Source organism: Lates calcarifer, linkage group LG4, assembly GCF_001640805.2.
Source record: "Lates calcarifer isolate ASB-BC8 linkage group LG4, TLL_Latcal_v3, whole genome shotgun sequence".
Classification (NCBI taxonomy): Eukaryota; Metazoa; Chordata; class Actinopteri; family Centropomidae; genus Lates; species Lates calcarifer.
This window is the reverse complement of record NC_066836.1, coordinates 13,907,513-14,028,515: the sequence shown is the minus strand read 5'-3', so window position 1 is coordinate 14,028,515 and position 121,003 is coordinate 13,907,513. Positions and strand designations below refer to the sequence as shown.

Here is a 121,003-nt window from a genome sequence, read left to right as displayed (position 1 = left end):
CAGATGTCCACGTAATGCCACAGGAATGCAGAAGAAGACCTGTGAGAGTTCTGGCTAAATATCTCTGTGTTAATAAGACCCAGTTCACCAGCTGAGCCTCTATTCTGCCTCTACTAATGGTCATCTTTTGATTTCATTTATCAAAGAAGTTCAACATTTGGACTTTTTTTTGGCTGAGATTTAAATGAGAAGATTGATATCACACATACTTTCTGTAAAGTTTTTTTATTTTTTATTTTTAGTGAGAATCAGCAGCTGGTTAGCATAGCATGGCGTTAAGACTGGAAACAGGGGGAGAACCAGCTAGGCTGGCCCTGCTCCAAATGCAACAAAATCTGCCTGCCAGCTCCTCTAAACCTCACTAAGTGAAACATTATATCTTGTTTGCTCAATCCATACAAAAGCTAAAGTGTAAAAATGACAATCTGTTCCTTTAACCCATACATTAAATACACACTTCTCAGTAGTGGGACGACACAGGATGTTGCAGGTCAATCTCCTGACCTCAATACTGCCAGGGTGTCCCCATGCTTTGCAATTTGTCATTAAGCTCCACTCCTGAGCTCAATTTTACATTCCAACCCAATTCTCTACATTAAAGTCCCTTTTTTAGTCACATCTGCCTGGCTGCCTCCACCATCACAAACCTGTCTCTCATTACATCAACAAACACTCCCCAATTTGCCGCACTATTCTCCATCTTTCTTGAACTCCCTGTCAGAGTCAGCTCCTCTCACGCTCTGCCTCCCACTTCCATTTTGCTCCCTTCACTCATTATTATTACCCTCCATCCCCCTGTTTTTTTTTTTAACCCTTCACATATTAATGACTACGACTATTCACCTTGGTGTTCTGACTCATTCCTTATCAACAAACCGACAGCGCGGTTGTGTGCGTGTGTGTGTGTTTGTATCTTCTTCCCACCCCCCACCCCATCCCTCCTGTGTCTATGTGATGTGCATATGAGTACACGTGTGCAGATTATGTTGGTGTCTAAGGGATGCAGCGTGACGCACCAGCTGACGTCACCAGAGGCAGAGGCAGGATGGGTTATTTTGATGAAGAAATCCTGTCAATGAAGAGAGAAACAAAAAGCCACCCATGTGGGAAAATTACAGTTTGTCAAACCAGAAGGATCAGCATGTAACACATTAAATTTTGTCACATCTGTTTATGTTAATCATATAAACAGCTTCTGAATATACCAGTAATAATGCACATATTTACAGCAAAAATGATACAAATTATCATAATTGCATTCATGTGTTTTAAATCTCCAAATACTCTGTTTGCCTCCATACTGGCTGTGCACATAGCAGCATTATGTGTTTGGGATGTACAGTGTCTAGGCAACCGGGTGTATTTATTTTTATGTTCATTAAAAGTCTGCCACCTTCCCCTGTCCTCCTCAGCATGACTCCATCTGGCCAGTGTGTGACTGTAAGGCTGCAGGGAAGTGTGTGTGTGTGTTTTTGTCTTTGCAGATGTGAGTGTTATAGGATATAGGATACTGGTAATACAACAGTTCAAATGTAGATATTTGTTATAACCTCTTCTCAAAACCCAACATGTGTGGTGATAGTGGAGTCTCTGTGATGGAGGCCCACACATGTACCTTACTGTATGTTAACAAACACTCGTCTCTGCTCTGTCTCAGTGTGGCACGCCCAACAAGATGTTATTTTTTTAATGTGAGATGTTTTAAATATGCTCTTTCTCATGCGAATGCTGTTCTATTTTTGTCGCCCACCCCCCTCTTTTTCTTCACTGTTCATCCTCTCATCTTTCCATTATGTTCAGTCTCATTCATCTACCCTTCCCTCCTCTCTGCCTCTCTCCCCCACTTTTGCTTGTCTTCCAACCTCCTTCTCTGCTTTGCCCCCCCCACAACCTCTTTTCCTCTCTCTTCTTTTCCTCTCTCTTCTTTTCCCTCTCTTTTTCTTCTCTGGTGCTTTATCTCTGCGGTCTCCGTCTCTCTCCCTCCACCACTCCCTGTCGGCGGTGCGATGATGCTGTCCTGGCCGCCTCCCAAACCGCTTGCCCCCTCGCTCCTCCGTCCCCCACACCTCCCTCCCTCTCGATGCTATAAATACCCAGCATCGGTGAGTCATCGCCTAGACGTATCAGTTGCCTCTCCCTCTGCCTCTCTATCCCTTCCACCACCCTCCCCTCCCCCTCCCCCGCCCCTTTCTTCGCTTCTCGGCTCAAGCTCATTACCAGACCTCACACGTTTTTCCCCACCTCCACTTTGGCCCTCGCATCACGATGACCCAGCTGAGCTAAGCCGGGGGCCCCTACGGTGAGGCCGCCAAGTGCAAAGCCAAAGGTCAGCTTGACACAAAAAAACAAAAAAAAACAAAATCAGCAGGAGTGTGCACAGTATGGGGAAAAACACAACCAACCAAAAAGTAGTGCGTCACATTCACTAACTTTCCAATTACATGATGGGAAATATTGCCAGTGCTTTCCCTGAGTAGCCTCAAGTCAAATGAGACATTTTTCCTCTTTAACAAAATCCAACATTGCATCAGTATATTAAAAGAAAGCTTGTTATTTAGATTTTACTGTATTTCAGCAAAACATACTTTGGATCTTTGGAAGCCATTAAAATGGGGTCAGTAGGGTTTTAATAGTGCATTTTCACACAATATGGGATGGACATCACCAAGGGTTCAATAATTTGACTGGGGCAATGCAATGCACATTTTACGGACCTTTAGACATAAAAGTGATTTTTTTTTTTTAAAGAAAGGGAGGCTCACCTTTTCCCCTGCTGCCCTATGCATCCACACTTCCCAATTCAACCTATCCCTACTGAGTCTTAAACTTGATTTCAGCAGTCCAAGGTCATATCTCAGTCCCAGTCCTGGCTGTACCACCATCTCTCAGCCTTGTATGTAATTATTCTTACTTTTCTCTGGCCACCACCCACCTCTCCAGAGTTATGAGACAGCTCCAGTTCAGCTCCACTCATCCCTGGGCAAACTCCAATATGACTTATTGGCTCACACCAGAGTGTGCGCATGAAGCACAAACATCAGATAGAAGGTTTTTTTTTTGCGCACTTCTGAGTCATAACTAGACAGGAAGAAGGAGCCGAGCAAAGCGAGAGAGGGAGACAGAGAGAGAAAAAAGTTGGAATAAAGTGTCAATGAGCAAAAAGGAGACGAGCACACACACACACACACACACACACAAACACACAAATTACATTCATATGGAAGATGTCCTTCACTGTTTCCTGCCGCTTGGTATAGTTGTTGTTGCTGTCTCTGTGGTAGAGCCACTCTGTGTGTTTATGTGTGCGTCAGAGTCAGTGGGCTAATGAAGGGAGCATTATGCCTCTGACTCACTCACTGGTCCCATAGGGTTGGATGGAGGGAATAGGGAGGAGAGGAGAGGAGGGGTTAGAAGAATCACTTGCCTCTCCCTGGTCTCACTGCTACTGTTTTATTTTAAACGAAACGCAGAAGCAGAATTTTAACCACCCATATTCCATCAGATTGCTTTTTCATGAGGGGGTTTGTAGATGTAAGTGAAGCCATGTGTGAGAACTGTTTTCCGCCTCCACTAAATTAAAACCTCGGTACTGAGCTGTGATCTCATTCTAATGTGTTTTTATTACACTGTGAACTTTACATATAATCTCATTTGGATAAATTGCAATCTAATTAATTTGATTTCATTGTTTAACTTGTAACTGACTAATCAAACCTTTTACAGCGTCAAGCCTCAAATCTGTGAGACAGATTAAGACACGACAAATTAAACGAATCACAGTGAAAACAAAGACAGTAGCAGTCTTACACTGTTAATATGGTAAATATGAAATAATAGCCTCATCTATTTGCCCTTACTGCAGCTTTTAGAATACTGTGCAATTAAAGCTGAAACAATTATCTAATGATTGATTATTCAATCATCAGGAAATGTATGTATGTGTGTGTGTTTTTTTTTTTTTTTTAGATATTTTTAAAGCAAAAACACCAAAAAAATGACCAATTCCTGCTTCTCAGATGTGACTATTCATGGAGTTCTCAGTCTTCCATGATGGTAAATTGACTATATTTGTGTTTCGACTGTTAAGACATTAAAATATTTTACACTATTTTCTTTAATAGACCAAACCATTAATTGATAATGAAAATAATCATTTATTGCAGCCTCGCTGTCAATGCCAAACACTGATGTTGAGATCAGGTTTGATATCCTCAGTGAACTGATTACTGGGCATCGTGCCAAACTGCTGCACCCAGGCTTAGTAAAATCCATATGGCAGTGGGATAACAGGTGTAACATGTGAGGAGCAGGAGGACAAGCTTTAATAAATGAAATGATTTTACACGTCTGTGATTCAACATCTTGCAAATCTCTGACACTGCCCAAAAAGGAAAAAAAAATCCTTTGTTTACTAGCTGTGATTGAAGGTTGACTCCCAGAACTGCATGTTCTGTTTGCCACCACACAGGCTTTCACAAACCACATTCACTCAAACACACACAGACGCAGACACATTGGCCTTCGTTGCCATAGAAACTCTGGGTTTCAGGATGATTCTAATCAAGCCGCTGATCGCACCAGTCACATGTTATGCATCACAGACTGTATTCAGATGTTCGACACACTCACAAAGACCCAGAGTAATTACAACACAAACTTTTTTTTTAATTTCATTACATAATTTTCAAGGCCAAATCACAAATAAATAAGGAAGGAGACACTTGCAATAGCCCGGCTCACTGGGCCACTTAACCACACAAAACAAGGAGGAGACCCTCAAAAACTGGTCAGTAACAAAGATTATTAAATATGTTAACAGGAGCCTTTACACCTGTACAATTATTGGTAGTTTTAATGAAGTTTGATCATTGATCCCCCTGCCCTCTCGACATATTTACATTGCAAGTGACAACAGCGGTGAGTGGCCAAATTCATCTTTGCACCACTCCACTGTCTTTGCCTTGCTCTAAGTTCAAATGGATGTTGTTAGTAGGACACGGCATGTGTGCTATCAACAGAACGCGGGGAGTGCTTCACATTCTTAAGACCCCTGAAGACAGCTCATGTGTGTCAGAAGGCAACAAGCCGCCTCTTGCCAGGCAGAGGAAAAGCAGCAAACAGCACAGTAATCTACTGACTTTTCACTGAAATGTCAGGAGAGAGAAACATTAGAAAAAACAAACAAACAAAACAAACAAACAAAAAAAACAGGAAGGTCGTGACAGTATTGTCAAATTTATACATGCTAAAATAATTTCTGTATTAAGCTAGTAGACATCTGATAAAGAGAGGCTGTTAAAGTACCTGACTGTACCTTTATTAATGCTATATGTCTTCAGCATAAGCAAAGCAGGGTTTGCGTTCAGAGAAGGTGGCTGCAAGAGAGACGACACCCTCGCACAGTACCACTGACCAAACACTGTCTATTCTTCTGTCCATAAACCTAAAGAGAAGAAAGAAACTGAAGCAGGAGTGTCGCTCATACTGATGCCACTCAGAGTTATCACCACCAATCTGGAAACATACACGAGCTCAAATAAATGGCAGTTAACAGAATCCAAGAACTGTAGACCCTGTTTTATATACATTACACATACAGTATCATACACATAAACCAATTTGGAGATACAGAAATGTTATTTGATGAAGTCAAGTCAGCGTATGCTATATACTCACAATTAAATAGGGAGTGTATTCATAAGGAATTTCTTCAGTTGTTTGATTTGAGTGTGATTCACTCATTTCTCGCTCAAATATATATTCAGGTGCTTTGGTACAGTTGCACACTTTTCATCATGCAATTTCTACAATGCCAAATATTAAAAAAATTCACTTTACAGTCTCATTTAAGAACATTACATAGTTTCAGCACAGTACGTTCAAATGGGCTACATCTAGACTTCCCTATCAGTGTCTGTCTACCATTCTCTTTTCTATTCCTATGCTTTTTTCCTATAGACCTTCCATTATGCACTGAAGTGGAGAGTAAAAGGCCTGAACATTCACACACTATGGAGGGGCTGCTGTCTGTGTGTTTTTTTTAAATCCTTCCTACATACTTTACGTTAAAATTTGAGTATAAATATTGCACATTCATTTTGTATTTTATATTCAGAAATAAAAAATAAAAAAGATAAAAGTAACAGTAACTAGACCTATGGCAAAAAGGACATAATGCACAGATGCACCAAAAAAGTAACCATGGGGGGCAACCAATGAAAGGCTAACTAGTGTAACTATTTTTCTACAGTAGGCTAAGTTCCCTTGGAGACATCCATACGGTGCATTGGTCACGACTGGAGGAATACGTGGCAGATGCGGCAGGGCTGCTGTTATGTCAGTGATGCCAACAAAAGAGCCAATAAGACACAGGTTGGGGGGCATTCAGGGGGGGCTGCTGGGATATGGACAAAAATGAACGCTGGGGCAAAGAGCAGGGATAGAAAAATGGATGCCTTTTTACTACTGATGTCTGACTATGCTGCAAAGGCCAAGAGCAGAAGGGACTCAAGACTGGATCGCTTCTACTAGTCAAGTCAGTGAATACACACTCAAATGTACAAACTTTGGGACACAGGCAAACAATGGGAGAAAAGGGAAAAAAAAAGCTTGTAAACAAAGCTCATTAAAGTATAATTAGCATAAACAAAACGGCAATTAAAAAAAAAACAAGAGGATAAAGAAAAACAAACCCTCAATAATAAAATAACAGTAAGAAAAAGTATTTTAAAAACATCTTAATGCTCAATCTCTCATGGCTTTACAACACAGAGTCCTTGCACATACACACAAAAAACCCCTCATCAAATGAGTTTCAAAGCTGACAAACCAAACATGAAAGAAACAAAGCGACACATTAAAAAAAAGAAAATTAAAGATAATAGAGATCCCTGCATAGATTCCAACCTGAATGTTACTTAAAGCCCAGGAGGGATCCCTCTATTAGGCTCATGCTACCCCAATTTTCCCTGCCAGGTATCTGCACTGCAAGTCCACGACCATGCTCAACTGGTGGAAGGCTCCAGGGAGCAGGGGAGGGGGTGGGAAGAGAAGCAATAGAGAGGGGGTAGGGGTGGGAAGCGCGCGCTGACATTGATCCAGATTCGTCTAGCCTGACATTTGTTTTGCTTCAAGTCGTGCAGACGTTTCCGACTTCGTGTGCCACCTCGGTCGTCATGACAACTCAAAGGGCTACAAAAATCCATCAAAGAGGTGTGGCGGATGCATTCGCACCACACGTGCACGTCTGGCTGGTTCAGTTGTCTGTGAGGGACCTTCTGCCTTTTTTCTGACTCTCTCTTGACAGAGAGCATTAAGAGGGATTCAAGAGTTACTGTCCCCCCTCCTTTGATCGAAGCTGGTCGCAGGGAAGCCGAGGAGGAGGTGTATGAGACGCTTTATGTGTCTGTATTAATGTGTGTGTGTGTGTGTGTTACCTGTATCTAAAGTATAACTCCTCTCCAAGTTTGTCCTGGTAGTGGCTTCTGAGCTCCTTATGTAATGCGTGCAAGTATATATGTGTATATGTTTATGCGTTGTTTTGGAGTGTGTCTATGTGTTATTTTCCTCCGTACATCCTCTCAATGTCTTCCTGGTAGTGTGTTTTGAGCTCCTTGCGTTTCAGTTTGAATGCATCAGTGACCAAGCCGGTCTCTGGTGTCCAGGGCTCAGAACTCAGCCGGATCTTCTTGGGGATCTCAAATCGCTCCAGTTTTGCTGGTGTTGGGGAGAGGAAAATCACAAGTCAGAGTGACAGATACAGTGTGATACTAGTGCAAAGTCTGGTACGAGGCAGGAGGCACTGTCGCACCAAATCTGAACTGAAAACATCACAAGAGTTGCATCAGTTGTTGAGACAATTTCCTTGAAGCTCATAAGCAGGTTTAATGTAAGCAAGGTAATTTTCTCCCTACCTGAGATAGCAGCCTCAGTGATGATGCGGAGGACCTCTTTCTCCATCTGAGAGTTGTTGCAGATCTCCTCCCATGTGCCCCTCACCTGCATCTGCTCCGCCAGTGCCATAAGCTGCTTGTGGTTTGGCACCACAAAGCTGATTACGTACGACTGGTCACTGAAAAACAAGCACAAATTATGTTTTTTCAGCCACTGCCATTAGGGAGAAAAAAAATATTTTATGGCGAGAGATCAAGAGGATGAGACAGAGAAAAATGGAGAGCCAGGAGAAGACACTAGCTTAAATTTTTATGCCTGGTGAGATGCATTCAAAAAGGAGTCAGACGTCTGGAAGAAATGGATCAAGGGGGACTAAGTGCAGAATTTTTACCTGTTGGCATAGGCACAGATGTTGTCAATGAGAGGGCAGTTCTTCAGAACAGCCTCCACTTTTCCTAGAGAGACATACTCGCCTGCCTGCAATTTCACCAGGTCCTTCTTACGGTCTGTAGGAGGACACCGAAAACATGTCACAATCCCTAACAAGTACTGTATTTCATCTGTACCATTCACACAACCTACACTAGTTAGTGGATTTCTTACCAATGATCTTGAGGCAGCCGTCCGGGTGGAACTCTCCAATGTCTCCGGTGCAGAACCATCTCTGGCCGTTCTCATCCACATAAAAGTCCTCGCGGTTCTTGGCTTCGTTTTTGTAGTAACCCATTGTTACGTTGGGCCCCCCGATCAAGATTTCTCCCCGTGGGTTAGGCTTGTCTGTGCTGTAGTAACCACCTAGAGGAGCACAAGCTCGATTAGAGGGAAAATATTACTGTGTCTGTTGTTTTTTGGTTGGGTTGTGTTGCTGCGATTTGACTCACCCTCCTCCCAGTCCTTGAGTGTGATCTCTGAACAAACAAGCGGAGCACCGACCCGTCCCGTGCTGTAGTCCCAAACTGAAAAACAACAGCAAAGGCTCCTGCATTAGCATGGTAAATACAGATAATTACAACAAATCAGATTCTCTTCTATATTTTCATTTGCGCCTTCCTTCACATTTTCTCCCTTCCTCCGCTCTTACCCTCACTGATGGTGCCAGCTCCACAGGTCTCCGTCAAACCGTAGCCCTGCCCCACGGGGCAGCACAGGCAGATGTTCATGAAGCGCTGTGTGGCAGCCGAGAGTGGAGCACCGCCAGAAAGCAGCACCCGCGTGTTCCCTCCCAGGAGCGCGCGCACCCGTTTGAACACCAGACTGCGTGGGTGGGGAGGGAAGAAGACAAAAATACACAGCATGGAGATGATTACTGAGAGGAGACTCCTCCAACAACAACAACAACAACAACAACAACAACACAAAGACTGAAAAAGAAATTCAGATTATTAATAAATCTACATAGCATCCAGATGTTGCCTTGCCCTGTCCAATATCAGAATCAATAGTCTGCAATGATTCACATATGTTACAGAATAATTCCCCACACCTTTGTAGAGGCTCATTGTTAACAAGGGATAGATAAAGAATTTGCACTAGGTTATGATTAACCATGTTGGTTAATGTTTGCTCATGTATCACAGGGGAAGTAAAATGTCAGGTGAATGGGCTTGGCTGAAGTTTCAGCTCACGCTACCTGTCACAGAGAGGCGTACTGTAGCCCTTAGAGATCTGCTCCATCTTGTAGTTATAAGCCAGCACAAAGAGCGTCTTCTGGAGCTTGCTCATCTCCTCCACTTTTGTCATCACATTCTTGTAGATTCGATCCATGATCTCCTGCAACAACACAAGGCGGGAAAAGCTCCCAGTGAACACTTCAACAACAATTCAAGTCTGTACTCTGCCCGGGCTGTGTTCTGTTGACTTTATTTCAAGGTGTGACTTTAGCATGATAAATAATGTCAGCTAGATAGGACAGATTGGGTTTGTGCAGTGATAAGACGACTTACTGGTACGGCAGCCATGAGAGTAGGTTTCAGCACACTGGTATCCCCTTTACTGCCCTTCTTTATTTTGGTCGACTGTGAAAATGCAAAAACAAAAACAACACAACTGTTCAGGTCTTGCTGATGTAGGGCTGTTATGGCCAATGTAGGTAGCTACCTGCTCGCGCAAGGCTTTAAAAGTATCCAATAGTACCTATGATGGATTATGAATTTAATGGGGAACTGATTTAAAATTACAGGATAAGAGTCAAGTGAGGTACGTCTTACTAATACATGAGAGTGTAATGCAATCAGGAGAGACATATAGCACTGGCTGCACCAAAAACATACTTGACATAAGGTATGTGTTTACAAACTGACCTGGTCAGCTAGAGTCTGAGGGGAGGAGTAGCCGATGCGACAGCCATGAGAGATGCACACCAGTTCAGCGCTGAGCTCTAGAACATGGGCCAACGGCAGGTAGCCAATGTAGGTGTCTGTCTCACTGCCGGCACAGAAATAAGAGTGGGTTAGATGAAAACATAGTGAGGTGTGATGCAAAGACAGGACAAATGGTAAAAGAGTGTGTGAGGAAAGATCAGACAGTGAATGTGATTTAGAGGCTGCACAGAGGGGAGAAAGAGAACAAACAACGACAAAAAGTGTCAGAGCTGTGAATCTGATATTGGCATACTTGAGGTCAGGGATTCGCTCAGCCATGCCAGTGATGCCAGCAATGATGTTGCCATGGGAGATCATGACACCCTTGGGGATGCCTGTGGAGCCGCTGGTGTACATGATGACGGCGATGTCCGAGGACTGTGGCTGTCTGCGGTCAACTGCTACTGCAGAGACAGAAGACGAGAAGATGGATGACCATTAGAGAAGAACTACATTGCACGCCAATGACAATGCTATGAAAGAGTTTAAATATTTTGTGTAGGGCTTCAACTATTGACTGTTTTCAGTATCAATTAATCTATATTAAGGCATACACAGTTTCAATCATTGCAACCTTCTATGCAATTCTTCTGTTTTTTATGATAGTTGAGGATTTTTGGCTACAAGTATTTTAGAAACGTGTAAGTTGTGTGTTCTGTTTGAGGTTTTCTTTACCAAATAAGAGGAAAAGTGGCTCAAAAACCACGCTCAAGTGATACTCAAGCACACACAACATCATTTCAGGTTTCTCCTCATTTTACTAAAAGTCAACTAATGTCATCATGGCAATGGCAAGTGGTGATCTGACCTCTTGCTGACATCACTCCAATTACACATCAGGGTGTTGGGGCTTTGTATTAAGGCCTCCATTAATATACTTCCATTTATCAGACAAAATTAGAAACCTTTTTAATCACAATGCACAAATACTCACTATTATCAGGCCTGGATCCCATCTCCTTCACAGCGTCCATGTTGAGGACCATGATGCCTCTGGGGATGTCTGGCCAGCTTGTGGGCTTACTGTCAACTACAATGATATACCGTAGCCTCGGCACATCACAAAGTATGGCCTGGGACATGGAGTTGTAGTTTGGAGGGAGGAGGAGGGTGAGTGAGAAAAAAAAAAATTATGAAAATAGACCTGATCTTCTTATCCAATCATAATAACCAGTCAATCAGGGGCATACAAATCAGTGTATTTAAAATCCAGATCCCTGTTTAACACAGCTGACATGTAGGAGACCAATGATGACAGCAAAGCGGGTACCTTAAGTCGGCTCTGAAGCAGGTCTTTGCTTGTGATGATGTGTGTGACCTCAGTCTCGTTCAGGCCGTGAGCGATGGCCATGGGTCCAAGAGTGGCATACAGGGTCACAACTGTCAAATTAAAATCCAATTATTTTGGTCAGTCTGCTCAGGTGCTTCACTGTACAACAGGTCCAAGAATGCCTGAATACACATGTTGTTCTTTATGGCACTCACGTGGGAAATTGTACATGAAGCAGGCTTGTGCTGCCACAATCCATTCTGCTCTGGTCTCACAGAAGATGGCGATGTTACACTGAGGCCTCTGCCCGAGAGCTGCGAGGCCACTGCCGAAACACTTTGCTGCCTCGTAGGCTTCCGCGTACGACAGCCAGTTGTAGTTCCCCAGAATTACCTACACACAACAAGCAAAGGTTTGTGCAGTAATCAGAAATATGTCCACATACTGCACCATACAACATGTAAACTGCCGCTTGTGCATACATTCCACAGGCCTAGGTAGCTTCAGAGCATCTCATTAAGAGCATTTTGACAAATAAATAAATATGAACAGAGTGAATGATTCCTGATGTAGATGGATTTAATGCATGCACTGCTTAGCATTATAATATAAAAAAGGTAACATGGATTTGGCGTGTCAGATATCACAGTAATGGTCGATTTGTTGATTCTGAAAGAGGTCTGGTGTTTTTACCAGCCATATATCATCGTAATTCATATGCAGTCAGTTAGCGCCATCTGCAGGGCTTTGCAGCTTTGCAGGTGTTAATGATGTTGCTGTCAGGTGTGAGACAAAGGAGCAATTACACTGCTGCTGCCATTTCCACCCACATTCCTCACACTGTGTACAGTTGCAGGACTGTGTTATTACTGTCACACACATAAACAAACTTCCTGCAATACCACAGATTTACCTCAAAACTTAACAACAAACAAAACAACAAAAAAGCTAAAATGTGATAAGCGGTACCACTCCCTGACTTTCTGGATCCTGACAACAGACCAAACACTTAAAAGAATAATGAAACAATCTGTCACAGGTGTGCAAGAGCGCAAGGGACAGGTCAGTGTCTCTCACCTTCTTGAAGACCTTCCCATTAGGCTGGAGCTCATCCTCCTCACTGAGCACCTCCCTGGTGCCCAGACAGTCTCTCTGTGGAAACCTCCCAGCAGCGTGTTCAAACATTTTGTCCAGGGTGTCCACCCCAGGGTGCAGCCATGCTACCAGCTTCTGTTGGCTATTAATGGCCCTGTAAGGCCCCGCTGGGTGTCCGCTAACCGTACGTGCCTTGATCCGACGAGCACGATCCAGATTGGTGCCTGCTCCCGAGAAGAAGTACCAGGGTATGAAGGTGATGACAGAGTAGACCCAGACCACAGAACGGAAGACCTGGAGCAACAGGGGGTTCATGTCCTCCTTCAACTTCATCTTTAAGGACGAAGTTTGCACTGGTCACTGCTCTGTGAATATTGTGACTTGCTGCTGAGGGAGAAGGTTGCAGGAGGGAATTCTTTTGTGCAGACCTGCAACAGACACAACATGAAATTCTAGAAGTAAAGCCTGGAATAAAGATGTTTCAGCATATTTGGAAATATCGAGTGGCAGCAAATGTGAGCGACTGCCTCCTGGTAAATGAATCCTTGCATGAAGACCATCTCTGCCTATTCTTAGGCTGGTTCTCCGTCAGCGCTATTTATCTCACCAGATCTGCTGGCCTTGTTGCATGGAGGTCAGTCTCATCATGACACTACTACACTTTTCATCATTAACATTTGACAATAATGCTGAAAAGATGACTTAACTGGTTAGTTGATACTAAATGAATTACCTCTCATGTGTGAAGATTTGTGGCTTTTGTGTTTTATTTCATTGTAAATTTTTATAGTTTGTCAGACTAAATAGGCAATATAGAGGCCATACTTTGTGTTTTAGGGATATTTATATCCAGATCCAGGCATTAGACAATATGAAAACAAAATGGAAGATTATTGTTCCTTCCTAATATGTGCAGCTGAATAAGGCAGTGGTTTTATTTAATCTAAGAAAACACAGCCTCTTTAATTTTCTTAAATCACAACACCTTCTCTGTGCCTCACCACAAGTTTACAGCAGTGCCATGCAGTATCATAATATTTGCAGGATTATGCCATGTGCTCTCCTCATTACTGCTCTGAGTTATTTTGGCTATACTACAAAAACCTTTGGATCAACTACGACTGTCTCCTGGAGAGCTTGGGTATTTCCAGTGTATCCTTAGGACCAGGGTAAGTTGCAGTGTAGCCCTGCAGTTACTGAACCCGAATATGCTAGAAGTAGCAGCAGTGACTCATTCTGCAGCTTAGAAGGAGAGGGCCCGAGGTCACATGGGAGGTTAGCTTAACCCGGCCAGCTAAATATCGGTAGTGAAAAGAATGTGACACTGACTGATGAGGTGGGCAGATCCTGAGCCATATGCAAACACAAGCTACAAGACACAACCTAAATATTACTCAGCAATTCTACATATTTAGCAGCACATTCAAGTACATTTAAGGAAGCTCTTATTCAGATATCACATGATATGTTATAGTAAACAGAGGCATGTATGCACAGACGTTCAACTTCAGTCAGAGTGTGAGTCCTCAGTGAGTGTGAGGGCCAACTGTGCTTTGCAGTACTGGTCACCTGCACTGCACCAGACTCCTGTGCTTCAGTAAGGACTGTGACACTATGACTAGTGCAATTTTACACTCCAGGGGCCTATTTATTTCTAGACAACAATAGACAACTACCTCTTCCTGAACAGAGTTCATTAGAAATTCAAAGTGGCATGTGTATGCATTTGTGTGCGCACATGGATGCTTATGCAAGTGCTCCAAACTTCCTCATCTGGATACTTGAACACCACATGACTTCTAACCTCAAAACTAAAAAGCAATCACTTCACAATGACTACTTCTGTGTGTAAATCTAGTGATGGTTTTCATGGGAACGCACGCTGTCAGCTCACTTAGCTCCGACCCAAGCAGCAGCTGCCATTTGCTATCAAGAGTTAAACTTAAGGCATGTTGCATAAAGCAATTCAATCTTTTGAGCAAAGGATGAACCTGTTTTGCAGAAACTCACCACAACCAACAGACATAATTGAACTGTATTAGAGCAGAGCAATCGCACAAAGAAGTCACGCAGACACAGCCAGGAGGGCTCCGTCTTAGTTTAACACTTGTAATACAGGTTCAGTCATTATTTACTTTTCTATGAATAAAGCTGACACACCCTACTCTTAGTTACAATTTAATCAACAATGTGACCCGGGATCAAAACTACAAAAAACGAATCTGAAAGAAATCAGAAATTTGGCATTACAGTCAACACTGAAAATGTAATTATAACTGTAACTTCAGCCCCTTGTACATTCGTCATGCTGCAAAGCTGACTGTAAGCCCACATGCTTATTGTAACAACAGCAGTATTAAACAAACACTGCTCAATTCCAGAGGAAACCCGTGCTCTCAGCAGCCAGTATAACCATACTTACAACGTGTTACAATGAGCAAGTTTACGGAGTTATTGGGATAACTCAATTTGAGCAAACATACTTGGCACATGAGATAAACAACACAGACAAAGATAATATTTCAAGTACAACTTGCAGTACAACTTCCAGCTTAACAATGCATAATGGTTTTTATCCAGCTATACATTAATAATGAACATAATGTATCCACAGTGCCGGTACCTGGGAGAACATCAGGACACCAGGATGACGCTCAAGTACAATCTTTCCCTCCATGATTTGAATCTGGTTACCATTTCAGGCATTTTCTTACATCAGCTCGTGCATTACATTTTAATTTACCGCAGGCTATTTAACCTGCATTCACCTTTTAACTGGGCTGATGTTAACGTTATTCATCTTCTCTGTGTTCTGCTTGTGTGATGCGCTAGCTACGGTGTCATATCAATAATGTTATTTCTGTGTCCTCATCTTAGATAATGGCTATCAGCGTCAGATAAGATCACAACACATTGTTCTGATTTTTTTTTAGATATGATGCCTAGCTAGGTAAGCGGATAGTTTTCATCCCAACCGGCCAATAACAGGACCATTTTCACTCCACGGTGTCTGAGACTATGCAGAGGCCAGGGAAGAAGCATCAAGATTAGCAGCTAGCTGACAACGCTAGCAGCTAGCAAAGCGACGAGGCTAACATTTAGCTTCAGCTAACCACTGAAGCTGTTATTACTACTACTTTACTACTGGTGTAGTAAAATCAGTTCCGTGGTCAACACTCACTTAAGAATTCAAATGCGGCACATGCATCATACTGAAGACAAATGTGTGACACATTAAAGGCGACGTGGCGTCCTGCTGAGCTAGCCGGTCGCTTAACAATCAGTCTCTCTCATCAACATCTGCAAAGCGTTCACACAGCAACACATTCTCTCACCTCTTTTCTCAACCGCTACGCCTGAACCGCTGCGGGACTGGAACAAGTGTATTTATCCTTGTAACCCGAGCTCTGACATGATATTGATATAATCTTTCAACGCAGCGTATATGATTATAAATCACACCCGTGAGTCTGTCATAAAAAACGAATCTAAAATTGAGTAAAACTGTAAATCATAGCATCACCGGGACCAGTACTGCCAGCCCGGAAGCTACCGAGTGACGTCACGGCATTACTCTGTCAGCGATTGGAGCGCTGGAGGTGGCGCGTGCTTGGGGCAGCGGGGACGTCAGTGGGGGTTACTATCGGTCAGAAATGCCGGGATTGTCAGTTGGCCAGCAGTCTCCGACACAATAAGGCGGGGTGAACCCGCGCCGCCGGTTCATTTAAATGGGTCAACCAGTACTCGACCAACACTACCAGGTTTGAAGAACACGTGTCCGTTTAAAAATCCATGTTATTGAGAATTAACTACTTTTTTTACCGAGGGAAAGCGAGACAGCGTACAAGTGAGTAAACTAGACAAACAGAAAGACAGCTAATGTGAGGGGGGAACGAAAACGGAAACCACACAGTATGTAGCTACCCGCGTAATGTATGTAACATAATGTGTAATTCTTCTGTATGTGTAGGGCAGACTCTGTGTGCTGTCACCAATGGATTCTCCTCCTATGCACGTCTAATGTATGAAATATGGTATGGAAGTGTTATTTGAGAAATTAATCACCAAAACAAACCTAGCCTAGTCCTGCAGCAACCAGACATAAAAATAAGCCTTTCCTCAAATGTTGGTGCACTGTATTTGCCAACTGAAGCATGTGGGTTGAAACACTCAACCCAGAAATATTCTGCTTTGGGGTTGTGTGGCAGCCAGTGGCACAGAAGTGCACAGACAGAGGGAAGAATAGGGTCTACAACAGGACAATGATCCATCATTCCTCAAAATCCACCATGAACTATTTCAAGAAACACAAGCTGAAGGTTTTGGAATGGTCTTCACAGACTGGAACATCAAGAGAAATCTCTGGGTAGACCGTAAACATGTTGTGCGTACAAGACGGCCAAAAAATAACCTAGAACATGAAGTGATCTGCAGAGGAGAGTGGGTTAAAATTCCTAAATCAAGAACAGACAGACTCTTAGCTGGCTACAAAAAGCATTTGCAAGCTGTGATATCTGCCAAAGGGGGAAGGATTACTGATTTAGCAGGGTGCCCATGCCCAAACTTTTGCACATACCACAGTTACTTAGGATTTTTTTCTGTTTTTTTTAAAGTAAGTTTTTAATGAAACAAAAAGTACCATTGTATTAGCATTTAAAGAAAGGCTTCTTTTTTTAACATATGTTTGCTGCAGGGGTTATATTCATTTCTAATCACTTCAAAAATATGTCATTTACCCAGGAGTGCCCAAAAAACACAACTCATTTCTGTACATATGTTAAATGAAAGTTTATTGTACTTAAAATCCCAGAACAACAGACTACAGAAATCAGTCTTTAGGTAATTTAATCTCCCTGATTAAACCTTTTCGCCACATTTTGCACATTTGGAAGTTTCCATAGGCTTTCATTGCAGAAGTTGTTTTGACATGTCGCAGTAGGAAAAGCACAGATGTGAATGATAAAAATGAACTGAAAGGTTGTTTTCAGTTTTAAGGTCCTGGTATTGTGCGTGCTGACTCACTGTCACACTGTCCTGGCTTATTGGGATACCTGACATGATGATATTTTCTCACCCCCACCCCCCCATGTATGCAGTAACTTACATACACAAGTAAAAATTGTACTGAATATTATAGTGATTAATGATGATGGGAGTAAAGATGCTTTGTCATGCTTTCATACATTTCAGTATCATTAAAATAGTTGTGGCAAACCCATCTTTAACGATGATAAAGCATTCAGGGGGTGAATTTTCTGGCGATGTCTGGAGTTAGACTACGGTGAAAAGTGCCTTCTTCCCAGCTGTCTGTCTCACCGCTATTTTTGGCCTTGGCCTGTAGCTCTTTGTACTTCTCCCTCAGCTTGTCCCTTCTGGCCTTGTTTCTTTCTTTGTTTCTGTAGTTGGTCCCTCTCATTTGTATGTGTCAGCAGAGGACGATGACTCCATTTAGTCCCCTCAAAGCAGAAAAAAATCAAACACATACATTGACAGAAAACAGATCCTTACACTACAGTCATCTGACAGGCGTCATCTCTGATAGAGCCACTTGCAACAATCTGTCGATTAGTCACAGTGCTAGTGTTGAAAATCAATATAGCCTGGTCCCATGACAGTAACTGGCGGGCATTTGAAATAAGATCTCATTAGGCAGAATGCACCAATGACTGCATTGTCGATGCACTTATTAACACAAAAAAAGCAGCTACCAAAAATGGGTGATGACTGAGGATGGTAGTTGGTGTTAAAACTACCTTATCCATCATTACTCATCCATCATTGACTGCTGCTTTACAACTGAACCTGTTCATTTTAATGAAAAGGGTGACAACTGGTAACTATATTTTAAAAACAGCAACAAACACTGTATAAAAAAATATGAGTTGATTTTTATATAAAATGAATAATTTGTCATAATTTTATCATGATTTAAACCACACACATTTTGTGTTGTCATTCTTTTCCTTTGCTGCATTATCACTTTTGTACACCAGAGGGAGTTAGTGTGCATTTCTCACCCTTTTCATTAAGCACAGAGAAAAATCAACAGTGTTTGTGTGTGAGTTCTGGACAGAGGAAAAGTCGTCTTTGAGCTCCACAATGAAAGTGAAGTAGTTAGGTAAGCCTCGATTGATACTTTGACCCTAGACATTGATCCCTTCTTGCTGCCTGTTTGGAGTGTTTGCATGCTTGTTAGGCCATATGTCCATACAGACATATTCTGACAAATACATGCACACATACACAAATCCATGCTTTTTCCTCCATGCTAGCGCACACGCAAACACACACACACGCAAGCATGTTATCACATGACGATCCAGAGTGCGTATGGAGTGGTGATAATCGCTCTCCTCAGGCTATGTCTTTGAGGTCATCTTGATAGGACTCAAACTATCAGAGGGCAGATGTTGAGAGCAAAAGGAACACTTTCATCTCCTCTGTGAAATACGTGTGTCCAATCTGATAATGACACAGAGACACACTTTGCACACACTTAAAGGCAAGATGCAGGAGGAGAGGAAATGTATCCTGGAACTGTCTGTTTCTGGATGACCTCCTCACCTTTTTTTTGACAGTGTGCACAATGGCTAATGGCTGTTCCCTTGAGATCCACCTATGACAACCACTGACCAGTGTCATGTGACTTATTAGGGTGTTTACTTAATGATATTTTGCTGCTCTAACAACAATGACAAGACCTGAATTAGTACATATTTCAAGCTGTTATTGTAAGACGTCACTGTTACATTCAAATGCTTTAGAGTAAAACAGGTAAACTAATAACTTTTGAGCCCCTGGCTGATTATGAAGCCCCCTGGTGTCCAGTTGGACTTATAGGGAAGAAGGGGGGAAGGGGTTGTGTGGGGATTAGGGAACAAAAGGATCCTTCTCTGTCATCAAAGAGGATCTGCTCCCAACTCATCCCCTGTTCTGTGGCGACAGCTTTTTATTTTTTCGGGATTGACGGCTGGAGGGAGGAGGGAGGGTGGGATATAGCGGGCGAGTTTGATGGCAGGGGATGCAGATTTCAAAGTAATCTTTAACTTTAAGCCCTGCAGTCCCTGTGAAATGAAGCTCTCTGCCCTAGACACACAGTGTTGCCTATGGCTCCCAGTGGAAGCCTGCCACCCCTCCTTTTTTTTTTTCTTCCCAGGCTTTTGTCACAGTGGCATTTAAGTGGCATTACTCACCGACTGGATGACCAAATGAAGGAGTCCCTTTGAGGGGCCTGAAAGAGATGGAGTTTAACTCCTGAGACCAGTGTCGCCTCTTAAAACAACACTAAGCAGAGATAAATGCCTGCTGTGTTATTAGGAGGTAGCAGAAACCTCAACCAAATGGAGACATCTAATAAATTGTCAAGTGTATGTTTCTCAAACATATGAAATGATGAGTGAGAGGGGATTTATTAAACAATTCCACAAAACAAAACAAAAAAAACCCTCAATTAAACATTATTCTATTTGCATGCTTCCCTGTAACCTAACACATTTGAGAGTGGTCTGGGCATGAACCAAATTATTTGTGGTGTTAATATGTTCCTGCAGTTTATATGACTCAGGAAAGCAAACTTAAGCCCATCAGATGATTTAAGACCCCTTGGAGGTCATCTGCACTTCCATTGTCTCACTACTTTACAACACCACTTATTTTGGGCCCCCTACCCCAAAGTTATTTCTCTCATCTTGTGAAGGCTCATGTCCCCTCAGGGTCACTGGCCTGGGATGACTTGGTCCACCGCAGGGAGTCAGTGTAATAACACAGAGGTGGTTATGGGGTAAACAGGTCCTGTCAGTGGCACAATAGGCCATGTTGTTAGAGATGGTAGTGGCACAATAAGATTAGAACAAATCAGTTACATACCAACAGCTTGACACGTATGCATATGTGCACACCTGCTTGCACAGCAGCCTCTGAGCACCTTATGAAATTTGTCATATAGATAATATCAGTGTAGCAGAGAACTGTGGGAGGAGAGTATGGGAGGATACTGCTGTAACAAATTGTTTTACCTATTATTCCAGCCTGTGGCTGCTAATGTCTCCATTAGCAGGCCAAGTTAAAGTGCTCTTCTTGTGATTTTAGGCCTCCTGTGTAAGCATTTGTCATAGCATGACACATCACTGTACTTTACTCAAACAAGAACTTGAGGCCAAAGTGCATTCCCTTCAAACAGTTTTTAAATAAAGAGTAATAAAAAAGGTGTATTCTGTATTCTTCACATATACTGTAACCAAACTTAATTTGTAGTACTTTACTTTTATCGTATATGCCGTAGATGTAGTTGTAATGTTTTAGGGACTGCATTTAGTAGTCCGTGAAAGTAGCTAGATAGTATACATGTTTTGTTTGTGCCATGACATAACATTCATCAGTTTAGGTCAGTGTAAGCCTTTTTTTTTCACAGCAGGCATTTTGGCTTGTGATAGTAGGAAAAACAAAGGTGTAACTAGTAACATTAACAATGTTCTGTTTAGAGTTCCAGTAAGGCATTGGCAGTGTGACAGTGAGTCAGCATGCACAATAACAGGACCCTAAAACTGAATCAGCTAAACACAACACAGCCATGTTTAACTGAATCATTTACAGCCCTGCTTTTCATACTGTGAGATGTCAAAAACTAATTCTGCGAGAAAGCTCTATATAGAGTTCCATATTTGTCTGAAAGGGAGAAAAACCCTCTAAACTGGGAAGGCTGACCTCAAGACTGGAGTTTTGTGTGACAGGCTCTCAGAAATTGCACAAAGTGGATGGTCACATACTGGAGCCCAGTCTAAAGCAAAAACTACAGATGCTCTATTGTCACATAAAGGTCATTGTGATGTTATAGGGTGTCTGCGCTGACTGTCTGAAATAAGTAAACTGACTTCCCTTCTATTATAGACTACTGACAAAGTTCATGTATCCTAACCCTGCATCACGTTATATGAGAATTGAGGGAACTGAAGTTGTCTGCTCCGGTTTCAGGTCGGTACTTCAACATGCACATCAACCAAGTGAGAATGAGCGAGAGCAGGGCGAGGACGCTGGCTGCAAACAAACAGACGGGGCCGACTGGCGACGTGGTGTTGTTGAAGTTATGTACAAAGATCAGGCCCAGAAATAACAACACCACCATGGACAGGAAAGAGAAGATGGCGCACACGCAGGCCGTCGTAAACGCGACCTGTTTGCAAGTCTGACAGCTGTCCTCGCTCTCTTGGGAGGTTGCTAAAGACGCGGTTGATGGACCCGCGCGGTCGTCTGCGTCTGCTGAGTTCACACGCTCGTGCTTTTCGAGCGGGAGCGCCTCGGTCAGCGCGGTGTTGTCGGGGAGGTTGTGAATTCGGTATTCCAGAACCGGAGTTCGGTGGCGACACACGGGGCAAACGATTCTCCATCTTCGATCGTCGCGGCAGTGCAGAGCATCGAGGCACTCCTGGCAGAAGGTGTGGGAACAGGCCAGCAGTTTGGGAGTGTGACGCTCCAAGTCGAAGTAGTTGTAGCATATTTTGCACTCGTATTCCTCGCTGGGAAACGAGTCGGTCACGTCAGGCGGAGCCGAGCCACAGTCGCCTCCTGTGTTGACCGCCTCCGCCATGTTCCGTCTGACTCTACAAAAACACCTTTATTTTACCGTAGTGCCCATTTGCATCAATGACATGACACAGCATGAGGAGTATTTTCGGGTGACAATAAAACGTTTTAAAGCGAGAAAAATCTCCCTCTGCATTTCCCGGTATGAGTCGGTCCGGGTAGCCGAGTCCCGGTAGCTGTCCCGTTTCCATCCGGTTGTGCGATCACACACTTGTTGTGTAACCAGCCTGGGGCGCAACCCGTGAACGGGCTGGTGGGGGGCGGCAGACTGAGACTTCGTCGCGATCATATTACCAGAACTAAAACCCTCGTTTACCGCAAAAAATCCACTCGATACACTTGTTCAAATTGATTTTCCCAATTTGGTGTCTGTCACCTGGTGGATTTGTCACAAGTGTGGGTCATGTGTACGAGGTGGATGTAATGGGCCTATTTAACCGTATAATTAGAATTTAGCGCCCGCAGCGACGCCACGGAGCACCATGTTTTTTTCCCCCAGCATTTCAGCACTACGGGCAGTGGACAGCGCCGGTGTGCTGTAACATAAACCCCCGTGGATATCAGTGCCTGTGTTTTACCTGCTGCCACTTTCCTGCAGGACAGGCGTTTGCAAATGGTCTTTCATTTTTCACGGAGGTGTCATGAGGTCTAACCTTCCGCATACATTAGTTTGGGCCCTGCTATATTTGCTTTTAGGGAGACTTATTAAGAAATACTAAGAATCTTTCAGGCAGCTACATAAGCTTTGTGTTTGTCCCTGCACACAAAGTTTTGATAACATGTGCAGCATCCATACCATAAATAAAACACGGGGATACGTTTGGGGGCATTAAAACGTGTACTGCAATTTATTCTTGTTATAGCAGAATTCAAATAGTGGTTTTGTAGTGAGACATCTCTCACCAGTCAGACATCCTCTGCTTTTGACTGACAGCTGAGGCTTAAAACCCTGCTATAGTACACGAGTGTGTCATACAGCCTAATCTGATGATGAAATGCTGTAATAGTTCACTTCTTTTCATATAAGTCCTCACTGTCTGTAAAGAACTTCACCATTTAAGTCTTCATAGAATCCGAAAACACGTGTCCCCATACATTGAGCTGACAAGTGCCCTCTTGTGGCCAAATGTATGCATGCATGTTTGCACATTGATAGTATGTAGAGCTGGATAATAGCATCTTGTGTGTAACTGGATTACAGTTACATGCAATTATATGCAATTAATTACTTTACAGCAGTGTGGAAACTGTAATGAGTTACAATTATTAATGAAAACAGAGTAATCACATTAAAGATGATTTTGAAACTATTTGTTGGAATAGGTCTGCAGATAGAGCATGCTGGGAATTAACAGTCACTCACAGAGAGAGCACATAGTCAGAAAATAATGGTTTGTAAAATAGTAAAACAATTCACAAATAATTAAATGTAATCAATCCAGAATGCCACAGGATGGGAAATATATGATCAAGTAAATGATCTGCTAAATTCCAGAAATGTTTATGTGATAGATATTTAATGCTGCAAAAACAGTTTAATCTTTAAAGTTATACCTGTTTTATTATGTTTTCGCTATCTCTTTCATTATCTCTTCAATGCTATGTTTTACAGTATGACATATTTTCTAACTAAAACAAAATATGTAATTCTTGACAACTGTTCAGCAAAGGGCTGGCTTGTGTTATACATATTTTGTGATATTGAAACAAAAACATTTAGCATGATTCATAGTTATTTTTTGCAGATCGCTGCAGACATTTCCACACCACCTATCAGAGTTGCAAAGTTACTAATTACAAAGCATTAGTGTTGTTTATAATATATTGCACTGCCATTCCACTGCAAGTTTATCATGGAACCATAAATTATTAGCTCACTGTTTTTAGTCCTCATTTACTGAACTCTTAAGGTAGCCCTGCATACCCTGAGGCTGTATGGTTAACAAATGCCTTGCTTCTCTTTTCCTTTTCTCTTCCTCACCTGGATTCACCTTATGGGTCTTTGTTATGATAACAGCATCAGTTTGAGTTCCCCACTGAAATGTTGTGGGTCACATGTATTTGATAAGATCAAACACATCAGAAAAACACTGCATCTTTTAGAGGCAGCTTGTAACAGTAACATCCCAAGGCTACTAATCACAGAGTGGATTTCCTTATTCTGAAGATACAGTCTTTCTCAGATGCCTATCTAAATGTCAACTCGGCCATTCCTCTAATCTGTTTCTCCTATTTCAAACAATGTCCGCTCTATAGTCTTTGTGATGCAAAACTCTTTTGAATTGTCATCACTGAGCCGCTGCAGGTTAATAAAGACAAAGCATCAAACAAAACTAGCAATATATTACAAAGACAAATAAATTACATTTATTTTGAAGGGCATTACAACCACACTTGAGTCTTCCTTGTCAATCATAACCTCTATCCAGTGGTAACATAAAACATTGTGTGTTTGCTTTTTTTTTTTCCTTTAGAAAATGCACAGTCTTTACAGCATTCACACAGACGGCATTATTTCAGCGAAGGCCACACATTGGCCTCAGCTTTATTTAGAAACTGTCTGGCAAAGAAATAGCATAATTCATCATTTCCAAATTTGTGTTTACAATAATGCAAAGAAAGAGCTGCCTGTAACCACGCTGTGTCAATTAAAGCCTTGACTATGACTAGTCCTCTGAGGGATGACTGCTGTATAGAAACCAACGTTATGGCACATTATTTGAAATTCCCTCACAGCAGTGGCACAATTCTCTGAAGACCAATAAAGGTTAAGTGCATACTGTTTTACAGCCGACTGTTATTTTATCATGATAAAACCACCATATAAAACTAATGAATAATGCAAATTAGGATTATCAATTTAGGCATTCTATCATTCTGCTTGTCACAATAAGCTGGAGCTCTTTTTTATGCAACAGTTACAGTATCTGGTTTATAGTATAAGAAAATGCATAACTGACTATTTTAACTTGAGTTGAAGCTTGTTAGTATAGCAGTTTACTCTCTATAGCTTAAGGTCAGATAATCACTGTGATGATTTGATTACTTCTATACATGTCTATCTTGTGTTGTCGCGAATACTGGGCAGTATTGTAAGTCGCTGTGGAGAGAATGGAGATTTTTCCAGTAGTCTAAATAAGCCTCAGTCTGATGCAGTATAGGATCTTATCGCTATAGGGCCACAGCCAAGATCAAAATTGCCTATGGGTTTATTAGGTTATTAGACTAACTTTATCTTTAGTGGAGGCAGAGAAAATTATTGTGTTTTCTTTATGTGTACGGTTTCAGAAATATAGCCTCAAAACCCCCCCTGGCTTACTCTGTGCGTATGCCTGGTAAATGCAATGCACTCTTTTTTTTTTCTGGTGGGCCATTTTGTTCTTTATTTTTGATGCATTTTGTCCACCACCACCACAGCACATTTCTGACTCAGCTTACCTTTCTAATTGATTTGACATGGTAGATCCAATATCCTTTTCATGATAGTCAAACTTTAGTATGATAAACCCCCGCCAACTCCCCCATTCAGTCTTTTATGGACATATAATGTTTCCACATGTTCTGTGTCCACTGCTTCACTTCTCCAGTCTTATAGAGCGAATACATATATACTGGGCCACATGCTGACAGATACTGTAGTACTATAAAGTTGGGACTATTGCTGTAAAACAATGATAAAGAATTATCATTTTGCATCTTCTGTGCTTCATCAGTTTCTTCTCTTTTTAGCAAACAAAAATCGGTCACACCAGTAGCACCACAACAAAAGCAGCTGGCTTTGCTTATTCATATTTTCGCATAGAAGCTTTCGTTCATGCATTTACATGAGGTCGTTTTCTTGGTGGTTGATATATTTAGAAAATAATGCAGCAAGTATTGACAAATCTAATGGTGATCAAGTAAGTTATCTGCTAGAGGGTCAGCTCTGATGATGCACCAGTTTGTCTGACAGAGGTCATGACCAAACAGTCATTCATGGAATGCAGGTTAAGGAGGCCTCTGTCAGTGTACTGTACTCTTATTCCTGAGGGAAAAGCAGGAAAAAAATGTATCGGTCTATTAAACACGCCTAATTATCATAATTATCAGAACTCTACAAGCTTCAGAAAAGTCAAATGATACCTCATGTGGCTCTATGTGTCCATAATCGACCATTTGCACGGATGTGTTACACTGCCGTGTGGCTGGACCACGGGGCCGCGCAGCACCCATTGTTGAATTGGTGCAACTATTAGATGTGTGTGTGTGTGTGTGTGTGTGTGTGTGTGTGTGTGTGTGTGTGAAGGAACACGTGGATCATGGGCACCATGATCTCCACTGTCTGAGCGGTCTGGTGGAGCCAAAAATCTTCCTTATGAGTGAAATATTTATGTTTATGCTTTTGGTGGTTAACGGGAAAATTAGGTGTTAAGTTTCCAATTTTACCTTTCAGACTATAGTGGGCCATAAATAAAGTCTAATGAAAAATCACCAAAAGAAATGAAGCGTCGTATAATCCACGCCATTCGTGGAACCTATAAACTTTTTTACTGTAACACCCTCATTCACAGCATGGGTGACCCCACCAGGAACTGAACCCCGCAGTGCCCAAATGTTACAACTGCTACAAAGAAAACAAGTCAGTAATGATAAAACATTTAATTCAATGACACGGTTAATATGGGCCTTTATTACAAATATATCACCTAAGCATTCTAGTCTCACTTGTTGCCGTCTTTTGTATCGTTTCATCAATTTATTAAATTATTCATCACAAGCCAATGGTAAATATTATCCCACGTGTTGCACTACAACAGAAAGAAATGTTCAGTAGAGATCTGACATAGACATGCCTTCTCTTTTTTGTTTGCGAAAAAATCTAATCCATATCCTTCACTTATATCATTACATTTGTCAGTTTAATCTAAGTGAGTAAGTAATAATAATAATAATGAGGCCAATATAAACGACTATATTAATTACAACTACTACAATATTCATAGCGCTGAGATTAATTTCAATAGGAATTCTTTCATTAATAAGATTTCAGGTGTGTGTGTTTGTGTGTGTTTGTGTTCTCCTGGGAAGTCGTCAGTTCATAAATGCTCCCTAGGAAATGTTTTATTTTTTAGACAACTTATTTATTCACTAATACTCTGTAAGATCTCAAGGAAAAAGTTGCTGTCTGTTGGTGTTTTCTGTGTTTTCTGTCTTAGTTGTGATATTTGGTAAGTTTCTCTTCACTGGTCCAGTTTCGTTCGTCAAACTTTAGATGTCCTGCAGAGTCCTGAGACACTAAATGAGAAGCATAGAGCACATGTCAACAGAGGCAGGAGAATAGTCAGAGATCAGATATATCCTCGCCCAGGTGTTTATTTATTAGGTTTTATTTAAAGTTTTACACTTTGTTAAAAAAAAAAAAAATTTCAAGCTTGTGACACGATAAGATGACCTCGTGAGGTCAATCCAGACAGAAGAGGAGCTCCTGCCGTCCAATCACAAGGCTCCTCTGCTCTCCGAACGTCCGGGTCTTAGACCAATCAGGGAGCGCAGCGCGGAGTCAGAGGGGACAGCGGCCGCAGATAAAATGTTTGACTTCCATCCCATCCTCTCAAACCATCCTCTCAGTCCTCGCAGGAACCGTTATCAGCCTGCAGTTTCTCAGTTAAACTCTCGCCTCGGCTCATATCGACCACTGGATACCAGCCAGCTCCACTTCTAAGGGATTCACTTTTCCTCTCGCCGGGGCAACCTGTTACTCGAGGAAAAAAGGGGAGGCTGCGTCGCGTCTTTACAGAGAAGGCGAAGTATCGCGACTAACAAAAGGTACTCTTTTGGATTAAAAGCGACAAACAGAGGCAGCTTCGTATTAAGTGTTACCTGACAGAGAGTCAGGAATTATGACGGCGCTTGCAGGAGGTTTACCGAGAATGATGAGACCGGCTCCTCACCAGAACTACCCGCGGGGTGGATACTCTCTGGAAGGTAAGACACCACCACCAGTTGCTGCTGCTCGCAGTTTAAGGAAAATGTTAACTTTTAGAAAACTTCAGCAGTCGTGTCAACTTGTCAAGCTCTGCCTCAGACATGATTTAAACCTGCGTAAAATATTATTATCATCGACTCGAAGTTTCAAATGTCATTTTGTTAAGAAAAGCTCCAGAGTAAAGTCCACATTCCTGGTGACAACGCGACGTGCTTTTTAAATTCAAAGTTTATTTATTTAAGTCATTTAAAAATATATATGTTCTTTATCTGGTAACATGTCTCACGCCACCCTTACATTTTAAGATATTTTATTTTATTATTGCGTAAAGAACGTTACTTTGGCTTCCCACACGACTGGCACATATTTTCTACTTCTTTTAGGACAATTCAATTTTTTAAAAAAATTAAATATATAGCCTACTGCCTGTAAGATTAATGACATGTTCATTTAGACAAGTTAGCAGTGCAGTAAAGACTCTGATTTTCCATGTGATCATACTTTAAAAGTTTAGTTGCTCCAGACGTCTTGTGAATTGCTTCTTAACACCGTAAAAAAATAAATAAAAATAAAATAATAATAATAATAATTACAAACTTAAAACTTTTTTTTCCCAAAGAAGACACTAACTGAATCCCCATGCGCTGCTGCATGTCTCAGTCTCCACTCCCTTAGGACAGGGTCGGGTCAACCAGCTCGGTGGTGTCTTCATCAACGGCAGACCTCTCCCCAACCATATTCGCCATAAGATCGTGGAGATGGCCCATCACGGTATCCGGCCGTGCGTCATCTCCCGTCAGCTGCGGGTGTCCCACGGCTGCGTCTCCAAAATCCTCTGCCGGTACCAGGAGACTGGATCCATCAGGCCGGGGGCCATCGGAGGCAGCAAGCCAAAGGTAAGACACACTGGACGGTGACGATTTTTGGTAAAAGTGAGGCTAAAACTGACAGTAAGTTCATATTAACTCTGAGCAGTGTTTTCAAAAAAGTGTGAGAATTTGTTTAAAACTCTTCTGTCTGGCTGTGAAACACTGAGGCTGAAGAATCTATGAGCTTATGATCGTTAATAAAAATTAAACAGAGCCCATTAAGAGTCAAGTAGTTGAACGGGATCTCTGTGGCAAAGCCTTTAGGGCATATAAAATGTAAAAGTTCATAAAAGTTAATGGAGTTTGATTTTATAGGCTCTCTGCAGCCCAATGACTTTTTTTTAAAATTATTGTGTTGCATTTGCACAGCCACAATAAATCTTAAAACCAGCGAATAATTCAGATTTTCTGTCTCGCCTGTAATGTAGGCCTTGAAACTTTAAAGCAAAACTTTAAGAGGCAAATTCTTCTTCTTTTCTTCTTTCCAAAGCAAACTGCTACTCCAGAGGTGGACAAGAAAATCGAGGAGTACAAGACAGAAAACCCGGGCATGTTCAGCTGGGAAATCAGGGACAAACTACTGAAAGATGGGATCTGCGACAGGAACAATGTCCCCTCAGGTTGGAGAAAGTTTGAAATGAGTGAAGGATGTGAAAATAATTGGCTCATATAAAAAAATAAATAAATAGACAAAATAAGACCAAAATGAAAATGCTACCACTTATTTCTGTAGGTAAAAATATTATATTTGGACGTGTTAATGCTTTGCATGTAGGATTGTAATTTTCTTTTGTAATATATTTAATTTCTATTTATCCAAAAAAAAAAAAAAAAAAAAAAAAAGAAAAGAAAAGAAAAGAAAAAAAAAACCTCACGAACTTCTATTTGTTCAAACTTTTCCTTTCCTCCTCAGTGAGCGCCATCAGCCGCATCATGCGCTCAAAGTTCGGCGGAGTCGGTGACGATGAGGAGGATGATGATGAGGTGGTAAAGAGGGAGATGGAGGAAAACGAGCCGCGGACAAAACACAGCATCGATGGCATTCTGGGAGACAGATGTAAGTTCATCATTTCTGATTTTTTTTTCTTGGTGTGCCCCCCCCCCCCGAAAAAACTGTGCAAACTCATTGAACAGGAACATCACTGGCTTCAAATGTTTTATTTCTGGGTTAATTGTGGTAGTACGTTTTCGTTTTGTTGGCCGCACTTTATCAGCAATAAGCATGTCACAATATCCACTTGTAGACGACACATCCAGTAATAATAATAATAATAATAATAATAATAATAATGATACACACAAAAAAATGTGCTTTACATAATTTTTGATATCAAATTAGTAATAGAGGGTGAGCAGTTTTAGTTCATCTGTACAGAATTAAATACATTAAAGTTTACATGCACTAAAGCTCCTGAGATTTAGCAAATGTAAAGATTTTTTTAAGTCGATAATCAAACATTTGTCTAACTTCCAAGCCTGAGAAACTCTTTTTTTTTTTTTTTTTTAAACACTCAATCGGACACTTGAGGATGAACTTCAGGGGACAAAGCAGGGAGAGTCCATTGAGACTCACACCTCAGTTTGACACACACAAAAGCCAAAAAAAAAAAAAAAACTCCAGTGAGCGGCTCAAGCGGTGTACACAAAAAAGACGCCAGGGCCTTTCAAAACAGGGAAAAGAAAAAGGGAGCGAGAGAGAGAGAGAGAGAAACTGCGATGACAAAAGGCCCGGAGAAGACATTATGAACCCGCAATGAGCGATGAATTATTCAGGGACACCAATAGGCCCAGTGAGACCTGGTTTATAAAATGCTCAAAAAAAAAAAAAAAAAAAAAAAAAAAAAAAAAAAAAAAATCTTGATGCTTTTCCTGCTGTTTACAGTTTATAGTCAAAGGAGAAAAATAAAGAAAAAACTGCTCAGACTTTTGTCAAACACCTGTTGATTTACGACCTGCTAGGGACTGAAGAGTAGTGCCGCAAAAGGAAAGGTTGCTGTTAGAGACACTGTGCAATTTATGGTTAATTATTGATGAGAGGACCTCTAGAAATAGTGGCAGTGTTTTAGTAACATCCCGTAATGACGCACAGATTTATTATGTTGTGGTTTTGTTTGGATTTCGTTCAGTTTTCAGAGATGATAACTCTAAACCTGCAGAGAAATAAAACAAACACTAAGTTAACACATCTACCAGCTGCTAAAAGGCTCATGATATATTTTTTTTTTTTTCGTGAAATGTGTTAAATTCACATCAGGCCTCGCGTAATCAAATTGAACGGTGCCGTTACTCTTTTTTTTTTCTTTTTTTTTTTGCGCACGGAGCTTTTGTCACACAGTCTTTGCGCAGTGAGCATGACGCCTTCAGCCAGTGAGCGCGAAGGAAAACTCTCTCTCTCTCTCTCTCTCTCTTTCTCTCTCTTTCTCTCTCTCTCTCCACTAGATTAAATCCCAAACCTTTTATTTCTCTCCACTTTCATCTCAGACAAAGTCCGCCCCTTTCCTTTCCGCCTAGGGCGCACACATTCATGCAATATCTGTGCGCCCCCCCCTCTCAGGCTGAGACACATCCCCAATACTGATCAGACACTGTTGACTTCTTCTAACTTCTAAAGCTCGTTTCTGCACAAGAAAAGTAAATCAATAAATCATTTGCAGGCAGAACAGACGACTGAAAATGGAAATAATTTGATTTATCAGTAAATGAGGATGCATCCCTGCTTGCTAAATTAATTTAGGTTTGCTCTTTTGTTTACAAAAATTCACAGAAATTATACAAGGAGGAAAAATAATGTAATTTTTGATGCATAATTTTAGGCTGGTATGAATTTCCCTTGAAAGAAAACAAACAACATTAGCTATTTTACATAGGTGACATCCTACATGCAAACAGCTCTAAGACACTTCCCCCCCATTGATATACAGAACAGCACTATTTCATTCTTGTGTCTCTTTGTGGAAGTAGTTGTTGTTTTTCCTCTTTTATAGCACTTCATTAGAATGTGAAAAGGGTGTTTTGGGGACTGAGAGAGTGTCTTCTGGCCAAATATTGATTAAGTAGGTGTTTGCAGAGGCTATTGTTGTGGCGGAGAGAGGCCTGTTGCTCTCTGCCCCTTTCTCCTCTGCCACTATTGTTGGGCTCTCCTTAAGCGCTAAGATCAAAGCTGACTCATTTAGATTTATTTGTCTGGGAAAAAGGGACCGCTAAGGTTTGTGGGATAAAGTATATACCGGGGCAGCCCCAGGTCTGCGCAGCATTAGCAAGTGGCTGGAACTTTGTGGGAAAAAGGGGATGTTTACTGGGGATGAATCCAATGCTAAGTTGTTTACATCTCCTTTAACTGTTGAGTTGTGTGGACTGAATTTCCTTCTGTGGAGAAAATTTAAACAATATGCATGGTTGAGCTGCAGTTTTAGAATTATTTGCGCCATTTATCACATTTGCTCATAAAGCAGGAGTGTGTCCAACTCAGTGTATCTTTGGTTTCTAATTTTAATCTGAAAACTGAATAATCCAACAGTACTGAGAATTTTTTATTTATTTTTTATTTTTTGCCCTGAGTGGGACTGAATTAATTGATAGTATCCTTTCCCCCTATTTATTACTGTTAGCACTTTAGCCTCATTTAACTAATTAAAGTAACCAAAGTTGTGAAAGAGGAGTAGCCACTCTTGCGGGATCAGTTTATGGCAGTGGGGGTGAAAGGGAGAAAGAAGGGGAAGAAAAAAGAAAGCTCAGAAATACAAACAGTCAAAGGGATAACTTTTCTTTAAAGGGGATCCCGCGGTGCCAAATTGAATGAGCCCAGTTCTTTCAAATCTGCCATGGTGAACGCAGTCAACATGTAATAATTGGTTTCATTGAGGTGCATTCCAACAATCTGCTGCCATTCTCCTGCCTCCATTGTCCGGAGGCAGGCAAATAGCCAGAGGGACAGGAGGAATCAAGTGCTGACAAAACATGAAAGATTTAGCTGCTTTTGTCAAAGGAGCTGAGTAGGACTTTGTTTGTGTAAATAAACTGGGTTAGTGGCTCCCTGCGACTTTGGCATGGATTTAGAGGAGAGGAATATTTCGAGCGTGAGGAGAGCAGGAAGATCATATTTGCGCTTTTTAAGAGAAACGTGTGTGTAATATACATCCAGAAATCAATGTTGCTTGCAAGTTTCCACGTTTAGCCGCCACATCCGAGCCATCTAATCCAATTTGCGAGTTTCATAACTTATACTCTCATGAGACATCTGCGAATATAAACAGATGCCCTTTCTTTCTTTTTTTATTTTTTTAGCACACAGGGAGCAAATGCAGCCGAGCAGCGCAGCTATAGCCTGCAACTGTAAACAGAGAGATAGACGTTGATTTTTCTAGAACTGGTGTGTTTGTTAAGGGGGTCCCTGCATTTCCACGGTGAATGTATGTCGAAGACTGGAGGGTTAGAGGAGGCCGTCTCTGCTATAGTCGCAGGAGACAGAAGGCCTCAATGCAACCAGAGGAATGTCTGCATCAGCCACATTTCCATTTTCCTCTCAGGACTGGTTAATGGAGAAATTTATATTTGGGCCTCACCGTGTGTGTTTTCCTGTGTTAATAGTGGTAGTTTAGTTCAGTTGACTGCCAGCGAAAACAAATCAGAATTCATAATATATTTCCGCCCTCAAGATAGCTAGATAGACAGATAGATAGACCCTCTCTCCCTCTTCTCAAATATAAATACTCAACACTTTTACGTGTTGGCATGATTTTCAAGGCTCCCTTTTTCTCAAAAAAAAAAAAAGAAAGAAAAAATCCACACTGGCTGATCTGCAACTGAATGCAGACTCTATGCTTCATTAAAGCCTCTTTCTCTGTTGGCACCCACATTGTGATCCTCCAATATTAATTCAAAGGACAATTAATGAATGCAGGCCAACTTTGAAGTAATGGGCCGAGGTCCTGCCCTGAGCCGGCCCCTCGGCGCTGATGTACTCTCTCTGCATTCTCCCCGCTAACCCCAGAGACACTGTGAAGTGACTGAAAGAGAAGCGGCGAGCAATGGAAGGTCAAGGAGAGGAGCCCCAGTAGAAAAAGAGCTCTCTATTTCCTTGGAAGTATTAGCCAAGCAAAACTCTGTGATGGGGAGGATAAAGGAGCGTGAGGAGAAAAGGGGTCGGGGGCGAGGGGACTCTGCAAAGAGGGGCACAATGGGATAGTTAATTGAGTAAAGCCAGACAGCGTTGTCAATCACTTAACTTTGTTTAGCCTCAGTTTTTGTGGAGCTGTTTCATCCAGCACATTGCACATTATGGACACGCCAGCACAACTCTGTTGCTGTTTTGATTAATGTCTTTCTTCCCTCTCTGAACAAAGAAATCCACCAAAAAAAAAAAAAAAAAAATTTAGGACATCTGTTTTTTTTTTCTTTCAAATGTGTGTTAAAATGTAAGAATGTTATTTCTTACATTTGTCCAAACACAAGCCTTAATATGAGGTACCGCAATAACAAGTAAAATGTGCATGCAAAGAAACACACCAATTATGAGTGCCTGTAGGGTAAAAAAAAAAAAAGCATAGAATGTGAAGATGTTTTCTCTCTCTGTTGAGTGTCTGTGAAGTTTTGTTGAGGGGGTCAGTGGTGAGGCCGTCTTCACTTCTGCACCGTGCGGTAGCTGTGAAAAGGTCAGAGGCTAACCAAGGGTCACTTGACTGTTAAAACTATCAGGCCCCAGGAAAAGGAGGTTATGATAATGTTTGAGAAAAGATGAGAACTGACAGACTCCTTAGTAACAGGAGTCACACTGAAGGAACCGATATTGATTGGACTTGAGCTTTCATGTTGCAGCTCCTGTAAGGGTTTTTCCGTTGTTTGAAAAGAGTGTGTTTGTTATTCTGAGTGAGGTGATTGGTTCTGTGGTGTGTCTGGCCATAGCGGGGCCAGACTGAAGTGGATCTCTGCTGGTTAGTGTTCGTTTGACTGGAACGTGCGGCAGACTGGCCTGTTGCTGAAGCCCCGCGTGGGTTCCGTGCAGTTGCTTTGTCCCTGGCCCTGAGGGTGGAAATGCCACCGTGAAACTGTCACCTAACTGCACCACGGTGGAACTAAATAATAACCACCGCACGCTGGGTGCACATAATAGCCGTGCGGGGCCATTTGTGGCTTTTTGTCATTTCACCAATATTAGACAGAGATACATCTTCAAGCGTCATATCGCCAGCTAGTTCTTTGTCCGTTAAGTGCCAACCTCCTGTGCTTATTCGCTCCATTTTTTTCTGTCCATCACATCATCATCTCCCTCTCTCTTTCTCTCTATCTGCAACCCCCTCCCTCCTTTTTCTTTCCCAGGCAGCTGCGGGTTCCTGGGGGCTTTTTAGCAAGTCAAGTGAGCAGCCCACTCACTCCCATTTTTTCCCTTAACTGTTAACCCCAGCTGAGCCCATAAGCTGTCAGTTAACTATTCTTTTCCTCCAGTGCATCTGCTCGCTCTGGCTCTATGTGGCATGCCACTATTTTATTCAGTGGCCCACTCGCACTATACTCTGTTGCGTGAAAGGGCCAGATCTACTTCCCTGGGCAAATAACTAGTTCATTTGTCTCTTCTGCCCTTTGTTTTGTGTTGCGAACACATGTCACCAGCTCAATTACCTTCTCTATTAACAGCCCCTGGAGGAAGGGCTATCCAGCCCCTACCAAGACCAGACTATAAACTGCCCCATATGCTCCGCTTCTCTTTCTCTTTCTCACTGTGGCTCATCATCATTCTCCCTTCCTTTCTATCTTTTTCTATCTTTCTCTCCTTAACCTATTCCTTGCTTCTTCTCCTTCCTTTGAAATCTATTTCCATTCTTTCTTCTCTCTTGCACTTTGTCACTTTTTCCACCTCATTCACTTTTTTTTCTTTTTTTTTTTGCCATTTCAAGATGCGTTTGTGAATTTAATATGCACATGTGTGCACATACATGGATGTGTGCGCCAGTGCATGTCTCTTCATATTAACATCTCTTGAGCGGGTTGGGAGTGTGTGTGTGTGTGTGTGTGTGTGTGTGTGTGTGTGTGTGTGTGTGGTGGGGAGGCTGAATGCTTGGCAAGGCAAGTCCTGGCCAATGTAGTCCACGCAGTAAACAAGAGCAGTCTTTATTCTCGCAGTTGGAATCCTCACTTGGTTTTTTTGGCCTGTTAGAGGCACCACTGCTGCAGGTGAAGCTAATGGAACTGGACATTCCCCAAGTTCACATCTGTGACCCTCTGGAGTTTATCTTCCCTGCCTGTCAGTCTCTTCACTTGATCGATAAATGGTTCTGTTTACCTTGAGTGGTGGGTCTGTGGGCCTGTCCGCTCCTTCCTGAATGTGTGTACTGTGTGTGTGCGGACGCATACACACCTCTGAATACACTTGTTGGATTTTATTTAGGAGTCTTTAAGGAACCTGTTGAATTCACTTGTTGAATGCTGCACTATCTGCTTAACTATGTTAAATAAATGATCCTCTATCTACTCTACTATCTAAAGTAGCTTGTTAGTACTTTATTAACCTACATTTTACTTTGTTTTAAACTTCTGTTTTATGGATAATTCTGTAGCAACCCTAATTTCCGCTTGAAGGATAATAATCTATCTTTCTATTAAGATTCTTGTCAGAGCCGCAGCCAAACTGTGAGTGGCTATGGAGTAGTTTCAGTTCCCCAGTGCTTTAGCTGCAGCGTAAAATTTGATTTGGGTGTTTAAGTAAGGAGGTCGAGGCCTCCCTTTGTGTGTTTAGTATCCTCTTCTGCCGTTTGTAGCCGGGAATGTGTGGGAACAAGCTCGCTTCTACATCTACGTGCCTTAAAACTGATCTGCAGCCACGTTTTGAAAAAAAAAAAAAAATGTCCAAGATGCGGACGCAGCAAAGAGTGAACTCAGAGAAAGAGAGAGAGAGGAGAAGTGAATGCATGAGATGGAAGGGACAGGTCCCACTTTTAAGAATGACCAGCAACCCCCTCCATTCTCCTCAGCTTGGCACCCCACAACCCCCTTCCCCAGCATCTTCTTCAGGTGCCTTCAGCTTCCCATCTCCTCTCCATGTCAACCCCTCCAACCCTTCCCCACCATCCCCCAACTTTGTGCCCCTCAGGCCATGGAGGGAGGGGATGAAGGGGTGCTCCCCTGCTGTGCCCCTCCACAGAACCCAGTAGCCCTTCTCTGGACCCCTTTGTCCCCCCTCCCTCCTCTTTCTCCCTCCCACCCTTCATTCCCCCACTCATCCCCTGGCCCTACAGCCCCCATCTCACCCTACAGCCGCCACCCCCCCCTTAGTCCCCTGCTGGGCAGGTGACAGGCCCCTGAATGCGGGCCCGGGCGTCCCTGATGGCTCCTACAGATGGAGCGTGGTAATCGGTCCAATAGAGCCCTGCCACAGGCTTTTCCCTGCTAAGATACAAAGGCTTGGCCACATCATTTCTTTAAAAAAAAAAAAAAAAAAAAAAAGGACGACAGAGAGTGAGAGAGGAAGAGCGCAAAAGAGAAAAGGCAAGCCAGAGGATGACAAAAGCAACACTGTCATTTGCCATTAAGGGAGAGTCTGTGACGGAGTGTTTTCTCTGCAGTTACTAATAATAAAAACAGGGAGGGGAAAAAGAGAGGGAGAGACCGAAATAAAGGGGGCAAAGGAGGAGAGAGCCACCCCCACCCCGCAGTCAACATGAGTTACAGTGCCAATGAGGAGCTTTCTCCTCTGAGGAGTTTTATGAGCTCTGCTTCCCTCCCTCAGGAATCTTTTCGTTTCTGCGCTGTCATTGGTTCTCCGTCTTTCTCATTCTCTCTTTCTCTGTTCCTCCATCATTAAAATGGTAATGGTGAGGATACCACATGTTACTGAGCCCGCGGTTTCTCCAAGTCTTTGCTCTTAGTGTTGTGTGTGTGCTGATTAATGGAAGTTGCACTTACTAATCCAAACAGAATTGATGTTTAAAAATGTGTTTATAGGAAAAATCTCAAGTTTTATTTTCGTGCTGTGTGGCCTTCTCCTTACGCCAGTTGTATTAGAAAATTTGCTCCAACTGGTCTCATGCCACATCCTTACCTAAACAAACCACATCCCAAACTCATAGTGCACGTTCCAGGAGTATCTAAGCATCCAGCCAATCCCCTGTGAGCCTTTATGCCAGCGTGGCGCCCTTAGTTCGACAGTAATAAAGAGCTCTTCTCAGCATCAGAATCTTGTGTGCTGGCGGTCCGGAGCGCAGCAGCATTCCCAGGGACCAAATCCGTGTGTAATGCCTGGTCAAACACACACTGGCAACCGGCACAAACATTTCCTGCTTGGCTCCAGAGGCTCCAGAGGCAAGGGGAGATCCCTGCTACCCCTCCACCCTCCCCTTCTCCATGTCTGACTTGGCACTTTTTAATTAAAGCTTTAAATCTGGAGGGCAGGGGGAGAATGAGTAGTCTGGGGGAAAACAGACAGGCCTCTATCCTCTGCTGAAGCCTTTCTGTTGCTTACACCTGTCTCTCTGCCTTTGACTACCTCATTTCTTCTAACACCCCCCAACACCCCCGCCAGCTTAGGTGTTCGCCGCATATGGCCTGAGTGTCGAAAAGGTGCAGTGAACCCTCCTCATGAGGTTTAAGAGGTCCCTCTGAGGGGTGGATTTGGAAGTGGATTCCAACTCTTTCTGTCTTGTGTCCATCTGTGTTTGACACATTGTCATAGACTACTTTTATTGAGTGAAAGCCCACGGCTCAGACACAGCAGATGCATGTTTGTTAGTGCGCGTATGACGGAGAAAGAGATTGGGGGGGGTGGGACTGCAGACACGTAATGGCGGACAATGACGGGCTGTCACGCTAGTTTGTGGAGCCTAATCATTATTTAATAGATGGGTAACCTCCCCCCTGAAATGCACCAATAGTCCTCTGTTTCTGGTCTCAAGCCCTCATTGATTCCCTTCTTCTGCTGAATTAGATCCCAATAGCTGTCTCCCAGTTACCCAGTCGCTCTCCTCGAGCCTCAACAGAACAAACAGATTAAGAAGCACCTGCAAAAGGCTGCCTACCCTTCACTATGGGACCCTATTGGCATAGTGCACAGCATGGCTAAGACTGGGAGAGACACAGTGTCCCAGGGAAATAGACGCCCCGAAGGGATCTAGTCCTCTTTAATCCATGTTCAAGCAGCTTCTGGCTTTTGATCCCCTCAGGAACCACTGAGGAGTTTAAGGGAGCAGTAGGACACAATCTAAGGTGGCTCTGTACCATGTGTTGTACTCAGCATAATCTATTGTCTCGGGTCTGGCCATTGTGGATCAACTTGGTTTGTACCCCCAAGTCTCATCTCAGTTCTCCTCCTCCAACGACGAATGTTAAGAGTAACAGTCTCGTCTTTTTTTGCGATTGCAGCCAGTCACTCGGACGAGGGCTCTGATGTGGACTCAGAGCCGGGCTTGCCCCTGAAGAGGAAGCAGCGCCGCAGTCGGACCACCTTCACAGCGGAGCAGCTGGAGGAGTTGGAGAGGGCCTTCGAGCGTACGCACTACCCCGACATCTACACGCGGGAAGAACTGGCCCAGCGGGCCAAACTGACAGAGGCTCGAGTTCAGGTTAGACATGTACCCTCACCCAACCTAGAGCAATGCATCGGCCTGTCACAGATATGTGTCATGTGGGCGTTAAATTGCTCTGGGGATGTTGCCACACATTCCTTACAGCAATAACACACGCACCCCACCCCCAACAACCCCCCGACCTCACGCCCGACCCCCCTCCCCTTCCCTGCACATACAGACACAGACAAACGCAGATACACTGCACCCACTGTGTATGAAGACAGCTTCTTATTTTAGTCAGACTCTGCAAAAAAATGGGCTGTGTAAAGATCTCAAAATAGATGTCTAATTTAGATAGTGTGCTAATATAGGCTTTAACAGCTGTAACAGCCCTCTGGCGTTATCTGAACCCAGTGACTTGCAGTAGCACACAAAGATGTAATGTCTGTGGTTTTCACTGCACGCTCCAGATGTTAAGATCTCTATCAGTTTAGCTCCCTGTAATGGGTCAGAGGAGCCTCATGCGCACACACGCACCAAGCACACTCACAAACACACAGGACCATATAAGCACAGTACAAGTAAAGTTATTCTATTGGGTTAGCAAAAAATAAACACTCTTGTCTCCGTTCTTCTCTCAGGTGTGGTTCAGCAACAGAAGAGCCCGGTGGAGGAAGCAAGCTGGAGCCAATCAGCTGATGGCTTTTAACCACCTCATCCCCGGTGGCTTCCCTCCATCAGCTATGTCAGGCCTGCAGCCCTATCAGTTGTCCGACAGCCCCTACCCTCCTACTTCCATAGCTCAAGGTGGGTTCAACCAAACACACCCAAATGTACTTTGGATTAATGTCAGTTTTCAGCAACGCTTTTGCAGTTTGAAAACACAGAATCTGAAATTGTCTCACAACAACAGCAGCAAAAATATTTCTTGTTTTAGCAATATGGGATTTTAAATAGAATGTTTGATTCTCAGCAGCATCCGAGCAGCCCAGCACAGTCCACCGACCGCAGCCGCTGCCCCCCACCTCTGTGCACCAGAGCGGCCTCAGCTCGTCGGCGGGATCCCAGGATGGAAGCTCTGCATACTGCCTGTCCTCTGGACGCCACGGTTTCTCAGGATACTCAGACGGCTTTGTGGCCCCGACAGCGCACTCCAACGCTGTCAACCCCACCATCAGCAACAGCCTCTCACCACAGGTTTGTCTACTCATCTGTTATATACAAGTAGAAGCAAGCAAATCTTTGACTATCTGCATACATGCCCAAATACAGTCTGTCTCAGACAAATACACACACACACATATGTTATCATACCAGGACACCTTCATGCTGTTTATGAAATGCACCATATGGAGGGGTAATGATACACACACTCTTCTCTCACCCAGTAGGTGTCATTGCGGTGACATTGATGAGATCTTGTTAGGCTAAAAAACACGGTAGCTTTTCATTTTTGTTTATTCTGACGAGTTGTCTGATGAATTGAAAATGTGGCAAACGTCAGTCTTTGGGGAGGCAGAGAGGACCAAACACAGGCAGGGACGTATGGATGTCGGCTGATGACACAAATCAAAACTGAAAAGACAATTATGGTCGATTACACAGTCATCAGTGTCCATCAGTGGCTCCCTACCAGCCCAGAAGATGGACTAACAGGCGTAAAACGAGCTTTTAACCACCACAAAGGGTGGCCAGCCCACATGCAATGCATGCTGGGTACTAATTCCCATGAGAGAGAATCTTGGGCTCCTGTCAGGCACAGATAAAAAACTGCCTCAGGCAGGTTTGTTACTATGTGAATGCTTGAGGATGTATATATATTGAAAAAAAACAGAAGAGCTTTGTTGTGGCTGCCAGGGTGCATGGTCAGAAAGTAGAAGGTGACACCATTGTGGCTGAAGGTATAATTGACTGCTTTGATAAATGAGCACTGGTTACTGATTAGAATTATTTTTTTGCCATCTTTACCAGCCATATTTACTTTCGAAACATTGTTGTTTGGGTATTTTTATTTTCACTGGACAGATAAAAGTATAAAGAGACAGGGGAGATTGAGGATGACATGCGGTGAGCTGCAAGCATCAGTGTTTTTTTTTTTTTTTAGCCAACTGCACTAACTTGAACCAATTTGTACTTTGGTTTCTTTGTTCAAACATAACTGGATGCAAACCTGCTGGTAGTTGCCATCCTGTAACTGAGCGCATGGCTGCAGTTCACACACCCACAGGGTCACTGAGCGACTTTAGCTCCAATAAAGAGGCCAAAGGTGCTGTGGCCTCATGGATGGTTTCGGCATTAACCTCGGTGGGCTGCTCCATACAGGATGGACATCTCATCTTGCATAGGGACGGCTTGCGTGGAATGTTTTCTCAGTCTGGAATTGCAATCACCAAACGTTCCAGTGTCTTAATTGATTGGAATGAAGTAATCTATCCTCTCGTAACAAAGTGTGTAATTTATGCAAATGACTCACTTTGTTGGCTAATTTGTTTTAATTCATACATTCATTGCAGCTGTTTGAATGTATATTGCAATACAGTTTTCTCTATTTCAGATGAGGATAGAATTAATTTCCTGATTTTAACTTAATAAGGGAGAGGAAATGAGAATTGATTAAATTCTGTGACATTGATAGTTAATACATGAAGACCTTTTTGCTCCTAGAAAAGTTTTCTCCAATAGCTACATAGCTTGGTCCATCTTGTGTTAAATCCTCCCTGGAATTATCTGATTATCTGAACTCCAAATTTGTCTATAAAAGCTACTCTACCTTATCTACTATTCTGTATATATGCATCAGGAGATTCAGGGGTTCATTTAACTCCAGATATGGTCACATCTGAGCACCATGGAGTTTTGATATGGATAAGGTTTACTTTAGATAGGTGATATTCTTGTCTGAGCAGTTAGCTCTGCTTTTAAAACAGTCAGTCAGACCAGTGGTTTCCCCCCGTGGTGCTGGGTCTCTGGCGTCTCGCTGCTGATCTGGTGCATACCAAAGGAATCCTTTCTCACCAAGGAAGCGAGCGGCCGGGATTTGCACCCCCCTGAGACCTAATCCCCGGAACAACCTCAAAACAGACACACCATCGGGAGGACTGCTGCTGTTTCGGTTGCAGACAGAAAGCGCACGAACGCATGAGCGCATAGATCAGACACAGACCTTGAGACACAAGCACACACACAAACGAATGTTTGCCTGTGTGTGCCCATGCAAACACGCACACAAACAGAATCATACAGTACGTTTGAGTTTGTGAGGAGATATGGCTAAACAGCAAAACAATAAGTTGACTAATTCAATAGTTTAATGACTTAATTAATGACCCCGTATTTCCTTTGAGGCCTTGTGACTGCATTTGTATTCTATGGGATCTATGCACCTGCATAAATAAAGCTGAAGACATTAGATATTTAATTATAGGAATATTCAAACAGTAATAGACTGTGTGCATGAACCTGTCTCTGCAGCAAGAGAAATAATGATTTAATGATAGGCCTCTTCACTGTGTTTGTCAGATATGTGAGGTCAGATCACTCTGACACACCAACTGTAAATTACAAACATTAACAACATTCAGATTGTATACGTGTGTGTGGCACCCAGCTTTTTTTTTACATAACTCAGTGTTGCTTATTCTTTAGCAAATTATTCATTTATATTTTTATTTTCATTCTTTTCTTTTTTCTCCTACATGGATCGTAACTCTCTTTAACTTCATTTTTTTTTTAGACATTTTCATGACTTTGCTTCTCACGCAAACCTATGTGCAGCTGTTCACGATGTATCACCGATACCCCTAGAACCCCTGACATCAGAGCGAAAAATGCTTACTACACACACACACACACACACACACACACACACACACCTACTGTTACATACACAATTCCACACATAGGAGAGGTAGCTCTCAGACACATACACAAACACACCCTACCCTTCATTCCCACGTACCCTTTGGCCTCTTTACCTTGGCCTCACAAGGACACGGTGATTTTAGGGCAACAGCAGAAAGTAAGAGAGAGAGAGACAATAAGGGAAAGTGCATTGCACTTCAAACAGTTCTGCTTCAAACACATCACATTTTCACAAGGTAATTTTCTAAATATTCAGACTTAGACAATATCATTCTTTTGTATCTAATCCACTTGTAACAAAATACTACTAAGTGTCATGACAAGGAAAAATTAGATTTATTCCACTCCCATAAATATGACAGGATAACGCTAACAGAAACCACTAGTAGGCCAAACGATTGATCTCTTTAGCCACCATCAGTTCGCAGTCAGTCAAGCAGAGTAAAGAGAAACCACATGTGCGAGGGAAGCCAGTAATAATCTATTTCTGACAATGAACAAGGAAAGAACCCACACTTAGCCCACCTGAGTGGAAAAGATGATTGAATGGTGTAGCGTTAGATTTTTTTTTACAGATAATAAATTGGATTTGTATTTTTCTTTTTAAAATTTACTTTGTAGTATGTTTTATTTTGATTTTCATGGTGAATGCAGAAAATCTTTTGGACTTGTGTTTTTTATATTCAGTACAATTCACTTCTAATCACCCAGTTTTCCTCCATTTCTTCTCCTCAGGTGATGGGTCTATTGAACCCAGGTGGAGTGCCACATCAGTCCCAGAGTGACTTTGCCCTCTCCCCACTGACCGGAGGCCTGGAGCCTAATGGAGCCATGGCCGCCAGCTGCCATGGCTCCCAGCGCCTGGAGGCTCTACCCGGCCTGTCCAGTATGCCCGCCCTGCCTAGCACCCAGTCTTACTGCCCACCTTCCTACACCTCCCCAGCCTACGCTGTGGACCACCACCCATCCTACCAGTACGGACAGTACGGTCAGAGCAAGGTAAATTCACTTGTTTGTTTTCATGCCGATCTGTCAGAGAGTAAGGGGCGTTTAAGGATTTTAATTTCTTGACTTGGATGTAAATTATATATAATTGATTAGCGGTTATGTCCTTCTTTAACCTCTGCTCTGGTTGAGCTACTTAGTTTAGATTTTCTGACTCACAACCCATGTTAATTGCATAGACCTCTCTGATGAGCGAGCTTCTCAAATCACCCAGCGCTGCGCTGAAATTACATGTACGTTAAAGAGCGCTAGTGGCCCGGGTTACCTCAGTTTACATTACCATCACTGGACTCTCCACGTGGCCTGACGCACACATTTTCACTCGCTGTCCTTTCATGACCCCGTATGATGAGCTTGCCCATCAAACCCCTTAGTGTGGCTCACCTAGCCATGTAATGACCCCTTGTGTAACAAAGATAGCCGCCCCAAATGAAAGGAGCCACTTCCCAAAGCGTGTTTGACAGGAGGGGAGGTGGGGGGGCGTGTTGGTCCGGGGCGGTGTGTTGTTGGGGGCTGATATGAGGTACACTACCACATGTTGACTAGGCCCATCAGTGGTAACATCTTGATGTCATTAATTTAGCTGGTCCTGGGAGAGACCCACATGTAGCTTTTGAGGGGGTGGGTTTGGTGAAATGTGTGTACGTCTATGTGTGTATGTGTTGATGTGTAGGTGTGTGTGTCTGTAAAGGGAGGGTAAAGGGCTCTTTAACAGGGGGCGATTATGGCCCTTGGCAGACCGGGATTAGAACCATGTGTCCCACTGGAGGTCAGATTTAGAGTTGTTATTGATCAGTGGAGCAGAGCAGAGGAGAGATCCAGGCTAAGGCTCAGTCTCAGGCTAGTTTTAACAACCACGTTAAGTTCAAAGAATGTCCAGAGAGATTCTTTAAGCTTTTCACCTGTTTATTTGAGTTTTATTATTTCACCTTGGACCCCATTTTCCATTCTCACCTGCCCTCACCTGCTCTCCCTCCTCCTTCTACCATCCACTGTTCTTCCTGTCAGCCCAAAATTGACACTTTTTTGCTGGATTTAAACAGTTCTAACTGACTAAAATGCAAAAAGAATCTCTTTAACCCTCCTTCTGTCTTTCCCTGTTCTCCTCAGGTGCCTTTCATTATATGAAGCCCCCAACATGGCCTGAGCAGGAGGCTTCCCCTGGCCAGTCTGATATTCATCGCCAGAGAACACCGCCCCAACCCACCCACTGCCTTTGCAAAAACCTTCCCGGCCCCTGAGGACAGCGACAGAGAAAGAGGTTGGGTGGGTGAAGGGGTTGAGGTGTTCTCCTTCAGCGAGGAAGGGAACCGGTTGATATGGAGGTGTAGCGATGGAGGGGGTTGACTGGAATAATTGGGACCAAAGGCGCAGCCTCTCCTGTTACCTGGCACTGGCTTTGCATTGCGCGTCACGCCATGCTCCAAGGACCAAGCGCAGTTCGTTGTCCATGCTTAAAGGGGAAAAGAAGAGGGGTGGGGAAAGGGGGAGTAAATACATTCAAGATTCTGTATTTGATTATTGTAATAAGTGGCAGAGATGCAAGTTGAGGTGGACTTTGTAAGCCCCCTGTGCTTCTGGGGCCAACTTAATATGGGAGGGGTAGATTCTTATGGCTGATGGTTATCAAAAGGCCGGATAGTGATAACCTGTTGTGCTCAGCTGCAATGTTCTCCTTCATTTCTCCATCACAATGTCTTAGGGTAATGATATTAACTGTTCATCGATGCGATTCTTGTAAAAGACATTAGAGTTTTACAAAAATGTGACTACACCGGGAAAAGCACCAGGACGGCATAAATCGAGTCGTCGTGGAGTCATAGCAAAACCACTACAACCCAAAGAAAGTGCAATACATTCATACCTCATGTGATGTAAATGAACTCGGATCAAATTACCCTGATTATATCCTCAACAACATGCTCTGTCTCTTTTTAATGTCATGAGTTTTGGGTTGTGTGCATTGATTGCATTGATCAATCAGGGGAAATCATCAAGCGATGAAAAATAGCAAATGTAGTTGTGATGTCATTAAGCCAAAAAATTCTCTGCCAGTGAATACATTATTCAGTTTGACAGTTAATTTTCTTTCTTTTTTTTTCTTTTCTTTTTTTTGCATGTGTTAAATTAGATTTCATCAGGAACTTGCAAACGTTAGTTCCATTTCTTATTTATTTAGTGTTGTTCAACTGTTATGTCTCCTCTTTACGTCCTGTATAAGTGCTCTTAAGTGCTTAAGTAAGTCTTACACAATGTTCATTATTCATGATTTTTCTTTTGTATAATTCCATTTACTTCGGCGTAAATTGATTTTGTTGTAAGAAGTTTTGTGTACAGTACAGCACTATTTACTATTTATAATAAACTATATAAAAAATACACAAAGTTATGGCTTTGAGTGGGTTTCATTTATAGAATACCAGGGCTATAGCTACCAACATGTCCTCGTTTTACACTACAGTGAAAAACCTACACATGGTAGGTATTTTATAAAATCAGTAGATTTAAATTTGACACATTGAAGGCCAACCAAATAATAAAGAAGCCCTCAACATTTCTAGAAAGTGTAACTGAACAGGAAACAGAGTAAATAAAATATAAAAGTAAAATAATAAAGTAATTAACAAAATTTGAGGTCTTCTTTATTTATGGACAGATTTTCTGAGACCAGTGAAGGGTGCCTTGTTGCAACTTAAGACTTCTTTCTTTCTTTCTTTCTTTCTTTCTTTCTTTCTTTCTCCACTTTAAACATTAAGTATAGCACCAGTACCTACTCTCTGCGAGCCGTGCACCTCACGCTCTCTCCTGGAGCACTAAATCATAAATATATCCCCTTTCATAAACACTCCTTTTGGACAAATTCCTGCTCCCTGGGGGCTCCTTCACACCCCTTAATGACTAAAGCAGAGCTGCTGTAAATTATATAAGCACAGCGGCCCACAGACACACTGGGACATCAGTCACTGACATGACTGTGCAGGGTTCAGAGGGGGGTTTAGCTCTCTCACTGCCAAACAGAAACGAAAACACTGTTCACCCAGTTGGCAGACTCCTCAAAAGGTTACAGGTATCAGCAGTGCATTTTTTAAATCACTCCCTGTCATTTTTTTTCTCTCTCTTCTGGAGGTTTAGGGATCAGGTGTGCAGTTGTTCATGCCATTCATGGTATGTGTCTAGAGTGAGGATGTATGCATGGATGCAAACACATAGATTATGTTTATTTTTGTGTTTTAACATGTTTTCACTGTGTTTTGTGTGCATGTATCTGTGTGTTAGCACCTTTGTTTGCATGTCTATGCTTAGTTTGTGTGTCCAATGTGATAAGATCAAGGTAAGATCACATTTCACTATTTTCTTTGCTTTCAACAAACTTTTTCTTTTTCCTTTTTTTTTTTTTTTTTTTTTACAAGTGCTCAACTTGTAAGACACAATGAGTGAAAAAGCCAAAGGGGTTGCTTTGGAGCAGAGTGTCAGTCAAGCAGCAAACACACTGGAGACAACTTAACCTCTGACCCCAACACTCTTTGAAATGAGTGGACTACTTGACCGGAGCTGACAACAATCCAAGTGTCTCTGCGGCTTCCAAGCCCCCAAATTGAAAGTGAAGGAAGAAGCACAAAGAGGATGGGCTGGGGAAAAAAAGACAGTTTCAGATAGGAAAAAGAGTTAAAAGGGAGGTTTAGAAAATACTTTGAGCTCAGAATGTCCTGGAGGAATTGTAATCTTAGAGTGTCTGACTGATTCTGATTCAATGCTGATCAAACTGACAAACAAGTCCATGCAAATCATTCTTAAAAGGACCTCTTAGCTGTGCTTTTATGATATTTTTGCTGCATCCAATAGGACTGAATAGGACTGGGCTTTATCTCTGAAATACCACCTTATCTAGCCCCTTGAAGAGTGGGTGGATGACTCACAGCGTGCCTTTCCTAAAGTGGTGAGTGCCTGCCTCTCACACTTTCCATCTGAAGTCCTTTCTCAGTCGCCCTGGTCCCCTTTCTATCTATTGGTGTTTAGTATTTCTGTGATTCTCTGCTCAGTGTCTCTTCTATCCATTTTTGACATGAAACACATGAACCGGACCCTCCTGCTCTCTCTGCTCTCCAGATGCCAGCAGATTCTGGAGGACACTGGTGTCAACATCGATGGGCACCGAATCAACACGACCATTTCCAGCAGCACAGTGAGCTCTCTGTCCAGCACCAGCCCAGCATCCGCCGCCTCCAGCTCCAGCACCAGGGAGACTTACGACAATGCTTACTTTTACATTCTGTTTGTCATGTTATTCTACTCCTTCCTTGCCATGACACTTTTCAAATGCTTCATAGGCAGTGACGAGGAGAAAAAGGACCCCTATGAGGAGTTCATGAGCACTGGGCAGTCATCAACGCAAAAATTCAACACAGGCTGCATGGCGGAGAAGTTTTACTTTGAAGAGGAGAGCAGCCTGTGAGCCACAGGCTTTCTGAGGTGGAGGAGGGAGGGAGGGTATGAACGCATTGGGGGGATGTTTTGACAGTCACCAAGCCAGAAAAACGTCAGTGCGGACTACTCAGGCAAAGACCTGTTAGTGATTTTGCAAAACCTGTAGTAAGTTCATTCCCCAAACCCCCTCCTCCTTCTCCCCCTCTCTTCCCATCTGACAATCAGAAATCTCACGCGAGCAGGCCCGGCCCGGCCGGCAGGAGGAGACAGCTGCCTCTGATGATCTGAGAGAAGGGTGGAAACATGGAGAAGTGTGGGTCAATGGCAGGCCGGAATCTCCTCCTGTGAGGCCCAATCAGGATCAATAACACCGGGGCCTTCGACATGCACACACTGCAGGGAACCAGGGGATACCTTGACAGACTGATGGTGTGGACAACATGGACACTCTCTCTCTCTGTGTGTGTGTGTGTGTCTGCATGTGTGTGTAAATGAGAGAGAGAATTGACCTGACACTGGATTTTCAATAGGATTATACATTATTTTACTGCATTTAAGAAAAAAAAACAAAAAACAATTTACAGTCATTTATATCAGACTTTGATTTGGATAAATTAATAAACTGCTTATTTAAAACTGAGTGTAGTGTGATTTTAACTTGTGTAATTTCAGTCTTTTAAACTATAATTTGAATTTATACTGTAACATCTACCAGCATTTTCTACAGTAGCCAAAGGATAAGCCTGCAAAACGTACATACACACAAACAATGTTTCTGAGTAAAATAGAATGACATCTCCACTCTCAAATTGGCTCTAATTAGAGCCAAAGCTCCATGCAATAGCGACATTCCTTTGCCATTACATTGTAACTGATCTTTGGAGACAGCTACAGGGCCGCGCCAACCTCTCGGTGACCCCGCATGATCTAAGTTTACAAAGCTGTGGCGAAACGTGAACCCGAGACTCACTCTGTAGAATTAACTTCAATTGCGCAGCGGGATCGTGGAGAACACACGCTTCTGATTTGCACCACGCATCGCTAACGCTGTACCTTTTTGCGGAGAAACTTGGAAGGGGGGCACTGGCAGCTGAGCAGGTACAGTACAATTCATGCACCTCTCTGATCATCGCGCAGATGCACAAGCAAGAACAAAGTAAAGAGGAAAAGAAAGTTTTTATGCAATTAAATCTCCAGGGTCAAAGGTGAGCCTGGACTGACAATGCTGGTCTAATTTGAACTATCCGCTCCTGGAGGTTATGCCGGTCCCTAAGGCCACGTGGGCCTGTTTCCTCTTCTTCTCTCATAATTAAATTTTGTCTCATCCTCCTGCCTTGAAGTGCAGGGGTCACCACGTGTAGATTCTACCTAACAACACTGCATTCATGTTTTGTATCAGCTTGTCCTGAAAACACTTAACAGCTAATCCTGATTGAATTTATTTATCTATTTTTTAAACATGAGGTTTGAAGTGGGAGCTGATCATTCAATAATACCCATAACACGGGTTGTGCTGTGTGCACGGCTGTTAACACACTGCTGCTTCCATTGGCAGATTTTCAGTCCAGGTCTTTATCAGGGTCCGATCTGATCTTCAAGGTGCAGCCCTCACAGCTCTGCTGGAGAGGGGCTTGGGCCTGAGCTACAAACTGAGAGAATGGAGAGAGACCATAAATTCACGCTGAAGACACAAGGAAATGATGTAGGTACAGTTCGGTCAATTGATTCTTGTGATAATGTTTCTTTACAGTACTGCAGATTTTATGTACTTACACTGAATAAAGCCCTTAAAATCTCATCTTCATCTTTCTCCTCATGGGTCAAAACCGAGGCTTTTAGGTGAACGATCGCTGTCAAGAAATCTGAGGAGAGGAGTGTGTCCATCAAAATGTATCCACTGTTTACTATGTCACTGAATTTGACAAAGGTGTCACTGATCTGTAGCTACTCTGTGCTGATGGTGGATCTAGAGTCTGGCCTTTGGCTGTAAAGTGTGGATATGCTGCCATCTGTTGGTAAATATTAGTTTCTTTCAGTGTTATTGATGCTTGCAGTGCCATGGCAGTAACATCACCACTGAGGGTTATTACTAACCCCGAGAACAAGCATAAATTTGATAAAATCTGGAACAAACATCCTGCAGTGTGAATAGATGTATTTCAGTAATTGTGAGTTTTTGAAAGAGGTTCACTGTGAAAATCTGAATTACTGACCTGTAGCAGCAGAGGCTGTGGATGCTGTGGCTGTGCTGCCATCTACTGGTGTAGATTCAGTTGTGCTGGTTGTGTCGCTGAATCCATCTGGCAGTGCTGCAGTCAAGAAGAAAAGTTTGTGTAATTTCCTTAAACTGACAAACAAGTGAATGCTTGACAATGTGCCTCTTTGATTTCTTGTGTTCCCCTTCACTTATAATGTCCACATGTGGAGATGTAGTCAGGACAGCAGTCCCTCAGTGTCACACAGATCTCATCACAGAAACACCCCCTGTTACAGCTGTTGTTATACTCAGGGCAGCACAGCGCTGGTGGATCTGAACAAGCTGGAGCATGAGCAGCACAGCTGAACGGAATGAGAACCTCAATATAACACTGTACCAGTTTTACTCACTGGTCAAAAAGTTGAGAACAGTGTTTATTGAAATTTACATTTATTCAAGTTCAGTGAATAGCTTTAAATGTTACCAAGGTCAGCCATAAACTGCCCAAGGTAGAGAAAAACGTTTACGTCACCAGAAACTGAAAAATAATTTAGTTCCCACAGGTGCCTCTCTGTTTTCACAACAAATAGAGTTACACCACCCTCCTATGCATTATCAGGTCAAACCTGTACTGCAGGAAGTAGCACTCTATATTACCATTAGAATGGTGACTGAAAGAGTGACAGTAAGAGTGAAGTAAGACAGATCGGTTGGTTGGCATCCTACAGAAAGTAGGTGACAAGCTTCAGAACAAAAAAAAAATCATAACTACCAACCTCCAAATGTAGGCTCTATGAATGGCGACGTTGTGTTGATATTTGATGGTGTAGGTGTCGTACTGATGTTCCCTCTGTCTGCTCCTGTAGAGGCAATGCTAGGACCCACAGTTGTATTCACTGTTGTTCTTGCTGTGAGGACAAGGAAACAATTAAAAGCTTACAGTGTGTGCAAGTGGTGCTGTAGTCAGGACAGCAGTCCATGCAAAAGTGAGCTTCTGAATGAGCACAGAAACTCATGATAACCAACCTCCAGTTATAGAGACTGTGGATTCTGAAGCTGCGCTGATATCTGCTGGTGTAGATTCAGTTGTGCTGGTTGTGTTGCTGAATCCATCTGGCAGTGCTGCAGTCAAGAAGAAAAGTTTGTGTAATTTCCTTAAACTGACAAACAAGTGAATGCTTGACAATGTGCCTCTTTGATTCCTTGTGTTCCCCTTCACTTATGATGTCCACATGTGGAGATGTAGTCAGGACAGCAGTCCCTCAGTGTCACACAGATCTCATCACAGAAACACCCCCTGTTACAGCTGTTGTTATACTCAGGGCAGCACAGCGCTGGTGGATCTGAACAAGCTGGAGCATGAGCAGCACAGCTGAACGGAATGAGAACCTCAATATAACACTGTACCAGTTTTACTCACTGGTCAAAAAGTTGAGAACAGTGTTTATTGAAATTTACATTTATTCAAGTTCAGTGAATAGCTTTAAATGTTACCAAGGTCAGCCATAAACTGCCCAAGGTAGAGAAAAACGTTTACGTCACCAGAAACTGAAAAATAATTTAGTTCCCACAGGTGCCTCTCTGTTTTCACAACAAATAAAGTTACACCACCCTCCTATGCATTATCAGGTCAAACCTGTACTGCAGGAAGTAGCACTCTATATTACCATTAGAATGGTGACTGAAAGAGTGACAGTAAGAGTGAAGTAAGACAGATCGCTTGGTTAGGAGTTCATCCTACAGAAAGTAGATGATTCAAAAAAGGAAAAAAGAACTAGAAGATGGAAGACCTGCGCAGTCTATTTTAATTTTTTTTTTTTTTTTTTACAAAGATTGGTAATATATTTACAGCAGTAACATGAAGAATAGGTAGAGCTTTTGTAAAGGCAAGTGCAAGTTTTTCAACAAGCTTCAGAACAAAAAAAAAAATCTTAATTACCAACCTCCAAATATAGGCTCTATGAATGGTGAAGTTGTGTTGATATTTGATGGTGATTTTTTTAAAATCTAAGTTAGTAAGAAGCTACAATATTCTGTTTGCCAATATTAGAGAATAATTTCTTAGTTTTTCATATAGCACTAAGTGACCTCAGTTAAATGCAGCATTGTTTAACTCACCATTGTAGGGAAGCAGCAAACACACCAGGAGCAGGGAGTACGATGCAAACCAGACATGACTTACAAAGATTGGTAATATATTTATAGCAGTAACATGAAGAATAGGTGGAGCTTTTGTAAAGGCAAGTGCGAGTTTTTCAACAAGCTTCAGAACAAAAAAAAAAAAATCATAATTACCAACCTCCAAATGTAGGCTCTATGAATGGTGAAGTTGTGTTGATATTTGATGGTGTAGGTGTCGTACTGATGTTCCCTCTGTCTGCTCCTGTAGAGGCAATGCTAGGACCCACAGTTGTATTCACTGTTGTTCTTGCTGTGAGGACAAGGAAACAATTAAAAGCTTACAGTGTGTGCAAGTGGTGCTGTAGTCAGGACAGCAGTCCATGCAAAAGTGAGCTTCTGAATGAGCACAGAAACTCATGATAACCAACCTCCAGTTATAGAGACTGTGGATTCTGAAGCTGCGCTGATATCTGCTGGTGTAGATGTAGTATCGTTGCTTCTTGCGTTGGCTCTGGTAGGAGTAGAGTCTATGGAAGCTGAAGCTGTGCCGACATTTGATGGCGTAGGTGTTATACTGTTGCCTCCTGTGTTGGCTCCGGTAGAAGCAGAGCCTGTAGGTGTTGAAGTTGTGCTGACATTTGTTGGTGTAGATATGGATGCTAAAAAAAAACAAAAAAACAACACTTATGGTGAGCACTTGCCCAGGATTATAGCAGGGACCAGTGCTGTAACTTTTTTTTTTTTTTTTTTAAATCTAAGTTAGTAAGAAGCTACAATATTCTGTTTGCCAATATTAGAGAATAATTTCTCAGTTTTTCATATAGCACTAAGTGACCTCAATAAAATGCAGCATTGTTTAACTCACCATTGTAGGGAAGCAGCAAACACACCAGGAGCAGGGAGTACGATGCAAACCAGTCCATGACTTATATGAATGCCAAGTGTGGCCAGCAGTACAAGACACAACTGATAAAAACGATTCCACAACGTCCACCTTAGAGTTAATTGATTTTTTCTTACTGTGTGATGATCTTTTCCCTCTGTTCCACTGATACCGACAGTAACACCGACAGTCTCTAGACAAACACTGACTGTTGTTGTAGCCACACCTGAGAGTCCAAGGACAACACTAATGTTTATGGTAACAACAACTAATGTACCAGAACCAGAAAGCACAGAGTAAGGATTAAATCTCCTGGATACAAGCATTCAAACTCAAATTAAGACCAAGTGCCAGAAGCATTTCAGTTATCATTTATTTCACATTAAATTTCTTTCCAACAGATAGTGATCCATTTGTAGTAAAACATTCATATTGTGCTTTAAACACATTGTACTGTATTTGCAATGCGGCAGTCATGGTATAAGACTCAGGCACTGGAAAATGAATCCCAATATAAAACAATACAAACTACAAAAATGTCTCCAATCTCCAAGCTCTCCAATCTCATTGTACTTTTAGTATAATGACAATAAAGGGCATTCTATTCTATATCACCATATACCATTAGGTTGATTAGGATATGTAATGTATATAAAGTACCACCAAACAAATAAATTCCAAGGCAAGACCAAAGCAAATAATGAGATTGACTGTGTTTCAGCAAAATGGGTACATTCAGGCGTAAAACACACAGATACAAGCCCACAGTCACATTATCATCACATATGCAAATACTTGTTCTGTACATTATAAGCTGTTAGTAAAGACATTAGCAGTAGCAAAATTAGTAAAATCGTGTTGGATCCAGGTGATCTTAGCACAGGTGTTGACTGACTGGCATTGCATTCTCTGTTTTTCAGAAGCTCTAGTTAATGGGTAATTAATAGGATGTGGTGTACACATACGGTTTAACTGTGGGTCTAGGTTTGAAAATTAACATATAGTTGTCACTATTCTTCCTCAATAGTTATCCCATGCCTGGCTTCCCTGTGGGAGCTCATCATGACACGTGTATGCCCAAAATCCCAATTATCACAATATTCTCAAAGCAGAAAAAAGCTATGATTGTGATTTTAATGAAAATATTTTATACTTTTCTTGCCACATCACAGACTTGTCTCGGCTCTCGATCGGTTTTCACTGACTTTCCTCAAAGGAGTGAAACAGCGCCCCTCTGGGTTGCAATGGTTGATACATGTAATTGAATCTGGGTGGTCAAAAATAATATTGCACCCAATCGTGCGGTGTACACAAGAAAACACAGGTGAAGTTAATTACCCACAAACATGGTAAACTATACTAAGAATCAGTGGGGGCTACTGCGAAACAATATTTCTGGTAAATAAATTTAAGCGAACCGTGAAGGAAGCTAGTCGCGCTCTGGCTTTATGATAATTAAAAGAAATTTAACATTGTTTAACTGCTAAATGAAACAGTTAGTTTGCTTTACATTGTTCCGGTTAGCCGACATTACCCACGAGGATATGAGAAGCTATGGCAACAATGAAACGGACTGACCATTACAGCAACACATGCAGTGGGACATTAACGCTGTGTGACATGGATAATTCATGACCACTTCACCTCCATGACAGAAACATGAAAGAAAGGAAAATGGGCCTCCACGTCGAACAACGTGAGTCAGATAAATTAAGTCTTCTGTCTGTCTCTTTGCTTGCTGGTTTCATTTCTCTCCTGATGGCTAAAAGGCGCTCTGTAGCTTTCTGCCAGTGTTTATATTTCATTTATATTTTCATTCAGTTTGGACTCTGAATCTTTTATGTTGTTGCTGCTGAACGTTGTGGAGGTTATATTAGCATACTGCACACTGCTGATGTGTTTGCACCTGGACAGAGTTCACCATGGTTTTTAAATATTTGGAATTTGTTGGAATTAGTCATTTGTTATTGTTTGTAGAAGTTGTTGTGCATAAGAGCTGCTACAGTTGCTTGTGAGAATTAATTCATCCTTATTTTGTGTTTAAGTGCGTTGTAAAATGAGTAACCAACTTCAATAAGTAATACTCTAGGCTTTGTGGGCTATTTTTTTTTATATCCAAAGCACATAACTCATGTATTGGACACATGCATTGGCACTTTTTAATGTGAACATAAACTGTTGAATCTGTGAATGTGTAGTGGTCAGTGTTTTTAGTAATAAGTTGTGATATGTAGTTCTGCTGGTATCAGAGTATAAGCTTTACAATATATCATAGGAATATAACATTTGGATGCTACAATACAGTGTAAATAATCTATCTCAGATATATGCAGCGTTTCTTTTTGATGTGAATATGAATCTATTGTTTAAATGTCCTCCTAAATTCTACTAATGTCAATATTTTGTGCTATGTTTTTGAGACCGTTCTCTATGAAACAGAATAACCATCTTTTGGTTTTGGACTGTCTAACATTTTAAGACATTTCCACCGTTTTCTGATATTTCAATCAATCAACAGACTAACTGATAATGACAACAATTAATTGATAATGAAAAAAATCCACAGCAGTTGAACAGTACTACAAATTTGAATTTCACTTTTTCTGTAGAGTGACACATTGTTTTATCATGTACTTTAATCGAGGACTTGTTGACTTGGCTTCTGAAATACTGCACTGCTGAAATGAGACCTTAGTTTCACAGTTAATTTAACTGATGTCTGTAGTTCAAATGGGCCAGAACCACCACTTCCAGCTTCCAATTAACTTTTGACTTTGCCCCCTCCTTAGAAGTGTGGGAATACCATTTACAGGCCCTCTTCAGTTGAATAGCACTGCCTTGATCTATTTTTGGCTGATCAGGCTGACCTAACATACATTATGTAGTACAGATAGTGCCCTTTAACAGTTTATTTAGATTTAACAAATGGTTATGATGTCTTTAAGAGTCATGCTGTCTGTTATCACAGTACAGCTGTAGCCACATTCATGCTTTCATTGCCTGGAGTACAGATGCTTTGTTAGGTGAGTTTAATTTGTTTGACTGCTGCAGTGCAGCCATTACAGTTCTGCTGGAGAAAGGCCTGGTATAGAAACTGTGAGAGAGAAAACATTCACTGATTAGTAACAAAGGTTTTTTTGTTTTTGGTGATACTTTAATATTATGCTGCATATTTGAACGCTGTTTGCACTTACATTAAGAAAAGCCTCTGTAATCACCTGCCTATTGTCTCCATTTGGGGATAAAAGGGAAGCTTTTAGGTGAATAGTCACTGTTTGGTAATCTGAAAAAAGTGAGAAAAGTACAAATGAAAATATGTTTTATCACACAGACTTGTAACTACATCACTGAAGCATAGAAGTCCATGTCATTAACTGTACCTGTATATGAGCTGGTGGTGGTCGAGACATCTGTGGTCATGTTGGTAGCTGCAGTTGTGTTTACAGATGTGACGTTAATAGCACTCACAGTTACGTTCAGAGCTATGAGAACAAGGAAAAGGAAACTGTTAAAAGCCTGAGGTGTCAGTGAGCATGCCAAAGGAGATGAATCACTAACTGAGGATCAGTTAGTCAATTAGTCAGTAGTGCTGATGTGCTGGGAGCTGTTGTTGAAGAGATTGTGGGTGAAGAAGCTGAGGTGACATTTGCCAATGTAGATATAGAAGCTACTGCTACCTGTTGTGCTGGGTCCCCTAGTAGTGCAGTGGTAGAATTTGTAGTCATTAAGAAAGATTCACGCTTTAAATCTTAAAACCCACTTCAATGTCAAACCTGATATAAACTAAACTGAGGAACACTGAAATGCCTTACCCCTCTATTTTGGGTGTTTGCAGTCACTTACACTTTGGGCAGGTGGAGCTGTAGTCAGGACAGCAGTCGTTTAAACTCACACAGATCTCGTCACAGTAACACAGTCCCCTCCTACAGCTGTTGTCCTGTCCACGGCAGCACAGTGCTGGTGGATCTGCACAAGCTGTAGCACACACAGCACAGATGAATGTAACTAGAACCTCAACACAGCACTGCACCAGTTTATATGTTAAAATGACATGTTGAATAGATTAAGCTTTTGTAAAGAAAAGAGTTTTTGAATGAGTACAGAACATCATGAGAACCAACCTCCAGTTGTAGGGACTGAAGATGTACTGTTATTTGCTGGTGTGGATGTAGTACTGTTGCTTCCTGTGTTGGCTCCTGTAGACGTAGCGACTGTGTACGCCAAAGATGTGCTGTTATTTGCTGACATGGATGTAGTACTGTTGTTTCTTGTGTTGGCTTCTGTAGAGGCAGCGACTGTTGACGCCAAAGATGTGCTGTTATTTGCTGACATGGATGTAGTACTGTTTCTTCCTGTGTCTATAGGTGCTGATGCTGTCCTGACATTTCTTGTTGTAGATATAATCCCACTATTTGGGCTGCTGGGTGCTGTGTGAGCATCGGTCGTGGATGATGAACTTGTGTTTCCATTCACTAGTGTAGGTGTTACACTAGGCGTTGTTATGCTGGGTGATCCAGTAGCAGAGACTGTGGATGATAAAGCTGTGCTGCCATCAATTGGTGTGGCCGTGGTGCTGGCGTTGGGCATTGTAGTAGCAGAGACTGTGGATGCTGAAGTTGTGTTGTTGGCTGCTGGTGAAAGGAATTATGGGTGAGTACAGGGAGCTCTTAGTTAAGTCAGGAAATTAAGAGATGTTATATGCTATTGTTACATAGATAGATAGATAGATAGATAGATACTTTATTAATCCGCACGGGAAATTCATATAAATAGTGTAAAAACAGAACCTTTTCATGTTTTAAGTGGAGAATACAACAGTGAACTCTACTAGAACAGTAAAAATATTTGTTTTTCTTAATTAATTGGATGCATTGTAAGAAACAATAGGCCCACTTTTGAGAATATATAATGCAAACAGTTTTTTGTATGTCAAGGAACAAAAACATTTAACTTCATATGAGTTTGAAATCAGTTGGGAACACAGCCAGCTAGACATGGTAAAAAAAAAGGTAACAAGGTAAAAAAAAATGGGAGTCAAGATATTATAAAAGGCAGCTGTCAGACACAGGTATGTGACATGTGATAGAATATGTGAAGGTACAAGTGACACACAAATGAATAGCACCAATTTTGAATCATTAGGGCGTAATGGGGTGCTGACATGAAAGGCCTCTGCTTGAAATTTTAATATTTAAGTTCTCAAAAATGGTTGGAGTACAGTTTTGTCTGCACAAATGTCCACAAATGAATTAAAATAGTTTTATTCATATTTCTGTTCACATGGGGTACCAACCTTGTGGAAGTGCAATGTTTGTACGGAGTTTGGTAGTATTTCCTACAGACAGCAGTAATTTGGTACAAATTCATACTGTCTGAGAAGCAAAATCTGCTTACGTCAGTATCTGTATTATAGCAGTGAATCGAATAGGCTGTGCAATGCAGCTGAACTGGATAAACTAGTAACCCTGCATTCAGAAACTTTCACTTTGTTTAACTCAGTTGTGGTAGTTCTGCTGCATTTCTACTGCCTTTGTCAAAGAATTTGGCTAAGTGAAATACATTCCATTAGGAGAGCTAGGTCTGTGTTGTTACTCTATGACACTTCTCCTGAGTGAACTGCACTCATGAAAATGTTGAACTGGACATGTTTTTACTAATTAACAGTGACATCACTTTGTTCATGTTTGTTTCTTGGTGTATGGCATGATCCACTTTGTTTTATAAGTCAGCTACATGCAGTGTAGAAAGAACACGTAATGGTGGTTACATTTTGTCCTGAATATTAAAGATTATTTGAAAGGTGTCTATGCCTTTATTAGATAGTTCACAGTAAAGAAGCAGAGGAATGACACGCAGTAAATGGTCTGGCTCGCTGGGAGTTGAACGAGGGACTGTTTCAGCAGTGGACCTCATAATTTAGCTGCTAGGAGAAACACTGCACAGTACCTGACCCAAAGTTTTCCTCAACTCAGAGTAAACAAACTCTGAGTTTTCACTAAACCAAATTTCAGGAATACAGTCCAGGCCATGGACTTTAAATGATATTACTACAGAGGCATGCTGAGGGGCTTGGATTCTACCCTGTTTACCAGATTTAGTTCAGGTCATCTCAGGTCCATCTGTGTCACAAGATGTACAAGAACCTTTGCATGGAGGAATGTCGAAAATATTGGCACTTTAACAAATGTGTTCAACTGTGTGCAACGTTGATTCATTTCCACATTATATTCATGCCTCACAACTGAGTCTCCTACTAACTCTGCTCTGTTTTGTTAGGCACCAAACCTAGTCTGTCCCTTTACTTGTGACTTCAAACTGATTATGGAGTCAAACATTTTGTGACTTTGCACATTTTCCTACTTTGACTCAGTCACAGGATAATAGGAAGAAATTAAATTAAAACTCTGCTTTGTAAACACTGTGTATACAGAGGCAGAATTCAGCTGAATCTGTGACGTGACACATTAGCATCAGGCAAGTAGATCCACTACCCAGACATAGTTTGAACTCTTACAACCTACACCTCAATAAACAAATGCTTGGTCAAAGCATGGTAATTGCCTTTTTGTCTAGACCATCATAAATATGTGTATAGTTTTTTTAGTTTAATTAAAGATTCAGGTACACACACCAAACCAAGTACACTCCTACACTCCTACATTCCTCCTTAAAATATATGTCAAACAACAACAACAGTTTTGCACAATTTAATGAAATGATATTTTACTCACCACTGTAGAGAGGCAGCAAACTCATCAGGAGCAGGGAGTACAATGGAAACCAATCCATAACTTTGTATTGTTGGTGAGTGGAGTAGCAGTGGCTAACAGTTTTATTTCCTCTGTGCTTCACTAAGAGGTTACACCTACTGACTGTAGACAGTTTAGGAATGCTGTTGTTCCTACACTAGGCACTGCTTAATAGACTGAAGGTGATAGATAATGAATCACATATGCGTATTTTTATTGTAGTGATGGTTAAGACCCAGCCCCCTCTTTTCACACAGCTGCAGGACCAATTTAACATTCTGGTGACACCTGGTGATCAGATAGACTCAGTCGGTAGAATTAACTCCAGTGGGATTATGGAGATAATCTTAAGAGAACAAACACTCTCTACACATAGCGCTGATTAATATGTGGTTCTATAACATTTTATTGAGATTTAACAAATTATTCCGTTTTTTTCTGAGAGCTGTGCAGTCTGTTTCTGTCTAGCCGAAACATAGGTCTTTTCTCAGGTGGGTTTGATGTGTCTGACTCTCAGAGTGCAGCCATTACAATTCTGCTGTAGGGCCTGGGATAGAAACTGTGAGAGAAGACACTCACTTAGTAGTGACAAAGGTGTGTATAATGTGTGTTTTTTTGTGGTACTGTAACATTATGTTGCATATTTGAAAGTTGTTTGCACTTACATTAGATAAAGTCTCTGAAGACACATCTTCATTTCCCTCATCGTGGGATAAAACGGAAGCCCTTAGGTGAATAGTCACTGTCTGGTAATCTAAAGCAAAAGCAAAGTACAAATGTAAATATACTTTATCATGCAAGCTGGTAACTACATCACTGGAGTGTACAGCTTAAACCAGGCATTAACATGTCATAACCTGCCCAGGAACTACAGATGTTAGTTAACTCCAGCACATTTATGTCGAAGTGTGACCTGCAATTTTGATAAATATGTATCCCTAGCAAATAAAATAAGTTTGTTAACAAATAGAAGTCCATGTCACTGACTGTACCTTTATTTGAGCTGGTGTTGGTCTGGGAATCTGTGTTCCCAGCTGTGCTTCCATCTGCTGGTGAAGATGTGACTCTACCAGTACCCAGAGTCGTACTGGTTTCTGTCAGTGTTGCTCCTGTAACGAGAATAAGGAAACTCTTAGAAGCCTAAGGTGTGAGTGAGCATGCCAAGGGAGGTGAGTCATTAACTGATGATCCTTGTTTGGTCATCATTTATAGTTTCAGCATAGACAATCATAATGACTAACCTGTAATGGAAGAGGCTGTGGATTCTGAAGTTGTGAGGCCATCTGCTGGTGAAGATGTAGTACTGCTGCTCTTTTGGCTGGTTGCTGTAGTAGAAGACCCTGTTGAGGCTGTGCTCATGTCCAATAGTGCAGATGTAGTACTGCTGCTTGTTGTACTGGGTGCTGTTGTTGAAGGGACTGTAGATGATGAAGATGTGGTGATATCTGCCTGTGTAGGTGTACTGCTGTTTTTTGTACTGGGTTCTGTAATAAGAGAGACTGGGAATTCTGAGTTTGTGCTAATAACTTTCCCTGTAGAGGTAATGCTGCTGTTTGTTGTGTAGTGCACTGTAGTAGCAGAGATTGTAGATAATGTGCTGACATCTACTGGTGTAGATATACTACTTTTTGTTGTGTCAGGCAGTGTGGATGCTATAGTTGTGCTGATATATAGCACTGAGGTAGTTTTGCTGTTGACTGTGCTGTGTGCCATAGTAATAGAGACTGTGGATACTGATGTTGTACTCATAGATGTTGGTGCCGATGTAGTGTTGCTGCTTTGTTTGCTGGGTGCTGTTGGAACAGAGGTTGATGAAATTGTGCTGATTGTGCTGTTGACTATTGATGAAGATGTGTTGCTGCTTGTTTGGATGGTTACTGTAGTAGCAGAGACTGTGGATGCTAAAGTTGTATTCACACCCAGCACTGAAGGTATCGTAGTTTTGCCTGTTATGTTTGGTGTTGTTGTATTAGAGACTGTTGGTGCTAAGGTTGTTGTGAGTGTAGAGGTAGTGTTTGTTGTGCTGGGATCTGTTGTTACAGAGACTGATAACGTAGTACTGTTTTCTGCTGGTGTAGATGTGTTGCTGCTTGTTTGGATGGTTGCTGTAGTAGCAGGGACTATGGATGCTAAAGTTGTATTCACACCAAGCACTGAAGGTGTCTTAGTGTTGCCTGTTATGTTGGGTGTTGTTGTATTAGAGACTGTTGGTGCTAAGGTTGTTGTGAGTGTAGAGGTTTTGTTTGTTGTGCTGGCATCTGTTGTTACAGAGACTGATAAAGTAGTGCTGTTTTCTGCTGGTGTAGATGTGGTGCTGCTGTTTGGTTGGTTGGTTGCTATAGTAGCAGATGCTGAGGTGCTGCTCATATTCAACAGTGCAAATGTTGTACTGCTGCTTGTTGTGTCGGGTGCTGTTGTTGAAGAGACCGTTGACAAAGTTGTGATGGTACTTGCCATTGTAGATGTAGTAGTACTTCTGAATGTGCTTGGTGGTGCAGTGATGAAAGCTGTGGTCAAGAAAAAAGGTTTGCACCAATAAATCTTAACCTCTATCTCAATCTCAAACCTTATACGCTGTTTGAAAATGTGCACCTTTTTAATTTTTTGCGGTCACCCTCACTTACATGTGCAGGTTGACCTGTAGTCAGCACAGCAGTCATTGAATGTCGTGCAGATCTGATCACAGAAACACCCCGCCCTGTTACAGCTGGAGTTTTGACCAGGGCAGCATAGCACTGGTGGACCTGCACAGCCTAGAGCACACGCAATGCAGCTGTTGAAGTAAAACTACAAGACCAACATCGCACATATTTGCACTGCACTTTGGTCACTTACAAAGTCATATTATATAAGAAACAGCAGTCAAGCAGATGACTAATAACCCGTCTTGCTCTGCAGCAGGTAGGATAGTATAGTTGTATTGTGGATGTTACCTGTTGATCTTGCATTGGGAGCTGCTGTTTGAGCTAGAAAATTAGAAGGGATGGTGTCATGTCATTTCATTTGCATTCAGGAAAAACAACATTTATTGTGAATTTTGCCCAAGAGAGGTAGCTGGTATGGTTACATTGTCATGGATGAAATTGTCTGGTGTAGCAAAAGTGGGCAATAAAGCCCATGAATCTTTCTTGTAAGATGTGACACAGGTAGTTTTCTGACAGCTACATCCACTCCATTACTGTACAACAGTCCGTTAACACTAAACTTGGCCTCCAACTTTGATGGAGGGTTAATAATAAACACTTCAAAAAATAAATAATTATTCAAGGAATGAGCTTGTTGTGTGGACAACACAAAAACTTGCAGTTGGGCAATTGAACAAATATATCAGCCATTGGCTCAATCAATCTGGTTACCAGATTGATTGATTTAAAAAATATAGTTTTTGGGGTGGGGTGGGGGTCATTTTATTTTGTTAATTTAATGGTCTACTTCCTTGAGAATACAACTTGGTGGGTAATTAACCCGTAAAGCGCAATTCAAAGCATGTAGAAGTACCGCACAAAAACAAATTAACCAATTGAGGCACTGGTATTTTAGAAATTTGATTTTTTTTTTAAAAAAAGGTAAATCATCTATCCATAATGTGTTCAGACCCTTTTAATAACAGTCTGAGTCTGTCAGTGGCAAAAACAAGTACTTCAGTGGACATAATATGACATGGGCATTTACAAAAATTGATTACATTCCAGCAGCAGTTTGTGGTTACTATGTACAACACTGCACTGATACTTAAGATTTTTATCCTTGTCAATCATTTACACCCAAAAACATAGGAAAATAAAACCCAGATTTACAAATACCACAGTTATTCTTTAACCAATCCTTTACATAAACCTTTACACACTTCCGTCACATTAAGGAAGAAAAAATTTATTAGTAATTTGTTTTTCTTAGTGCCTATTTATGGGGGTAATTCTTATTTTGAGGTTAGTACAATTAACACTGATAAATGACCTCTCACAACATGTAATATGGTATATGCTAATCTAATATACAAAGTCAGTGATGTAGTTAAAAATAAAACTAAGCAACCAAGGACAATAACCAGGTCCCACAGCAGCACTGCACTTGTGAACATTAAATTATTTACTGTTATTCTTAAGGATAATTCTATAGGTCACCTAGCATTTAAATGAATTAATTATTTGGTATCAGTTAGCTTTTTAGAAACAGGTCAAAGAAAAATAATCAAATCATTGTTTATCAAACATCACCGATTTGTGTTGTATCTTAATTAAACATATTATTTTTCTTCTTTGTTGTAAATTTGTATTCTTAATTCTCATATTGGTTAAACAGTTTTTTGTGTTATGAGAAAAAATTAAAATGCCATGTCATGACTTTACTTCATTCAACTATTCAATATTAAATGTGGTAATGTTTGACTCACCATCACTGAAGGGTAGCAACACCAACAGGAGGAGGAAGCACAATGCAAAGCGATCCGTGACTCTGTGTGGCTGCTGAGTGTGTTTAAGTCTTATTTATATGAGCATCACACACACACACACACACACACACACACACACACACACACACACACACACACACACACACAGGTACTCCTGACAAGACTAATCCTATTGTCTGTCTGAAGGGGAAATGTCTTCACCCTACCATATCATGTTACAAAAGTTCTCTATTGTTATTCTCAGTTGTCATTCTCTCTGTAATGATTAGTTTCTCCACTTCCACTGGTTTACTGGTCAGACTGTGGCTATGTCAGGAATGTGGCTGTAGCTACATCTGAGACTGAAATGGCTAGACACATGGCGACACAAATTTAACCACAGTGCATATTTATTACAACAGTGAAGATTCAGTAGAAACCTACCAATGTACTGCCATTCAAAAACATATTGTGACCAAGTGCAAACAACATTCTTAATAACCATTTACTTAAGTTTAATCTCTTTTCCACAGTGTCAGTTAGTGATAAATAATAATGTGTACTCCTTCTCTTGTATTGTACTTTTGTTCAGTGTTCAATGTGGCCATTATTGTGTAAGATCGATATATACACAGCTGTAAGAACATCACTTTTCAATAAATAGTATGCATGGCATGACAAAAACAGTTAAGATGGTATTTTGTCACAGGTTACAGAAGATTTTATGAAAAAAGTGATAAACATTTCAAGGAGATATGTAACTTTTAAAATAGACTTTCAAATGTAGGCTTGACACCGGAGTCTTGATACAGTGCTAAATCTCAGAAATCTCTTTTACTATGATGCACTTTATTTATAACAACACAAAGTTATTGTCCTGAAAAGCTGGAGGTAAAGAAAATTGGACATCAGTGCCAAGTCATGTTTGGAACCTCAGGTTTGTTGTCTAAGGAAAAAAATTAAATTAGCATTAATTCGGTCTTCTTATTTTCTAAGGTGACAGATATTATCAATATGGAGTTTTCTTGTAAACTGACACAGTAATATACTTGTGGCCTAAAGTTCTGTGTTTCAGCCTTACATCCATCTGATATTTACACTCTCCAGCTCTCTCCAAACTCTTGAACGCTCCCAGTCATGGTACCATCTGGCTTCATCCTGTCATTCCACCTTTGACCATCAAAGTTCCCACACAGACCCCCCACTTTCCTCATATACAAGCGTGGTAGAATGATCTCTAAAGGAGGAACATCAACAATACAATATTAATTCAGCATATCACACCCTAAAAAAATACTCATTCTAATGAATTGCATTTTAAGAATTGATGATGAATCCTACAAGTTCTGGGCCACTGCTGACTGGCTTAGACATGTATAATGAGTTAAAGATTAGTTACCTGCTGTGCTGTGTCCATCAAACTCCACTGTGAGGCCAAAGTCGGTCTTCAGGTAGATGCGAGAGGAATGTTCATGGATCTTTAGGCCTGCAGTTGGTGAGACAGGAGTTCTAGTTCTCCTTCCATCCACCTGGAGGGAGATGGCAAGGGGGATGTGTCAGAGGAACATTGTGAGATTATGTAAATTGTGTGCAGGGATTCATACACATTTTTGGTGGGGCTGTCCCCTAAAGGTCGATGAATCTATGCATCTGTCAAAAGCACTCCCAGTTGATTTACATTTTGTGTGTCAACACACTGCAGAAATCTCATGTTTTCACATCCCAGATTATGAACATAGAGAAGTGAGTTTTAGGTAAAATATGAGTGGTGTAGGGTGGCTTAACTGACACTACATGTGCAGGAGAGTAAGTGATATATTTTTCCTATTTGCAGATAAGGTTTAATATATAGATAAGATTACCTGTAGCCTATGATGTGTGCTCAACATCATCATGTTAGTCAATGTTTTTGTGAGTATGGTATGGGAAACTCTTAAATTCTGAGATATTAATGAGAGATGATGGTATAGTGACAGTACCTGATACTGTGTTGAAAATGGACTACAGGAAAATGAGATAGCAGCAGCGCATTGTCAAAAATGCCTTGGATACTTACGATCAGTCTCCGTTTCTTCTTGAACTCCACAGTGTGATTGTACACCCTGATCTTAAGTGCTTTTAATCTGTGGTGTTCTCCATGCTCTTCACTATCATCATCATCTTTGTGATCATCATCACCGTCGTCATCATCATCATCATCTTCTTCATCATTGTCATCTTCACCCTTGACTCTGCGTCTGTTTTCTTCACTGCTACTGTCGCCATGATGCTGACTATTGTCATCATCTACCTTGTTTGTATTGATGCCCTCGATGTAGACATCTGGAAGGTTATTTGGCAAGTTATTGGTCCTGACCAGCACATATGAGTGCTCCCCCTCAAAGTCATGCTTCATTTTATCAAAGGATCTGTATTCAGGGTCTTCTTTTATGGTGCACTCACTGAAACCTGTGGAGCAACAAGTGTAGAGCAATTCATGAATTAGTGAAAAAGATGCATGATAGTTAAGATATGTCATAGAATTAAATGTTGGCATTTACAGCACCTGTAGACTGGCAGTAATATTCGCCCTTGTTATTTTGAAGGCAGACAGCATTTCTATGACATTCATCTTTGTCATCACAGTCAATCTTCCCTACACCATCATCTTTCTCACATTCACATTTCTGGCTGCAGTGATTGGTGTACCACACTTCATTGAACTGTCAAGAAAGAGAAAGTAATCTTACAACTTGGATCTCTGTCTCCACGTGCAATGCTCTGACTTTCAGAAAGTAGTCCCAAGTATTTGAAAATCAACATTATATATGACTTGTGTCATTGATTAAGGGTTATTCTAAAATGTCTCTCACCTGATGTTTGGTGCCATTCCTGTCCACACATCCACACTCTTGGATAAGCACACAGCGCTGCCCTTTTCGTACAAAGCCATCATCACATACACATCCTGGCACACAGCTGTCACTGTCGCTACAGTGTGGTGGGCCATTCAGGTATGAACAGGTTGGACTGCAGGCAGGGGTACAAGTGGTGTAATGACTATTCTCTGGGCAAGAGGGTGCTAGAGAAAGAAACAACAGCCAGAATATACTTAGACAGAAGCATAAAAATACAAACAAAAAGGGTCATACAATCGATGTATATATTATATTTACTGTAAATTTATTATCCATTCTTCATTCTTGCTCATTCATACTTGCAACGCTGCTGCCTAACAGGTTAGATGTAAAATCTACATTAGGGAAACCCAGTCCATGTTTAAAGTTTTTTCTTTTTAGAATAGGGAATTTCAAAGTTCTAACTTACTTGATACAGGTGTAGTTGGTGGATGTGGTCTAGCTGTTGTTGTAGATTGTGGTGTAGCTGTAGTTGTAGACTGAGGTCTGTCTGTTGGTGGATCTGGTTTAATGGTTGTTGTAGATTGTGGTCTAGCTGTGGTCGAAGGTTGTGGTTGAGCTGTGGTCGTAGGTTGTGGTCTTTTTGTTGTTTGGGAGTCAGGTTGAGTTGTGGTTGATGGTTGTGACGGCGCTATGGTTGGAGGTTTTGGTCTAGTTGTTGGAGGTTGTGGTTGAGCTGTGGTTGGTGGTTGCGGTCTAGCTGTTGTTTGTGGTGATGGTGGCTGAGTTTCAGTCGGTGGCTGTGGCCTAGCTGTTGTTGGAGGTTGTGGTCTAGCTGTAGTTTGTGGCTGTGGTTCAGTTGTGGTTGGAGGTTGTGGTCTATTTGTTGTTGGTGATTCAGGTTTAGCTGTCGTTGGAGGCTGTGGTTGAGCTGTGGTTGGGGGTTGTGGTTGAACTGTGGATGGTGGTTGTGGTCTAGCTGTTGTTTGTGGTGGTGGCTGAGTTTCAGTTGGTGGCTGCGGCCTAGCTGTTGTTGTAGATTGTGGTGTAGCTGTAGTTGTAGACTGAGGTCTGTCTGTTGGTGGATCTGGTTTAATGGTTGTTGTAGATTGTGGTTGAGCTGTGGTCGTAGGTTGTGGTCTTTTTGTTGTTTGGGAGTCAGGTTGAGTTGTGGTTGATGGTTGTGACGGCGCTATGGTTGGAGGTTTTGGTCTAGTTGTTGGAGGTTGTGGTTGAGCTGTGGTTGGTGGTTGCGGTCTAGCTGTTGTTTGTGGTGGTGGTGGCTGAGTTTCAGTCGGTGGCTGTGGCCTAGCTGTTGTTGGAGGTTGTGGTCTAGCTGTAGTTTGTGGCTGTGGTTCAGTTGTGGTTGGAGGTTGTGGTCTATTTGTTGTTGGTGATTCAGGTTTAGCTGTCGTTGGAGGCTGTGGTTGAGCTGTGGTTGGGGGTTGTGGTTGAACTGTGGATGGTGGTTGTGGTCTAGCTGTTGTTTGTGGTGGTGGCTGAGTTTCAGTTGGTGGCTGCGGCCTAGCTGTTGTTGGAGGTTGTGGTCTAGCTGTAGTTTGTGGCTGTGGTTCAGTTGTGGTTGGAGGTTGTGGTCTATTTGTTGTTGGTGATTCAGGTTTAGCTGTGGTTGGAGGCTGTGGTTGAGCTGTGGTTGGGAGTTGTGGTTGAACTGTGGATGGTGGTTGTGGTCTAGCTGTTGTTTGTGGTGGCTGAGTTTTAGTTGGTGGCTGCGGCCTAGCTGTTGTTGGAGGTTGTGGCTTAGCTGTGGTTGGAGGTTGTGGTCTAGCTGTTGTTGGGGATTGTGGTCTATTAGTTGTTTGTGACTCAGGCTGAGCTGTGGTTGGTGGTTGAGGCTGCATTGTGGTTGGAGGTTGCGGTCTAGCTGTTGTTGGAGGCTGTGGTACAGCTGTTGTCGGAGGGTGTGGTTGAGAAGTGGATGGAGGTTGTGATTGAGCTGTTGTTGTTGTTGTTGATGGTTTTGTAGGGGTTTGTGTATCACAAGCAGTTGGGGCCACTGTTGTTGGGGCAGTCGTTGTTGTAAGTGTAGTTGTCAGTGGTCGTGGAGGTTTTGATAAAGTTGTTGTTTGTGTGGCAGATGAACTGTTTGCTGGAGGAAGCTCGGGAAGCTCGGGAAGCTCAGGAACCTCTGTAACATCTGGATCCAAGGTTTGTGGAGCAGGTGTTGTTGGTTTAGCCAGATCTGTAACAGTATTTCACATTCAAGTCAGTCATATCAAATTTTAGTCATATTCTGTTTGGACAAGGTAGAATGTGTGAAGGACATTATCACCTGCACAGTGTCCATGATGAAGTGATACATCATCTATGGCCACATCAGACTGGTCATTGGAACCTCTTCTCCCCTCAAAAATGATCTATAAGGAAGTGGACAGGTTAATGCCAAAGCACAGTAAGCCTGTTACAGCACAAAGATCCATAAGTTATTTGTTATACTGTTATTTGTTGCAGGTAATACACTATTAGTGTTTTGCTTTGCAAGTCTCTAACATTTGGCAGGTTAGGGAAAAACATGCCTCAATGTGTAACTCACCTGGAAAGCTCCAGTTGTGGTCAGGTCCACCTGAGCCAAGTGCCACATATTTCCTTGATCATTCCTTTTCCTCCAAACAGCATCAGCCTTTCTGTCTTGGAACAGGTAAACATGGAGGCCCATTGTATCTGCTGAGCCATACATATGGTACCAGAACTGCAGACACTGAGGACCAGAGTCTGAACACTCAGAGCTGATGAGACGAGCTGTGTCTCCAAGTGATGCACTGTTGGCTTCAATGTAAAGATAGTGGCCACCTGGATAAGAGCATAAAAGTTGGGTTAATTAAGGCAACACACAGCATATTATAATTAAAAAAATAATAATGTTAGAATTTATTGTTTAATTCTATGTTCAAGGTAGAGTGAAATTGGGTGCCAAATGTTGATAATACAAAAGTATTTTAACACTGAAAGGCAAAAAATGACTTAATTCATAAGCAGCAGATCTACTGGCACTGAAGAGAAATGCCTAACATCAGGAACTCTCAGTGAGACAATGTTTATCAGTTTACCATACTGGTTTGACAAGGAAGAACTGCTTGCAATGGTATTTTCACTAGTTACAGGTGTGACCATGGCTGACATTGATCTGGCAAAGAATCTGCTGTTTTTTTTTTTTTTTGCTCTAAGTTGAGCACTTATCTAACAGGGTATACAGTTAAACTTGGCTTGTGTCAGAAGGCTGATTACCTCCTGTGGTGTGATCTGAAGCAGGACCAGTCATCATAGTGGGTGTAAAGCCACTATGCCTTGTCCAATCAAAAACATCAGTAAGCAGTTGATTCCACTGACATAAATCTTGTTCAAAATTACAGTGGAGTTGACACACTGGAAAGGACAGTTAGTAAAAGAATGAGATCACTGAGACAATAATTCTGGAAATCGCAAAAATTGGATGTTGAAAAAATAAATTATGCAAGTTCCAACACCAGGGATATACAAGTGCTGCTGCAGAACTGTACCTGGGTGTGATGGTGGTCTTTTATCTGGAGCTTCAGTTATATTGTTATCAAATAAGTAGGTTGTTGCTTCCACTGTGGGAGGTAAGGTGATATTTTCTATAGGGGGCTGAACTGTGACATTGACCAGAGGGGGCTGTGGAGCAGTGGTAGGCACAGGGACACTTGGAGGAGCTGTGGTGTTTCCACCAGGTTTAGGAGGGCTTGTTGTCACAGTGCCACTCAAATCTGCAACAGTGTAATAAAGTTTTTTTATGTTATATGTAGAATATTGTCAGCTACACATATTTAAAGTAAGTGTTTTAATGGTAGTTATTCTGTGTACATGTTTCTTACCAGAGCATCGGCCATGATAAAGCTTTACATCATCTATGGCCACATCTGACTCTTCGTTGGAGCCTCTTCGCCCCTCAATGATGATCTGGAAAAACAATTGATTTGTTATTATAAGTAAAATGTCTCCTATAGTTAATATTCCGTTATTACAAGATCATTGGCTGACTATTTTAAATCATCTGAATGCCTGGTAGAAGGTATCTGACCTGGAAACCTCCGGCTGTTGTGATGTCCACCTGAGCCAGGTGCCACATATTTCCTTGGTCATTCCTCTTCCACCAAATGGCATTGGCTACTCCGTTGTGAAGCAAGTATACATGGAGGCCCATTGTATCTGCTGAGCCATACATATGGTACCAAAACTGCAGACACTGAGGACCAGGGTCTGAACACTCAGAGCTGATGAGACGAGCTGTATCTCCAAGTGATGCACTATTTGCTTCGATGTAAAGATAGTGGCCACCTGGATAAAGACATTGGAATTATTCCAGTTCAAGTAGAAAGCATAGCACTCACTGTAATGTGAGGATGCATGTTTGTTTATTCATTGTTTTAATTGTTGCCACATTTTTGCTGTTTCCAAAGTTAAAGCTGGACTGTAATCGTGAGATGTGAGATGACGATCTCTTTTACTGAACTGGATATATACAATAGAACATGCTAATGCTGCCAGTTACCACTTTTCTCTTTTTCCAAACAAAATAAGTTTTTCTCATCAATTAGATCCTATGAGAGTCATCTGTGACTGTCGCTGATGTTAAATGAGCAGGTGTGCTGTTGTTTCTCTCATTTCTTTTTACCAAACTTCGTATGATTTTGTGTCAGTGATCACCTCCTGTGGTGTGATCCGAGGAAGGCCCAGTCTTCACTGTAGGAGTGGAGCCGCTGTACCTTGTCCAGTCAAAAACATCTGCAAGCAGCTGAGTCCATTCACAAAGGTCTTGTTCAAAATCACAGTTCATTTGGCAGACTGGAGGGATTATGAAACATATCATTAGCTTATCATAGGATCATTTTGTAGATACAAAAGAAAAATGTGATGTACATCAGTTCAACACCAATAATAGTCAGAAATGAAGAGACTACATATGTTAAAAGTATGCCTTCTTAAATATCTCAGTACCTGGGTGTGGAGCTGGTGACCTGTCATTTCTGATGCTGATTGTTGCTTCCACTAGAGGGCGTATGGTGGCATTCGTTATGGGGCTCTGAGCAGTTACAGTGACTACAGGGGGCTCTGGAGCTGCAGTGGTCGGCACAGGGACACTTACAGGAGCTGTGGTATTTAGATCAGGTTCAGGAGGTTGTGCTGTAATATTATAAACCAGTTAACAAAGCAACTTAGATTAACAACAACAGCTTTCCAGATCTGTAGTTTTTTTCTCAGTGTTCTTTTTTCTCACCAGGGCAGTGACCACGATAAAGCTTTACATCATCTATGGCCACATCTGACTGATCATTAGATCCTCTGCGCCCCTCAATGACGATCTGAATGACGGTATAGAATTCATTAGTAAATTATGCGGAACAAATAACTTTGTACTGTTGCACAAAAGGCTGGCCATCAGCTGAGTCCCTGGTGTGAGATGAGTCACCTGAAAAGCTCCAGTTGTTGTGATGTCCACCTGAGCCATGTGCCACATATTTCCTTGGTCATTCCTCTTCCACCAAACAGCATCAGCCACTCTGTTCTGAATCAGGTAAACATGGAGGGCCATTGTATCTGCTGAGCCGTACATATGGTACCAGAACTGCAGACACTGAGGACCAGAGTCTGAACACTCAGAGCTGATGAGACGAGCTGTGTCTCCATGTGTAACACTGCTGGCCTCGATGTACAGGTAGTGACCATCTAGCCAAGAAGAAAGAAAAGGTCAGATTTGTCAGACTCAGAATTTTTCTTTGCGTCTGTATATTGTTTGTCTATCAAGATTTAGATTGTCACGTAGTGAAAGAGTGTATTACCACCAGTGTGGTCAGCTGTGGGCCCAGTCATCAGGGTGGGAGTGGAACCACTCTGCCATGTCCAGTCAAAAGCATCTGTGATCATCTGATTCCAGCTACAAAGGTTGCTGTTGAAGCTACAGTCGAGACTGCAGACTACAGGGAAACATTTGCAAAAAATTAACATGAACTTAGTATTGACGCATTTATCTGTAACCTTTAATCATCAGTAAAACTTGTACATTCAGTATTTATTGCACTAGACATAAATGTTAATTGGTAACCAAACTTCTGCTTTTCTAATGTAGAAACAAGTGAGCCATAAAATATAGCTTCCTGTGCACTTGCCCGGGTGTGAAGGGAGGAGTTCTGCAGTTGTGGGAGGAAGCTCAGTTCCACTAACCACGCCAGGGAAGCTACCTAAAGGAAGTAATTATTGACTTAGTTTAAACTCTGATATCTGGTATTAGAGACCTTAATGTAGCACCATTAAAAATGTAGATATTTAAGATGGGGTACATTATATCATTCTTTACTTTTTGCTTTTTGTAAGAGGGAAAATGTCACCTGAGCATGAGCCAAAGTGGATGGAAACGTCATCTATGGCCACATCTGATTGAGCAGTAGAGCCTCGAATTCCCTCTACTATGATCTGAAATGGGTGATAAGAAAAAAAATAATTCTTCACTGTGCATAATAAAATCATTGCACTCACAAGAAGAGTGTACAACTCTGAACCAGCATCTTTTAGGTGTATATATTGTCTAATATATAGTGTCAGACTTACTCGGAAAGGACCAGACACTCTGATGTCAGCATTTCCTTGATGCCACTCTGGTCCCTGGTTGTTCATCATGGACCAGATCTTGGTAGCTTTATTGTCTTTTAGCAGGTAGATATTGAGGGCCATTGCCGTGGCTGAACCATACATATGGTACCAGAAGTGCAGACAGAGTTGGCCATTGTAATGGCACATTGAGCTCAACAGACGGGCTGAGTCTCCATGGGTTGCACTGTCTCCTTCTATATACATGTAGAAACCGTCTGGAGAAAGCACAAAAAGCATGAATCATGAACAACTAACATAGCAACCCAGCACATGTAGTAGTTTAGCCTGATACTGGATTTTTACCTCCATTGGTGTGGTCCTGGTTTGGCCCACTTAGGTCTGAGGGGGTGGATCCTGAATGTCTTGTCCAATCAAAACTGTCCTGTATGAGCTGCTCCCACCCACACAGATTTTTGTCAAAGTCACAGTTTATGGGACAGACTATGAAAAAGCATATAAACACAATGGAAATGGTTAGTATTACGACCTAATTATCCATAGGATCATTACATAAAAATAAAATTCTAGTTAAAAAAAAAAAAAATCATCAAAAACATAATTTCATCCAATCTATTAATAATTACACCAAGGTCATTCAGATGTATTGAGATATATTTAGGTATTAAACTTCTGCAAATTTATTTCCCTAAGAGGCAAGAATGTAGTCAAATTGATATTTGTTTTTGAAATGATTATTATTATGAATTGGATTATGCCACTGATCCCCAAACCAGTAACAAATAAGCCCTCCCAATCCTGAATGCTCTTACAAGTCTGATCTGGTGTTGGAGAAGTAGGAGTTGGAGTTGTTGGAGGAGGTGAAGTGGTTGGGGGGTCAGCTGAAATATGAACAAAAACAAAACGCCAAACAAACAAACAAAGAAAGAAACAAAAAAGGAAATGAGTTCACCATCTTTGCCTTTTTGGCGCCTTAGGCAGTGTTTTGTATTGCGCCTCCCCCTCCCCACCTTAACGACCTAATTATTTCCCCAACTTTCCTTGTAAACCAAAAAAACCAAAAAAACCAAACAAACAAACAAAAAAAAAAGTTATGCCCTAGGCAGTTGCCTAGTTTGCGTATGCAAGGGGCCAGTCCTGTGCTGCGATCAAAACAATGAAAATCAAAAGCAGAGAGAAGTACAGGACATGAAACACAATTACTTCATATAATATTTAGAGCAAGTAAATATTCACATTTTATTTTGTGACAGAAATTCTACAAGTTATTTAAAACAGGAACAGTATCAGTACACATCCTCTCACAGATTTGTGCCTTTATTTAATGTAACTCACCGCAGGCTGTGTCTGTCTGCCAGGGGGGCAGCTCCACTCCTGCAACCTGGCATGCTGCTGCGTAGGACTTCAGAGATTCGCATAGGGTGTGTTGATCACCATTTGTGGCACAATAGTCATATGCACAACTATTTATATAGATGGATGGGTGAACAGGCTCATGGCAGGGCTGGAAGGCATCTGCCAGTATTGCGGAACACTCGTTGTAGGCCTCAGTCTCTTCGTCGTAGTCACAGAGCCTTGGGTCATTTGGATAGGCAGTGCACCTGGAGGAGAGGTGAAATCAAAAACATTTTGAACCACGGTGCCACTTCAGAATAAGATAAAATAAGGTAGTGGTTTTGTTAATAATTTGTGTATTAATACTTTTAATTCTTTAATAACTTTTTACTTAATGCATAAGTAAAAAGCTTGGTGTATACCATCTGCCAGAATAACCTGCTTGGTGTATTTGGCTGGGAATTAGCTGGTTATCAATAATATCTTAATTGTACCTGCTCCTAGTGTGGCAAAAACTGTCTACCCAAGCCATTCTTGCTATTGGTGGGGTGCATTTTTTTTCTTTTGAGTTAATATAATGTCATTAATTTAATTTTTGTAGTTTACTCACAAGTGTACAGATTTGCTGTGTAGTTAAAAAACTCACTTGTTATTGTCCAGCACCCTCCAGCTGTCACCAAACTGAAACGGGTCTGTAACGTTTCCCCCTCCAGGGATTACGAAATCATCTCCCTGGTGCGCAGAGTACAGGCCACACAGTCCACACATTTCATACTTGTAGCGCTCATCCGCCTGCAGAAAGAGTCTGTTCTGCCCATCTATCATTATTCTGAGGCCAAAGTTCGTCTCCAAGATAATATAGTGATTCTTCATGTAGACCCGTATAGAACCTTGTGCTCCATTGGTGGAATAGGGGAGGTGGACACGGCTGTTATTCACCTAGAGAGAGGGGGGCAATCCAGTAGTTGTAATTTGTTTATTCTAGTGAGAACGGCTTGTTTTTAAATGCCAGCAAGTATTATCCACTGGAATAGTTGGTGCAACCAGTTAGCTTCCAAATCACTGTTCAGGGCAAAATCAAGTGGTTCAGCTTTTAGTTTTGGTATTCTTGTAAACCTCAGATAACAAACAAGTGACTTCCTCACTTCATTTATTACTCTGACCTGACATGGAGTAATAACAGACTCCTATAAACATGGGTGTGCTGATACTTAAGTCAATAGCTACTGCCATTAATAAATTACATTAGATAATACAGAGCAATGCCATTCCAGTAAATGGGCCACGTGCAGGTCATGAGACACTATTGTATAGACTTGAAGCTGCTCAGTCTCATACACATTTTCACATCAGTTTGTTTCTTACATTACATACTATAAAAGAGCTGCATTTGGGATTGTTTGATAGACAGAATTGCAAGAAGTTTTCATGCTTACATAGACCTCTCCACTTTGATTCAGGGTGAGGTGATAATCTTCAGCCTGCAGAGTCACAGCTTCCAGCTTGGAGCGTGTGAAGTTCTGCAGGGGAGGATGCATGTTGTGTCCGATCACACTGAACTGGACTGAGCTTTCTTCTCCGCATGCTGTAGCCAGTGTATAACTGCAGCCCCCTTGAAAGTCATAAGCCAGTCTGTCAAAGGTGATGTAGTGTGGATCACCATACACACTGCAGGTGGCAGGTTTGATAGGGAAGCAGTCTTTGACCCCATCCTTGACCTTGCAAACCTCATTGTATGCACATTGCATTGTGGTGCACTGCACATCATTATTACCCATACACTGGCACTGCTTCACACAGTCTCCTTCCACAAATGTTGTTCCTTTCTGTAAGGAAAGGGGAAGGTGTGTTAATAAATTATAGCGCTGTGGACGTTAATAGGTGAATATGACATTGTTTTCACTTCATCTACCTCACCCACCTCATAGTGTTTCCCATTATACCAGCACCCACAGTCCTCTGCTGGGACACACTTTCCTCCACTGAGTTTGAAGCCAGAGTCACACTCGCATCTCTCCTCACAGCTTCCACAAGAACCAGCTAAATCCAGACTGGAGCACACCTCGGGACAGCCATCAGCACATGAATTATAGTGGCTGTTCTCAGCACACTGAGGGGCTGAGGGGGCACAAGCAAAGAGAGGAAAGAGGACAGAGCATGACCTTAATGCTACTGTATTATTACACTCATTATTTGCCACTGTTACTCCTATTTTAATAACAGGAGGAAGAGAAATGAAAGCAGAGAGCAATAAAGTAGCATACGACAGAACGTGGAGTTCCTCCATATGGGTACAGCGACTCCAGCCTCATGGCAGATATCAGCGTAGACTTGGAATGCCTCACATAGCACTGCTGGGTCACCATGAGTGGAGCACATGCCGACCACACATGCCCTGAAGTAGCTCTCTGCCTCCAGAACTGACTGGCAATCAGCAAAGGGCCTCGTGCTAGAGAGGAGGCCTCCGCAGTACAGCTCACTGGCATACTCAGCCTCCTCCAGTGGGTCACACTGATGAGGGACTATAATAGTTTCACAGGAGGAGGTGGGTTGCCCAGTCTGCCAGCTCTCAGCCAAAGCTGTAGCATCTTGGGCATTTGTACCATCAGGCTTGCGGAAGTCATCTTCTCTGAGGTGGTTGAAGTTGCCACACAAGCCACAGACTTCATCAGAGTACGTGGATGGCAGGACGACATGTACAGCACCAGCACTGTCAAATGAAACAGAAAGGCCGAAACTGGTTCCCAGTACAACTGCAGCGGGGTTGCTCTTGATGTTGACAGTATCACTGCCGAGGCTCAGTGGAAGCTTCCTCCAGAGACCATTAACCTGAAGAAGAGAATGAGTTTTAGATTTCCCTACCGACAGCAGTGTTGACTCACTGTATCTGATGGTTTGCATAAAAAGCAGTGTTGTGAAGACACATATATCTTTGAGAACTGATAAGACTGATAAGTCCTCTATGAATTCCAGGACATTAAACTCTGCACTTTATGATAAAGTCAGTTTTATCAGTAGAATGGGCTGCAGATATGGGAACTGCTTGATCCAGTACATTACTAAGCTCAACGCTTATTACAGCATAATGACAAAGTGCCTTAAAACTGAAGCTAGAGAGTGCGCACTTATATTGTATTATGAAGTATAGGGAGCAATGTAAAATAGGAAGTAGAAAGTGTTTGTTTTAAAGAGAAAAAAGACTTCCAGCATTCAGACATGTTAATTCAGTGCTTGAGGATGACTGTCTCTTTTAGCCATGAACAATGAGAAATGTGACACTGCTAAACTGCTTAACTGAGTAAACTGATAATGTGCCAAAACTGAGTTTGTGCCTGCATGGTTGTAGTTTATTTATTTAATGTAGCTTATTTGGATGTTTAGGCTCAGAAAAAGTCAGACAAAACTGTTCTCCCCGTGTAAGACAGCATGACATTATAATTTTTGGAGAAAATACAACATCTCCGAGTTTAAGTGCCTCCCTAAATGTTTGACTCCCTTTTAAGTAACTCACCACAACCCGGTGTGTCTGCCTTTTCAATAGGGACACTCTGAAGTTCCCTGTATCCACAGTGACCTGCTGGACGGTCGGCAGAGATGAGTTCCCGTTATCCTCATTGACCACTTCCACAATGAACATGGGCAGGGATGCAGTGGGTGAGCAGGTCTTAGCCAGTATGTAGGTGCAGGGGGCCACGAAGCGGAACAGCACTCCATCAAAAGTGCTGCAGTCTGTGTGACTGTGTATAGTGCACGTCCCAGAGGTGGAAATCCCACTGGAGGCTCTTCTTTGAGGACCACAGATTTGGCCCTGAGGGCACTGAGAGAGAGAGCAGGAGAGCTGGCCAGCAGAACAGAGGCAGTGGGTGGACTCATCTGTCCATAACTCTGTGTTAGATTCACACTGGGGTCCTGTGGGGCATATGACTGAGTAAACAATCACTTTATAACCACAACACCATCTGCCTAGGAATAATTGATTACTAACATTAATGAATTATTATATTCAGTGTTAATACTGGATGGGCTTAAGCACATTTTCTGAATTATCTTACTTTTATTCAACTATTATTCATGTAAGTAATACTTTGATTCATGTTTTCTTAATCAAAAGAATGAAAATCATTCCTGCTGCCTTACTCAAACTGTGAACTTATGAAACCTGATAAATTAGAGAATATTATACATCTTTAAACTTTGGAGGGGTTATCTTGGGGTCTTTTGCAGTTTCACTGACAGTAACCTGATTTGTTATGACAGCAATGGTTTTATGTTTTGCATAAACATTGTTATTACTGTGTATACTTGAATATAGTAGGATTTTTCCCCCCATTGATTGGGGCTTTGATGTCACCAAAAGCAGACTATTTTCAAGATGGCAAAAGAAGAGTAAAAGAATACTTACCACATGAGCCTCTTCTCACACCTATCTGGTTAAGTAGGTTCTGTATCTCTGCGGACACGACTTCAAATACAACCTAACATAAAAGCAGATTATCTGTTTAAATATACACAATGTTATTTTTGAAATCACTGTTACAGTTCAACTATAGATCTGTGGTAATATGTGCCATTTTACCTGAGTGTTTGGTTTGATGATATTCAGGGGAACAAACACTTGTCTCCATACATTTCTGGGGAGGACAGGGGAGGTCCATATTTCTACCAGACCATCACTGCTTTTCAGCAGAGCTCGAAGTTCAGACCCGTTAGCTGCAGCTGGAACCTGGTACCAAAACTCCAGACAGGCCTCGCCCTCCAGCCCCAGTGGGCCACTCTCTAAAATATTCACTGCAACATCCTCTGGAGGTGAAAAGGACAATAAGAAATTGTAATACGCTAGATGCTTTCAGAGTCTTCATAGGCATTGACCCATTCTCATTTATAGTTCCGGCATGGTACTTTACTTTCTAAAGTACAAATTCACTGACCTGATTCCTACTGATATTCAATTCTTTTTAAAATCACACACAATAAATGGCAGAATATTTTTTAACTCTGCAGGTTAGGAATGGACTTTTAGGTTGTATAATTTCTTACAAATAATGGGAAACCATTTCCTTGCACTTGTTATTGTAATAAAACCAGAAGTACATCTGTTGTGCTGCAATTATCATACGAAATAGCTGTTTAGAGTGTTTTGTGCTAAATTTGATCCTCAAGTGTGGGCCCTTTACTTTGATTGCCCCTGGGAGAACACCAGGCTATAAAAGATTATTAGCCTGCTTCAGATCAATTAGCGATATGCAGCGAGGCACGGTCATAGTCACAGCCTGTCTGGAGATTAAAACAGAACTGTGGACTGATGTTCCAAATCCCCTCCAGAAAGGGAGGGACAGAATTAAAGGTAAGTGCAGGTCAAGTAATTTCTGTGTCAGACTGAGCTCATAACTGATCTGATCTATAACCTGATATGATGACTTAAAAAAAACAAAAAAACATTTGGCTTTCAATTTGATTACTACAATATTTAATTAAACAAATCCACCGCTGTAACTTTTGTACAGTAAATGTTTTATTCCGTACCTGTTCTTTGTTGGCTACGTGTCCAGTCACAAATCAGATTGTTCTGTCTGCTGTAGAAACACTGTGTAACATATTCTAAGCAAGAAAACAAACAAACAAATAAACAAAACATGGGTTAAACATAGTATTATGTATAGTATTATGGCTTGTATGTCTGTTTGTCAATTTATGTTTTTTTATTCAAGTCCTTATTGTTGTGTCACATTGAAAAAATTACATTCAAGCAATTCTAATGATAATGGACAGTACAGGTCTCAGTAGATATAATACTTCATACCTGAGTTTGTCCTCCACTCTGGTAAATGAACTAATGATAAGTCATTTTCAGCCCTGAGAAAGGAAATCAGATGACAATGATCACAGATAGCTTTTAAAACAATTATGCCATTAATTCATAAAATACTTTATTGGTTTAATAACAAAATCTCAGTAATTCTACAACTCGTGAAATTAACATGAGCCATACAACAATAAAATAAGATATCAGCTAAAATGTGACTGTTAAATGTTGAATTATCTTGAGACCCACCTGCACTGAGTCCCAGTGTAAGAGAGGACGAGTAAAGTCACTGTGACCAACAAATCTGTGAGGACGCTTCCAAGCATAGCTGATCCCTTAACAGCAGCAGCCTCTTAGCTGCTCTCCTGTTGCTAATACTCTCTGTCTTTGATGAGTTGAAGAAAGAATGATGAACTGTTGTGGAGCCTCTCTGTGGAAACACAGTGTACAGTATATGACCCTTTAACTGCCAGCACAGGGGTGTTGGCCCTCTTGTGTCCCTCAGAGTGGAGGGTTTCAGATATTTATAGTCCCCCTCCCACCTGACCAGGTAACCTTAGCAGTGGGTGGAGAAAGAAAACTGGAGGACAGGAAGACATGAAAAGGGTTGGACTGAGTCTGTGGCATAAAAATTCTCTAAAAGTGACGACAGCAGCTAACACAGTTACAGTAAACAGTGATAGGCGAGGTCGAGGTTTATTGTTGCTGTGTGATGAGAGCCACTGACACCAAGATAAACTAACACATACTAATGCTTGGAAAAAAATGAATGAGTTAATAATGTAATGTTTGGCAATTTTTTAACAAAACAATTAGATATCCTCTATAGAAGTCATTGTTTTTGGAAATGTAAAAAAAAATAAAAAATCAAATTCTTGGTAAGCAGAAATCTACAACTATCCAAACATTGTATAAATAAACAACAGGGTAGAAAGAGAAATTACCCAAACGCAGGGTTGTATTTAGTTGTTTCTTATCATTGACAAAACGTACACTGTAACAATCTGTCAGCTTTTTTATGATGAATAATCTGCAGGATTCTTGTGGTTCACCTCTGCTGTCTCTACTGTTCTTACAGTCTATTGTAGTGTTAATTTCTATACACAGTCAGGTTACTGATCAAGATCCTGTGATGCAAAAGCACATTTTTTATTATAAGGAGATGGTAAGAAATGTTACCATTATAGCCTTGGGGTAACCAAAATCACTGATTATATCAAGGATTTAGCTTCTAAACTGTTTATCTAAAGACGTGCCTTTTAAAACAAAGGTAGTAGATAGTGCATTCTGTTCGGAATATCAAAGCTGATGATCCTCATGAATTCTACATGTGGTAAGAGGGCGACAAGATAATTTCCTTTGCAAATCAGTGCTAAGCCTTTAATGCCACCACACTCAGCAAAGATAAGCCCAAAAAGATGAGCCATTAAAAATGTCAGCATATGCAATCCATATTCTTCAAACACACACAACAAGACATGTACATTGTGACCTGATAATGTTGTAAAAAAAAGAACAGGCTTGAAGTAGTGTCTATTGGAGTATATTCAGTGTATGTCAGCCAGATAGCAGTGCACACTGTATGGAACAGGTGGAGAAAGCATGATAAGAGAGACGTATTGTGTGATTCATCTCTTGTAACATTCCTGAAGCACTGTCGGTACGTGTCAACAGAGAGGGTGGCCCAAAACAAATATTAGAGCTCTTTAAAGTTGTCCAACCTAAAAGAATGCCTTTGTTAGGGCTTCTGTAAAGTACTAAATATTACCTACTACCGTGTATCGAGTTTAAAAAGTCTTAACCGTCAGCAGTGTACAAACATGAGGCAACACAGTTACTTTCTTAACTATAGAGATAATCTTGGGTTATCTAAAAGAAAGACACCACCATGATTTCATAAGAGATCAGGGTTTTATCTCATTGTGTCTCCTGTGTTTAAGGTGTACGATGAATTCCACAGGAAGTGAGTAACTTATAAACTGACTCATAGAGGTCTGTACATAGCAGGGACTAATATTTTGAGTGACTCATGAAATGAAATAAAGTAGATGTATGGCTTTGCAATGTCAAAAATGTGTATTTACACTCCACACAGCACCACACACAGCTATGCCAGTGAATATGCTTGACTTCTGTCAGTTAATGTTTTGTCATACTCAGTTACTTATTACCTTTTGCTGTGCACATACTTGATACAGCATCACTCTAGTAAAGTGGGAAATGGCACACTCACCCAAATAGGCAGACGAATAATAATGAATATCAAAGGTTTCTATTTATAGCCGTTATAGCCATGATCATTACTGGAAGGGAGTTGTTTGTCTGTTGATAAGGTCTGTCTCAGGGTCAAGTGCATTCAGAGTAAACCATCATGATGCATCTTATTGGTAACCAAGACAGTCATCAGTGTGGCAACCTTTCTCCCCCACCCAGAGGCTCAAAATACAGTGATATACTGCACGGTAGCCTTATCGACATACCCTTGTAATTGTGTTAAAAGTTGAAATATTACATAATCAATCAAAAAAATCCACCTATAAATCCATAAACCTGTGATTATCCTCATACCTCCTGCATGTCTTTAGCCAACAAATAAAAGGGCCATTAATAATCTACCTCGCCCACAGGAAGCGGGAGATAGAACAACAAGGAGCCAAGACCAAGTGCAAAGCAATATAGTGTGGACTCTCAACGATCATTGTGGACTGCAGATGCCCTGATCCATGACTAACCATTAATAAGGGCATGTTTGCTATTTGGATCTCCTCTTTGCTAGCTCTACTGTGTCCAAGGTAAAAATAGAACATCATAGTAAGCAAAGGAATGTTATTTTGGAAAAATTGGTTAAATGTTACGTATATTTTACGAATATCAAGCAGGCAGCGTGACCTGCTCCCCACCAGAGTGTTCTTTTTAGGCGAGCAAGTGTACCATTAAACACATTACCTAAGCAAATCTCTAAACATGAACAACCTGTAATATCTTGCAGGTGATTTTCCACTTGCACATCTTTGAGAGTCTCAAGCCTTATTAGTTGTGAGACAACCAAAAAGTGAACGTGTAGAGTTAAGGGGCCAGTGTGCGACAATTTCTGTAACTTTCCAAAACCAACATTCATTCATTCATCCTGAGAAAGTAGAGTGTGAGGTTTGCTCTCATGCTCTTTGTCAAATTGCATGTGTACAAATGAATGATACACTATAATTCCCCCCATATTTAAATGGTTATTGCATCTTCTCTCTCTCTCAACTGGCTTTTCACTCTGCGTGCCAGTGACCACTCTGAACAGCCCAAAACACTTTTGCGTTCTGACAAGGTGGAATGATTTTAATGTCTTTTCAATCATAACCTGGCCTTTGACATGACATAGTTCATGAGCTAGACCCTTTCCTGTGGCCCTAAAAAAAAAAAACAAAAAAACAACACCCACCAAAAAAACAACAACAAGTATTTCTAAGTCTGTGTGGCCGTTAAAAAACTTCTGTCCCTTAATCTTGGAAAACTGTCCCCCAGTCACAAAGTCTACTTTGAGCACCTCTTTGACCCATCTGTCAGAGTTCAGTTTATACCAAGCTTTCACCCAAAGGTCACCTCTGCTGAAAAAAGAAAATCAATCCGCAATGCAGCCTTTCATCTATGAATAGGTCACCCAATGGCATATGAAAATCTTCTCCACCTTCCTTCCAGTTTACTTGCGTCTTTGCAGACCGCTCTCCCTGGAGATGTCTTCAGCTGTAGCAGCAGGTCAAGGTCATGGTTGATAGATAACACTGGGCAATCCAGGGCAGGTGCTGAGTTCTCCCTCATGTCAGAGCTTTAGTACTTATACTTTTATTGAGCTCTCATTCGTATACTTGCTCCCTTCCCTTAGATGTGGGAATTAAATGAGGACAATGGGGATAACACTACCTACTTTTTTTGTTGTCCCATGATTCAATATAGGGTCAAGGTCATCAGAGATTGAGACCAGTGGGATACCAGGCCAGATAACAGGCTTTCATTCATGTCTTAGGATTGAACTGAAATCTTTGAGCTTCTCTGTTGGTGCCCTATTTCTCCAGTCTAAGGAATATTAATAGCACTTTTTGCAGCTTTGAAGTCTGCATGGACATTTTGGCATTTCAAAACTCTGCATGATTTCTTTTCTACTCCTTGAAAGTTTATAGAACATAATGTTTGGCCTTCAGAATAATGCAGAGGACTGAGTGCTTGTGCACCTCATTGATAATTATAGTAGTAAATTACATCGGTACATGAATGTTGAGGACATACGTAACTGCTTAAGTGGGTCTATAACATTGCATTTTAAATCCCCTGACTATTTATGGGCACATTTTTACAGGAGCTGCCATTTATAGTCTGTCTGCTGGAAAATGACCTATTTTCAATGAGGTTTTTAGAATGAAGAGTTACCACTGAAGGGTGAAAGAAAGCAGTGAAAGGCCCCTGTGTGGAATGTAAAGTAGGTAAGGTATAGGTTAAAGCAATCTCTTGATTCTTCCAAAATAAAACAAGTCTATCAAAACAAATTAGACCTCAATATGCAGCGTCTGCTTAATATTCATTGAATCATTTAACTTGCCAAAGCGTTTCTTAATTTCACAGGGACAAGTCAAACTTGTTAACATTTCAACCTCAAGCCTCCAAAGTGAACAAGTGTTTATAAAGCAATAAAGCAATAAATACCCTCTGTCCCATTTCAGTTATTATTGCAATAAACACACCCAATTTAACATTTGTTGGTTATTCGTTATTTTTTCCCTTGAACACTCCATGTGTTTCTTTCCTTTCCTACTCCTTTCATTTCTTCTCAAGACAAGGTCATGAGCTGTCTTTCCCTCCTTCTCCGTTCCTTCCTTCCGTCACGCGCCATTGAAAAGTTTCCGTGCAATCTTGCAGGTGTTTCTTGGCCTGTGGCGCTTCGTTTCACAAACAGAGCCCGACTTCTCCTTCCGCTGCATGGTTGCTAAACAGGTTGTTTAATGAATACAGGTGCTGTGGTTCTGCTCTGCCTATCAGGGAGACATGATCAATACTGTAGGCAAGCTGCGTTTAATTGTCTTTTGTCAACACTGTGTGAGGAGGAGAGGGGAACATTCCCCCCCACCCCGTATCTGCCCAGCTCAGGGCTTTTATTCCATTCTTGATTCCTCATCATGCTTTATGACACATGCAGTTTGTTTCAACACCCCAACTCTCAGCAAGGCATGAAAAATATGACTGAAATGCAACTTATGGAAGAACTCCAGAAACAAAAAGAAACAGAACAGTTTAAAGGTCACATCACTAAAATGTGTTTGCATCATAAGGCATTTAATCTTTTTTTTTTGGATGCATGAGTCAGGATTGTATTTTCTATGATTATTTAAGACTGCACATTAGAATAAGCTGTTTTAAATAGTGTCAAACCACAAGGTTGTCATTTATGCAAGATAAGATTTTTTTTTGTTATTGCTGGTATGGACAATCAGGACATTGTGTACTTTATTTGAGATATTTCAAGGCAGTTTTGCACATTTGTGTCAACACTTTCTGTAAGCTGGTGGAGCAGATTATTAACATCATTCAATCATTTCACCAGAAGGTGGCACTCTATCTCCTTCTGAAAACCACTTCAGTATCAGAGCCATGATTGTAAAATTTCTGAAGGTTCATCAGCCAGACTGTGTTACGAAAACCACACTTTAGAGTTTCTACTTCTGATGGATATTGATTGAACATTAATTTTACATTAAAGTAAAGATGCTCAAATACATATATAAGACATAATAAAAATGACATTTGGATATGGACTGACTGAAACATTAAGTCTGAATTGGGCTTTGCCAGGTATTTCATGCCCATGAACCTGACCCAGAAACGGATGAAAAGAATCTGAATTTAATTACAATAACAATTGATCTCACTATCTAGACTGTTAAAGCAAGATAATTCTCATTTGTGAGGTCTGATAAGGAATTGGTTTTTTTCTGGGTTCAGTGATTCTCTCACTGATAAACCCTGCACCCAACTAGAATACTCCGGCAGACAGTGGCCCAGTGTCCTATCTCCCCTCAATTAACTTCAAACCGCTCTCCATTACACGCTACAATGAGACACGCAATTTCATTACCTCACACAGGCCCATCAGCGCTACTAATTGTTTTTCTTTTCATTTTCAGCATCCCTCCATCTCCCAGGGAGTGGGTGTGACGATATCCCATGTTCACAAAGATAGAGGAATTCAGGAGGTCGGAGGGGGCAAAAAAGGAAAGAGCATGAGACAGAAAGAAATAGAGACAGAGTGTTTCCAGTTACCCTGGGTACTTGCTGTTTATTGGTCCAGTGGTGAACAGAGCTGGGGAGGAAGTCAGTATAACCTTCAAAGGCCAGGAACCTGAAACACTCACTGACACTTAATTCACAATCAGCAAAAGGTCAACACAGACACAGACACATATACAGAGAGAAGCTGTAGTTTACTGAGCTAACTGGCCAGTGTCAGCTTGACCCCACTTTCTGTCCTCCAAACACAACAAATCATTGTTCGTGCTCTGCTACAATTTAGAAGTACTTATATTGCACTTCAAGTAATGTTAGGTATACTTGTGTGAGAAAACAACAAATTTCCTTTGATATACAATATCCTGATGTCTTGAGACACACAAACACACATGAATTATCAGTCTCATAAATCTAAAGAGAATGTTAAAAATCTGTTTAGTCACTTGCAGACTGCAAATAGCTGATCCATTTTGTGATCATGATCAAAATAGGCCATTTGGTGGGTAAATTTTGATCATAGCCTGGGACACTCCTGGAAGAGCAGTCTTCTGAATAGTATGGCTGACAAATGTACAAATTCAACAAATGAGATAGACATCATCAGCTGCTTGGAGAAAAGAGAGGAAACAGGGGGACGCCAAGAGCCAAGAGGCCTGAAATGGCACTTAACTACTCAGAAGAAAGAAGTCCTAATTAATAATGACCAAAGTCATGTATATGAGTAGCATTTGGTGATGTCACACACAGTGGGGCTGTCTTCAGTGGTGAGACCCACAGAATGACTCATTCTGCCTTAAATAACCACAGGTCACAGTTAAACTGTTTTCTGAAAACCAAGAGAAGACCACAGGTTAAATTCTGCATGTTTCCATTCCCCTCTCAAGCTTTTGTTTCATAACCTCAGCTGCCATTCAACACTGCTCTCTATGTTCCTGTCCATATGTGAGCAGAATTGAATCGAATGCATCCAATTTTATTGTGCCCCAATGACTGAGATGTGAGGGTGGGTCTCCAGTCTCAAACTGAAATCGTTTCGGTCGTGCTATCCAGGATTTGATTCGCTAACCCAACCAGCCGAGACCAGTTTGTGATGAGGTGCTGGTCTCCAGCAGAGCTATAGAAATCACATCCACGCTGTTTCACCTTAGCTGAGGCATACAGCTACTACAATGAGAGAAAGAGGAATGAAAAAAAAAAAGAGACTGACAAACAGGCTGAGAGACAGAGAAAGAGAGTGTGGGAGAGGGAAGAGAGAGAGAGACAGAGAGAGAGATAGATAAGGGGAAAGAAGTCTTGGAGCTTCAAGCAAAAAGGTTGCCTGCCCAAAATCCTGTGCAGTCGAGCATATAGGAACAATCAAAGCTTTCAGACACACACACACACACACACACACACACACACACACACACACACACACACATTTTTTGTACAGCTTCTTAGTTGTGTCTTGGTTCCTTTCTATGTCTTACCTTTTTTTTCTCTCTTTTTCTCTTACTTAAAACATGCGGCTGTGGTCTGTAATGGTCAGCCAGTAAGAGTTAGTGGAATAGTATCTTCGTTTTATTTTACGTGAGGTAAGAGAAAAACAGTGAAAAGACAAAACCTTTGGTATTTTAATTAATGAGTGATCTGCATATAATCAAACAACAGGGTATTAGCCCAAGATAGGGCCTGTATGCCCTGACAGGAAGAATAAAAGTATTTTTCTCTTTCCTGTAAAGGGACTAGGCACAGAGGCACCCTGGCAAACCCTCATTATGTTTTGAAGATCTGTCTTCGCCTGCAGCACCCAACCTATGCACCTTTTTGCTCAACCTAACTGAAAAAGATAACCGTGAGCAGCCGCAACCAGGTAGAAGGGACCACATTTGAATGTCAACCGTCAAATATCAGAGCAGGAGCTACAAATGGCACAGCAACTTTGTCAGAGTCGTAAAGACACACATTATCTCAACATGGAGCAACTGTGATAAGGCGAATCAAAGCCAAGGGAATTTTAATCATGATATTGAGGATTAGACTTGGGAACTGAATGGCATTAATTTGAGGCTGCCTAACGCAGCCCTGAATGCGAAATGAAAGCAATTCATAAGAGATGCATAAAGAATAGGCATGGTAGGAGGTATATTTTAATAATCGATGCACTGCTTTATTTATGCAAATACTAGCTAATTTGTAATTATCTGAGTGGGTGCATGTTTGGAATCTTTTTAAATAATCCCCTCAGCATATAACTAACAGCACCCATCTATAGCTGCCGATGGCAATGAGGTAACTAGAGAGTACAGTCAAGGGTGAAATGCTACACTGTGATATATAGTATTTCAGACATATTCACTGTCCTACAGTACATCATTATCAGGCTCAATCACCACTGATTTGGAGCCAGACCTGCCATGAAAAAACAGAATGACCAATGTGAATGAATACTCAATGTGTTTCTATGACAATTGACCAAAAGATAAGAATTGTTCTGTTCAGAAACACCATTCAGGGATGTTACAGTGGCTTGCTCTATGCTTGCATCAGGTTGACTACATTGGCTGTTCCCTCCTTGGAGGTCCAGTTGCCTTTTTCGAGGTATATCTGTGTGTGTGTGTTTGTGTGTGTTGTGGGCGTGTATGTGTTTGTTTACACCATTGCATTGGCTGAGTGTGCGCCATGTATGTGTTTGCATTACTGGGCAAAAGTTGCCCTGACCCTCACTTTTCTGATGCAACTTGCGTATCGATGCACTGATGAACAGGAGTTTGCAGTTGTCTCCAGAGGACTTGAACACTGACAGAGGGCTACGGGTGCACGCTCACCTAGTCGATAAACAATCTGAGCACCACAAAGGAACAATAGCCAGCATTCTATTGCCCACCCTGCAAACACTTCCTTTTAAAATGTCAAATGAAAAAGCTGCTGCAAGGGTGCAGTGTTCTATTGATTCAAAATGAGCTCATCATTTGACCACTACACCCAATTTATGGACTCCGTCCATCTTAGATACAAAGTGGTGGAGTAAGACCTGCAGCTATTAAAGAAATTGCAGGAAAACACATGAAATCTATAAAGTCATTCTTGATGTGCATGAGGAGCAGTAAAGGAAACAATAGCTTGAAATGTACAGTTTGTTGAAAACTGGAGAGAGTTATGGAAACTGAGAGAGGCTTAAAAGAAACACTCTCTTATTTACCACAAAATCCCAGCAATAACCTCCATCGACAATCAACGCCAGAAGTAAAAAATAGCAATGTAAAGAAGTGATACAGACAGGACTGATTAAACAGAACAAAAATGGAAACCCAGAGGCATCTTAATACTAGAGACAGAAAGAGAAAAGGACAACAGTGTTGTTTTGCATGCATATATACCCACTTCCTTTGAAGACCATACAAGTGTGAATTCAATCTGATTTAATATGAGTCCTTCAGTGGAGCTAGGCCTATGAAACCTCCCCATCTGATCAAGCTAGACTTTTTTATCCCTCTGGTAGCCTTCTTCAACCAGTCCAACCACCATTCCTCTCATCATCTCTCATTCTCTTCATCTGTGACCCCTCCCCCATCCACTTCATCCAGCTGCTTCCATCTTTTTGCCCCTCCATTCTTCCAGTATGTTCTCTTCCCTCTGAGTGGAACACATCTTTGTTTTCCAAGGTCCCATTTTCCCTTACATTTTTTGAGGCATATATTCCTTCAGTCGGTGGTGCAGTCGTTAGCACTGTCGCCTTACAGCAAGAAGGTTCTGGGTTCGAGCCCCGCCGGTTCAGGCCTGGGGCTTTTCTGTGTGGAGTTTGCATGTTCTCCCTGTGCCTATGTGGGTTCTCTCTGGGTACTCTGGCTTCCTCCCACAGTCCAAAGACATGTAGGTTAGGTTAACTGGTGACTCTAAATTGCCTGTAGGTGTAAATGTGAGTGTGAATGGTTGTTTGTCTATATGTGTTGGCCCTGTGATGGACTGGCGATCCGTACAGGGTGTACCCTGCCTCTCACCCAATGTCAGCTGGGATAGGCTCCAGCCCCCTGCAACTCTTAACAGATAAGCGGTATAGATAATGCATGGATGGATGGATGGATGGATGAATATTCCTTCAGTCTTAGATTTCATACAACTCGGATATTAACAAGAATCATGGTTATTAAATAAATACTATGTAAAATGGTGGTTAGAAATGAACTTGTGTTGCACATTTCTGTGAACAAGAATTGTTTAACCAGGATTGTGTTACTGCAGTCCCCTTGCCAGGCAAAAAATGTATAATTCTGCAACATATCAGATTATGTTCAATGACATTCTTTTAAGTAAAATGATTACCATGTTTGGAGAATTTTTTACTGCTGGGAGACCTCTTCCAGCAGAATTGTTACATGTGAGACCCATAGGTGCTGCGCACAGCCACCACACAGGTGGTGGTGAGTAATCATCCAAATCACCTGACCTTCGTGGGTCATTCCCTATCCATCTGGAATGTGTTAACTGGGTGGAGATGGTCTGGATATGATTACAAGCATGATTAAAGTATGGTTAAGTTCAGTCAACAAAACTACATTTTATCAGTACAGAATGATAAAGGTCATATAAATGTCAACGCTGACCATTAGTATAAGATGGACATAGACCATGGAATTTGAACCCTCAATGCACATCCACAACCACAACTTTCTGTTTTCAATGCAGTGTAGCTATTGCACTATTGACTTCATTGGCATTGACCTTGACCACTGAATGAAAAACATTAATGATTGTCACAGTAATTTGCAGGATTTTTGGATTATTTAAGTTCTATTTAAGGATAGTTCTGATGTTTTCTAGTTGTTAATTGTAACAACTGTGCCTTCTCCTGGTTAGCGGACAACTGGTCTCTCTCCCTCCCAGCCTTTTCAGGGAGGAAGCAAGCAAGTAGATAGGATACTTTCACAACTGTGCCAGCTAAATCAATGTTAAAATAATTTCTAATGGCAAATACTTTGTATTGCAGACATATAAAATCTGGCAGGAATGATATAACCTCTCATTAATTTATTAGAGTAGTAAAGCACTACATACTGCATATGCTGCCCAGATCATTCAATAAAATCACTGATGTGCAAATATACTGAATTACATTACCACTATTGTCCTGCAATACTAATCCCATTTGGAGAGGCTATTGTTGGAAGATGGAAGGAACATTTTGAGGAGCTTTTAACCTCGATGGACATGCTTTCTGGTAAGGAGACACTGATGGAATATTCTAGTAGAGGGTCCATTTCCCTGGCAGAGGTACGGAAATATTTAAGGCGCAGGGTATTTTTGTTTTTCTTTCTTGTATTACTGAGTCTGTAAGAACAAGGGATAGAGTGTGTGTTTTAGTGGTATTACAATGTTAAGAACTCTCATGGGAGGCCATGGAAATCACAGTCTGATCAAAAAATGTGTCCTAACTCGTTGTTAAATGTATATCCTAAGACAGACACCCCTCAAAGATAATGTATAGTAATTTATCACAAAGTATATGACTGCCTTACAGGTAATGAAGGAATCAAGGTAGCTGACTAATTCTGTCTCCATGTTTTGTTGATTTAGAAAAGGCCTATCATTGTGTTCCCTTGGGGTTTTTATTTAAATATACTTTTTTACTGCCACTGCTTCAACCTGTTTGACCTCTGTAGACATTGAAGTAGTAGCTGTGTTCATGCTACTGTTGTTACAGTATATCATGCTTATAATTCTTGTAAATAACGCAAAAGTATCAAATTGCAAACAGTATCAAAGTAAGAGCTGACATTTAACAGGGAATTTACAGGGATTATAGAGAAATTGAAGCTACATACATATTAAAACAAACAGTCCAATTGTGCAATCCAACTAGCCTTCGTATTGTCATAGTTTTGAGGAGGTGTACAACAGCTGTGGTGGAACCCTGTATGTACGGACCAACTGCAAGCAGGAGCTAAAATGCCTTGTGATAGAAAAAACTTTTAGCCTTGATCTATGCATCAGTATTCCTAATGTAACTGCCTCTCATTGCCAAAATCTGAGAAAAAGCTTCAAACCTATGCCTGTGTTTGTCTGTCTGTGTGTCTGTGTGTCATGCTGTCCTGCGTGGTGTGTTCTTCAGGCCTCAGTGGCTCTGTGATGAATCCTTATGGCCCAGCAGGCATCTGCCTGTATTACAGCTGGGCCAGACTAATGAACTGGACCCAGACACAGTCATAATCAGATTAATGACTGTGTTCAGGTATAAAATTACCAAAATCAATGGGGAGAAAGCGAGATGGAGAGAGAGTTGCCAACACGTGGCTAAAGGATGATTAGACACTGTGGACAGGCATGGGGCCAAGGTCAGAGACCAACCAGCTGATTGTAGGTCAGAAAAAGATACTAAGCCAGGGAGCGAAGTAAACGTAAAAGGTGAACAGGTATTCAGAGGCCTGCGACATTCTGTCTGCCTGCTGTTGATGACATATGGAAAATTACACTAAATGAATACAGATGACTAATATTTTTGAGAGGCATATGGTAACAAAGGTCAGGGCAGTTCTTGTCTGCCCCGGTCACATCCCTGAGGGCAGTTTGACTCCTGGCATAGACTGTAAAAAAGGGTAGCGATCACAGTGCTCATATACGATTCTGGGCACTGACATTCTTAACAATACAGTATGTCACATGAAAACAGTGACTGCATACAAGAGCAAATTTTAGAAAAAGGTAAAGCCTGTGATAACAGGACTACAAGCATACTCACTAGATAATAAAACTGACATTGGCTTTCTCTGTTAAATTTATATATGGGATGCAGAAAAGTAATATCGAGTGAAAAGTGTACAGCTGGGATATAGATTTACCTGCTGATTTGTTACTGTTGTAGTTTCATGTTTCGCCTTTTTATTGCTACTATTGTGGTTGTGTCAGAGGACAAGTGAGGAGGCTCAGGTGAGGATTACTGCAGCCATTGTATGGATATTTATTGTTTAACCATGTACAACAAAACAGCAGTAGAGCAGCAGCATTCCCATCCTGAGCAGCAGCCTCCCCTTTACACACCCTGCCAGTGACTAATTGCAGCAGACTAAATGGCTAGAGGGTGAGCTCAAACTAAAGGAGTAGGAGTGGAGACTAAAAAAAGCTACTTGAGGTAGAAGAACCAAGTGAGGGTTTACTTCAATGGACTTAAAAGATGTTTACTTCTTGTTCTGGTGACTTATGTGTAACATGCTTACCTTGTGTTCCGGTAGCTTTCCGACAGATTTCCCTCACTTTGCTTTTCAGAAATATAGCTCAAAATTACAACTTGTTGCTATTTGGCTACATCCCAGCAGCCCCACAAACTTTCTCAAAATTAGTGGTGATGGCACTTGTGGGCTCGAAGTGCCACTGGATGACAGGTTTCTTTTGTTAAATTAACTGAAAAAGACTGACTTGTTGTCTCCAAAGTGGGTCATCCGCACAGCCCTGTTGACCACACATCTGACCAGTTAGGGTTTATAATAGGCATACAGCTACATCCCAGGCAGTAGGCATTGTTACATACCTGGGAGCTGAGCTCAACTCTGCCCGTTTTTATGTTTGGCTGAATGTGAAATCAGTCTTTATCTTTCTTGTCCCTCAGAGGAAAATGTTATGTACAGCCTTTTTTATCAAACAAAATCCTTACAAATACATAGACACACACACACACACACACAAAAAACAGGTAAGTCCTTTGAAGACCAGCTGTAATCTGACTTGAGGCAGAGGTTGCGCTTTTCTTTCATGCACAAGAGTAAATCCCTATCAGTATCATTTTTCTGAATTGTCTGAAAAATGGCAATGCTATTATAGACATGGGCATTAATTTGTCCTATGTTAGTTGTTCTTCATAAATGCATCCAGATACAAATGAGATGCTACATAATTATTACAAATGATAAATCAAAAGGATCTTGGATGGAAATATGGAAATTGTCATGGTGCACCATATGTAGGAACAGTCTAGTTTCTGTGAAAGATTAATTGTACATTTCAGTAGTGACAATAAATAAGCAATGGGGGGATTAGAGAGCTTCCAAGTAAGAAATGGTGCCTTTACACCGTAGCATTTCTTCATCATATTAAAAAGTAAGGGTGTTTTCTCTCATCTTGTTCTTTGAATTATTATAGATGCAAATCAAGATTGTCAATTAATAGCTTCAGCAACAAAAACTAATGAAGGAACAGCAGCTGTATCCCAAACTACCCAGAAGTAAATACTCCCTGAGATCCAGTGTTGCAGAAAGCTAAATGCCTGCCTAGCATTCACCTTTGCAGATGTAATCAACAGATGCTAAACATGATGTGAAATGGATATTACTTGGAATATGGTCCATGGATGCTTGGTGTCCATAAACTGTGGTGGGGCACTTTGCAGATTTAATGTGTTTGGATGGAGACATGCTTTACATAAATCTATTTGAATATTCAATCAGTGAAACACTGTGAAATTTGTGCCATTGGTTGGGCTGTGGTTATTTTTTTTTATTATATTTTGTTTTCTTAACAAGTTGTTGATCTGCATGTACTCTCTTTTTTACTCTTTCTACTATTCACACACACTTTCAAAGGCTGCCCCGTGCAAACACATGCACAAATGCGTGTGCACATGCACAGTTTGACCTCATCCAGTGGCATCAAGAGAGAACATATTTCTTCACCTGCTACCTCTAAATGGAAACCCAAGAGCTATAATGTGTTTACCAAGTAGGACCAAAGACATGAGAGGTTATATATCTCGAGAGGTATCCTTAAATGCTGGTGTTGTGCTTTTGTATATTGCAAACCCTATAAACTCTCTGACTACAAATTAAGATTGACCTAAATATAATGATTAGTCTGGGTCCAAAATCTTAATTTACTTTACTAAGTGAGGAAATTATTTTAAACATAGTGAGGACATGCTCTGCTATCAGGAGTTGGTTACTGTAGGCTGTTGCTAGCAGTTATGACTGACATTGTTACCTTCAGTCTTTTGTCAAGTCTGTCACCAGAAAATATTGACAGGCCTCTTGTTATCTACTTGCAAAATGTGTTAAATGTGTTGAGGTACAGGTACACTTTTATTACAGCTGTTTAACGATTATTGTGATTTGTGAAGTTTTCACATGATTTTTTTTTTGGTCAAGAAATATCATGACATGAACTGAGAGGTCCTATGTGAATTGGCATGGAATGACCCAGAAGAAAGTCTTAACCTTTTTCAGTCTCTTCAGACTAAGCTAATCTCATTTAAGTTTCAGTTTTATTTTTTTCCAGTTTTATTTTGATTAGGCCTTAGTAGCCAATCACCAATTAGAACGAAAATATGCTGTTGTGAGCCATTAAATCTAGGTCAGAAGTTTCCATATAGACTGATTCCATTCTCCTGAGGGATGATTAGATAAACTAAAAACATAAACAGAGATTTATTGTTTTACTGTTGATGACTGAGTGGATTAGCCTGTAACCCTGTTTGAACTCACAGCTTCTTGCAGGTCATCAGTGTAGATATGGATAGCTTAACTACAACAGGCTGCTGCTCTCATAACATATTCAGGAGGAATCATTTGCCTTCACTGAATGGTAGTCAAAGCTTGCAAAAAGCCTTCTTAATGATCCCTTCTACACTGTAGGACTTATGAATAAAACACGCCAAGATCAATGAATTATTGACTATGTGTCATCAAGTAAGGAAACCCCTAATGAAAAAATGATATCAATTCGGGCTGTATTGCGATGTATGCAAACAAAATCCATTAACGTTATATGGTCACTAATCAAAAGAGTTATTACCCTGACAAAATATAAATGTAACTTCTGCACAATAAAAGTGAAAACAAAGAAATCATCTTTACAGTGCACTAATTCTTCAACACATTTTACTGCAGCCTTTTAGATTCTAAGCGGGAATTGCCTATATTTCTATGAAGCCACGTGTGATGCTTTAAAGTCTTTGGATAGTTAAAAAAAAAAAAAAATTCAATACTTAATGACAGGAGCAATAATAATACCATTAAGATCCGCCCCCCCCCAAAATTAGGATTTTCCACCATATATGTCCACCTAAGAGTCATGCAAATTTCAGCAAATATACTGCCTGCAATTCAGTAATTGACTATGGCCTTTAATAACAGCCATGTTCTTTTTTTCCCCTACATCTCAAATGTATAACACCCAAGCACACATTTCCATGCAAATAGGCTAGAATTGCATCACAAAATATTTAAAATACTCACATCATCACTCTCTGCCCGTGTCTGCTGTCTAAAGCTAAATAGTGAAATGGTTCTGGCTGTCTGTTTCTGAAGAGCAGTGAAGCTAAGGGCCCATTTTCTGTCTTTCCCTGACAGCCCTGTGATGTGTACAAAGCCCCCATTCCTCAGCTGGGAAATCAGCCTTACTACAGCCCCGTCACAAACAATCAGCACTCATTACCCACTACACAGCACTACATTCTACCCCATTTACCTGCAATGTCTAGGATGTGTGCTTGTGCGTGTGTGCATGTGCGTCAGTGTGTGTCTTGGTGCGCACAGCTTACGATGATTTTGTTTGTGCACAATGAATTGCAAGCGCTCTTAGGTGAATTGCTGTTAGCTGCATAGCTTTCAGCCGCTAACTTGCTGAATGAGCTCTATGGTCCAGCGGTGTGTTGATGTTACATAGGCCCTCCAACCTTGCATTGAGTAGAGCAACTGTCAAATTCAGAGATGCTTTTATCTGCCTGGTGCAATGCCCCAACATTGAGCACTCAACCAATTACCTCCCCTTCAGACATAAACATGTATCCCGTGTTGCCACTCTCTCTGTCTATGCCTCTTTGAAGGACATGATGATCACAACCAACCTCGTGTCAGGGAGAGGGCCATTCCAGGAATTGAGTGTAATTGGTGAGGAGAGCTGTGAGCTGGTTGCTCTGTTTGTAAGCAGATTACAGGCTGGCACAGTTGAGACCCCCTCAGGGCGGCACAACATGGCTGTTGGTACGTGGTGTGTAAAACAAGCATGTCACTCATGAATTAAACATGGGAGAATGCCCAGCCATGAAATTAGGAGAGTGGAGAAAAAACAAGGGAATAAGAAGAGGTAAAAATAGGGGAAAGAATGAAAAAGAAAGAGGGAAGAGGACTCGCTTCATGACAATTAAACAGAAAACAGGTGTAGCCAACTACCAGCAGGAAGCCAGCCGGAATTTGCTGCAAGCAGGGAGCTCCGGTGCCTCTGCCATTTTGTATTGTTCACAGTGCATTGTTGCTGTTTTGTGTACTTACCTTGCTGCTTACAATGAGCTTGTCTTGCATAGAGTCCAAATCATTGCTTATCATTTTTGCCAAAGAAAGGCTTCCTCATGCACAAGCTTTTTGTTCTTTCTTGGATGTGTGTCGTCTTTAGGATTAGTCTCTTTCATCATTCTAAATAGGTCCCTTTTGGACTATTAAGCTTTCCTCAGCACAGTATGCTTCACTGCTCATTAAAAGAGAATAACAAACTCATATATATATATATATATATATATATATATATATATATATATATATATATATAGTATGCAAGCCAAAATATTGTTTGGCAAGTACACTCTGGATGTTCACTTCTCTAGAACTTTTCCTGAAAAGCTTTGCACGCCTAAGTTTTCCATCACACCTCTGCTAGCCCTGGCAGTTGCATAGACATATACTGTCTGTGGGGAAAAAAACCAAACAAAAAAACAAACAATCTGTTTCTTCAGATTCATTAGCAGGCTAATATCATTGCTATAGAAGTTCTTACCTGTGTTCTCTGTCTATCTTTCATTGAAAAACTTTTTTATTTGGCCACAGTGAGAGCAGAAACTACTTATTCAGAACACAGTACAAACATTTATCCCACCTTCATCTGCAAATTTGCTTTGTGACACCGTTACCCAGGCATAGATGAGCATGTTGTCTTTTATTTGATTAAATATGCATCTCCTACATTAAAATGATGGCATATTGTGATGTTAATCAGTTTAGTGGACTTGACTTGGTGCTTCGGTGTTGTCTGTGCTGTATTCCTGCAGGTTTAATGTTTGTTACGAAGCAAAGATAATCACAAACAGAAACCAGTCAAACATCCCAATTCACTTTGAGTTGACATATTTTTGAGGCCGCCGTTGTAATTGAGCCTGGTATATTAAGGAAATAGAATATATATTCAAACATAGAGCTCATTATAAGTTGGGTGATGTTTTGAGAAAAGAACATTTTATTTTTGTTTTTCCAGAGATAAGTTGCAGTGCAGTACAATCAGTCTGTGGGCAGTATTAACAACCTGTGCCTAAGATAGCAGATCATTGAATATATATGGACATTAGTCCCTGAACAACCCTGCTTCAGGACTGATTCAGTTAAAATCTACAAAAATACATCTACAGAATAATCTTGACTTTGTATTTTGAGTGACAATGTCGCAGACGTGTTCATTTTCCAGTCTATTTATTTCTCAGTCATCTTTGAAAAGGAATGAAATAGCTTATCTCTGTCACATTTTTACCAAAATTACAAGGCCGCTGCGCCACGGGACCCGACCAGCAGAACATCAGCCCATTGAGAGTGTCACAGCTGATAATGATGCTCATTTCAAGACACATGACAAAACAAAACAAAATCAGCACGTAGAAAGCCAGCCTCCGATCGAGATTGTCCAGTGCCAAATGAGCATTGCTGGTGGAGCCTTAGCAATTCAAATCACCTCTCTCCTGTGCTTTGCATTAGGATGCGGCAGGGAGAAAAAAAACCTTGATAATGGTTTTCATTTACCCCCTAGCCAGACTAATCACACCAACATTGGTTCCACTCACTGCTCTGGCTGACGCACTGGAAATACTGCAGCCCAGCACTGTAGGTGGCAGTGGAGCAGGTCGATGCTCCCTGCATCGTTCCTGTGTTCCAGTGCCAGTTTTCGCCACACAGCCTCATGGCGGGGCACAGAGGATCTTGGCAAATTTGTCACAGCACATAGAAAACACTCGCGCATCCACTAAATGTGCAATAAGCGTACATTTGGAAATGCTTCTGCACGCTAACCTGCGTATACTCATCACCAGGGGCCAGATGCATAAACACTGCAAACACACCATGCGTACGCCATTTCCCCCACATAAACAGATATTTATGAGAGAAGAATGTGCAGTAAGGATGCATGCACCTCATGCATACTTCAGCCCACATATGGACCACACAGTTTTCTAGTGTAAGCAGTGTGTGATAGAGTAAAGGGGAAATGAAGAAGTAATGTGAAAAATGGAATCTAACGTAGTGTTACTCTCTTAGGCTGTTTGTCAGTTTCATTGAGTGTGTAGATATTTTGCAGTCTGCACACATTTAATAATTTAAAATGGGCATCATCAGTTTCATTTTTAGGGCTGTTATATATCCAGTTGTATTATTGTCTTTTTTTTTAATTATTGTGATTTTAATTATTTTATCTTTGTGTTATATTGAAGGATTTTTAAAGCTCAGCTCTGATATGACTGCTATTTAAATCATGATTTATTACCTTTCCAGTGTTTCATGACAGTGATGAATATACAGTATTGCTGCTAATGAAGGTTTAAATGTGCATTTGGGATAAATTAGAAAATTGATGAAACTATTGATTCTATGAATAGTCAGTCAGTGGCTGTGTGTAAGATTTGCTTTAGTGGCACCGTTGGAGGAGCTCACCGATGGTATTCGGTGGAAAGAGCGGCTCTGCTTATATGCACATAGCTTTTTATCGGCAAGTCTATTTTCCTCTTATGACTAACTGGGAGTGGAAATCAGAGTTGTCCAAGAACACACAATGTTCTTATATACAGTTTCATAAATATGGCTAAATTAGCATGTAAGCGTACTTTTACGTTTGCACATACACAGTCTTCAACCACAGTGTTTTTTGTGTTTGTATATATGCATCAGTACTGTCTGTATACTCTACATTATGTGTGGTGCAGCACTGTTGATGACACAGTAGTCCAGGAATTCAGAGCAGAGTGTGTTTCACTACACATTCAGCAGTGAAACACAGCTAACATAATCTCATTAACTCAGGCATTTAAAATGCACTGAATTATTAAAGATACATTTGACAGTTTCCACAGTATGTGAGTGGAAGGTGGTATGGATTATTCCTCCTTATTTTTATTCCTCCATAAATATCCTGGGCAGTCAACACTCGCTCAGAGAATTAGATAACTAGCCTATAATGTGAGTCAATTCTGCAATCAGGCCCAATTCCATCCTGTGCTAAGTCACAATTTTCTCTAGCAGGTTGGGTTTATTTTCAGTAAGTTTATGGCTGTTTTTGTATAAAGTGAAATTATATTCAGTCAAAGCAACATCTTTTTTTTTTTTGAGTCCTGCTGTTATATCTCAGCAGTAGCCATACACTTCTGTGGGTGACATAGATACAGCCAAGAACCCTTGCAGCTAGAAATCTCCACCAGGCTTTTGACAATTAATCATTCAGAGTTGAAGGTTCCATTTGTGGAGATCGTGTCCATTTGCCTCATGGTCGAATAAATGAATAAGTCAACAAGCAACAATGAAAGAGAATTTGTTCTTTGCTTAGCCATTTCTCAAAATAACTCTCCTGAGGCTGAAATTGAGACGATGAGAAAAGGAGAAGAAATGCGAAAACCAAATGCACGCTGACACTGTGCACCACCATACTTGCTCTGCTGTCTATGAAATAATAAAGATGGAACACTGAGGTCATGCTTTATTCAGTGCAAGAGCCTCTTGTGTTTTTGTTGCGTTAAAAGACTAATAATAAACCCTGTCAATGTCGGTTTCAGATTCTGCCTCCTCTCAATATCTCCTTAATAACATCAACTCTTCTGTGCTGTACCAACACAAAATTAAAACAAAAGAAAGACAGAAAATTACAAGAAAGAGGTTATACAACTTCACTTCTACACCAGGTACAACATAGACCATCTTTAAGATTTATCAAAGTGTGTTCAGAGGTGCATAAATCCATCAGGAAATGAGGAGGAAATGTAAGACAAAGTGCTTAAATTACCAAGGCACGTTGATTTCCCTACTTGGATCTGGAGGTTTGCTTTTTCCCTGCTGAGACTCAATTATCTGTGATTTTAGGCTTATGGGTGTACTGTTCAAGCTTTACAAACAGGAAATGCTAATTACAACAATGATGCAAGGACAGATTTTCTTATTGTTTGCTGTGATGGTTGATTAGGTGGATGAACTCATTAAACAATATTTTCCTGCATAATTAGGAAGATGCTGACTATCCAGTTTAACGAGGATGATTATGAATTAACACTTAAAGTCCCAGCCGGAGTCAACTGAGGGTTTTGAGTTTTCAGAGCTAAACTATTTTCACTTTCTAAATGACTCTCCATAAACTTTCCTGCATTTGGTGGCCGTGGCTCAGGAGGTACAGCGGGAGGTTCACCCATGAATCAGAAGGTCAGCTGGTTAATCCCCAGTTTCTTCTTCATGTGCCGAAGTATCTTTAGGTAAGATACTGACCCCCAAAACTGCCCCCCACATGTAGCATCAGTGTATGAATATTTGTTCATATGTTGGAGCAATGTGAAAGAACTAGATTCAACCCCTACTAGAAACAAACGTTATGGACCATTTTATTTAATGAACTTTTTCAGTGATGTTCAGGTCAGCTGTGAGGGCTGTTGCAAAAGCTTCAGCTTGTGTTGGAGTAGTTCATGGTGGATGTTGAGGTCTGCTTTGGATTATTGTCCAACTGTTGAAGCCAGTCTTTTAGCAGTTTCACTGTCTTGATCATTTGGATCCAGAATTTGCTGATATTTAATCTGTATAATGTTTCCTGTGTCACTGACAGCCACACGACCCTGAAGCAGAACATTTTCACCCAATGCTTAACAGTTGCCAAAGTGTTCTTTTCCTTTTTTTCCACTTTTGGTGGTTGTGGCCAAAGAGCTCACTTTTAGATAATTAAATTAAATTAATTTATTTGATGAATTTTCTGAAAAAATAAAATCATGTAAATTTATGGGAAATCTTATAGCTCTACTCCAGATTTATTAGTTTTTTTTTTTTTGGTATATTTAAACCCAGTCCACTTAAAAATAAGCAAAAATGATGAAATTTCGCTCAGAGGGCCAAATTTCAAAACTTTAGAGAAAATCCATGACCTGAACTGGGGAAAATTCTGGATGAGTTTGAATGGAATGACCCTCACTTATAAAGCCTGTTTGCTGCAGGCTTTATATTTACTTTTCAAAAATCAACAAAATATGTAATTTTCCCAGGGCTGCCCACAATCTTTAATACAACTCTTAGGATTTTCTAACTCATATATAGTAACAGCATCCATAATAATATTTATGCACTTAAAATTATAGTTTATCAGTTTTCTGTATGACCCCTGACACCCACTGTTGTTTGCTAATGGTAATAAAAAGTGGTATAACACAATTTTCAGTGGAAAATGTTTTGGGAAGAGATGCTATAAAGATGAAATGATGTAGAGGAAATATTAGTTAAATTTTCTTTTTTTTTTTTTTTTTTTACCAGAACTGTGTTATATATTAGTGACCATTACTATCGAGCCAAAGAGGCATTATCACACTTAAAGACACTTGACTAAAACACTTAAATAATTTGGCAAGAAAGTGCTGTCTGAAATCTAATGGAAGGCTTTTTGTCCATCACAAATTACAGTATAATTTTAGTCTTATTATTTTTTTTCACAGAATGAATTGCTTCTGTCTGATAAAGTTAAGTTAAAGTTAAAGGACTGGTTTTCTTGGATAGCTCAAAACAACAAACAGACAACAAAAACTGTCTTATAAAGACTACACATAGTTAATGTTCATGTTTTGCATGTGCATGCAACGTGTCTGCTGTCTGTGTGTGGCTCTACGTGTGTATGACTTCATGTGCTTGAATGCTACTTCACTCCACTGCCACTGATGTGCCCTGTCAGGAAGCAGCAACATGGGTCTCTAACCTGTCACATTGTGGCGTGGCATTGTTTGATGATAAGAGAGTGCTGAGGACACTCAGCAGCCTCAGGGGTGATCAACTGCTGTAGTGGTGCAGCAATACTGCCTCAAATGTGTCTTGGCCACAGCCTGGGAGGCTTTTTCTAACTTTCATTTTATCTTTTTCTCTGCTTGCTCTCTTTTTTTTCCCACACTTCCTTATATTTGAATGGCCTCAACCCTTGTCCTCTCTTAAATTCCACTAAATGAGCTCATGCCTCCATCCACTGCATTCAATTCAGTCTGTTGAATCAAGTCCACAAATGTCAGTCTGTCTTTCTTTCCTGTTTTTTTTTTGGCAGGTATTCAGTGTTGAAATCACTTTAGACTTTTATTTGACCTATATTAACTTAAGACTTGATTAGCACTGCGTAATAATGATATACCAATACTCAAAAAAAGTAAGTGCAAAAAGAGTCCTCCTCCCTCACTCCATAAGACATTGCATGGTGCGCCTGGCAGCCACAGGTGTGAGACATTGAAATGAATCAGTGCACAGTAAGCTGTGCTGGTTGTGGCGTGGCCTTCACAGTTTTTATTCCATACACTGTGGACTTTGGGTTCAAGGACTTCAAAGCCCTTGGGCTGAACAGAAGAACTGAATCATAAGAATGTGGGAGATTCAAAAAAAGGAAAAAGATGCTGTCTCTATCTGCTTCCATTTATTTATTTATTGTACCTTACTTATTCAGTATGTTATGTGTGTATATTGGACATCTTCTAGGAAACAAGACGTCAAGTCAATGCTAACGCTGCTCAGAGTCTGCTGTCGAAATAATTGTTATTGCCATAACAGCTTGATGTTGTGGTAATAGCTCAGATGTTGTGGTTTACAGCTTGTTCTGCTGCACCCAAGTGACCAAAAAATTAATGATGTTTAAATTAATTAAACATTGTATGTATAGGCTTCATGCCACATAAAATATTTTTGTCCCTATGCCTTAGGTTGGCCTTGAAATATCCAGCAAGTAGCTACTGTTATTATTTACTCTTGATAACAGTTTTATTTGTTGTGAGATAGATGTAAATGGCAGCACCTCGTGTCAACAATATACATGGATGATTTTCACGGCTGCCCATATCCTCTTTTGGTTCCACACTATTCTGAATAGAACATTACCTTCCCTCCTTCCATGTCTTTTCTATCTTTTCTCCCCTCTCTCCTGCTGCTGTGCCGTGTGACAGCTAAACACTGTTGCCTGCACCCCACTGATTTTCATCAAAATTGCATGCATCACCCAATCTCTCTTCCTCTTTATATCCACCTGTAAGGCAATATGTGCTTAGGAAGAAGAGAGGGAAAGGTGGGCCCTGGTGACCATTGCAATAATGTGTCTGTTCTGGTGTGTCGGGAAATTTTCTATGCCACAGAAGCAATGTGCTAAGTTAATTAAATATATTAATAAAAAATTAACTTAAAGAATCTCAAATAAATATGAAAGTGACATTTAATGAGCAGATTATGAAATATTATGACATTATATATATATATATGTATAAATTAGATATACTCGAGGAGAATAGTCACCATTCAATCAGATAAATTAATTAAGGAATGTCTATTTGATCTTTTAAAACTAATTTTTACCTCTGGTTGATACTTACTATGTGTTTTTAATCATTTCCCAGCTACATTTTCCTTGTTAAATAGTTTCATGACTGGTGCATTTCAGCTATTTTTTATTACATTTTTTTCTTTGATATGAGCTAAAATCAGGTTATAATCCATTCCAATGGCAAAAGCCCAGTTTCTATTTTCAAACCAGGCAGTCACAGTCTTTAAGGCTGCCAATTCAAAAATGAAAAAGCAAAACCTGTTTCTAATTTGACGTCAGTATGATAATGTTGGGTTATATTTTGGAGTACTGTACATAGACATTTTTAATTATTGGTGAATGAAGTTAGATTTAAAGCATTGACATGATGTTGTATTATTAATAGTCCATCCATTTTCTTACTACATCAACAGCTTGTGTTGGCTTTGCACTTTTTCTTCCCATAACTAGAATGTGATCTTCTCTCTGTCTTTATCCTTCAGACAGCACAGGAACAGGAATCTTCAGTGTTTATCACTGATAAGCTTGCTTGCGAAGCATGATACACAGTAGCTTATTTAGATTGTGTACAGATGTGACTGTTGCTGCAGTGCTTTTCTCAATTACCTCAGCATACAGAGCTTTGCTGAGTCAGCAAGGCTCAGATGCATTTGATATGTAGAGGTGGGAAGTTACTTCACAAAGGTTATTAACAGTTAACAGGCAATAGACTATTTACAATACAGTGGTCTGATAGTAACTAATGATAGATACAGCAAGCACAGAAGAAGCCAATGAGTGGGTTACTGTTTTTGAAGGATAAACAATGTCTGTTTATTACTTAAGCCAGCTTAAAGTGTTCTAATTTAAAAGGTATTTTCTTCACAGTCAGAAAAAAATATATTAGACAGAAAATGAGCAAAAATAAAAATAAAAACTGAAATAAATGAGAGAGCGAAAGAGAGAAAACAAACAGAAGCAGGTTAGCATCTAGACACAGCTCTGAGCATATTTGTGTGTGTGTTTGTGTGTGTCTGTATTTAGAAATGTCTTCAAGCATCTCTGATTGAATCAGCATGATATCAGATTTGGTGAAAACATGTGGTGTGCTGTCATCCAACATAGAGCTGTCAGTGTGCACCAAGACACGCTGAGTGTGAATTGTGAAGGCGGCCTCATCTAGCGGATGCCCTCCTGTCTCTATGGACTGCCACTGGTTCTGTTCGGCTTTTCACCTAATGTCATTGATTTTTTTCTTGTGACACGTGGTTATGTATCTCCAAGGACAAGAACAACATTATGACCAAATATGTTTTCTCCCAAGTCAATATACATTCTTGTGGCGTATAATCAGCCATGACTTGACTTGATGTTGATGTTATGCTTTCTCCATGAGGAGATCAGCAGTGGGAGAAGATTTTGCATATTTGTTCTCAGAAAAATGGTTCAGAGTGTACTGCTTTTGAAGGCAAATAGAAAAGGTGATTTGATTAGTACTGATTGTTGCCAGTCCCTACCACACCTAATGGTTATGTATTGCATCCAATCATGCCTCATTTGTGATTGTGCCACAATTGCACAACATGCCTCTGGCAACGAGTTTAACAAATTCAGCTGACATGCCCTGTGTGCCTGTACCCCACGCTGCCACCTAGAACTTGCACTGTATGTAATGAATTCATCAAAACTGAGCCCCTTTAAGTAACTGTGGGTGTCAGATGTATTCTGATCATCAGAATACATACTGTACATAGACCACATTAGCTGCAGGAAGCTCTGAATCTGTGGCAGCTTCTCAACTCACACTTTTCATTATGGCCAAGTAGCTCTGGTCCTGCTGGGTCCCCACCCTGAGTCTGGATCGACAGTCTAATTTCCATGTGTTGAGCTCTAGACTGAAGAAAAGGCCAACTTTAAAATACAGAGAGTGCCCCCTGTCTTTGAATCAGGCTGTGTGCTGTGTGGCTCTATAAGGTGCAAGGACAGTCTGTGTCCATCTCAGGAAAAATATTTTGTCAAGGATGTGGTTACAAATGACCACCTGAGCAGTTTTTCTGCGCCAGCCTGTCCCTCCGTGTTAGAGCAGTGTTCACAGAAAGAGAAGGGAAAGAATTTTGTTGCCACCAATGGAAGCGATTGACTGATTTCTGCACTGTGAAAGTTTCAGGTTCTGACAGAAGGCTCCTTAACAAGTGCTCTGACCCCACTGAACCCCATGACGACTTGTAGTGGGCCAGCAGAGGGGCAGGTGACCTGTTGGTGTGACCTTGGCCTGGGGCCAGACACCTGGGCAGGAGGGAACTGAGGACTACACCACTGGAGCCAACAGCTGCTGCCGGTGTCACTGCTATAGAATAAATGTTTGAAATCATGTAATCAAGATTCAGTTTATTGATGCCTGTTAAGGTTATCTATCTGGAACATTAAAACTCAAAGCATGTTAATACAGTAATGTATGATACTTCAACACTGTTGGCTAGTAACAAATAAAACATCCACTGGAACAAAGTAGGAATGTCTTTGCCAGGCTCTGCTAAATGTTCCATACCGGTCTACCCAACCAAGCCAGAAGTTCCTAACTCCCACCATCAGTTAGGCTTTCTGCTTTACAGGCTGGAGTCAGAGAAAGGAAGTGGACTGGCAGTAAGTGGGCATCTTCATTACTGGCGCAGGATCATCTCTGGCCTGCCGGAATAGCGAGATCTCCCTCCTGGGCTTTATTCTGGCTAGAATTCAGCAGTTGTGGTAGCATGAGCAGACGTGAGGGCTCAACAATGAAATCTTGTATCTATCTGCCATCCAATGCTGACAATTGGTCATTGGCTGAGGTGGTGAAGATTAAACCGTAGATCTGCGTGCCAGTGGGATGTGGGACCGAAATCTGACTCAGTCCTCCTCCATATGGTGCAATCACCAAGTTGGTCAAAAACAGAGATCAGTTCTAAAGACGATGAGTTCATATCTCTCTTCTCCAGAGTGGTGATATTTAGCCAACCTGTCTGTTGCAGATAGTGATCAAAGCTAAGACATGGCCTGTGGCGGTGATGGTGCAGCAAGACCTGAAACGCAGCTGACCACACATAGGAGATTTCTTCTGCAGAGAGAGAGCGAGAGATCTTAACCGAGCCTCGAGGGCCCATTTTAATTGTTGAAACCAGAAGATGCAGAATTTCAGTGCCCTCATCTGTAGAAGTGAGTAGGGCAACCTACTGAGGCTGTTGGAGGCTAAAGCCTGTGTGTAATTTAACTTATGCTTTTTGGTCCAGTAACTGAGAATTATAATTATATGTCACAGAATACTAACACAGGCAAAAAGCACTGCTTTATATACAACAGCAAAAATGACATTTAGCATGTGCACCACAGATGTTTTTGTGTCCCTGTACTGTATGTTAATGTAATGAAACTGTACTTATGTAAATTGTCTCCTCTTCCATTGCATCTCTCAATCCTTTGGCTTTTATGTCATTTTAATCAAAAGCAAGGGCACACTGTGCATTTCACAGTGGACATGTCAGGTTGCACACATGCTGCTTTAAATGTAATCTGCAGGATTTGGTGTCTGGATTTACGGCCCTGCGAAATAGCTGTAAACGTATGCAGATGCATGCTCAGAATCACCTAAAGCTTTGGTGTGGCTTAGCTCACATATTTATGAATACAAAACAAGCTCAAGCAAAACAGCTTTATTGAAATGAATAAATGTTTTTTCTGAGACTGTTTGAGGTAATGCGTTGTTAAGCACCTACACTCTTTGTAATAAAAGACACTAATGAAAAATGAAAATTCTGATGAGAAAGTCACTTCTATAAACCCAGTTAATCAATCACAGAGAGCCTACTGCATGCATTTAGCTGAACCATTGCTCAAAACGACTTGATTACAGTTGCTGCTGATTTAAAGAGGTGTGAAGTTGAACTGACGTGAACTGCTTGCAAATTTCATGACCGACAGAGATCTACCTGTCATACCGATTTAACACTTTACACTTTCACCCTGTATCTACATATGAAAACCAGTTGGGATCGATGCAGAGGAGCAGAGGGCTGTTAGAATGGAAAATCAATGGCCGCAAACATTCATTATAGGAAAAACAGCACGACAGGGCTGTGCTTTTTACTGCCTAGGGTTAGGCTGATGAGTTGCAGAGTCAAAGAGTCCACCTCTGACGTACCAGAATGACTTACTGGAGTGTCACCTTTATCTACTGCAGTGAGCCTTTTATGTGGGTTTCAGTGTAGCTGAAAGAATTTTCCAAGTCAAAGGGAGTAGGAGACGCAAACACCACCTATCTTTTTTACTCCCAGGTATGAAATATTAAGTAGAGTTTTAACGATAGCTGTGTGCACCTCAGCAGGAATCTGACAGCTCTTAAAATACAGGGCAGAGGTTGGAAGACAGACAAATGGAGGGCTGGAGGAATATGGGGAAGTTGGATTAAAGCTGTAGGGGTACATTTATGCCTAGTGAAATTGAAGTCAGCTCCCTGCTGAAGATTTTGGAATTGTATAAAAACATGGCGTGATGATGTGCTTGATTATCTGTTAGAAGAGTGTGAATGATTCTTCCTCCAAAATCTAAGTTATTTTATCACTTCTTTTTTGTAACAGCTATTTCATTTTAGTGCTAAGATATAATTGGTGAAAAAGGAGGGGAAAAAAAGTAGATTGCTGTCTTCACTCTCCCTGTCTGTCTTCCGTTGCTCTTTCTTCCACTCTGTCTTTTTTTTTCTTGTCTCTGGATAGCAATCAATAGTTATTATCTGCAGAGTGTCGCGATAGACACTACACAGAGCCCTCATTCTGAGTTGATGGTGCTTTTTCATTATAGTTGACACTAGCCTAAACAAAGCAGGCCTATTTCCCTGCCACCAGACAAACACAGTCTCCATAATGGCACCAGATAAAAGAGAGGCAGGAGGGAAAATTGAGTTTCACATAATGGGGAATCACTAACTCGGGACCACTTCTTTTCCCACTCCATTTTTCCCTCTTTCACCGTCTTTCTGTGGTGTATCTGGCTAATACACAAACCCACTGGATGTTAATTTCTTACCTCTTGCCATTGATCTTCCCATTCTTCCATTCATTCATTCATCCCTGTTATCCAGTCCAATAATGATTTGTTCATCCATCATACTTACATCCCTCAATGCCATCTGTCTGTCTGTCCATCCATCCATCTGTCAGTCTGCAGGTGGGTAGGGGGTGAGCTTGTTTTGTTTTGACGGGGTTGTTGTTTCATAAAATAAATAAATGATATCTGCGCAGCGGAGTGGAAAGCATAACGAATGGCAGTTGGAGAAAAGGCAATTTAGGGAGAAGTGCAGTGGTTGGCGAAGGAACAGAATGGGTTTTTACTGTGAAGTATAACCAATGCATTACAAAACACATCACCAGAGGTTTATTGAAAAAGCCAAGTGCCCCTCGCTCCCCCCTATGAAAATGGCCAACATTATCATGGCCTACATGGTTAGGCACTGAAAGTCACTTTCAGAAAGTCAGGGGAGAGGTTTTTATTGCAGTGGCACACAGAAATAGAAGAGCCCCAGGTGAATGACGGAGCAAGAGGTGGTCGTTTTTCAATTCACTTACATACATAGGTGCTGATAAGTTTCACAACACATGGCATGGGGTCACCGTGGAGTGATACATTATGATTTCTGTTCACAGTACGCACACCTTTGCTGTTCACACGTGTCTTTTAATACATAGACATGCAACATAATGACTTATACCTTCAGAAAAATCTTTTGCTTTTATTGGTTAGATGTCTGATGAGTGAACCATCATTAGGCTTTTAATAAAAGCTTGTAATGTCTAGCTGCACTAGAATTGATTCACTGGTCAATAAAACCTCAACAAGGGATCATAACAGCTTACAAAAATGACATCTCTTTTTACAGTCCAAAATCATTTCAGTTATTTTCAGGTTTATCGTTTTTGTTTCTATTATTACTGAAATTTGGAAATGCCCCTTTTGCCCCCAAGCCTCAGTGGGCTGGCTGATGTTTGACCAGCAGCGGAGCTAGCAAAGGTACAAACTGTAGGCGAACTGTGTTAGAAGTGAAGGGCAGACAGTATTTTGTTAGCTGTGTCACTGAAAATAAATGACCACACTGTTTTGCACCAGAACTGACCGATGTTCAGATTTGCAGCTAAGGTTTTAGACTGTTCAGTGTGCTACAGCTGACTGGCTAATTAGCCAAAATCTGGGAAATGATGTTTGCAATGCACTTTTCCTGAGGTGGGTGTTTGTTTGATAGCTTGTTCAGCATGCAAAGATGCAACATAAGACACCTGTGCTTGTAGACTAGAAGAAAACATTAGCTTGTATGCTAATGTGGGTTGCATCTTCAAAGTCTTTGGCTGTTTCTGCGTCGTGTCACTGTCTGGAGTTTGGCAGTTAGTCAGTGTCGCTGCCAGCCAGTGATAGATTGAATTAAAAATGGCATATTAATAGACATGGGACACCATGATGAAACCAAAGGAGAAGAGGAAAAGGAAAAACATGCATTCTGACATCAGTCAGACTTAAAATATGCACCATCATTTATTATTTTAAAAGGAACAGCACAGCAATTGTTGTAAATGTTTTATGAGTTAGCAACATGCCTCTGCAAGAAATGTGAAATGTAGAGAAATGTGAGCTGAAAAATCTGTGTTTGAAACCAATTCCACTGACAATTAGCCACAGCATAAGCAGTAACTCGTAGGCCATCACAACGCCCATAAAGCTTACTATCGTAGACATATCAGATATGGACAATTCAAAGGCGTAATGGAAATGCTAGAATCACTTAGCAGTATTGATACGTATATGTGGATCTTTTTTTCAATAAACAAAAAAAAAAAAAAAAAAGCATTTTAAATTGGAGATAAAAGGAAGCGGACTCACCAATGGTGACACGGACATTGAAATGAGAAAACCACCCAACACCATTCTCCTAAGCCTATCCTAACTTTACTCAGGTTGTCATATAGTTTGAACTTTCTTCTTTTTTAAGAGCAGCTGGATTCACAAACTTTAAAGTACCTGACTGGAAGCATTTCATCATCTGCTGTCACAATATTATATGACTATACCATAAGAACTTCACTGTTGTAGGCCTTCCTCCAAATTCTATCAGCTATTCTTGATAAAAAGTTCCCATCTCTTTATTATATTTACCCAAATAGCAGGCTGTGCCATACACTTAGATTTTCAGCCATATATAAAGAATACCAGCAGGGTCGAGAAGTTCAGGTGGCGTTTGACAAACTTAGCACGTTGGCTTTATAAGTGCTCTCTAACAGATGGAAACTTAAGTCAATATGTGCTATACTAGCTGACTGTCAGCTGGTCCAAATATATGCAGTCATGCTGACATTTCTGGCTATTTCCACCCGCCAAAAGGTGCTGCTACCTGCATGTGTCGCTTACTCCTGCCATTCCTGCTACACACTGTTGACATGACTAACTGTGCTGCTGGTGTGCTAATTTCTCCCTCCACCAACCCTGCCTCCCCTTGTTTGAGATGACATTTATCATATTACCGTTGTTTGTAATATACCTGAAATTGTTAGTCCGGTGACCACAGTAAACCTCCAAACACGACAAATAACATTCACAGTATCATTTTGTTTAACCAACATCTTGAAACAATTTTACTGGATGTGTAAACCTCATCCTGTCGGTCATGCTGTGGATAAACTGGGGCTTAAGGGTATCTTGGTGTTGTCGGTTTGTGGGCTCACTTTCAGGACAGTGGGTTCGGTTGTTATGATATGTATGTTGCCGGTATGTGTTCCCCTTTAGGCTATTGAAGATTTTTCCCACCTGGTCATACTTCTCTCTCTCTTTCTGACCAAAGGGATAGTCATTGTTTACCCCAAAGGCGCACAGTTTCTGGAGAACTGCTGCTGATGGACACACACCACATGTTAAGGCTGCATTATCTGGACTAGATATATTAAGCGAACCTCCTCTAGACTCTAGGAAAAAAGTACCTTGGGCTCTATGGGCCCAGAGGCTAAATGATAGGAAGAGGACAGGAGGAGGATTGGGACTGAGATGAGAGTCTGCTGAACTCTACCGTAATCACCTGATCTGCATATCTGACAGAGCTGATTCCAGGGGCTTAGTCATCTGTTGGAGCCATGTAGTGTCTCTGTATGTGTATGAGACTAATTTGCGGTCATAATAACTGCACTGCTCCCCTCTTTTGTGTCCCTAGGCCAATAATAAAGTGGAGTCAGGGCTCTGAATACACTGTGAATTTGTGTAATCTAGAATAGCTTTGCTTAAAACCCTCACATCTTCAAACCAGCCATAATTTCTTTGAAAAGCACAAATGGGCCTTTAATTTACTTCTTTATACTCTGTCTTGTATACTCTAATCCACAGAAACTGTAAATAACTTGGGAAAGTATAGTCAAAAGATGAGTCACTGAAGCAAATTAAAAGGCTATCAAAGCCAATCATCAGCTTTTAGCAGTGACAGAATGAAAACCAGCATCAGTTGCCTTTTGTCTGATGTCTCCTATTTAAGTCGTTTTGAAGAATGGGGTTACTGGAGGACATTTTTAGCACATAAATAGAATTTTGCCAATGATAAAAGTCAATACTTGCTGGAGTACGACCTCTTTGATTCTCATGGACATCTTATTTACCCTTTTCTGAAACCTCCGGTACTGTCAGACCTGTCTTTTATTTCATTTTTCTCTCCACTTTCAATTTTCAGATTTAGATTGTGTTTACCTTGTTGTTATTGAACTTAAGGGAAAAAAGACGTTAATTTACACAAAGAAAGATGATGTTGTCAGGTAAAATCATTTCTCTCTCTGCCTGAATCTCAATGTCCACTTTACCACTTACAATATGTACACTCTGAGTTTATCAGTGCATATCGTCATTGGATGAAAGACATTAACCGAACACTATCGGTGCTACACAGACTGCTCCTATAATTTATGCACCACCCTTCCTGCGGTACATTGTGTTCTCCATGCTGTTGAATTGGCTCAATTGAATCCATCTGCTGTAACCATTGTTTGAAAACCAGGTAGGGTGCTCCATGGACAGCTGAATAAAGTTGTTACATAGGACTGGAGTGCAGCCTGCAATTTTCCCCCCTACAATGCTATAGCATGGCAGTGTGTGTCCTTTGTGGAAAAGCATTATGGTGGGGATAATAAAGCCTTGTAAAAAGCATGCCCCACAGTCCAAGGGGAATGACTGACAGACACTCAGGCATTATCACATTAACACCTGGAGCCAGAGAAAATCTGCCCTTCACTATAAAAAAGTAGGTTACTGTGGGCCATGTTTGCAGGTGTATTGTGCAGAGAGAACATATTAGATTACACAAGCAATATGTTGTCCTTTCGGTTACAGAAACCTTGACATTAAAATTGTTTTGTGTGAATATGTTTTTGCAGAGAAAACATGAGCATACATGCAGACCAACCCTATCACCAAACAGCATTGATAACCGCCAAACTCCAGATTATGTCAATAGTGACATTTTTGTTAATTTTTAAAATTTCTGTATTATCCATGTGCACACAACTACATCTGCAATATCTTTCAATTACTATTCTGAGCAGGAGATTGTCCAAACAAGAAAACAGCATTTCTTGTTTGTTCAAATAGTCTGTGGTATGTTTATGTTTACCTGATCATGATCCGTAAGGACCCTGTGAATTATGATTGCTGTCTGTCAGAAACAACAAAGCCCCACAAAATCTCACAAAGATGTCGATGGATGGGTGAAGAATGCATGTTTCTCGGACATGGCAGACCTCTGTTTATTTCCTGTCTCTTACAGACAGTCAGTAGTGTTTTCTTTTAACCATGAACCTGATCTTTCCTTTACCTGGTCTTAGTCATTTTGTAGCCATGCTACTGGTTCTTGCTCAGTCCACCACTTTGAATGAAAAATGTCAGCAACCACAGGATGGATTGTCATTAAATTTTGTGCAGACATTAATGGTCCCCACACAGTGAATTCTAATGACTTTGGTGATCCTCCGCTATACCTGCTATAGGATTGACATTTGTGGGTTTAAATGAAATGTCTTGACAGCTATTGCATGGATTATCATGACTGATTCTGGATGAATTGTAATAACTTTGGTAATACCTAAACTTCTCACCTAGTGCCATCAGTAGGTCAAATCTTTAATTTTTCTAATACTTAATTAATGACTGAATATCTGCAAACTTTGCATTTAGCTCAAGGCGCTGCTGTGTCTCAGAACAGCTTTGCAGAGTTGCTTGTGTGACTGTGGTCACCCAGACAAAGATCTTTTCCTACACCTAACGAAGTCATTTTGGTTCCTAACCCAGCCAAACCTCAGCCTTTGCAGTGGTAAATTTGAAAACAGACATTAATTTATTTAATATGGGCATCGGCTCGTGTGTTTGGAAGGACTTGTAAAGGACTTGTTGCTAAGCAGATATGAGTTTGATGTTAGAGCTACAACAAAAAAGCAATTGACAAATACAGAGTCTGGCAATGAAATGATCATATACCAATTTAAAAGCCATATTTGAAAACAACATGATAAGGTGGTTTGATTTGCTTTATTTTATCCAATTATATTGTTTTTATTTTTTTTATTTTTTAGTCTAGGATGTCATGCATATCTCAGTGAAATACTGTAGGTCTGTGCTGAGTGTTTTTTATGCTCTCACAGCATTTGGCCCTGCACGCTGACAGCCTTATTATTAGAGTGATATTAGAGTGCATCAACTGTCTGAACTCAACATTCCACAACACAATATCACAGTCTTGCTGCGTGAATAGCTTTCTCATTTATATTGCATCAACTTGTTTTAGTTGACATTGTGCTGTGTGAGTGCACAAGCTCATATACATAAGAGTCCATCGACTGTATCTATAAGGCTATGTGCTGAGGTGTTTTCTTGCTACTCCAAATACCTGCACATGTGTTTATGTGTCTTATGTGAAGTATTTACTTCATTCAGAGATATCCTCTAGAAGCCAGGTAATCTCGGCAGCAACAAATACATAATGTAATGATGATAAGATTAGCTTGTAGCCCTGTGTTTGCTGACTGGCTAAAGAGAAAGAAGGCGAGGATCTGTGGAGAGTAATGAAGTCCCACTATCAGCAGCACAAGCACAGATAAATGTGCTGCAGGGGGCTTTGTATATATATTACAAATTAAATAGGAGACAACGTCAAAAGTCGACCTTCCAGTGGATTATGATCTCTGTTTGACACTGAAGCTAAACATCATTATTATGCCATCAGTGTTAAAGGTTTTATTGGTAATGCTGTGAGATTTATTTAGTGGAAATGCTATGCAGTGGATAATAGATGTATACAATACAAGTCTATAAGGAAAATACTTGGGTTTTTGGATGTCATGCACGAAAGAGGCTGTTGTGTTATGTCTAAGATTCATTTTGTTATGCATATATGTTTGAAGTATGAAGTAAGTATTTGTAACTTGCTATAAACCTGGGGACTCACATGTCCAAGTAATGAAATGTGTTATTGGTGGTGAGTTTTAATCTTTTGATTTAGAAAGTCTCACTCACCCATGGTCTGTCTGTTTGAAACTTTAAACATGATTTATTATTATATTTATTTTTCATCACCATTCTCCTTCTGTTAATGAAACAGCTAATCTCTATTTGTCTTCTTTGTTATTGACACAGTGCTGCAGAAAATTGATCCTCTAAATTCAAAAGCCTATGCACCACAACCCACAGTCCTTACCTGCTATTGATTATCCTTCAACCAGATTTGACATAGCCTCTTTAGAGAACCCTGCGATAGAATAAGAAACAAGGAGGAAGAGGATCAGTGTTTTTACAATGTTGCTGAAGTCTGTTATTACTGCTCCCTCCTGCTGAATGGGAAAGTGGAGGTAAAGACTCTTTGGGCAGTCAGAACAGAAGTCTCCAGATGCATGAGCTATGCAGGACAACAGCATATCACATTTATGTATGCATTTCCCTCAAGACTTTTATTTATTGTCAAACTGTTCATTGGTGATATTTTACGTGAGAGTGATGAAATATCAAATATGTTGGACAGGAGAGAAGATAACCTCTAAAATTCTACTGGAAAGCACTAACTGTTTCAGTTAATCTACTTTAAGCCTGTACACAGTGCTATGCAGATTTGTTTTTATCACTTTTTGCAATCTCTGTGTGTCTCAGTCATTTCACAAACTGAAATGTAGATAGCACAACACAGCAAACAGCACTATCCTTCACACCTAACAATCACACCATATCTGTGTACTCTCTTCTCTCACTGACACACACACATGCACACACACTTCAAAGACACAAGGGATGGTCACCTTCCTGCTCAGTGGGATGCTTTCTGCACTAGAAAAACAATGCTGAAATATTGGCATTCAGAGAGCAGAAAGAAGCCAAAGGCCAGGGAGAGGACACACAAGCCCAGCCAGAGAGACAGAAATGAAACGAGTTCCTGGGAGTACAAACAATGGGATTAAAAAAATGTATATGTTAATAATTGATGATATGTTTTCAATGAGCTTTCATGAGCCTTTTTGGACAACCATTTAAAAAGGAAAATCGTTGACCGATATTACGCAAGAAAATACTACAATCACAGAGTAGAACATATGATTGATATATTATGGCTGGCACTGTTAGCAGAGAGCAAACAGTAGGTATTATTAGGCTCCTTGTATTAGCAGAGTGTTGGGACAGAAATAGTTCAACTTCTGGAGAAGCTGTCGAGGGAAAAGCTCAACAGCTTTTCTCAGCTGTCAACAAAGAATTTATATCCCTAATACTCTTAAAGAGCTGTACATTATCCTCACATATAATATGAGCCATGACATTACAGCAACAATCACAGTGTGCAGTTAAAAAACTAGAGATTATTTTCTTTTAAATATACAGTATATGGTGCTAAAGTCCCAAAGATGTTTTACAAAGGAAGCAAGAAAATACAAATATTAAAAGTAACCACATCAATAAATGAGAAAATGACTAAAACATTTATATAGCTTCTATGTTGTTTCAGTTGCCAGTTATTGTTTTTTCTTTTATAGGCTTAAATAACTATATTCCAGATTACATCTAAATAGATTCCAAATGTGTGCCAGGGGAAAACATTTTTTTTTAGATTGTGTGTGTATGCTTTAACCAGTAGATTACCAAGATGTCACCAGCCATCTAAATCAAGTGTTATTTTCTAACCTGTAAGCAGATAATATTAGTATTATTTACTTATTAGTTATTACTTATTACTATTATTTTGAAGTGACTTGGCTGATATTCCACAGCTTAATGGCATCAGTTCACAAAAGTGTTCTGCTGAGGTGATAAAGGTGGTCTCCACTACACTGACCTCATAGTCTTTGAAAAAAAAAAAAAAAAAAACTGCAAGAGACAAAAAACAAATTACATTTAATTAACACATATTTACTATAGATCACAAAACTGTGAAACCCAACTATAACGGTAATTTAACACTTCCTGAAACTGTTTGCAGGTGTGCTTTATTAGGCACAGTAAACTCCACTGTAACATAACATCCATCCATCCACCCATTAGCTATGCCGCTTATCCGTTAAAGGCTGAGGGGGGGCTGGAGCCTATCCCAGCTGTCATTGGCCGAGAGGCGGGGTACACCCTGTACGGTTTGCCAGTCCATCACAGGGCCAACATTCACACCGGGCAATTTTAGAGTTACCAATTAACAAGTAACGTGCATGTCTTTGGACTGTGGGAGGAAGCCAGAGTACCCAGAGAGAACCCACACAGGCACAGGGAGAACATGCAAACTCCACACAGAAAAGCCCCAGGCCTGAACCGGGGCTCGAACCCAGCACCTGTGAGGCGACAGTGCTAACCACTGCACCACCATGTCTCATATCTCTTTTTCACTTGTTTACTAAACCTAGGAATACAGAAGTACAGTTGTATTTATGATCTAATGTTTCTACAAATGAAACCCACAACTTAATGTGTTCACTGTGTCAGGTAGTTGTGTGTTTGGTCTTGATTTGGTACTTTGGTTTTCTTCAGAGCTACAGCAGAGTGCTGTTAGTTAAAGAAACACTGAGCAGCAAGTAAAATGGATGTGAACTTGATATTCAAATCGAGCAATAACTGACTGTGTTAATTAACTGAAAATATTTGTTGACCTAATCAACAAGTTCTCCCGGGTCACATTGTCGCAGTGTTGGTGCTATAACCCTGCCAATGACAGGTATCGTGTGGTGAACTTCCAATCAGTGGACTTGTTTTTGCATAAGTGTCAAGTTTCCCTAAGAGTGCAATGACATCAGCAGAACTGCTGAAGATGCACACCAATGTTTTGACTAGCTTTAATTATTCATTAAAAATATGCTGTCTGCTTGTCCTGATAAGCCGCTGGCTCATTCAGTTCTGTGCAGCTGTGTGAGCATAGCTGATTTAGCTAACTGTACTGTAGATGCTGCTCTGAATGTTCCCTGCCCAGAATCAATGTCCTCCTCCACGAAAACAACAACATAAACTGAGCTGGCCTTGGATTGCCTGTCTCTTACAGCT

General features: G+C 41.0%; 7 protein-coding genes across 15 annotated transcripts; 1 reads left to right on the top strand and 6 right to left on the bottom strand.

Annotated features, from left to right (window-relative positions):
- Nucleotides 1–4,644: 4,644 nt before the first annotated feature.
- Nucleotides 4,645–16,179, bottom strand: acsl3b (acyl-CoA synthetase long chain family member 3b). Of its 2 annotated transcripts, none has more exons than XM_018676764.2 (15): nt 15,954–16,179; nt 12,601–13,046; nt 11,739–11,916; nt 11,524–11,633; nt 11,188–11,326; nt 10,507–10,657; nt 10,194–10,317; nt 9,837–9,908; nt 9,524–9,663; nt 8,975–9,147; nt 8,775–8,849; nt 8,497–8,688; nt 8,285–8,399; nt 7,914–8,071; nt 4,645–7,716 (listed from the first exon to the last, which is right to left on the bottom strand). In XM_018676764.2, exons 2-15 carry the CDS (start codon nt 12,949–12,951, stop codon nt 7,559–7,561), a joined length of 2,136 nt encoding a protein of 711 aa, XP_018532280.1. In that variant the 5' UTR covers nt 12,952–13,046; nt 15,954–16,179; the 3' UTR covers nt 4,645–7,558. The 2 variants fall into 2 exon arrangements, with proteins under 2 accessions (XP_018532280.1, XP_018532281.1); XM_018676765.2 differs by having other exon boundaries at nt 10,507–10,654.
- Nucleotides 16,180–16,279: 100 nt separating this feature from the next.
- Nucleotides 16,280–22,228, bottom strand: LOC127142369 (E3 ubiquitin-protein ligase RNF186-like). Its single transcript, XM_051070050.1, has one exon. The coding sequence runs from the start codon at nt 22,199–22,201 to the stop codon at nt 21,539–21,541; it is 663 nt and encodes a 220-aa protein (XP_050926007.1). The 5' UTR covers nt 22,202–22,228; the 3' UTR covers nt 16,280–21,538.
- A 5,799-nt stretch (nt 22,229–28,027) lies between these two features.
- pax3a (paired box 3a) lies at nt 28,028–46,760 on the top strand. 2 transcript variants are annotated; one of them, XM_018676767.2, is made up of 9 exons: nt 28,028–28,161; nt 28,823–29,058; nt 29,522–29,651; nt 29,945–30,088; nt 39,379–39,578; nt 40,166–40,331; nt 40,501–40,721; nt 44,121–44,384; nt 45,501–46,760. In XM_018676767.2, the coding sequence occupies exons 1-9, from the start codon at nt 28,077–28,079 to the stop codon at nt 45,516–45,518; spliced, it is 1,464 nt and encodes a 487-aa protein (XP_018532283.1). In that variant the 5' UTR covers nt 28,028–28,076; the 3' UTR covers nt 45,519–46,760. The 2 variants fall into 2 exon arrangements, with proteins under 2 accessions (XP_018532283.1, XP_018532282.1); XM_018676766.2 differs by having other exon boundaries at nt 40,498–40,721.
- Nucleotides 46,761–49,342: 2,582 nt separating this feature from the next.
- On the bottom strand, nt 49,343–54,231 carry LOC108883525 (mucin-5AC). 3 transcript variants are annotated; one of them, XM_018676762.2, is made up of 8 exons: nt 53,999–54,231; nt 53,562–53,792; nt 53,312–53,443; nt 52,039–52,134; nt 51,789–51,920; nt 51,029–51,124; nt 50,589–50,677; nt 49,343–50,464 (listed from the first exon to the last, which is right to left on the bottom strand). In XM_018676762.2, the coding sequence occupies exons 1-8, from the start codon at nt 54,054–54,056 to the stop codon at nt 50,375–50,377; spliced, it is 924 nt and encodes a 307-aa protein (XP_018532278.1). In that variant the 5' UTR covers nt 54,057–54,231; the 3' UTR covers nt 49,343–50,374. The 3 variants fall into 3 exon arrangements, with proteins under 3 accessions (XP_018532278.1, XP_050926006.1, XP_050926005.1); XM_051070049.1 differs by lacking the exons at nt 51,789–51,920; nt 52,039–52,134; XM_051070048.1 differs by lacking the exons at nt 52,039–52,134; nt 53,312–53,443.
- A 140-nt stretch (nt 54,232–54,371) lies between these two features.
- LOC108883524 (uncharacterized) lies at nt 54,372–60,960 on the bottom strand. 2 transcript variants are annotated; one of them, XM_018676761.2, is made up of 6 exons: nt 60,748–60,960; nt 58,138–58,644; nt 57,860–57,991; nt 57,397–57,498; nt 57,211–57,299; nt 54,372–57,110 (listed from the first exon to the last, which is right to left on the bottom strand). In XM_018676761.2, exons 1-6 carry the CDS (start codon nt 60,803–60,805, stop codon nt 57,036–57,038), a joined length of 963 nt encoding a protein of 320 aa, XP_018532277.2. In that variant the 5' UTR covers nt 60,806–60,960; the 3' UTR covers nt 54,372–57,035. The 2 variants fall into 2 exon arrangements, with proteins under 2 accessions (XP_018532277.2, XP_050926004.1); XM_051070047.1 differs by having other exon boundaries at nt 58,138–58,647; nt 60,748–60,959.
- Nucleotides 60,961–61,252: 292 nt separating this feature from the next.
- On the bottom strand, nt 61,253–63,397 carry LOC108883523 (mucin-5AC). Its single transcript, XM_051069757.1, has 4 exons — nt 62,007–63,397; nt 61,758–61,874; nt 61,431–61,519; nt 61,253–61,324 (listed from the first exon to the last, which is right to left on the bottom strand). Exons 1-4 carry the CDS (start codon nt 63,220–63,222, stop codon nt 61,253–61,255), a joined length of 1,494 nt encoding a protein of 497 aa, XP_050925714.1. The 5' UTR covers nt 63,223–63,397.
- Nucleotides 63,398–65,550: 2,153 nt separating this feature from the next.
- LOC108883521 (zonadhesin) lies at nt 65,551–82,198 on the bottom strand. 4 transcript variants are annotated; one of them, XM_018676755.2, is made up of 34 exons: nt 81,965–82,198; nt 81,713–81,765; nt 81,436–81,510; nt 80,489–80,712; nt 80,315–80,387; nt 79,424–79,821; nt 78,177–78,741; nt 77,834–78,030; nt 77,349–77,738; nt 76,559–76,851; nt 75,913–76,178; nt 75,390–75,458; nt 74,923–75,060; nt 74,578–74,834; nt 74,358–74,442; nt 74,139–74,210; nt 73,812–73,946; nt 73,442–73,698; nt 73,250–73,334; nt 72,970–73,155; nt 72,679–72,816; nt 72,053–72,309; nt 71,847–71,931; nt 71,514–71,738; nt 71,242–71,379; nt 70,550–70,806; nt 70,289–70,373; nt 68,465–70,198; nt 68,011–68,219; nt 67,704–67,860; nt 67,215–67,606; nt 66,558–66,687; nt 66,240–66,395; nt 65,551–66,104 (listed from the first exon to the last, which is right to left on the bottom strand). In XM_018676755.2, exons 1-33 carry the CDS (start codon nt 82,039–82,041, stop codon nt 66,253–66,255), a joined length of 7,845 nt encoding a protein of 2,614 aa, XP_018532271.1. In that variant the 5' UTR covers nt 82,042–82,198; the 3' UTR covers nt 65,551–66,104; nt 66,240–66,252. The 4 variants fall into 4 exon arrangements, with proteins under 4 accessions (XP_018532271.1, XP_018532270.1, XP_018532272.1 ...); XM_018676754.2 differs by having other exon boundaries at nt 65,551–66,395; XM_018676756.2 differs by having other exon boundaries at nt 65,551–66,395; nt 72,970–73,122.
- Between the last annotated feature and the right edge of the window lie 38,805 nt (nt 82,199–121,003).

Bases quoted from the DNA above. Each gene is read 5' to 3' on its own strand.
- LOC108883523 (XM_051069757.1), bottom strand. From the start codon at position 63,222: ATGGCAAGTACCATCACAACTTTGTCAACGGTCTCTTCAACAACAGCA. The intron at 61,875-62,006 runs GTTAGTCATTAT...TTCTCGTTACAG, and splicing joins CACAGCCTCTTCCATTACAG to GAGCAACACTGACAGAAACC. The intron at 61,520-61,757 runs GTACAGTCAGTG...CTTTTGCTTTAG, and splicing joins CAACACCAGCTCAAATAAAG to ATTACCAGACAGTGACTATT.
- LOC108883521 (XM_018676754.2), bottom strand. From the start codon at position 82,041: ATGCTTGGAAGCGTCCTCACAGATTTGTTGGTCACAGTGACTTTACTC. The intron at 74,211-74,357 runs GTGACATTTTCC...TACTTCCTTTAG, and splicing joins CCACTTTGGCTCATGCTCAG to GTAGCTTCCCTGGCGTGGTT. The intron at 71,739-71,846 runs GTAAGAAACATG...ACACTGTTGCAG, and splicing joins TTATCATGGCCGATGCTCTG to ATTTGAGTGGCACTGTGACA.
- LOC108883524 (XM_051070047.1), bottom strand. From the start codon at position 60,805: ATGGATTGGTTTCCATTGTACTCCCTGCTCCTGATGAGTTTGCTGCCT. The intron at 57,992-58,137 runs GTTGGTTCTCAT...TGTGTGCTACAG, and splicing joins TTCAGTCCCTACAACTGGAG to CTTGTGCAGATCCACCAGCA. The intron at 57,499-57,859 runs GTAAGTGACTGC...TTGTTCTCATAG, and splicing joins CAGCTCCACCTGCCCAAAGT to CTCTGAACGTAACTGTGAGT.
- pax3a (XM_018676766.2), top strand. From the start codon at position 28,077: ATGACGGCGCTTGCAGGAGGTTTACCGAGAATGATGAGACCGGCTCCT. The intron at 30,089-39,378 runs GTAAGTTCATCA...TTGCGATTGCAG, and splicing joins TGGCATTCTGGGAGACAGAT to CCAGTCACTCGGACGAGGGC. The intron at 40,332-40,497 runs GTGGGTTCAACC...TTTGATTCTCAG, and splicing joins TCCTACTTCCATAGCTCAAG to CAGCATCCGAGCAGCCCAGC.
- LOC127142369 (XM_051070050.1), bottom strand. From the start codon at position 22,201: ATGGCGGAGGCGGTCAACACAGGAGGCGACTGTGGCTCGGCTCCGCCT.
- acsl3b (XM_018676764.2), bottom strand. From the start codon at position 12,951: ATGAAGTTGAAGGAGGACATGAACCCCCTGTTGCTCCAGGTCTTCCGT. The intron at 9,909-10,193 runs GTCAGTTTGTAA...GCATTTTCACAG, and splicing joins CTCAGACTCTAGCTGACCAG to TCGACCAAAATAAAGAAGGG. The intron at 9,148-9,523 runs GTAGCGTGAGCT...CCACCCACGCAG, and splicing joins AGTACGCCTCTCTGTGACAG to TCTGGTGTTCAAACGGGTGC.
- LOC108883525 (XM_018676762.2), bottom strand. From the start codon at position 54,056: ATGGACTGGTTTGCATCGTACTCCCTGCTCCTGGTGTGTTTGCTGCTT. The intron at 51,125-51,788 runs GTTGGTAGTTAT...TCTTGACTGCAG, and splicing joins CATAGAGCCTACATTTGGAG to CACTGCCAGATGGATTCAGC. The intron at 50,465-50,588 runs GTAAGTACATAA...CCATTCTCTCAG, and splicing joins TTTTAAGGGCTTTATTCAGT to TTTGTAGCTCAGGCCCAAGC.